This window comes from Solea solea, chromosome 10, assembly GCF_958295425.1.
Source record: "Solea solea chromosome 10, fSolSol10.1, whole genome shotgun sequence".
Classification (NCBI taxonomy): Eukaryota; Metazoa; Chordata; class Actinopteri; order Pleuronectiformes; family Soleidae; genus Solea; species Solea solea.
The window spans coordinates 3,859,917-3,970,388 of NC_081143.1; the positions used below are offsets into that span (position 1 = coordinate 3,859,917).

Sequence of the window (110,472 nt, forward strand, 5' to 3'; positions counted from 1 at the left end):
AATAACGAGTAATGTGAATAACTGTGTTTTGAAAAATAAGGATTGTGAGATTGTGGACAGTACAACATCAGAGAGTGTTTCACAATACTGATGATATATATAACTGCTGCTCTGGGTCTGCACAGAAACAAGTGATTTATTTTCATTACTGATCTGCAAATGGAATCATTTTTATAATCAGGATAACCAGATAATTCAATGGAAAAACTTTGAATCTATTGGTCAGTACCCTGTATCAAGTGAGGTGTGCACTGGATATTAAAGATTCATAATAATGAAAATCTTAATATTATCTAGTTAATTTAATTAACTTTTAATTTAATTGGAAATCCCTTGTCACATTAATAGTTAAATTAAATAATCTTAAATCGAAGGATATGGAGTTCTGCAGAGAGGAGGTTGGCAATATTCACTCTTATGAAAAATGAAAAATGTATTAGAAAGACATCAAAGAGCGGTGTGTGCGTGTGTGTGCGTGTGTGTGTGCGTGCGTGCGTGCACAGACCAAATGGTCGAGTGGTCGAGAGATTATGAATCAAGATGGTGGTTAAAAAAAGAGACTCCAAAAAGTTATAAAGTTAAAAACTTGTGTGGGATGGGGTGCCAGGTTAAAAGAGGGGTTAGTTTAATCTAGTATTAATTGTTCTAGGAAGCATCGTTAACATCCGATTAACTTGATTCTTGTCATAACAATAACACAAGCTCAATATAACGTTTCACTGCACTGGACAATTTAGAACAAATTTCCTCTGTATGGGCCTTTTTCACATGCAGCAGCCTTTGTGACAGCTCACAGCAGAGAAATCATAGGTGTTAATCATGGCTGAGTTGCATTTAGCTTCGGCAAACCCAGTGACTGTGTGTGCCTGTTTCAGCAATAATGTCAGTGCAAGTCCACCCTGTACACCTATAAAACATGGAAACATGTACTTTTTCAGATTGACATTTCATACATTTTTATTAATTGCATTACATTTAATAAAATATTAATATATAAAATATTTTCATATATATACATATATATTCATACATTACAGAAAGTTATTTAATAACTTATATTAAATAATATTCTATGGTAAAATCCAAAAAAAGAAAAATACAAATGTGCAGTAGGCTTCAGTTTCCCTGGGATCTTGTTTGAAAGTGCACTGTTGTCCATGTAAAAGTAAATGTATGAATCTCCCATGTTCAACGTGGACTCTGCTTCCTTTGTGTTGGTGCAATGCTTGACCACCACTCTTCCCAGGGGAGTCCTTGTGACCGTTTATTTTCAGTTAAACCTGAATAAGTTGGCTCAGGGTTGCAGCTTCAGGCCTTATATTTTAGTTTTGTCGTAGCTCACCTCTGAGCTCCCTGAAGAACCCGACTCTCTGTAGACACACGTGCGAACGCTGTGAGGCTGTACACCATCTGAGCCCGGGCCCCTCAGGCCCCTGCAGTATCAATAATGCAGACACGACCACACTGATTGGAGGAGACAACTGGTGTTTAGAAGGAGCAAACCCAAAAGAGTGCCGCATCTCCACACAAGTTAACTCTGCTCTCTTCTCTGCCATTGATTTAGATGCAGCTGCTGGAATGACAGCTCGGCTTTGTGTGGGAAACTTCTGCCGCCATGGACGTGCTACTGCGTGTATGTATGCATGTGCATACACACATACACACCCGAGTACGTGTGCACTCTCAGCCATCCAGGTAAGGCAAGACACACACACATACACATAACCCCAGTCTTGATGATGGGTCCATTGATTTTTGAAGATCTCACTCCTTCTTCCCCTTTTCTTTGATTATTAATTCACAGAAGCAAAAGAGAACTGCCCAGTGCTTTTAACTCTTAACTGCTCACTGAAGTGCCATCAATGGAAAATATGAACCATGCAGTGGGAACATAAATGTATGTGTTTGATACAGAAACATAAAGAGGGAAGACATTATAACTGCCCCGAATTAGCCTTATTATCATACCTAGCATTGTCATATCACACGCAATACTACTCAATATCAAAATAATATAAAATAAGAGATTCACTGGATGACATGCACTTATAGAAAGTCTATATCTATAGTTTTCTTTTGGCAGTAAAACTTCTTTCCTCAATAGTCAGGTGTGATGATGAAACAAACGTTATCAAATTATAGTATGGATATCATAAATGCACAATTTATTTTGTTTTATATTTATTGTTCTTAATCATGGTTATGTGTTGATGGTGAGACCAAGGAACAAAGAACGTTCTTGCACTGACTGAACAATACAATTCTATTCTTTTTTTCTATTCTAAATGGTATGGGAAATTTTCTCATATTTATATTTAAAGATTATAATGTAGCACTGTATATTTTCTTTTCTTAATGTATAGAAGAACTGAGACTGCAGATTAAGGGCTGTGTCTGATCTCGTCCTCTCTTCATGACGTGTCCAGTTGTGTCATTTCAGAAATTATTCACTAGAGGGAGCAACTACAAAGCTCTTCAGGTCTCTCTACACTCAAAAGACAAAAGTGGACAAAACACTGTTGATTGTTATTCATTTATGATCAAGTTCTGTGCAATGGGAAATCTTCAAATTACATTTTAAGCTCTGTAGCAAGGCAGCCGGCGTTCTTTATTCTACTTTGCTATAGTTTCCGTTAGACAAATAGTTCTTGCTGAGAGACTATGACACTTTGAAAACTTTTCATATTGGATGAAGACTATTCACAAGTGGCAGTTGGAGTAACAAGGTTTTTTTTTTCTTCTTCTTCCAAAGCACAGCCACTGTGTGTCTGTGCCTCCCAAAGATGATTTTGCACCTCAATACTGCATGCGGGCGTCTTTTTGATCAGTTGACTTAGTAGTGTTTGTTTGTCTGATGTTGTGAAGCTGCTGATTAGTGAAGATGGATTAATGAATCATAAAAAGACACGTTAGAAGTGTCTCCTCCAAGGGACACGTTCGCTCGTCTGATGGAGCCGCATAATGCATTTTTCACTTTTCTCTGCATAATTAGACATATTGATGAATATTAACAATTAATTATTTCGAATGTCTCATTTTATCTGACGCCAGATAAAGGAAACTGCTCCTGAGATGCTTCTTGCAGAAACATCTAACATTCACCCATAAGGCTGTGCTCTGCTTGCTCCATGCTAGTTGCTCTGGGCTCCCTCTACGCACCCTTCATGCCTGTATCCCTCAAATAGCACCCACCCTTTCACTCTTCCTTTTTTCCTTTTTCCCCCTCCGTGACTTTTTTTTTACCCCTTTTTTCTTGTTTGATATATTTCTTTCCCCCCACCACCACCATATTCAAAGACTTATACAATATACATGTTCCATCTGGTCAAACTTGGTGAACTTAAATATACCTGTCAAGTGCAACTTTAAAGTTTCCCTTGCAACCTCTACTGGGTCTCGCCCAATCCACCAAGGCTTTAATTAAAAAGCAGCCCCAGTTCCAGGATGTGCTTCTAAATGAGGGAGTTTGCGCTGGCAGACGAGGAGCTGGGGTCTTGCAGTGGGACCCGACTTGTGGCTTTCATCACTTCCACTCCACAGCTCTGAAGTTCCGGAAAGGCATCTGTCTGACTTGAATTGGAAAGATGGAGAGATGCACAGTGAGAGAAATTGAGAGAGAGAAAAGAAATTGAAGAAGCCAGACAGGAGGCAGGGGGTTGATATGATGTTGGAGCTGATTCTCTACTTCTGTTCTGACTGTGCAGAAGGAAAATGAAATGTTAAAGGTGGACTTTTTTCTCTCTCTCCCGGTGCTATTAATGCGGGAGTTTTTCCACACACGTCATTCGTAAACACATTTAATTAACATTTTCACGTAAATTTCAACACTGTAAAAAAAAAAAAGGTTACATTTTAGCATGTTGGGGGGGGAATAGTGCAATGTAGAGTCTCTTTTATCCTTTTTTTCAGCACAACCTAGGCAATCTGATGAAAAATAAATAACTTTCACCAACTTTATAAACACACCTGCGCAAAAAGTGCTCCAAATGTTTAAAATCGGATTGTGAAATTTGGAAATGCGTCCCAGTTCAAAGTTCACTTGGCCAGTTTTTATGAACAAAAAGAAAAGATTCTATTTTGATTCTATTTCTGCGCAATTATTGCTAATTTATATCACTACTAAAAATGCAACATAAGATGAACCATAACTTTGACTCAACAACGCATACGAAGGTGAAAAAAATAATATCTTTTTAAAGCCTGAATATATGACCTATAAACACCTTGTGGCTATTTATATGCATCAAGTTCTGTTCTGATAAATACTGATGTCAGCTGTTTAACAATGTAAATGGAAGAATGTAACTGCTTTGATTTCACAAGCCCATTAGCAAAATTACAGCAACTTATTGGAAACAATCTTGTCTTGATCAGGATATATAAAAAAAATTTCTCACAATAGGAAAATCTGTAATGATTTTGTGACCTCACTGTGGGACATTTTTGAAAACCAAGCAACAATGACATCTAGTGGACAAATTAGCAAACAGCACAGAGTTACAGAAACATGCACAGGGAAAATCCTGCTGCACTCATTAGTCAGATTTTAGAGCTCGGAGCCGTGAAGTTGTGCGATATTTCATAGCCCTCTGGGCAAAAAAAAAAGAAAAAAAGGTTTTATGACAAAAGTAACATCAGCTAAGCATCATATCATTAAGAAAACATGAACAAATGTAGACATGGATTAAGTTAGATTTACAAATACCTTTTTTTCTTCAAGGTGAGTTAAAGTAAAACCAGAAAGAAATAATAGAAATGTTTACCCGGTTCTACAAAGACAGGAAGGTTAATGTGCAAAGGTTTTTAAGTTTAAGCTGTTTTAGACTCTCTCCAGTATTAGTAGTTGACAACAATCTATAAGTGATGCAAGATCAATTTGAGGTGTCACAAAGTGATTAACTTTAGGCCTTCACAGCACTTTCTAAATAATAAACCCGGATATTTAATTATCAGATTATTAAATGTTCAAATAACAATGACTTCTTTTATTACTGTTTATAGCAACTGTCCTTTTTATACTTTAAATATCAGAGGGCCACAAACGTCTTCCAGAGCTGGATGATTCCAGGCAGAGAGCCAAAGCCCACTGAACTTTGGTGAAAGGTTACAAAATTCTCACGCATGTCTCGAGCTGGTCTGCGAGCATGCTCTCCGCTCAAAGTCTGTGTTTTGCTAATTTATTGCCTGAAACACAGCGTATCTGCTTATACTGTATAGCCCTGCTGCCTACAAGTTCAAGGTCCTGAAGGACAGTTTACTCAAAGTATGATGACACAATCGCAATGATGTCCCTTCAATAAACACAACAATAGACACGGCTCTAAATAGACTTTGCACATTTTCGTCATTTAACACGCAGACAAGTGGTAGATGTGCTTTCGGCTGCGTGATCTGTCTCCCCTGCAGTGTCATTACATACGTCAGCTGTTCCTGTCTGACGAGGAGCTTCAAAGGACGAGTTCAAATAACAAATACCTCGGGCAGTTTTGCATCTATGCATTGACATATAGATGGAGGCGATGGCGTCAGTTCCTTAAATATAATCAAGCCCAGTTACCTCGCTTTGAAGTTTTGAATCAAGATGGTGGATTGTTGCTTCAGTGCAGTTTGGAGAGGAACACAAACACATGCAGTGTTCGGTTGCCACATGATATGCACAAAGATTTGACCTTGTGTACTCCCCTCCTCTCAAAGGAAGCTTGTTGGCAGAAAATTTGTTTCAGATGGGATGATTTGCCCTGACATATTTTTATTCCCGCTGCTTTTTCTTTTAGCTTTCTTTCAGCGCTTGTGATGCAACATCATCTTCAAAGATGGTGAGATAACTTTACTTCTCTGTGCTCAATATTTTTTTACCTCTGCCAAGGAGGTTTTGCTTTTTTTGTTGCATGTGTCTGTTTGTTTGTCTCACTGTGAGCAGCATAACTCAGAAAATAAATAGAACTGGATGGAAACTGCACGGGGATATGGCACAAGGAGGAAATTATTAGATTTTGGTGGTGGTCCAGAAACAGATTTGGATTCAGGAATTTTCTTAAACAATTCTTAACCTCGCAAAGTACTCAGACTGTGGGAAACTGAGCAAACTTGGCGGAGGTTTTCAGGCTTCGAGTGCTTTCTGTAGTTTAGAATTATAGTGTTCATTTCAATTGACAAAGTTAATCTGTAAATAACAAAGCTAAATTCATTACATGAGAGAGTGTATTTTTGTATTCTGTATTTTTGCCCTGCGGAGACCTGTCCAGGGTGGACCCAACCTTTTCGCCCAGTGTCAGCTGGGATTGTCTCCAGCTCGTCTGCGACCCTCATGTGGAGGATAAAACGATAGAAAATAGATGAATGTAATTCATTACACCAGCTTTTTCCACAAGCTGTTTTTTTTTTTTTTTATCTTTATTAGGCTATGAAAGAACACACAGCTCTGTTTAGAAGGCAGTGTTAGTATATTTATATTTCCTTGCATAAGTTCAGACATTTTATTTGCGCTTTGATCTTTTATTTTTAATCCTTTCCTCTTTGACCAAACTCAGTCATATTATTGCCACGCCAAGGAACCATTTCCGCCTCCCAGCCATTACCAATTAAGTGCTGCCATATGCAGGGTAGAAGGTACCATTGAAGCTGGCACATGTTTGCAATTATGTACTACAGAAGCAATCACAAAGGCATTAGCATTACTTTTTAGACACAAGTGAAAACACAAAACATTTTGTGCTGAGTGAAAAAAATAAATATTTCCAGGGTACAATGGTTGCAAATAACATATACATGTTTTGAAAAAGCTTCCCCAAAAACATAGTAAAAATAATGAAACTGAAACGGAGCTTGTGGTGGGTTAGTCATCAAGCTGTTTGGCTCACATTTCTTAGACAAAACACTAGTTCATCAGTGTCTGCGCTTTCCGACACACCGTGGCAGCCTGTTTTCAATTTCGGAAACTCTGGGACTCATCGTATCATAAATCATTTGAATCACACAGTTTCTGGTTGTATTAGATAGTGCACGTTCTTTCACTCACGTCCCTTTCAAATGTTGTTTGTTTTCATCCCCTTTTTTTTACGGTTTGCCCCTCCAGCTGTTGTTTTCACTTTTATGGGCTTTGTTGATAAACCTGGATTGTATGACTCCTTCTGAGACAAAACTGCCATATTTGCTTTTTGAAATCTTTAATAAGTTGATAATGGGGAAATAAAGCATGCCTTATAATTCTTCTTTTTCATAATGAGACACTCCAACAATTTCTTTGCAGAGTAAGAACCATGAAAGACTTCCATCCCTCTCGTGTCCTGTAAACACACTCCACCACACTGCTGCAGCGTGCACCAAAACACACACATTCTCTGTGTTTGTTCACCTCCACACTCACTTACAGATTCACTGTTCGTTCTATACAAAATAAATAACGTGCTTCAGACAGATATTCGTGGTCCACAGACATTTAAGCCAAGCATGGGAAGGAGAACATGGCTATGCATATACACACTCTCTCACACGTGTATATATACCTACACATGGCCACATGGTGTTTTCCTTGTGTAATTAAATCATCCCATGCTCAGCCCATGGGATCTCCCTCGAGGATATGGGGGCCCACGCTGACAGTCCCCGCAGGTCATGGGGTGGCTGTTTTCCTTGGACATGTTTCATGAGACTGCATGTGTTCTCCCTCTCTGAGATTTATCCCTTTTGAAAAAGGCACATCGGTGAAGATGTGGGTTCTGTGCATCATAACAACATTGAGAAGAGTCTCGTCTTACAACCCTGCATCCTAACACCGCAAGCAACTCAGGTCTTTGATTAAAAAGCCCCCAACCCTTCCCCAGTAGGCGACAGTATGTTGGCAACATGCAAGAGGTCATGTTATGTCTTTTCATGTGTGTTGTTTATGTTTTATTAAATGAGTCAAAATGGCTGTATTCATAGTTTTTGGATAAGAGGACTTCTTGAATTTGTGTGTCTCTTATTACGTCTGAATCACGAAGGAGGCTATGAGATAGAGGGGCAGGTGTTTGTGATAAACTGAGATAAACTAAAGGTCTAAAGACTCGGGGAGCAAAAACTAAATATTTAAAGAACCACAAAACAGAAGCATTTACCCACTTTCATCTGATTTTCATTTTTTCCACTCACCCCACCGCAGCAGTCTTTACTCTCTCATCAGAAATGTTGCAATACAGCCTCCAGCCACCAGTGGCACAAATGGAAAACAAACATCTTTTATTCTATTGTCTTCAACTGAGATAGCCCTTTGTAGTCTGTAATGTTTAACACCTGTAATGAAGTTTGCTCAGATGCACTCAATACAGGAGAATAAATGGGGTGTATAATGCAAAACATTGTAAATTATTCATAAAATCTTAAAGTCAGTCTAATGAAATATAGTTTCATTATTTTAATTACGCAAATGTGCAATCACATGCTGAGATTAAAAACTTTATGATCTGAAGAAAATAGGGAGCCACAATGTAAGAGGACCCCACATTGATCCCTGAGGAACACAAAGGAAAGGAAATAAGTACATTTCTGTTGCCATAGAAACATTGCTAAAGATTAATTTACCACTCATCAACCAGTTCAGACATATTTATGAATTAAGTGCTCAGAATTGTACATGCTATGTTCAACTTACACCAAGACAATCACCAACAGCAACATTTATGTATTGTCCTCAATCAGTTTATTTCAAAAAGGAAATTTGCAGGAAATGAAATCTAAGCAGAGTCAGAACCGGCTTTAAGTTTCAATCATTCAAGATTGTTTTTTAATGAACATTTAAATGCTCTTACACGACACAGGTACATACAGTCGTTGTTTGGAGTTGTGTATGTCTTCACAAAAATGGTATCCTTTGTTAGAAATACTTTGAACATGAATTTGAAGGACAGTGGACCTCCTGCCGCCGTGGCAGCTTCCAGTCCCTCCTCAGGTTAGACGTATTGATGACCAGCTCATTTGAATAGAGAGAGCCAACAGGCGTGGGTCATTAGCTCGACTGCTGTGGCTATGACACCAGATGGAGTTGGGGGTAAATGTCTGTAGGCTGCACTGTGATCCAAGACTTCTAAACATGTAATCCACTCTCCTCTGAGGGTCTCTATCCACAGGAAGCCACCCCTGCTGCTCCACTGATCTCTATACCTCATGGCCTCAATGCACCTTTATACTGTTACACCTTCTTTCACCAGTGTATATCTATCTACTGTATCTATCTCAGACATAATGTTTCATACAGCAATAACCATATGGTGAGGCAACTTCCAATCTATTGATACATATTGACCTTTTGTTGTTGATGATGCCTTTGTTGTTTGTTCATTATGAAAGTCTGGAGACAGTGTATGGATTTTTTTTTTATGATGTTAGTTCAACGAGAAGAGACGTAATCAAATTGTCCTCGGTAAAACCATGTAACATGAGAGACTAATGCAGTTAAAGGTAGTTTTGAGAAGCATGATCTCAAACGTGAACCTGAACAACAATGACTTAAAATGAGCAATTAATATTTGTAATGTTTGTCCTAGCACTCTTAAAGCGGTGGTGCATGACTTTTAATATCAACAAATGTCCACTTGGTGGTCAAATGAGTTCATGCCCTGATGATTAGGCCTATCAGCTCTACATGACTCTCCCTGTGTTTCTCAGAGGTGTTTATGTAGTTGGACTAGAGAGATGCAGCTCTAGTGTGTGTGTATACTTGTATTTATTGACATTTTGCAACTTTAAAGGGCTTATTCAGGGTTAAGACCTGGTTTTAGGTTAGGGTTAGGCACTTTGTTATCATGGTCAAGGTTAGGGTAAGGGGCTAGGGAATGCATCTATTTATGTGCTCCCACTCGGCCAAATTATCCAGCGGCATAATGTCTCTTTTCACTGCTATGCTGACGACACACAGATATACCTCCCTCCCGAACGATCCGAGAAGCCTAGTTGCTGTGAACCGCTGGATGGCCCATAACTTTCTCCAATTAAACAAATCCAAATCAGAAATATTACTGTTCAACCCGCCAAACACCATCTCCAGTTCCATCAGTCTTGGTCCGTTATATATAAAATTAAGCCCACTGCCAGACACCTAGGTATCACCTTTGACTCAGACTTCACCTTCACCCCTCACATCAACCAAGTTGTACAGTCTTGCTTCCTCCACATCAGAACCATCTCAAAAATCAAAAATATTCTATCACAGCCTGATCTCGAAAAAGTAGTCCACGCCCTCATATTCTCCTGCTTCGATTACTGCAGCTCCCTTCTAACTTGCATCAATCATACAGTAAATCCCTCTCCCGCCTCCAGCTGGTTCAGAACTCAGCAGGCAGGCTGCCCGTTTTAGCGAACGTCATCACATTACTCCAAACTTAGCTTCACTCCACTGGCTCCTCGTACATTTTAGAATTGATTATAAGATTTTACTGATCACTTTTAAGGCTTGTCAAGGTCTAGCCCCTGAATACATTACTGACATGCTGACCCCATACGTTCCGAGGCTTTGGAACGGCCTGCCCGCGGAGATAAGGCTTGCTAAATCAGTGTCATCTTTTAAATCTCTTCTTAAAACTCATTTTTATTGACTTGCTTTTATGTGATACTGTCTTTTTTTATCTCTTTTTTATCGTTTTATCTGTTTATCCTTTCATGTCATTGCTTTTCTTCCTTTTCTGTGTATTTTTTATTTATGTATGAAAGAACTTTGTGTTTTTAAAGGTGCTATACTTTCTCAACAATCTCAATTGTGTGATATTTAAATGGATGTGACATTAGAAAAGGTCAGTGCTCTCAATTCCACACCTTTTATTGATTTTCTTTTTTCAGTTTTAACTTGCACTTTAAAAAATTGGAAAAATTGTAAAACAATCTAAACTGCATAATGAAACTTCACTAGTTTAAAACAGTTCTGAAAAATACTTTTAACAACCTTGGTTTGATATGATGTACAGTATATAAAAACAACACTTACAGGGAACACGTCTCCACATTTATATTCTCTGGCTGATAACACTTGAATGAAATGAGATCTACAGAGGTTGAGAGTGACTGAGTCATGGAGATAATTTTACCATCTGGACCCTCAGTAGAGGATGATATACTGTTCTTTTCCCATGAGTGGAAATTAAACAGCGGCATGATTTTCTATATCTACTCTGTGTATGCAATGGAGGGAGGGAGGTATAAGATGAGTGTATCTGTGCTGAAGTTCTTTTGAAATCATCTTGCAGTCAGCTGATCAGTCCTCCACCACATCTGGCACCTTCACTCTAAAATAGGGCAACTTCTTCTGAGTAAGTGATGAAGAACGAGAAGATAAAGATGGAATTCTTTAGCAATGACGTCCAGATCAGTGTGAAATGCTCCCTCCGTGAAGCTATGTGATATCATCGACGCAGATGTCCCTTTAAGTACGTCACCTATATTCACAGAGGACATAATGACGGATGTCTTCAGTGGTCAAGTCTGTCCTTTTTCCCTGGACAAACGAGCCTCGGTGCAACTGTGCCTGACAGCTTCCAGGTGTGAAAGGCCAGAGGAACTGGCAGAAACCTGTTCAACTATGACATCATTCCTCATAAGACAAGACAAAAATAAGAACTCAAAAACACTTATTATTTGTTGTGTTAAATTGCGTGTGAATAGCATGCAGGCAGTTTTTCTACCACAGAAAATCCACTTCTGCTGAAAGCTTCATTTGATGGATTCCATCAAGGGAAACATGAAAAGGTTCCCTCTGCAATATCTTCTCAAATGTATGCATTCATTTATATGGGGCTTATACTCTTTGAGACCACATTAAAAGTACACAAGTACCTAGAGGTAAAGAGGTATTATGAAAAGCTCTCTTGATCATGAGTCACACAGTCTTATATTCCCACCATTTCCTTTTGAAAACTGACCTGAAAAAAAGAGATCAATCCTCCAATTCCAAGTTTGTGCTGGTTGTGAAGCAAAGCCTCCCCAGGACCAATTAACAAGTTGGTTATTTGACTTGAGAACATCTTCTCACTGCTGTGGGTTTTTTTTGTACTTTCCTTTGTATTGATTTTGTTTTGTTTTTATCTCTTCCAAAGAATGAAAAGAGGAAGAAGGGGTAGAAGAACAGGACATCCTCTGTGGATGTGGCAGATCTGCAGTCCATGCCTTCTCTACCCTATTGCCCCAATCTTTCCCTTCTTTCTCCTTCATCCACCATTTTCTCTTCTTCTTTTTGGCAATCAAAAAAATACTCACACTAATATTTATGCATGTCAATTCAAACATAGGTACATAATGTGGGAACAAATGGCCGTTGATGAAGGCGCATGGACCTGAACAACATGTGGAAAACAAGGAGTTTATTTCAGTTCTATAGTGAAAAAAAACCTTAAAAAAATTATTTTTCACTCATACTTTTGTGTTGGTTATTTAATAGAATGGCATGTGTGTGTACAACTGCCAAAAAATAGGCATGTGAAATGCTGAAATGCCATGAATTAATGAAAGCATAAAAACACACAGAATTAAAAACAACTCCAAGGGTAAAATTACAAACATAAAGCACGTGTAAAATCGGAATTCAGAAGTAGACACAAGTATAGGTTTTCCCTGTCATTCAGTGACTAACATGTTATATTTAAATTAGCCGTCATATTTTGCCAGATAATCTTTTCTCAACAGCTGCGTTCTTGGCAAGTGTATTTCAACGTCATGGTTTCCCACACTTGATAAGGGAAGAAAATAGACCAGACTCAGGATTTCACTCTCTTTCTTGAGTTTATTGACCAGTAACGAAGTGGTGGTCGTTGTAGGTGAAAAACCTTTAAACATACAAAATAAAACAATTTCATTAAATAAATAAAGTTCTATTGAAGTACAGTATTTAAATAAACAATTCAAATGAATATTCCCACATTTAATTCAAACATTTAAATTAGGCAAATACTGTATAAATAAATTAAATAAACTAGTTCCACTTTTTAGAACCACTGCCCTTAATCAACCTGACATTTTATATTTTAACCAAGATTATTGTACATATTTATCATGACATTTTCAATTACCATTAACCGAAATTAAAACAATCCAGGCGATTTTAATATAAACATAATTATTTCTTTTTTATACAAACAATAGGCGCACAGCGCATCAACATCAGTCCATCTCTGTCCGGAAAAGAGCTGCGAGCTTACCGGTAGCCTCCTTGATCCTTTCTGCTTCCATGCGTGTTTTACTCCTGTGGTTATTCAGCTTTCGTTTCTTCTGCTGCCGTTTCTTCTGCTGCCGTTTGTTGCGTTGCAAGCTACTGACTGAATGCTCACTCCTTATTTTGTTCCGGGGTTTCTGCCGTGCGTTCCTAATGAGTGCGATTGTGATCACCTGTTGATGCGCTGCGGAGCCGTGCGCTGCGGAGCCGTGCGCTCGCTGTTGCGCGCATGCAGTTGCGAGCCCGTCGTCACATGCACCCGCTCGTAGGCAATACCCGGCAGATCGGCGAAACACCTCCCACTCGATCTTTGCGTCATGGCGTGACATGGAAAGATCGCACTTCTCAGGCGAGCTGGTGCTAGTCGACTTGATCCTCTGTTGGGATGAGGACGATGAGACGCCGCACGTCCCGATGCAGTATGGTACCCTGGCAATCCTTTTCCTTCGATCCGGACGCAGGTTTCGGAGTCTTTACCTGGACACACCCACTCGGAGAGACCTTCACGTGGACATCCCGGACGATGCCTTTGGGATCTGCATTCACACTGATGACTCTTGCTAGCTTGAATTGCCCTCTCAGTGCATTCTGGTCGCAGAGCCAGACGATGTCTCCAATGGCAACGTTCCTTTTTTCAGTATGCCACTTGTTGCGGATGAACAGGTTGGGACCTGCAAGTTGGCTCCAGGACTTCCAAAAGTGGCTCACTTGCATTTGCATTTCTTGTAGCCTTTTGAAGGGGTAAGTGGTGTAGTCAAATGCCTTGAAATCTCCACTCTGTGTGGCTCGACCAAGCAACAGGGTGTTCGGAGTGATGTATCGTACACGGTCTTCACGGCTCTGGACTCTGGCATCGATGGGCCTTTTGTTGGCAAGGTTGGCAGCTAGCTTGAGCACTGTCAGGAATTCACTGAAGGTAAGGCCTTCTCCTTTACCAAGACTTTGGAGAGCTCGTTTAGTGATCTTTACAGCAGCTTCAGCAGCGCCATTTCGGTGAGGTGAATCGGCTGGAAGGATTCTCCACGTCCAGTCGGTACCATTCTTGCCAGCATATTCTTCAAGTGAGTTGTTGTTTTGTTGTCTCAGGTAAGTATACATCTCTTCCAGGACAGGTTTTGCTCCAATAAAGTTCGTACCTGGATCGGACCAGATCTTTTGCGGATGCCCTCGGACAGAAGTGAACCTCTGGTAAGCAAGAAGAAAGCTCTCTGTTGATAGCGTGTTTGCCAGTTCGACATGGATAGCTCGACTCGACATACAGCAGAAGAGTACGCCCCATACTTTCATGCTCACTCTCCTCTTGACATCATCTTTTACTAGGTATGGTCCGAACAGGTCGACAGACGTGAATTGAAATGGTGCAGCCGGATTCGTCCTCTCTTCAGGTAAGTCTCCCATTATTTGCTGACAGGTTCTTGCTTTAGCTTTCTTGCAAACGATACACTTGTCAACGACTTTTTGGGCAATAATTCTTCCTCTGATGACCCATGCTTTGTTTCGCATCCGCAGCAAAGTTCCTGCCACTCCTTCATGCCCCTCACTGTGTGCTTCTCTGGCTAGGAGAGTGGAGATCCAGGCCTGGAAAGGTAACAGGGGAACAGCTCTATCGTCCTCTTTGAATGTCTGGATCCTGCCACCACACATCAGGAGTCCGCTTGCTTGGTCCTTGTAAACGACCAGTCTGTCAGTTGTTGTGTTTGGAAAGTGTACGCCCTCTTGTGCTGCAAGGCACAGAGTCCGGAAGACATCTTCTCTTTCCTTGGCCGTGATGACGCCAGATGAATGTTCTGCCTCCCACTTTTCTTGATCTCCAACCTTTGCACACAGGAACCTCTCCACTGCTCTCCAAGTCCATGCTATCGCACCGACCAGCTGCCTTAGACTGCTGAAGCGCTTTTCATCCAATAGCTTTTGGACTGCTGCTACTGCCGTTGGTCTTCTGGACTTGGACTCTGTCTCCTGGATTGTGATTTGATCTTGTGCTTTCAGTTGACTTCGGGTGAGTGCTGCGACAAAAGTTTTCTTCTGTATTTTTGTGATATTGTCTCTTGCTTGTGCGGCAACATCTTTTGCTGATTTTTTCGGCCACTCACTCTCAGGAAGCTGAAGGAACTTCGGACCCGACTGCCACTCGGATTCCTCAGTTAGGTCATCAGGACTGGCCCCTCTGGTGATGATGTCTGCAATGTTCACCGACCCTGGGATCCACCACCAATCTCGAACGTCAGTGCTGCTCTGGATTTCGCCAACTCGGTTTGCGAAGAAGGTCTGGTAGCCATAACTTTCTCGCTGTATTGCGCCCAAGATGGTTTGGCTGTCGACAAGATGGTACCACCTCTCCACATCGATTCGGCAGTGTTTCTGGAAGTAGTTCTTCAGCCGAGCTGCAAAGACCGCTCCACACATCTCTGCCTTCACAGGGTCACCCTTGTGGTCAAGAGGAGTCAGCTTGGCCTTAGACTCAACTAGCCTCACGACGACATCATGGTTGCGACTCCATCTTAGGTACAGCACAGCGCCATAAGCATGCTCACTGCCGTCAGAGAATGTGATGGCACATGGTCTTCCTCCTGGATCTGGTGGCGTGAGAGCTCTGGTGAATCGGAGTAGGCTCAGATCAGCATACTCTTGGAGGAGCTTTATGGCATCTTCTCTGAGTTCTTTGGACAAGGCAGCATCCCAGGTGTCTTCTATGTTGTACATCACTTTTGCTTCTTGAAAAGCTCTTCGGATCAGGATGGCTCCCTTCTGTTTCGCTGGAGCCACAAGACCGAGTGGATCATAAAGACCAGAGACTTGGCTTAACAGTTCTCTTCTAGTGAGTGGGTCTGGGGTTTGTTCTCTCACTTCTTCTCTCAGTAAGTCCTGGCCGAGGCGCATTTTTCTCCTCCTCTTGGAGAAGTTCACTGCAACCATGACATGTAGCTTGTCGTCTTCAATGGTATAACCGAGGCCTAGGGCTTTGTTATCCTCTTCGGTGAGCTGGTTCGGCAGAATCATGGTCTTTGACTCCATTTTCTCACCTCTTCTCCCTTTCCTCCCACTTTGATCCGAGTAGACCCAGGGCTTCATGAAAAATCCTCCTGCTTTAAGGATCTGCTCAATGTTGGATGTGAGACGCTTCAGGTGGTTGAGGTCATTGTGAGAAGTCAGAAGATCATCGACATAGGCGTCCTCCTCCAGCACACGTTTCTCCTCTTTGAAATGGCTGAACGAAGGCAAGTTGGCGGTCTCTCGCATGGCGACTTGGGCTATACAACCAGCAGGCTTGTCTCCAATGTTGACTCTTGTTATGGCAAAATCTTCGATCTCAGCATCTTCAGTGTCACGCCACAGAAACCGGTGCAGGTGGACCTCTCTTTCCTCCAGCCAGACAGAGTTGTACATCTTGCGGATGTCACCAAGGGCAGCAAAGATACCAGTTCGGAACCTCAGCAGGACACCTCTGATCGGATTCAGGACGTCGGGACCTTTGATCAGCATATCGTTCAAGCTCAGGCCTCTGTACTTCTGGCTGCTGTTCCATACTAGCCTCACTGGGGTGGAGACTGAATGTGGATTTGGTGCGACCAGGTGACTTATGTACCACACTGGCCCAGTCCAGCTTTGCAGAACTTCTTGGGACAGCTTCACTGCTGCTTTGCGATTCAGCATTTCATGGACTTGTGAAGCGTAGGCCATCTTCCATTCTGGTTCCTTCGCCAGCTGCTTCTCCATTCTGTAGAATGTGGCTTCGACCGCTCTCTTATTGTTCGGTATAGATGCTGGATCTTCAGTCCATGGATACTTAGTGTGCCAGTGTGGTTCAGAGCTGTGATGGTCTCCGTTCACGTATGTCAAGCCATCTCTCACCATCTCCATCTCTCTTTCTTCCGCCAGCGTCATTTCTTTCCCTCCGGGTTGGCAATTTCCGCAACGACATCCTCCGCATCTCGGCTCACAAGCGGCTCCAATGCTTTCCCATTTCCACCACTTCAGGAAGTCTCTGCTGCTAGTGGCTGTATTGGACTGGGTCAGATGTTTGGGAGACTGACAGGAGACTGGATCCTTAAAGGTGAATTCAGTATATTTGACTGCTGCAGTTCTCATGGATCTTGCAAAGTGCGTCTTTGACGTATGGGCCATTAGGGTGACTTTTTCAAAGAGGTCCGGGTGCGTGCCTCCAACGGTCTTGCCAAGCGGGCCGTCCCAGAGCACCAGGTCACCGACAGAACAAACTTTCTGGGGTACCAGCTTCCCTTCTTTGTGGCTGATCAGAAGTTGTATTTCCCTCGGTCTTGCAAGGTCTTGAAGAGCAACATCTGGGAAGATTTTCTGCAACTTGGCAGCTGGAACATGTCTGTGAACTTCAGCAATTGTATCAAGTCCATAGCAGATTAGTTGATGTGACTTGAGGGTCCCTCTTGGTGTGCTGACACGTATCCTGAGGAGGTAGCGCTTTGTTGCGACCGACACCTTCATCCCTCCAACACCGTAAACCACCAGCGTCACGTCTTCATTTCTCAGGTTCAGCTTGCGCGCAGCTTTGTGTGTTATGTAGTTCGTGTCTGATGCCAGGTCAATGAGGGTCCCGATCTTTTGTCCATCGTTGGCAGTGACGTCGAGGAGCATTAGGATTACTGGGTACTCGCTTAAGAAGTTCTCCTCCAGAAGGCCTCGCTCTGCTGCAGTGGAGTTGTATGCCCTGGACGCTATATTGCAGAAGGCGTCTTGACACTGCTGCGCCAGCTCTGGTGTAAGTTTGGAGAGGAACTTTTCTTGAGTCTCTGTGTATCTTTTGCCCTCGGCTCTCACTGGACTTGATTTGGGTGTTCGTTGGAGCTGGGATCTGGCAACTGGACAGAGAAGGTAATGGTGTTGGTCTTTGCACTCAGAATTCCCACACAGGTAAGTTGTTTTCTTGCAGTAGTCGTCGTTGTGGACTTCAAGGCATCGCTTGCAAGCACCAAGTTGTTGTGCTGCGTCCCTCTTCTCCGATGGCTTGAGGTTGGTCCTAAACTTTCTGCAGAAGTATAATTTCTTTCTGTGCTTTGGGTCACCACAAATGATGCAGCCTACTGTTTCATTGCTGGACTTGGTAGCTTTTGTTCTGGCGTGCTTTAGGAACTTGGTCTTCTCCTTGGCGGGTTCGACGACATCTTTTAACTGATCTAATTGTTCATATATGGACTTCTGTGATTTCAGATACGTGATAAGCTTGTCAAAGCGGTTGTGGCGGTTAACACCATTTCCTTCAACAGCAGCATAGGTGAGCCAGTCTTTTTTTAAAGTCTCTGGGAGCTTGCCCTCAATGGATTTGGTCACCATCGGGTTCTTTATGGCATCTGCATTGTCCAGTTCACTTAGATCATAAAGGGCTTTTTCCACAGTTTGGATGAGCTCTATGACCTTTCTTGGCTGACCACTCCTGACTGACGGGGTTGCTTGAAGCTCTTCAACAATCTCGAGAGCGATGTTGGCTTGATTCCCAAACCGGTTCTCCAGGATTTGGAAGATATCGTCTGATGAGTTGTATGTTGACAGGCATAGATCTTTGGTCATCTTCTCATCGAGGCTATCAAGCAGTTGAAATTTCTTCACTTCTTTGGAGCCAGTCGGTTCACCTTGCTTCTGTAGAGCCTCCCATTCTTGCCTCCATCTGTAGTAGCTTCGCTGGTTGCCAGCAAACTTCGGTAGGGCTGTTGCTTTTAGCTTTATTGCTGCAACTGCACGGCGGCCTGGGGGTTCCTCTTCAGTGTCCACTTTTATCTTTGCTGCTTTGATGAAGGCGGCCTTCCGTGACACCAGCTGGGGAAGGTGCACCTCAAGCTCTCTTAGACGGGCATTGAAGTCTCTTTGCTCTGCAGACGGAGCCCAGCGGTTCCAGTTTTGGTGCGCTTCTTTTGCCTTCTGCACCAACTTTTCAAAGTGAGTCAGCATGAACTCATATGCTTCCAAAGTCACATCTAGCTGGGTGGAGGAGACATTCTTGCACTCAACTTCGGCAACATGTAGAGCTAAGGACAGTTCTTTTTCTCCATAAACATCCCAGAGTGTCTTTTGAATGAGGAGTTTAACTTCCTTCGTCTTCTGCTCACAAAGCTGCTCCGTTTGTTCCAGGTCGGCTTTCAATGGGTCGCTCAGCTCCTGTGCAGTAGTTACATCGGACTCTGCTATGTAGGCCGCCTCCATTTCTTCATTCGCCTCCATGACTCTGGAGCTCTCCAATGTGAGCTTCTTGAAGTTTTCTTTTAACTCCTCCATGGACATCTCTGCGTGGTTCCTCGTAATGCTGTTAGCAAGACGGGAGAAAAGTCTCTTAGCTGTGGTCCTCTCCACTTTCAGATCATCTAGTGACTTTGCCATTTTGTTTCCTTCAGCTGACAGACAGCAGGCTCGATCCTCCAGGCCCCTAGGTGGAGTATTTTCCCTCTCGGTAGTGGCCGCAGGTGGAGTCTTCACTGGTCACTGGTCACAGGCGGTTTTTCACTGGCAAGTGTATTTCAACGTCATGGTTTCCCACACTTGATAAGGGAAGAAAATAGACCAGACTCAGGATTTCACTCTCTTTCTTGAGTTTATTGACCAGTAACGAAGTGGTGGTCGTTGTAGGTGAAAAACCTTTAAACATACAAAATAAAACAATTTCATTAAATAAATAAAGTTCTATTGAAGTACAGTATTTAAATAAACAATTCAAATGAATATTCCCACATTTAATTCAAACATTTAAATTAGGCAAATACTGTATAAATAAATTAAATAAACTAGTTCCACTTTTTAGAACCACTGCCCTTAATCAACCTGACATTTTATATTTTAACCAAGATTATTGTACATATTTATCATGACATTTTCAATTACCATTAACCGAAATTAAAACAATCCAGGCGATTTTAATATAAACATAATTATTTCTTTTTTATACAAACAATAGGCGCACAGCGCATCAACATCAGTCCATCTCTGTCCGGAAAAGAGCTGCGAGCTTACCGGTAGCCTCCTTGATCCTTTCTGCTTCCATGCGTGTTTTACTCCTGTGGTTATTCAGCTTTCGTTTCTTCTGCTGCCGTTTCTTCTGCTGCCGTTTGTTGCGTTGCAAGCTACTGACTGAATGCTCACTCCTTATTTTGTTCCGGGGTTTCTGCCGTGCGTTCCTAATGAGTGCGATTGTGATCACCTGTTGATGCGCTGCGGAGCCGTGCGCTGCGGAGCCGTGCGCTCGCTGTTGCGCGCATGCAGTTGCGAGCCCGTCGTCACATGCACCCGCTCGTAGGCAATACCCGGCAGATCGGCGAAACAGTTCTATTTTGAATACCTCGGATCAGAAATTCTATATCTTCCATACCATCAAACTGTTAAATGCTAATGAAGGGTCTCACATCATGCAAATATTCGGTGATGATAATTGAGTTAAATGATAAGGCTGGATATGTTCCAGATTTTTGTGTGTATTGTATTTAGTGATGTGTCGGCTGCGAACGAGCTGGCCCCAAGAGTCGATTCTTTGTAGCGAACAAGAAGATTCGACTTGTGTATTCGACTCTTGTTGGGGAGAGACAATATGAGTATTGTATGTGGTAGGTCTGAGCATATGTTGTACAAATTAATATGACATATTACTATTTTGTTTTATGTTTGAGGTCTCTTATTGTAAGTTTATTTTCGATGCTTTTTTATGTGCAACTTTTGCACTTGAATACTTCAGTCGACCATTAGCTCCTTGAAATTTCTGCTTTTAATCTCTTTATTGTAAAGTTTACTTTCTGTTTTTGTTTTTGTTCAACACTAGCTATCTTTTAGAATCATGATGTCCTTAACTGAAAAGCTTTTAAACCAGATTTACATAATTACAAGCAAATATGTTTGCTTTTTTTTTTGTGTCCAGGAGCAATGGCTTTGTTGTTTAAGAATCTGATGCTGGAGCTTTGTGGAAACATCTCCAGATAAAGAGCAAATGGTCTATTTCACTCCATATTTTTCCTGGCACAGCCATATAAGTTAAGTGCCATTTTAAAAGTCTTTAACATTTCTGATAATCACAATTTCACACGCTGCAGGCCAGTTCACTAGAAGAACGCTCAGTGTAAACACGCACAGGAAATGATGATAATGATAATAACGCTGTCCACTCATATTTTCAGCCTCTCCCAGATTAAATCCCTTTGCAGGCAGTTTGAGCGTCAATGCGTTAGCTGGTGTTAGTGTTAATCTTTGCGTGGATAGACGTCGGAGGAATGTAAAACAACTCTCAAGTCAGACTTTTGAACAGAATGTTATAGCATGTTGGCTTTTTTGAGGACGTCTCATTAAGATTTACATGCTAAACTGTCATCACCAGAAAACAGAGATACCTTCATATAAATATGCTCCTAAGTCCTGTTTTGATAGTACTAAACGTTTTGTTTTTTTGGAGTATTTTCTCTCAAAACATTGCATCACAGAAGAAAGTTTTTTACTTCATCAGTCTTTACCAACCCCAGTGACCTCAACAATCCTCTCAGAGAAACCCACGCAACAAAATGAGCGTAAGATTTTAAGAGCAGGGCCTGTGGTTAATGGTCCGTATCTCTAAACATACAGAGAGATTCTTGGTGGCCCAGCCCTGGCATGTCTGGCAGTGCCCATTTCCTCTGCTCTGATCATCAAGCACAGGAAACAACAGTCAGTGTGAAAGGCCGGGTCAGTACTCAGACACTTTGATTTCTTAAGTGATAAGACAAGAAAAAAAGAAAAGCCCAACTCTTCAAAAACTCTGCTACCACAGCCTGGAAGAAGGAGGAAAACATTTTGGTTCAACAATTGTATATCACGAGTATATAATGTAACCTATTAATGAGTTAGAGATCACTCAGAAATTGTTGCATCATTTTGGGTTGCCAGGTTGTGGGCCTACAGCCATTTTACAGCTCATAGTTTTGCAGGTTTGGTTCTGGCTCTCATCAGTGTTGTGAACAAAAACACTTCCAGGAGGTTTGATGAACTCATTGTCCGCGAGCTCCCTGCAACAAGCACAAGACACTTAGCAACTAGCTGGAGAACACGGGTAGCACAGATGACTAACAGACACAGCGCTCATAGTCTGCCATAACAATTTTATATGGTCTTTATCAAAAAATAATAAGAATAGCTGAGTAATTCAAACATAAAATATACTATGCACCACACATTCTACTCCACACTACTCCTCTACTTTTCATTTACATATTTATATGTATATACAGTATATTTTATTAGTCTACATTATTATTGGTGTTCTATCCCTTTAAACCCTAAATCCCTTTAAAGGGTCTAAGGATAGGGGGTGTCTCACACAGACTGTAAAGCCCTTTAAGGCAAACTGTGACTGCGATGATGAGCTATATAAATAAAAGTGGAGTGACTTGACTTGGTAGTAAGCATTTATACGTTTAAAGTTAGTGAAGCTGAAAGTGAAATGTGAGACAACCACCAGTCAGTGATGACATTTTATTTATCCTTAAGTGTTTCTATATAATAGATGATTGCCACATTATACAGTATGTTATTTGCGCTAGTAGGGTGGTTTCACCCATTTTTCCCAGCACTTAGTCATATGAAGAATAAACTTCTAAACCTCTAAAAAATCATTATGATGCTGCCGTGTTTGTTTAATTCACCTTCTATTACAGAGTCAGATTAAATTTGACCGTTTTTTTTAATTTATTTATTAGATTTTTTTTTTCTAGATCTTTTATTCATAAAACTAGGTGTAGGGCTTTTATTTTCTTTGAAGGAAGTGATTTTTTATAGATTTTTTTTCAATCCCAACATCCTCTGCTGTTAGTGGGAATGAGACATATATCTCAGATCCAGAGTCTGATGGTCGAATAACACATTTATCTCTGGAAATCAGTAAAAAAAAAACGTTGTGTGGCCCTTTTAACATTCCCAATACAGTGTCAATAACAATACCTGGGCTTTGAAAGTGATTGCTGAATGATAGTATTTGTATTACATCTGTTTTAACTAAAAAATAATAAATGATGATGAGATTAACACCTTAGATGCTGAACTTTTATATTGAACACATGTTTGATATTTGGTGATACAGACGTTGATACCAAGCCCAAAGTTTGGCTGACACCTGAAATGTGTGGACGTTTGATACCCAGACCTCTATATAATGTGATACATACACTAACTCTGACTGTCAGCTGCTTGTGCCTGTTAAAATGTCCTTTTCAGTGTCATGTTTCAGTTTAAAAACAAGCTCTGTAATTTTAATTGTCTACACAGGTGGGCCTCCAAACATCCTTTGACCCCAAAGGCCGAATGAGGGACTCATTACAAAGGTCAAAGGTCAGTTTAGTGCTTGAGGCTAACTGATTCGAGTGGTGCTTAAATATGCATATCCCATGAATCACAGCCATCACTGCTAATCAGCGGGTTCATCCACATATGTGGGCATCAAAGGTGTTATGAAGTCATAATGTGAAATGTATCCATTTATCCAAGCTTTCTTTTTGTTGAGTAAAAAGTTAGCTCACCCTTTTATAAACGATCAGAATGAAATCCAGCAGTACGGGCTGTTTTGTTGATTGACAGAACACAAAGAGACAAATACGCATTCTAACTACGTCGCATATGATATTCCATTCTCTCATCAGAGACATAATCACTGCCAGATGGTGTGTCAGCCCCTCTCCCCTCTCACCTTTGACACTGCCTCTCTCTATCTCTTACTCATAAATGCCACAGAGAGCGATGAGGTCGGGGGAGTTGCGGCCCAGTGTTCTGGGAGAAAAAACTCAGAAGGTCATACAGTGTGAAGGGCCGGAGGATACCAGGAAATCACTGTGGTAAGTTAATCAACACAGGCGATAAACACAATGTGACCAGAGAAGGTAATGCGCCGCGCACGGAGCTCATATGACCACAGTTTGCAACACAAGCAGTGCTGTTTGACAACATGGTGACACAAGATGTCAATAAATATTTACAAACACACAGCACAGTCTGTGTTTTCCTCTGAGCGGTTTTCAGTAAGAACAAAATTGTGATGAATATGTGTAGTTGAACAGCCATCGGCTTGATTTTTTTTATTATTATGATTGTTGTTGTTAACAAGTCTCATGAAAAAGACAAAAAGCAACAGTGCTTTTCTTTACATCTGTCAGTGCTTTCTCATCACTTTTGCCACACCTGCAATTGGCTCGCAATAAACTCCAGTGCCTGTTTTTACTGTCACCCAATGAGATAGTAGAATTTACTTTTTTTTTTTGCATATTGGATAGTGTCTGTTAGTTGTATAATTTTTCTCCATTGCATCAAAACTCAAAAATATCAAGTATTTCCACCATTATCCTTTGAATCCAAATATGTCATTAAAGGTATAAGGAAAACAGAACACAGGAATAGCATTTTTTTTAATGTTTTGGAAATTAATATTGACATGTTTTGTTATGTCAGGTAATAAGTTGGAATAAAGTTGATTAAAAAGTGGAAAAACAGAGGTGGCTGATAAATTATACTTCATAAACAGTCAAACCAGCTCATTTTCACAGTGTAGTGGTTTAAAAACACCATCCTCACTCAACTTTACCCAACATATACCAGTCTGTGAATATCTATCAACACACGCGATCACTCTGATCGTTAACTATATTCAGAATAATTAATGATTTTATTTATTTCTACTCAAAAACCAGGTTAAAAGTCATGTAAATTAGATCTTATTGGCCTTAAATCCCAAATGGAATAAAGAAATGGTGTTAATGTGTTTGACTTACAAATGTACGATACAATAAGCTTGCAAATAGAACAGTGTAACTTCAACATAGGAATGCACTCTCTGGCTGTATTTTAACTAACAGGTGCAGCCCTCACTGTAAGCATGTCCTTAAACATGTTAATTATAGACTTAGTTTGAATAACCTCAGTGTTAACCCATCACAACACAAAAATAGAAGCTTGATTACGGTTGTGTACACACTGGACTCCATGCTATTTCTGTATATCCACATTATTATATCTTACTTACTGATTCAGACTTCATAGTGTAACACTTTTACACATTATCCACAGTCATTCATTCATTTATTTAAATGAACATTGTCCTTCACTCACACAACTCTGAAGTATAATTTAATCCTAATCCACTCTGTTTTTATGGTATGGCGTGATGTTCACTTTTTAAACACTGTTACTGATGCATTAATGTTACTGGTGGTTTTAGAGGGGGTTTTAATATTCTCCTCAACTTTATATTATATTATATTAATAATAATATGATATATTATTATTTTTCAATTTTAGTTTTGGTTATTTTGTTAGTTCTCGTTCACTATAATAACCTTGGTGTGGCCGTCAGACACCTTGTCTTCTGCGTGTGGTCAGGTTTTTTTTTTCATGTGATCAACTTTAAAACATGAAGAATTCATAGAATGAAAAGTATCTCCTTCAGAATGTCCACATGGCCCGGTGCCCTGCAACAAAACAGAAAGCAAAATCGCTTGTGATCAGGGGAAATAAGTGGAGGGATTAAGTGTTCTGGAGTGAGCAGGAGGGCAAGACAAGAGGTTAGTGCAGTTGAAATATCAGTTGTATATGATGGACAGTTGGGAACCGATTACAGGAAAATTACAGGAAAAGTATGGAGACTGGTTGGTAGATTGGGAGGTATAATACACAGTATATGTAAATGTATGGGCAGTGATTTAGTAGTGAGAAAGATAATCTTTTGTGAATCTCAGGCTGATGGATGTGGTCACAATGTGCTATCCATTTAAAGCTGTTGTCTGATAACAGATCCATATCGGGAAAACAAGTTTAAACCGAACGACATCTGGAAGTTCAGTGAAGAGCCTCCATCAGTCTTCTTGTGACTCCGGTTTGTTATCCTCAGCTTTGGTCACTTGGTCCTCACAGCTGTATTTATAAGTAGCATGCCACTTTCTAATTGTCCACAGATGTTTTCCAAGTTGGCCTACGCCGAGTGAAAACCACAAAGTGCCGATCACTGCCCGAGAGGTTTGTCCACTGATGAGGCTTTGAACACAACAACTTCACACTCGTTAGATGCTTATGCTTATTTCAAACACATGCATATTAAAAAAGAAAAAAGGCCACAGCATAAAGTATCCAACAACAGATTGTTGTGTTTCAAAACAGACCTGTCTGCCTGCCTTATAGACATAGAGTTAAAAATGATTACCCAGACATGCACTCATGGGCTTTCTGATAGGGGAAAGCAGAAGTGTGATGGACTAAAGCTCTTGCATTTATCAGCACATTTAGGTTATGTCTGACAGGAGCCAGATTGTATGCAGGAATGTGTCTCGGCTGTAACTGACTCCACTATGAGTTACCCTGTCGTGTAAGAGCTTTGTGTTAAGCATATGGACACTTACAAGTGTTGTGTGTCATGGCAAACATTTTGAAAGTATATCTAAGCAATAGGGATTTTTGCATTAAGCCTATTGTCTCACTTTACAGTTAATGCCATAGCTGCTGTACAACATACTGCAACACATGAGTGTGTGTCTCTCAGTGTGACTTAGTGTCATACAGCTAGTTCTACAGTAGGCCCCAGGTCATATACACTTTTCCACTATACAGTTCCAGCACAGCTCGCCTTGGCAGGGCACGATTCAGTTCCACTGGTACGGTTTGGTATGTTTTTCCATTACAATATAGTACCTCGTCAACGTGGACGGAGTCGTCATAGCGCGGCTGCGTGAAACTGCCGTGACTTTACACACGACACAAACACACAAACTAGTGACTTGTAAAGCTGTTGTTTTTGGTGTAACTGAATCATTAGACTCATTAGACTTCATTAAAATAGATTTTTAATGAAACACATGCACACTTACAGTGTGAGTATGTGTGGAACATACCTGCTGACTGCAGTCCAGCAACTCTTGTTTTGTTAAAAAGAGACAGCAAAGAAGATGGAGAATTAAAATGACTTGTCTTTATTTGTAGCTGTCTCATGTATTCATCAGAATCGTTGGACTGCACTATCTCGCAGTGAGTGACGTCCCACAGACAGGTACGATGGCAATGATTTTGTAAATTTTAATATGAGATGTTAACACGACTGCAGCCTGTTTTGCTCGTGGAGTGTAATAGATTGTGTCATCTTCGACGATCATCTAAAGCAGTGTTTCTCAATCCTGACTCAGGGACCCACTGCCCTGCATGTTTTAGATGTTTCCTTTCTCCAACACACCTGATTCAAATAAATGGATCGTTATCAGGCTTCTGAAGTGTTTGCTGATGAGCTGACAAGGTGTGTTGGAGCAGGGAAACACCTAAAACATGCAGGGCAGTGGGTCCCCGAGGACCAGGACTGAGAAACCCTGATCTAAAGGGTTAAGAATCTCTCCATTGTAGTTTGGCAAACTAGGGGCCCCCAAACAGCATTTTTTTATTGGGCCCCTACAAAGCTAGAAACGGCCCTGTACTCTGAGTAATGTAAGGGATGGAGACAGGAGAACATTGGTATTTAGGAAACCTTTTGAAGACATATTTTACTTTTCCAAACTCTATAAATCTAACCCATTAACTTACATCTACACGACAGCAGGTTCTTACAAAATCTTCCCTCTATTTATGATGATAAAACTGGCAATCACACCCTCCCCCCCCTCATTTAGAGTATGCTCAGCCTTAACTCCTCCCTGATATCACTTTAGTCCACTGATGCCGGTAAGTCTGAGTCACCCTCTGGAAGTGGCTGCGTTTGGGAATCGTAAGGACCATGACTGCAGCTCTCAGAAAGGAAGCGGGGAAGTCAACGGCCACACAATACACGTTAATGCGGCTGACCCTATTGGCGTGAGACTGTGAAGTGAAGTCTCAAGACGCTCATCACGGCATGAGCAATCTTAACTCCCTGTTTTCCCGTTGATACTTAATCAATTATGAGCTTTCAAACAAAAATGTAATGTAATATTTTTCTTTTGAGTCAAAAATGTTTATCTCAGTAAGTCGAGTGCTACAATGATTATTAATGACATGAGAAAATATTCTGGGACATTGTAACTGCAAACCATTTGACAGTGCTTCATGCTTTATGTTTTATAATCCAAATACACATCACGTCAGAGCTCCAGCACCCCCAAATTAGCAGTTTCTACTAAACTTGATTTAAAAAAATATATATCTGCCATTTACAATTAAGGTTACACTTCCAGATAGCTCAAGGTCATAGTTAATGAAAATGAACTACAATCATATTCTTCACAGGATTACAGACTTCACCACAGGCTCATTTCATCAGTTGTAAGCATCACTGCTCTAAGTTTCCCTCCTTCTAATTAAATATCGCTGTTAAGATTATTTTGATTAATGTCAGATGAAGGCAAACGCTCGCACTCACCGGGCTATTAGAAAATCCCGCCATCACTGTTCACATTTCTTTTTCCTCACATGCTGCAACTTTTTCTTGTTTGTCTGAACCATATGTCCCAAAATAATAAAACCAGGCAGTCTACTGAACCCGCTTCACTCCTGTCACCACTTGTCACAGTAGAATTGGCCTCAAACTTATTTTCTCCCTCCCTTTCTCTCCATCTTCTTTCTTTCTCCCTGTTTTTTTTTTCCTCTCCCTCTGTGTTCTTTCAGTTTTTTACGCAAGTGTCCCAGTTAAGAAATTGCTTACATCCCACTCAGTCTGGGGCTGGATTGAAATTTCCCATAGGGTATGTACCAATATGCAGAGAGCACACTTCGACAGATGCCATCAGAGAACAAGCATATGAATTACCAGGCAGCCTGCCATCTTTGAGTTCAGACAGAATGGCATTAATACCTGATTACGATCCAAACAACAACACAACAACAACATGAAAGCCAAAGCAACTGGGAGCAGGTAAAGGTTTCATCATTTATATATTAATGGATTTACTAACAAAGGCTCTACTACCCCCCCTCAAAAGTTAAAATGTCACAGAAGCCGCCAACAATCAAGGGACTTTGGAAAAAAAAAAACCTAGCGGTAAGAAAATCACATGCCATCAGCAGATCGCGTTCCAATAAATTAAATATTCGCCACTGCTGACCATAAGTAATTCAGAAGCCATGTTATATTCATGACTACAATTAAAGACAACATGATCCCTTTAATTTTAAACGGCTGTAAATATTGGCATTACCCAATTTAGTCACATTTGACTGTAGGAAAAGTACCTGCAGATGAGCTGCTACTTTCTGGGAAGAAACATAAAAGTTTATAATGATGTATATTATTGACAAATGACATGATGTATTCAGTGCATCACACACACTAATGTAGATTTGTATTTTGTTGACCAACATTTCTCTTTTAGTGTCTTGAATGGAATCAAATGAAATGGGTTTTTTTTATATATCTAAATCTATTTTTGCATTACTGTATTACATTTTCACAAATAAAGGATGAAGTTGAATTTCCTTCAGCGTTTGCAAAGAGAAAACAGTTTAGGTGAGTTACATAAATGTGCTTGTTCCACTTTAACTTTATTGAAGTATGCTTATTTGCTCTATGCTTACTTACGCCCCTAAGGTTTGGAACACACTACCTTTAGATAGATCAGGGACTTCTGACTTCCCTGATCAGATCAGGGAAGTCAGCTCACTAGATATTTTTATACTTTTTTATTCCACCCTGTGTTGAGTTTGATTTGCATTTTTAGTTCATTTCAAAGTTAAAACAGAGTTTTGACTTTTTGACTATAGACTTTCCTTTTCATTCCACCCTGTATTGTGTTTTATTGTTGTGTTTGCATCCTTGTATGAAAGGTGGTATGGAAATATCATTATATAACCCTTTTTATTTGTTTGTTGTATTTAGAAGCAAAGTTGTTGTTTTTTAACAAATATCCTAAACACTGCCAGACGTACCAGGAATAGAATATACGACTTATTTAATTTAGTGGTTTTCCCCTTTAAGCACATGCTGTGTCAGCTCTTTGGCAGTGGGAAAGGCTGATGGTGGTGACTTTGATCCTCGCCTTCTTCCTGCTCTTAGTGCACATCATGATTCACGGTCCATATTGGAATCCTTAATGGACACTGATGCAGAAGCACTGACCTGCCTTCTCTCCCCTCAGCCAAGTGTATGGAGCGCTGTCTGTTTGGATGTGTTATGGGTGCAGAGGAAAGCTCTTTTATTGGATTTTACAGGGTTTCTATTGTAATGATTTGATCACATTTTCCTCAACTAATTAAGCACAGTGATCGTCCTGAAGTTTATGTGGTGCAAGAGGAAGAAAGTGCGATGCAGTTCGACCACCCACACAGTGGTTAGTCTGTAAAAGCAAAGACTGGCTGATGTTAGCTCCTGCTTCCCCCCCCCCCACACACACACACTCAAGTAAAAAGAGACCTATCATAACAACATGGACACTGACTGCCTCATGTCGTTTCTCCCTCCAGTCAAATCTCTGCTGCTGTTCGTGTGAGGAAACACTTGAATGTAATGTATATACAAATGTATACTCTCTCACAATGTGAGTCAGAAAAGGGACTGAAAGAGAGAATACGAGGGCCTTGAGGTGAGTGGGAGATTTGTGGGGCTCCCAGATGCCCCTGTGTGTGTATCTAAGTGTACATGTGTGTATATGTATGTGTGTGTGCTGCTGTGCCTTAGAGATGACTGTCAGCAGGCGGTGCCTCTGAGAGAGAGAGGGTGGGGGGGGTGATGTTTCTAAAGGGGGCCCAGTCTGTTACCAAAGGGAGGTGGAGATTTACTATCCCACCCAGTCAAAGTGTCTCACTGGTGCTCTGACACACACACACACACACACACATGTAGAGATACACACAGCCTCACACACTCAGACATACTGCAAACTCTCAACAGGAAACTCTGAGCCATAATGCGAAGGCACCTCACAGCAGACGGGTGCATTGCTCAAACCAAGTGGGATACCGTACGGCTTTGATAGTGCGTTAATTACTCATGTGATGTGATACAGATGTCTGGGGGCTTCAGCCGAAAGTTTGCCTGACAGTTTCCAAGGGGGCCAGGCAGACATTTTAGAAGCGGTAGGTGAAAACCAAAACGTATTTATTATTTATGGATAGATCAGTTTGTGTGCTGTCACAGATCCCAGCAGTGTCATGCTGATGCTAAACTGTGATGCTACTTGAAGGGCTGGCTGCTAAATAGTTCTTTGTGTACTTGGTGACAGCTGGGACTTTGAACAGGAAGAACTCTGGGCTATAAGAGTTGCCTGTGCTGTGACATGATTAAAAGGGCTTCACCATCGATCTGACAGTTTGAAACTTTATCTGTTCTTTACCGGGAGTTTTGTGGAATGGGTGACTCTTAAGATTTTTGACCAGAAAGTTTGATGTTTGTTGTTTAGAGTCAGTAAAGGTGAATATATTTATAAAGTCATAAGAGTTCAGTAGGGAGCCAAAGTGTGTATTTATTTCAATCTTAATTCTGAATTGCAAATTGCAGCATGGTTTCAAAGGCTCTTCTTTTTGTGACCATGTGTTTCAACCTTTTCTAAATTAGAAACAGAGGGGGGAAAAAACGGAAAAGAACCAAGCTTTTTAGTTGCACACCCACAGATGGGACTCGTTGTCCAAACAGCACAAAAAAAGCACACACAAAGCCTCGCTGTTCAGCTGCAACGTTATTGATAGAAAGACATAAGCGAGCGCTGCTTCTTCCAGGAAAGGCTAAGAGCAAATGAGATGCCCTTTGCTCTCTGCTGATGCCTCATCCTGACTGTCAGACTGTAACTGGTCCTGGCATCTCCCATCTGTGCTGCCAAGGTAAAACCTTTTTGAAGTCTTGAAGACGTGATAAAGTCTGTCACAGCTTTTGAAAGGTGCAGTAATGCGATCAAACCTCTTTAAAACGGACATAACACACGTCACTTTGTATAAATTTAAATGAAGACAAAATGAAGAGCTGGAAGTTGCAGGATTTTGCTGTATTTTCCGGAAAAATAATTGTTACCTGTGTTTCCTTTCCTCCGCAGTGATATATTGGGACAGTATTTCAATCAGTGAAATCAAAGCGCCGAGTGTGTTTCATAATGGGCACCGCAGCTGTACATGTGTTGGTGCTAATGGTCTGTATGGCAGCCAGCGGAATGTGCCAGATAAACAGAGCTCCAGCCGAGAAGGACCCGGGCTTTCTCGTCCGCTCCACCCTCCAGTCTGTGGGTACCTACAGCACCATCAGTCCAAACACTAGGCCCGGCCCCCACCTGCAGGCCCCAGGGGCTGATTCACAGGCTGTTGGATCTGGATCTGCAAACGAAAGTGTTGTAAAGAGGCCAGTGCCACCCCCGATGTGTGTGCAAAGGACTACTATTAAGGACTATTTTAAGTACATCAACACCACAATCTCTATTGTGGTGTTTGCGGTCGGCCTTATTGGCAACGCCACGCTGCTGAGGATCATATACCGACATAAGTGCATGAGGAACGGGCCCAATGCCCTGATCGCCAGCCTGGCACTGGGTGACCTCATCTACATTTTCATCGATATACCAATCAATGTGTACAAGGTAGGATTTTTATTTTTTTTTTTTATTACCTCTGTTCATCTGTTGTGTGTGTTTAGTGGAGAGTCTTCAAACTGCGGTGCCTAACTTGATTAGTCCTATCGGCACCAACACGATGCTCTACGTCCAGGCTGTTCAAATGGCAGCCCGTGGGCCACACATGGCCCATAACCAGCTTCTTAGTGGCCCAGCCTGTGGTTCCAAAAGAAATAACTAGAGAAACACTTTTCACTGTCCCTCAAAGATTCAGTTTTTTTGTATACTGTTAAAGGCACTTTGAGATATTTGTGGGTCGCATATATGTGACATGTGTTTATCTTATTTCAAAGACAAACAAATGCTAATATTGTGCAACTTTTTTGATTTTAAGCACTTTGAGATGCACCTGAGATGACAAACAAGTTTCTTTTTTTAGTAGTTAGTAACGTTACAGCCACTACTGTACAGTTTTTTTACGCACTTTGAGGTGTGCGAAGGACAGGTATGACCAGAATAATTTTATTGATCGTTCTCTTATTTTTTTTTACGTACATTTTATATTGGTCTTCACCTGCTGCTCACTGGCTGCAGAAAATGTCTGGCCCAGCTAGATTTCTTGGTTTGAAAATGCGGCCCAACTGAATAGTCCTGCTCTATGTCAGTATAGCAGTGTTTAGGTCTCGTGTTGCCTGGCAACATTCTCGCGCTGCACACAGGAAGTGATTTATTTTTTAATGTCAAGACAGATGAAGGCAACAGCAATACTGTCGATTGTAAAACAAGGACAGCGGCAGACAGGTTGGACTATGACTGAAAACACAAAGACGCATCCAAGGAAGGTTTCATAAGTGAATATTACAGCTCAAAAAACATGTTCATTTAACAGCTAAACAGGATTAAAATAAGACCAAAAAGAGGCAGATTAATAACATCAACAAGAACAACAGAAGTTAAACACTGTGGCTTTAGCCTTAATTTCATAGTCATGATGCTGAGTGACAGGTGTCTTGTTCGTGTTGACCTGCAGCAACAATGGATGTAGAGTATCACAGACGGGAAAACAGGGCAGAGGTTGTGAATGTGCACATGGATGTGAAAGTGTAATCAGTCAGAGAGCGTTATTTTCGTCGTGTGGGCAGATTAGTGATGAGAGGAGCCGGGAGACAGCTGTCTTAAATAAACAGAGGAATCAGCCTGTAGTCAGTCATACATGTCAGTGGCCTCGTGCTGACCTGAGACATTCGTCACTGACTCTTATCTTGAGACTTTATTATCAAAAGAAAAACTCCAAGTCATAAATCACGTGAGTGAGAAGTTTTTGATTCAGTCATTAAAGTTGCATCAGTAATCTTCATCAACCAAACAAATAAAAAAGTTGCAAGTATTGTAGGTAACGATATCGTAATGGAAAACCTTTGCACAAAGATAGTTTAATTATTTTATGAAAAGACTTGAACACAGTCAGGAAAGTTTTGTTTTGATATTTGATGCCTCGTCTGTTGACTTTTGGACTGTGGATGTTGCCTTTCAAATGTGAAAGGTTTAATGATGAGACATTAGTCTCATTGGGTTGATTTATTGTTTTAAACAGTGTCATGATTCATATTATAATCAGCACTGATAGGTAGTTTGAGTGCATCATGTGACATAAAGCCACCTGGTTAAAATTAACGTCGGACTTGGCACAATGGCTTTGAAGTCTGGGCTACAGATGTACGGAGAGGAAACAACATTTTTTTTACTGGAGAAACAGTTTGCGCACAAACAAGGAAAGGGCCACGTCCACACTGCTCAAAGCACTGAAGCCTCCAGTCCTCCACTTCCTCAGGGCTACAGCAGTGTTTCCAAAAATAATCAGCTACTTATACTCTAAAAACAATGACGTTAGATCCTCTTCTGACCTCCTGGGAAACTGCGCAAGTAAACATTATAAGGCCGTGAAGCACCATGAAGGTCTTCCTTTGGGTTCGGCTCAGGGACACATGTTCTACGCAGGTTGTATCCTTTGTTGGAGAGTTGCCAAGGCCACTCTGATGAAGGACCTCTGCTCTCATGGCCCAGTGACAGCTTGGTGACTCAGTTGCATGTTTTAAGACATTTTATGTTTGCAGGAAACATTCAGCAGAAGTTATTCAAAGTCTTTTCAGATGATGAGCTCCGTACAGTTTGTGTCAGACTAAAGTCTGGGTGACGTTAAGATGATGTTGCGACATCTCTGAAGTGCTATAATCTGCAGTAACCCTGCCTTAACACACTCAGATTTTACAATAGTCAACATTTAGTCAGTATCACACAGAGCAATAGTGATTTAATAAAGAATTGTACAGTATTTATGCAGAAGATGTGATGAAAGTTGAATGCTAAATGTCCACTTTGCCATAATCTTGTTTTATGTGCACCTTTTAATTGCTGGGAAGCACTTTGTGATCTCTATCTGTGCTAGAGAAATAAACTCTGCTTTGCTTAATCCCACTGAGATTTGTGATGCTGCTGGTGTTGATTTTATAATATGTCCGTTGCTGTTGTTTTTCCACCAGCTCCTGGCGTCACGCTGGCCATTTGACGACAGCGTTTTTGGCCTGTGTCTGTGTAAGCTGGTGCCCTTCCTGCAGAAAGCCTCTGTGGGCATCACTGTCCTCAATCTGTGCGCCCTCAGCGTGGACAGGTCAGTGTTCACACCTTCTCCCATGAGCAGCATTTAAATGATGATGCTGGAATGTGACGCAACAGCAAAAAAAATTATACATTTTAATGGGGTTTCTATTGTGGTGTTAAATTAGGTATTTTTCATTCTCACAAAAAAGGCGACTTTACGCCAAAGTTTTTATGAGGCCAGCATGTTTATTTTTTCACAGTTAAAAAAGCAGATATGATTACACAAATGGAGACAGTCGAGGTACTGGGAGGAAAGTTAAACACATCTCGTTTAGCCAACTAGCCTTGGCAACTCGTCCAATTCTTTTACTGAGCTCAGGAGAGTCACAAATGTTTTCATCTAATGTCGTGTTCGTTTTCATTAAAAAGCCCTCGAAAATGAATATTGTGATATTTAAATCCAGTGTCGTGGCAGGAAGAGGGAGAAAAACATTGTTAAAAAACTCCACAAGTTCAATACTAGCCATGTATATGTTCACTGAGAAGCTTCAATCTACTTGTTTTCTTTATTACAGTATATGTTATTAAAGTAATGTTAATGGAACTACTGTTAGTGGAACTAAAATTGAGTGTATGATATAGGCACTGGATATAAGGAACATATAGACATACAGTATAGGCGATGGGCTTAATATCCAAAAGCTTGATAGGAAGTTTACTGGCAAGTTATTTTTTAATAGCACCTTAATAGAAATTCCTTAATGAATAAATAATCATGGTGAAGTGCTGGAGCTCAGTATCATCTCACTTTATGTTCTAGACACAACTTTATAGAGATAAGAGGTTCCCCTGTATGCACTGAAGAGTCTTCAAGGTTCAGGCAGCGATGATTAATGACCTCGATTAGGAGAAAAGGGGAAGACTGCAGAGCTGTACAGCTGTACAGATGCTCTCTCCGTTTGTTTCCAGGAAATGTGGAGCATATCTCTGTCAGTGTGTATCATGAAAGTACTTTTGTAACTTTTCAATGTTGGTGGGAAGAGAAAAGGGTGGATACATTACCACTTAGTAAAATATAAATGCCACCGTGTTGTTCAACAGGGAAATTCAAATGTGTCATGAAAAATATATTGTTTTTGCCCATAAAATCTTGATGCGGGATTTTACTAAAACATTTTGACAAGTGGTTTCCATTACAGAAACAAACAAGCAAACAAATATTTAGTGCGTGGGAAACACAAGCCAACACAGACAGACCCCTCTGCCAACACGGGCCAGTCTGTTTGGAGGCTTCACAAAAATATAAATATTAGATATTAAAATAAACAATTGATCATCTCTCTTCATTAATTCTTAAGATTTTGATATTGTTTGCTGACAGAGCAGTTTGGTGTGTTTGGTGTGCTGCCTTGTATACAGAGAAGAGAAGAAGAAGACTATGACTTTACTGATTTCTATTTCAGATGAGAAAAGGGGCTGAAAATTAATGAATGACATTTTTTTTTTTTTTTTATCCGTTTATCAATGGTAATTATCTATTGTATTTTGTACCAACAGCTCTAAATCTTCTTATTTGTATCCCTGGAACACAATGTAATATTTAACCAGAGGTGGAACGAGTACTGAAATATTCTACTCAAGTAAAAGTTCCATTATTTTGATAACATTTTATTTAAGTACAAGTAAAAGTTCTGGTCTAAAAATTAACTAAAGTTAACGTAAAAAAAAAAAAAGTAGCTTGTTTAAAATTTACTCTGAGTAAAAGTTACTTAGTTACACGGTTGGGGTTCTTTCTTGTGTTGTGACACAAAATCACAAATCTCACATGAATTGACTATACTTGTCATTCACCAGTCCTCGTCATTCACCTGTCCTTGTCATTCACTTGTCCTCGTCATTCACCTGTCTTCATCATTCACCTGTCCTCGTCATTCACCTGTCCTCATCATTCACCTGTCCTCGTCATTCACCTGTCAATGTCATTCACCTGTCCTCATCATTCACCTCTCCATGTCATTCACCTGTCCTCATCATTCACCTGTCCTCATCATTTTTTTACTCTGTTTAAAACATAGCACTGTACAGTACTTCCAAAAAAAACATACTTAAGTAAAAGTAAAATTACAAATTTAAAAAGTTACACTTACAAAAGTACAAGTACACAAAAATCCTACTCAGTTACAGCAACGCGAGTAAATGTAATTCATTACTTTCCACCTCTGTAATTAACTCAATATTCTCTAAACTTACAGTATAATTTTATAATTTAAGAAAATCTTATCCTTTATTTGTCCCACGACGGGTACATTTGCAAAAACGATGTTGTATGTCAATGTTAATATTTGTACTCCATATGTTTTACATTATTGTTTTTATTATTCTGTCCTCCTGTGTCACAGGTACAGGGCCGTTGCATCCTGGAGCAGAGTGCAGGGAGTGGGTGTTCCTCTGTTTACCGTCATTGAAATTTTGTCTATTTGGGTGCTGTCACTCATCCTGGCAGTACCGGAGGCTATTGGCTTCGACATTATCACCTTCAACTACAACAACCAAACCATACGCACCTGTATGCTCAACCCCAAAACTGACTTCATGATGGTACGCTGTTTTTTTTTTATTTTGACTTTTCAACATTTTTGGGGCATGTGCGTTCTTTTCCTGTTGTTTTGCTTGCATTCAGGCCACAATGTGCTGTACACTACACTGTGTCACGGTAGATGATGTTAAATAAAGTAATAGAGACAAAACATCACAGGAGTAATGAGATAGGAAACCCACCTGCATGAGCAGCACTTACAGTGAAAGTGCCAGTTCAGCATAAGATTTCCATCTTCGTAAAGGCCAGCGTTGTTTGTTCTGAGTTAGTAAGTGTTTTTAATGGCCACTTGACACAATGATGTGCTATTTTGGTGGTGGTGGGGGAGGGGTGCTATTGTTAGAGCATTACTATGACAGTGAAGTCAGTCACATGAACGTTTTCTATGCAGGGCATGAGTGCAAAATGTAATATTTTTATAATCATTAAATATTATCTGATAGGGTGATTGTTTAGGTTGTGTTCACCTATCCAAGGTCATTCTTGAAGGCTGGAGATGAGATTTGACAGTAAAAAAGAGAAGAGAGTTTCTCCTCATTCTCCCAGTGACTGCCAGGGCTTTTGTAACATCCTAGGATTGGATAATTGATAACAGGCAAAGGGCAATTATTTGCCTGAAATCTGAGCCCTCAAGATGAACCACGTGTGTACCTATACCATATGAACGAAACTGGTGCGCTCCGTCTTAGATATAGTTGTCATAAATAAAAAGGACTGATGGTTCTCTCGGTATTTACAGTGTTTTATGATATTATAACTCAAAACACATTTTTTCCACTTTTCCCTCTGCATTTCTTTTGTTTTTATCACATTCAGACTTAAAAGTGAGTCAGTCTGACAACGTATTTTGTTTTTCCTGTACAACTGCAGTTGTGTAATAAGTCAAGTTGTGTGGTTTTGAAGTTGCCCATTAGGAGAATACTTGGCTTCTTTTTTTTCCTACAAACAGAAAACCCCATTTTACACAACAAGTGCAATTAAATCCAGTTTGTTTTCTGACTCAGGACAGGACATGTGAAGTATTCACATTGTTGGATGGCACACGAGTACAAGGCTCATCTGGAAGTGGTTTATGTCTGGGTGAGGTTCAATTACAACAGCAAATATTCTAGGATTATTCCTGTAATTTCAAATTTTGTCCCTCTTAATATAAATATCGTGGGTTTCTCCAGGTTCTCCAGTTTCCTCCCACAGTCCAAAAACACACAATATGGGATTAGGTAAATTGGACACTCTAAATTGAGGTGTGAGTGGATGGTTGTGTTGCCCTGCGATGGACTGGCGAACTGTCCAGGGTATACCTATCTCTGAGATATCTGAGAATGAGCCATTTGAGACAGCTTGGCAATTACAGGAAATTAACACAAGAGTGTATTTAGGCCTAATGTATGACCAGGCAGGTGGTGGAGGTGAATGGAGGGTTGTGGACTGAAAAGCCTAATTTCTTTCTTTTAACAGAACTACTTGGTTTCACTGTCTTTTGTGCATTTGTGTCAGTTTAAATGAAACTCACTGTGTCACTTGTGCTCATCTCTGTAGTTCTACAGGGATGCAAAGGACTGGTGGCTGTTTGGCTTCTACTTTTGTGTGCCACTTGCCTGCACTGCCATCTTTTACACTCTGATGACAAGCGAGATGCTCAACCACAGGAACGGCAGCCTTCGGATAGCACTCAGTGAGCACCTCAAACAGGTAAAACAATACATCTAAACAAGCTCTGCATACCAGCACACCTTATTGCATCAAGTGTTTAGTCCAAGAAAATGATATAAACGTGTAATGAATGAAAGTGTCTGTAATGCAAACTTGTTTGTCTTTTATTTGTGTTTCCAGAGGAGGGAAGTGGCCAAAGCTGTCTTCTGCCTTGTCCTCATCTTTGCCCTCTGCTGGTTCCCACTGCACCTGAGCAGAATCCTCAAGAAAATGGTTTACTACCAGAATGACAAGATGCGCTGTGAGCTACTCAGGTGAGTGAAACAAAGCTCCACACAGTGGGTAAATAAAGTAAAGAGTAAGAGTAATGAGCCTTTTTTCTGTTTTCTGTTTTTTTTAGTTTCCTGTTGGTCCTGGATTACCTCGGTATCAACCTCGCTACAATCAACTCCTGCATAAACCCTATTGTCCTCTACATTGTGAGCAAGAAGTTCAAAAACTGCTTCAAGGTATGGTGCTTCCCTCTAAAACACACACACACACACACGTTCTAACTGGGGACTGTCGTTCTACGTCGGTCAACAGTGGACTTCTCTTTCTGGTCATTTTTAAATAATATAAATATAATGGAACATTTTCTTTTATCGTCTTTGATCACAAACACACACACACACACAGTTAATAAGGTGGATTTAGTCTGGCCAGAAAAGAAAAACAATGAACTCAGGCTTTTGTCCATGACTCAGAGGTTATGATGACCTTCCATGTAAAATCAGCCCTCTGATTTATGTATTCACTTTGTTAGCAGAGGTCACAGACTGCAAATATCTGTCAAAGGGACCTGAGTTGGACATAAACCAGGTCTCAAGTTTGCACGTCGAAGGAGCTGTGGAAGGGAGGGAGGGAGGGAGGGAGGGAGGGAGGGAGGGAGGGAGGTGGGAGCAAAAGAAAAATGGCTATGTTTAAAAAATAACATGGCGATGCAAAAAAGTAATGTGTATTTTGCTTTCTCACACAATGTTGAACAGATTGATAGCATTCTCATATCTGACCCACTAATTTGTCGGTTCCTCCTTGGTTTGAAGGTCCATTGTAAAACATTGAGGGACGTTTATTGATTGGCCGAAATTAAATTAATGATGAATATGTTTGTGTAAGGATATAATCACTTAAAAATAAAAATAAATGTATGGTTTGTGTGGACTTAGAATAATTATTTTATATGTACATAAAGTAACCTGTAAGTGACCTGACATGATTTAACAGCAGCTCGAATTAATGTGTGTTTCGCATTTTGAATCGGGAGCTTACAATGAATGAATGAATGGTGAAAGGCTTCACAAACCAACATAGGAGAAGAAGGAAACAACAGAGCGAGTGGGAGTGGAAGAGTGGAGAGAATTGTAAGAGTGTTTTCATCCTTTCTGATATTTGAAAGCCACCGTAGTTCTCTGAAACACAAGGGGGGAAAGGAGAGCAGAGAGCATGTAACTTCCACCAAAAAAAAGACTTAAAAACTGTCTCCTTTTTTTTAATCTCTTCACATGTTCTTCAAGTCATGTCTGTGCTGCTGGTGTTACTCTGACAACCAAATAAGCAGCATCGGACCCATGAACGGAACCAGTATCCAGTGCAAAAGCCCCGAGCCCAACAACCTGTGCAGCGACCGCAGCATCAGGAAGGACAGCAACTGATCACTCACATGAGGACCATTTCCGAGCTTTCCACTATCCCCAGCAAGCTTTTAAAATGCAGCCAATGCTCACCCTAACATGTAAACAGTACATCGTGAAGTACTTTTTCAGTCAACACACGCACTTCCTAAGAGACCACTGAAGCAACATATGAGCCTGAATGTTGACTTTTGGAAGGATGGAGAAACAAAAGCAGCGGACAGTGACAGGAGACTGTTGTTTGTTTCTCATGTGAAACCAATCAGTCAGGATTGTTTCTTTGTTCCATGATATTTCAACTTTAGCCACATGTTTGTTGTTGTAACAATGAGGATAAAAAGTCAAGCTGCTGTGGCAGGAGGAGCTCATATGACGACCTACCGGCAACTACTGTATGGTTGTTCAGGTTGGAAGATTTGTTTGACTCACGTGTGTCGGAAAATGCGAAAGCGCGCTGGCACAAAATCGAGTAACTGCAGGATTGTGGGGTTTAGAGCAGATGAGGTACAACTCTGTATTTTTATAGCTCATATATCAAGCAAATGATGAATATTAAGTCATGTGTTATGACAGGTCTGATATCATCATTCACTAAAAATGGACAGAAATTAGCTCTTTTTTTTACAGCACTGTGAATTTTACTATACATAGTCAACAATAGGAAAAATATGCATGTATACCCAAAGGAATATATACTATGTATAGTGTCCACTTTTATAAAGTGTATTGCAGTAATAATTTCATTCAGGCTTTATTATATTATTGTGTAATGACAGAGGTGGATGAGTTTTAATAGTGGTACTCAAGGAACAGTTTGACTTTTTCTGGGATACGTGGTTATTTAATTTCATACCCAGAGTTAGATAAGAGGAACCTATTTTTGTGTTTGTGCGTATGTTAAATATCAAGTTACCAAACAGCAGCCAGGTCTGATCTGGGTCTGAGATATATGGCGGAGGCAATCATAATGGGAGAAAAGTGACTCCCAGGAACATTTTCAATTCATACTAACCTAATGTCGGCCTTGAATTTGTTTAACGGCGCATTTGACAGAGCTAAAACCTGAGCAATTAGAGTTAAGAATTAATTATATGTTTAAACATTTCCAAGTAGCACTTGGAATTCCCATTCCTATTCATTCCCAGAGACTGGGTCGGGACTCGCAGATGGGTCAGATGGGGGTTGGCAAAAAGCCCTTTACATAAGGTTTATATGTGCATCTTTTAAATAGTATGTATAGAATGGTGTTTATTTATTTATCAAACATACAGTATGTCTCTTGAAAATGGCTGGTCTACCTTTTCAAAATAATATTAGCTGTTAGCCGCAGGACAAATAGTCAGGAAAGTTGTGTTATGCACAAATTTGCTCTTGCGCAGAATACGAAATATAACAGAATGAAGTTCTAAGAAACTTTTACTTTACTATTTTACTATAGACGGGTTTGATATGGCGGACATTTTTAAACTAGAGAGTATTCATTTTCTGGGTGAGCTAAGCTAAGCTAACTGGCGTTAGCTTTCTATTTAACTTGCGGAAATCAGAGTGGTATCAAGTCAACAAAAAAGTAACTGCATCAAATTGCAGGCGTTAAATATCATTTAAGAGACAACCTTATACTGTTTGATATGTGAAGACATGTAAACCTGTGTGTCGTTGAATGAGATGGTGTGTGTGTGTGTGTTGCACTTCATTAACTGGGGTGTTTTTGTACACTTGTGTTATCCTGTGATATTTGTACAGTATTATTTTACCACTATTCATCAACATAAACACAAGGTATGTATAAATAATCCATAGAAAATGAAATTCCCATGTGTTTGTTGTCATTGGTTTAACAAGCAAACCTCGTGTTAGTGCTGCTGCTTATATCAATAAATCACTTTCCATCTCTGGTGTGAAGAAAGACTTTTATTTCACCATGATAATAATACTGGTTTGTCTGGAAAGTCAATGGGGCCCTCTTTGTTTTCCATCTGCGTCTGTGAGAAAAGAGGCGTCTGGGAGTGATTTGAAGCACACTGTGACCTGCTTGGCAACTGAGCCCTTAGGGTTGCTAATGTCAGTGGAGAGGATGTGAACAGCTCGGACGGTGGGAATTTGATACATCTAAGTCTCTTCTCATCTCTGTTGCCAAAAGAGTACGGAGGAAAGACGACTATGATCATGACTTATCTAAGATATCTTCTGTCTTATCTTTAGAATCGTATATTTGTTTACACAATATCATCAAAAATAACCCATTTCTAAAACAAAAAGGGATAGTATTAATGTTACTGGCACATGATGTATTGAAACACTAGCACACAAACAAAAACAAACACCCAAGCATTTACTTTACATATTCAAAAAGAAAACTAGGATCTTGTGATTCTATTCACAACATTGAAAACCACCCAAGATCAACAGAACATTGCAGCAACTGTGGCTTTATCGGACTTAAGTCTGTTATTTGTTTCTGGTTGGCGATAAATCTCAGCCAGGTCATAAAAACTGTTCCATATTCCTCATATGAAATCATGTCACGCCCTGGCCCCAGTAACCCTGAGTGCCTCAAAACATCGGTTGATAAGCGAGAACATTTCACAATCTAATGACACAGAGAATGAGCAAGAAACAAAAATATGAACATGGGGGATTAAACTTATCGGAAAACCGTTTAGTTTGAGAAATGAGTGAATGTGGGTGGGAGGAAGTGAGGAAGAGTGAAAAGGGTGGGGTTTCATTTCAGTGGGATTTTGTAATTGTTGATCTATCTATCTATCTATCTATCTATCTATCTATCTAGATTTGATTTGTAATTTGTGGCAAGCGCTGGAGCTACACAGACAGCTTAATAACAAAGATATCTATACAAGATGAATTAGAGGAAATGCAAACAACTGTTGTGGGCACGGAGCTGCATAGGTTAAAGTGACAAAGGCTAAAAAGCTAAAGACAAACATCTGCTCAGGTCCAGTCACTGCAGATAACAGAGCAGTACATAGTGCAAACAAGCTGAGGTGCTGTCACAATATATTGCATCTAGTATGCGTTGACAAATTGCTTTGTTTATTAAAAATGTTGCTTGTTTCAATTGGGTAATAGAAGTAAGAGGCAACTACTATGAGCCCAGTAGCTCATGTTCTTCCACTACCATGAGTCTCACCTGCTCTTGTTAGGACCTATAACTGAATAAGTCTGACTTTATTCAGTGTGTTGTATTTGATCAACAATGTCTAACAACGTCTCTGTTTGAGCTACAAATGTTGTTTCATTTAACTTCTGTTGATGCTGTATGACTCTGTAGTGCCGCTTCAGTTCATATGTTGTTGTTCAAGAACAGTCTGAACTCAACTCAACTCGGAGTCTGAACATTTCCTGACTCACACGCCTATGGCAGATGTATTAAGATAAATAAGTAATTGTTGAACAATTGCACACTTGTGTATTCCTCTGACAAAGGAGGTGCACTTTGGCTGATACATTATACCTGAGGACTCAGACAGTGTGTCTCCTCTTTTCTTGGGCAATGATTGTCATTATTATTATTATTATCATCCCTCAGACTTATCTGTTCTGCTCGTCCCATGTGTGTCTCCTGCAAGACATATGGTACAAGCTGATTCACCCAACATTAATGGCTACGCTTCATTCAGACTTGATGGACGTCACATTCTTTATTCTAAAATTTGTTTTGGGTGTGATTAAACACAGCATATGTTTATCTACCCTGCCTTTACGTGGTTGCACCCGGTGTGCCAATTTGCATGGCAGTCCCTCCAAGCTATCCACGATGGCACTTGCTTGCACAACTTGTGGCAAAGACTATTTCTAATTCATAAAAGCCAAAAGGATCAATTCAAAATTCATGAACAATCTGTCCTGCAACAACGAGTGATTTCTGTGACTGTGGGGCAGTGGAGACATGGTGCAATAGAAAGGAAAGTTCTGCCTCCCCTCGTGTTGCACGATGACATTCGTTGGCTTTTTGCCACTTTTATTATATAGCATTAAAATATTGTACAAACCTGGAAAAACTGTGCATATTTAGACAAGTAGTTCTTATAATTAATATGTATGGTGATCATTTTACTTGGGTGCCTAATGTCAGCTGTGACTGGTTTTAGCTCTTTAATGGTGGTGGATGAAAGTATACTTCCAGTCGTTTTTGTTTTTCTTTCTGACTGTGACCAGGATAACTCAGAAAGTAGGGGACGGATTTGGATGCAATTTTGTGGGGATGTGGGTTATGGCCCAAGGAAGACATTTTTAGATCTGAGCAGAGATCTGTATATGGATCCAGATTTAAAGAGAAAAACTATTTCTTTTTTTGACAAATGAACAACAACAATATTTAACCTTTCGTGATAGAAAAGAGAATTGACACTGTGTGCTACTCGGCAGCTTTGTGCTCTCTGAGTGCTTTCTCTCACATAATTACCACAGTTTCAGTACGGATTGTTTCTTGTTTCTTGTGTATATACGTAACCAGTGGGGTCACACACTCAGTGTTCAGTGTCCAGGGCTGGACCACAAACTCAAACACACATGTGGAGCCCCTCTTCCCATGCGTATCATAGCAGCAAGGGTGACATGACAGCAGAACGTAAAACATACATGATAGAGAGCGAACAAAACCACTTGTCAGACACATGTGGAGCCCTGAAACAAATAAAATAATAAAAACAAGATCACATATGACAAGAAAGCATAAGAAATGTAGGAACAGCACAAAAGCATTATGGGATGCAAAAGTCATGCAGAGGTAAAACACATGCACATGGGCACCCATAAAAACAGACAATAGGGAAACAACTGAAAACAAAAGTTCCACATGTCTGTGTGTGGCATTGATTCCTGTCATTTAATCACATGACCTTACACAGTGAGTGAGCACAAACATTACATTATCAGGATTACATGTGTCATAGATGTTAATGAAATGCACTTTTGATTTTACTTCCTTATGAAGGTCATGGTGAAAATGTGTCTCGTTCATGACATTCTTGCTGCCAATTTTATGCTTATTGAAATATTTTACTTTTTTCTGCACATTTTCTTTCATAGGTAACAATAGAGAGGACAGATCAAAGGCAACGGGAAGTAGAATGGAACCCTGGTCCATTCTGCATTTCCAAATGCATTCATATTCTGTTAAAAGCGCACGTCCTCTAGATGTTAACCTACACTGCCATCTAGTGGTGAAAGAAGGGTCCCTCTTGATCACGCATTGTAAGACGTTGGGAGGAGCAACCTAACGAGTCACGTGTGACGAGAACGTTTTCTCTTTGATTATTGGTCAACTCCTCCTTAGCACCAATCAGCTCTCGGGGTATGGGCGGGACTTAACGCCGACAACAGGAAGAACAAACCCAACAGCAAATACTTCTCTGGAAACTTTTAGCCGAATTGCTCGTAACTGTAAAACGAATCAATATTTATCCAGAGATTCCGTTACTGAAATAATGTGGCGTTTTATTTAACTGCACCAGCTACGGAGAGACTCAGCGTTGCGGGCAGCATGGGTCGTCTTGTTGTTTGTTTACATGGCGAATCAGCTGACAAGCTAATGTTAGCTACCTAGCTTAGTGATGTCGAGTCATATGAGCGGCTAATTGTCCAGAACCTTTGTCCTCGTGAATGAAAGTCTACAGTAGTGGGCGGGGAGACATGCACGCGCAGCCTTAAATGGCGAAATGAATGGTTAACGGTATTTTTTACAACATTAGCCGTCATGTTTCCAGCATTAGCATAGCCTTCCTTCTGGGCGGGTTGAGTTGTCTTTTTAAATTCACTTTTAAAGTCACTTTTAACGCAGCGTGTTCATGTGTAACATGCCCTGCTCATTTGGAAACTGGAGAAGATGGATTCGGCCGCTGGTCGTTGTGCTGTACATTTTGTTGTTGATAGTGGTTCTGCCTCTGTGCATTTGGGAGCTGCAGAGGTCAAAGGTCAGTCCATGTGCTCATTGAACATTATTAACATGTTTATTTTTCATGTTAGTTCTGTGGATCCTTAACAAACGTTCCAGGCCTTTAATTATCCTGAAGAATAACAGTGATTTGAGGTGTTTAAAGGTCTCATAATCCCACAGACGCATTAAACTGGATTCTCTTTTAATATTTGTCAACAGTTGGGCTAATTTATAATAATAAGAGCAGAATGAGAGCTTCAGTGAACTGTCTTTGTTATGAGTACACACCGATAACACAGCAAGCATAGAAATCATGCATTGTACTAACACACTTTGAGATAAGATCTGAATAATTGTTTTGAATGTTTTACCTCAGATGTGTGAAAAAAATCACAAGATTAACTGGTTTCCCCAACATTCACTCAGGAGCAAAAGCGTGTCTGTAATTATTTGATGTCTACCATCGTAATTATAGCATTATATCATAAACTTATTGGTTATATCCTGTAGCTCTGACCCAAGTAAATGTACGGAGTAAAGCTTCAGCCACCGCCTTTTTACTGAATTTCAAAAATTTTAATTTCCCTGAGTCAGTCTCACTGTTTCTCTCCATGTAATGACAGGTTGGCACACACAACAAAGCCTGGTTCATTGCTGGGATCTTTGTCTTCATGACTATCCCCATATCATTATGGGGCATTCTTCAGCATCTGGTTCATTACACTCAGCCTGAGCTTCAGAAACCTATCATCAGGTAAAGATGTCAACAAGCTTATCTTCCATGAGCAGTAGTCTGACACTGTTGTTTGAATGTATGGGGTTTTATGTTTTTCTATTAGAATACTATGGATGGTTCCAATCTACAGCTTGGACAGTGTAAGTTGTGTATGATCCGCAACCTTTACACAGTGACTTTTATGCAATACTTGACAGTTATATATTTTCACTTTTTTCAGTGGATTGCTCTGAAATACCCCCGTATAGCAATTTATGTGGATACATGCAGAGAGTGCTATGAGGCCTACGTCATCTACAACTTCATGATTTTCCTGCTCAACTATCTGGAGAATCAGTACCCCAGCCTGGTGATGATGCTGGAGGTTCAGGATCAGCAGAAACACTTGCCTCCTCTCTGCTGCTGCCCACCATGGCCAATGGGAGAGTAAGTTCTCTTTAGAATAATACACTTGTTACAGGGAGGACATGAACACATACACAAAGCATACCTGTGACGTTACCTTGTAGTCTCTTATCAAAGTTACTCTCAATTATTACACATTAACACCTATTTACATTCACTCTGCTTTAGAATATGGTGTAAAATGGATGTTATTCAATAGTTACAACTCCTTTTTTAACACGCCAACTTTACTTTGCTATATAACCTCACTGTTAATTGCTCCCATTATGTATGATTTCCATCCAATATCGTTATCATTCCAATGAGGTGTTCTAACCTTTAAAGGAAGCCTAACCCTAACCAAGAGATGCAAATAAGTATTATTTTTTCTTGTGCTTCAGGCACTGAAATGTTGAGTTATTTCTTGAAGAAAACAAATCAATGACAGTCACCAGCTTCAAATTAGCTACAGTCATGCAACACCACTAATTGGTTTACATGTCTGGGTGTGGTTAGTTTTGTCTGGAGGTTTTATCTATGTTCATCTTTTTACATGAAAATCCATTTGATTAGAATAACAATTTTGACATTTGAATAAAGTGTTGTCAAAAGTCTTAAATTTGGCCTCCGATTAAAAGTGTAGATAATCTGATTTACAGTACTTCATAGCTGTAACCAGTCATTTCAAAAACACAATCCTCTAACAGTGTGGCACACATGTACTGCCCTCACTCACCTCCTCGTCACATGATGGTGCTGTCATCTCTACAGCAACTGGTAATATGTAGTATGTACACTAGAGAACATGACTTAAGGTTTGAGGTTTTCATAACGCTGCCTCCTCTTCAAGGTCTCATATTTCACTCGGATTTTACTTTCAAATTTGATATTTTAAGCTGATGTCTGTCTCATTTTGATCTGCAGGGTTTTACTGTTGAGATGCAAATTGGGAGTGTTGCAGTACACAGTTGTAAGACCCGTCACAACAGTGATTGCCTTGTAAGTAAGCTCTGAGCGTCATGTTATCAGCTTTACTTTTCATGACAAATGACAGCATTTCGTTTATGGTTTTGTCCTGATGTTGCTTCGTCTTCTCAAAAGGATCTGTCAGCTGTGTGGAGTATATGATGAAGGAAATTTCAGTTCAACAAATGCGTGGACATACCTGGTCATCTTAAACAACATGTCACAGCTGGTAATAATATTTGTTTTATTACTTGGTCTCATGGAAGAATTATGTCAGACCATAAGTAAAATTGTTAAACACATGTGCAGTTTGTTTTGAACATGGTTTATTTTTGTTTGTCTTCTCTTTAGTTTGCCATGTACTGCCTGGTGCTGTTCTACAGAGCCCTGAGAGAGGAACTGAATCCAATCAAACCAGTGGGCAAATTCCTGTGTGTGAAAATGGTGGTGTTTGTGTCTTTCTGGTAAGTCACAATTTCGCTTTTCTGTCATATACCTATTTCCTTTATAGAAAAAAAAATTCATCTTACATATTATTTTATCTGCACTCTCTCAGGCAAGCCGTGTTCATTGCCTTACTGGTGAAAGTGGGCGTTATCTCAGAAAATCACACATGGGACTGGAAGACTGTGGAAGATGTTGCCACAGGTTTGCAGGTAGGATAAAGCTTATATACTATAGATGGAAAAGTGACAATAAGCGAGTTTATGGAGGAAATGCACACCTTATTGTTAAACCTGTTGAAAGTGTCTGAGATTGGTTTATTTGGCCAACTACTGTCATTTTTCCTTCAGGATTTCATAATATGCGTGGAGATGTTTCTGGCAGCTATTGCCCATCACTACAGCTTCACGTATAAGCCTTACATCCAGGAGGCTGAGGAGGGTTCTTGCTTTGACTCTTTCATGGCTATGTGGGACATCTCTGATGTCAGAGCAGACATTTCTGAACAAGTCCGCAATGTTGGTGAGTGCCTCCTGGCTACTAGTTTGCTCTCACTGTTTTGTTTGACAATTTAATCTAAGGTGTTCTCCAACACTGAGAAGACTGTTACTGACGTGTTTTCGTCCTCATTGACAGGGAGAACAGTAATGGGTCGTCCAAGGAAGTCTTACTTTGACGCAGCTCAGGACGACGGAGAGCGGTCTGGCTTGCTCTCGTCGGGTTCCCACGATGCCATTGCTGACGCGGCATCCAGCTACCAGGGCCTGGGGAGAACCGCCACACCACATTCTCAGTCGGCTCCAGCTGGGCTCAGCTCGGCGCCATGGGATGAAGGATATGAGGCTAGACCTGAGGAAACCCCGGAGGAAGAGAGGACCAACCAAACCAAAGAACCGACAGAGGCAGATGATCTAGTGATCACCTAGCCCATCATCAAAGCCCATCATCTACAGACTCTACCAGACATGGTTTGACAGGACCTAGTTACAGCCTTGCTGTTTTCCTTTATACGTGATATACTGATGCAACATTTAACAAGAAAATGTACATGCACCAAATATTTGCCCGGAAAGACCAAACCAGATGGACCTCTCTGTCAGTGACATATTCAAGAAGGCTCAGTGGTGTCTTGACTTGAACGACAAAATGATTTGTAGATAACAGGCATTATATTCTCTTAGCATATTGTTTTGCACAATGCTCAGCAAGGTATTCCTGAATGTTTTTTTTTTTTTTTAATCACTTTTATTGGTCTCGTGGTCTGTTTTAACATGGGTTCCAGAGCGCACACTTAATATTCAGCCCAGTCATTGTGTTGTTGTGTGTGACAATGGGAGTGTCTACCTGCAAATCTGAATTCTGAATACAGCATGAAGATGTATGCGTTTCCATTCCAGGTACCATGGAGAAACGAGTCGGCTCATTCGTATCACAGTCTCACGTGTGAAGATAAAAAGAAATATGCAGCCTTTAAATTACAAATATTATCTGTCCATTATATTGTTCTTGAGAGTGATTTCTGAAACAAGTTAATCGTCCTGTATCATAACGTTTGGTTCTAACCAGTGGGAGATACAGATTGTGAATAAAAATGAGAACCCTGAGTAAACATGTGGACAAACATAGCGAGTGCAGATGCCTCTGTATAGGTGTTTTGCACTGCTCAGTACACTTCATGCTTTTTGTAATGTATAGAAAACGATACACAGACACACACAGGTTTGATGAGTATGGAACAGTGTTGGGCAACACACGACTGCCCACAAAGCTGCTCAGACACAAGATGAGGATTTTAGATTGAGTTTATATAGTCTGTATGTATCCGCTCAGGACTGGATAACACAATTTGGGATGATTTACTCCACAGTTAAGATGCTTAAACCTTCCAAACAGAACAAACTGACAGTGCAGTATTAGGGATGAGCAGATACAATATTTGTTATCGGCCTGATACTGGTCTGATATTTCTTACCAAGTTGGAGAATTAATAATTATATCTTTGAAATGATGTGAAATGGCACAAAAGTCTTAAATGACTGTGTTGGACTGATATCAGTATCTCCAGGTACTCAAATTTGTGAAATCAGTATCAGTATCGAACACAAAAAAGTATCAGTAAGTATCGGACCATCACTATGCAGTATAAAAATGAATGCAGTGTATTTCCTGTGTGTTGACACTGAAAATGCATTAACACTCGGCTTAATTTAAAACTGTACTATCAGCACATTCTAGTAAATACTGCTCTACTGCATGTAGGTCACTCTGTAGTGTTTAGTATAAACATACTACTCTCTATTAGATGTCTTGTTCTAGGTGCCACTGAAAGCCATTTATTTTGCCTAATAGTTCCTGAGATTATGTGTCTTTGTAATTTACATAGATACTATGTATGTACAGGGATATTGACACGTTTAATACACAGTGGGTTTCACGGGAGTGACGTGTTCATAAATATACATATGTATGATCTGCATCATGTCCAGCTAAAATATTTAATTTGCCTTTCATTATTTGTTTTTGTTTTTTGAATAAAACTGCCAGGATTGATGTCAGATATCATTGTTGTACAGTTCAATTTAAATACAGTACCGTGCAAAAGTCTCAGGGCACCACCAGCTTTGTTGTTTCTAAGTCTGAAATCATTGGCATTTGGATTGAAATGATGTATTTGGAAGTTGGTGTTTATCAGTTCAACTCCTACATGTGTATGTGATGCTTGAATAAACCTGGCGTAACAGACCTTTTTTACAGCAGATTTTTCTCTTTCTCTAGGTTTTATCAATAACATTAATTAGGGTTCTGCTCCAGTTTTAACAGAGCCAGGGTTGTGCTATTGTGAAAAAAGGGGTTATCTTAAAACTACCCCCATTCTCTAGATGTGTACCAATACAGTGATACAGATATAATTACACTGTATGGTCATGAAAGCATTGCTAATACAAACTAAGACATTTGCACAGTACTGTACATCTCAAACAATCTCTACAATAAATCTGATTAACAATCTTCTGTCTTGCATTTATTTAAAGAAATGTCACATTTATAGTCCTGTTTTACACAGAACACAGTTACAAAAAAACAACTGTATGAATAACAGACAGACAACTAAGGTATTTATTTGATATACTTATAAATATTGTATTTATAAGTACAACTTCCAAATGTCCTTTTTTTTTTTTTACAAATAAAAACATGACATTATTAAAAAAACATCTTTGTGACTGATTTACCAGCTTCAGCTCATGCAAGCTTTTGGCAATCTCAAAACAGAGACCCCGAGTTTGGGTAACAAGGGACATTTGAAGACTGGTCTTGCATCTGTGAAAGATAACACTGTAGAGGGGAAATCCTTTTTTGGCACAACATGATACTAGTAAGGGAATCTCTAGTATTTGATTCAATTCCCAAGAGAAGATGAATACTGCATGTATCAATCATCGTATTTTAACTTGACTTTTTCTACCAGTTGCAAAACTAGAACATTTGGCTATTACTCATTTGACTCGGAGATGCCGGCTACATGGGCCGATATAGAGATGGTGCTCTTGTGAAGCTTCACAGCTAGACAGACCCAGTCTCCAGCTTGCACCTCCAGGGGCTGCTGCAGCACCGCAGCCGCCTGCTTCCAGTGAGAGTTCTGGCTGAGCGTGCTGACACTGATCTCATGGTCCAGGTAGATCTGGTACCAGAATGGGACTGCTGTAAGTCTGCCTGCAGATGTGGCCTGGACCTGGAAAACAGGGATCAGGGGCTTAAACTGAGAAAGCCAGCCACTAATATACATGCGCTATTTCCCAGGCACTTTCAATTAATGTGTTAATTTTTTTCTTATGCCATTTTATTAATAATACAGCGGAGAAGTATAGCTCCGGTTCAATGTTTGCCTTACCTTAACTTCTCTGTTAGTGTAGTTTGCGTTGACATTCATAAGATCGAGAACAAAGAGCTCCACAGACTCACTGAGATGCCTGCACTCCAGCGTGGAAAAGTCCAGAAACACATGGACTGGTACCTTAAGTAAATAAAAGATAATCACAATGTAAGCAGCAGACGAAAGGAATGACTTTGTTTTTTTAAAGCCAGTGAGTCAATTACAAAGTCAGCACAAACAAAATGCTCAACTGTGTATCAAAACTGATGGAGAGGCTAACTCTCAATCACTCAAACACCGATTGACGCTTTTAGAATTGAATCTCCCTCAAACTTCTCTAAACTTAACTTAACTTGACGGGTCATGGCTGCATGGCACAAGACTCACAAAGGCAGCACACAACATCAACATGTCACCGTTTCCTTTGCCGCAGAACAAAAGAATCTTTCCTCCTCCCTGTCACAGTTGTGCTTTTTCATGTGCTTGATGTAATGTGTACTGATGGATTCAGGTAGGAATGTCTTAGGCCAAGCTGTGTGTTGTGTCTTGTGTGACAGTTTGTGTTAGAAAGTGCCCTCCACAGAGGGCTTCAAAGACAACATCTGTTTAAACAAACGACCATCCCGCGAGGGGCCTGCGAAATTGGAGCACAAACATGATACTGGAAAAAATACACACACACACACACACACACACACGCGCACGCACAAACACCTACCAGACCAAATAAAGAAAAAGAATTCAAAGGGATTTCACAGCTATTTTAAAGTAGCTGTGAAAGAACAAACATCAAAGAAGAGAAAACAGTCCCGGACCTCAACTGTTTGGCCAAGTACAATTTAATCTTCGATTTGTTTTAAAGCTTTATTGTTTTCGCACTTAACAAACAGCCCAGGCAACATATTTATATATATTTGTATCACGTGAACGGTGAGAGCGAATGATGCAAGCTTGCAAACACTGCATACTGTATATGGAAACTGTCAATATTCAGCGTTGCGTCAGGAACACAAGATTGATGATTGCATCACTTACATGAGACAGAATACTCGATTTGAACAGGAAGACTGTGCAACTCGTGTTATGAAGACTGAAAGAAGTTCAGCTCAACAATACAGTTCAGTCATTTATTATTACGTATTATTTAAAATCAACGATAAGAATATGTTTGAAGAGTGCAGTGTATACATTTCTAATCGTTTTGGTGGTTTTATATTGTCATTATTAGTTATCTGACTCTAGTGAGTCTTCATCAACAGAGTCCTGATGAAAACAACTTAGTCTTTACACACGATAGCTTATGATTAGAGCTGCAACTAACGATTATTTTCATAATCGATTAATCTGTCGATTATTTTCTCGATTAATCGTTTGGTCCATGAAATATCAGAAAACCTTAAAAAAAATTGATTTCTTTGTTATCCAGAGCAAAGCAATGAAGAAAATATTCACATTTAAGAAGCTTAAACAATCGGAAATCTTGTTTTAATCATGAAAAAAGCTTCAAATCGATTAATCGATTATCAAAATAGTTGTCGATTAATTTAGTAATCGATTAATAATCGATGAATTGTTTCAGCTCTACTTATGATCTTATACTTACAGTGAACTGGTTGATGAAGGGAGCGATATTGAATCCTAGTGTGGGCTCGTGACCTTGCACAGCGCTCTCCAGCAGCAACATGTCCGACTCCACCAGCATACCATACACTACAATCCGCTGTGGGAAAATTTGTCCTCCGTCTTCCAGCAGACACCTAGTACAGATCGGTACATAAGTGTCATCCGATGTCCATTTTTAAAATATTCATCTCAAACCTCTGCAAAAACACTTCACTTCCACTGCCTTACCTGGCCAGCGAGGCTTTCTCCATTAACTTCTGCCGGATCAGGCCACAGGTCTCCACACAGTCCAGGATGATGGCAGTCCACAGCTTCTCCCGTGAAGGCCTCTGCAGCATCCCCTGCTCATCCTCCATGTTGTTGAGCCAGAACTCGAGGTTCTCTTGGGCGATGTTACTGGAGTTGGCCAGTCTCCTCAGCACATCCTGTTGCTTGTGCTTCTCCACAGAGCTGTAGGCTTTCACGTGTCCGTGGCTGGCAGCGATGAGGGAGAGCAGAGAGAAGCCCTCCGACACATCAAGCACATACATTAGGTCACTAGAGTTTGTCGAGTTAGCATCGTCGACGAGGTTCGACTGAACTCCTGGTCCTTGCTCTTGGTTTGGGCAGCTGACCTTCAGCTGAGAGATGAGTTTTCCAAACGCAGCGCTGAATCTCTGATGGTAATCCTGGTTGTTCAGAAGCGCCATTTCGGAGCACTCCAGCATGCAGAAGTCTTTTGTTTGGTTCTGGCCAGTCTGAAGACCTGCTAATGCACTGCACAGTTCAGCTTCTGGATTTGGGACTGACGTGGGATTCCCAGAGAACCTCGGTTCGGGACTCTTGTCCAGATGGATTTCACGCCCGTCTCTCTGCACAGCGACACTGCAGAGCCTCAGGTAGGCGTCTCGACAAGAGACCTCCACAATTAATTGGTCAGGAGGTTTCAGGACAAAACCTGAAGAAACAACAAGGGAAACAATTGATGTTGACATTGAATTTAAACAGGCTAAAAGATACCAAGTCTTGAGTTTTTGTTTAATTGTCAAATTAATCCTGAAACATCTAATTGTAGTTTTCCTGACATATATTGCAACGACATTTGCAATAGAACTTTTTAAGAAACTTGAGTTGAATGTTTACTGTGTTGCAGCTTTAGACAAAAGGTTCTGTCAAGATATGATCTATACTCTAATGCAAGAATGAGAACTTAAGGATATGAATAATTTCAAACAGTAATGAATTGTATTTTTCTAATTTGTTATAGAACAAACATAAATGTAATCCCAGCCTAATTGCATTGTTTCAAACTGTGGTTTTGATTTAAAAAATGATTTATTCTTCAGCCCCACATGAATGCTTATATTCTCATTCTGTATATATGTCTCAACACATTTGAATTAACATAAAGTGTCAAAGTTTGTTTTGGTGTCAATAACGATTTAATCTAATGGTTTCAGTATCCAACCCCAGATAAAACTAGAGAAGTAGAGAGAGAGAGAGTAAAGAGGCAGAGAGGGAAAGGAAAACAGGAGAGCAGAGAGGAGAGGAAGAGAGAGCAAACCCAGCACATAAATGAGATTCCAGGGACTGCAGAGAGGAGGAGAAGCACAGAAAGGATTCCTACAGGAATAACATCTGCTCATGTCTTCGTATCAGCGCAAAGCTCATCATAGGCTCTTGGGGAAAATGCATATTAATTGCCTATAAGAATTTCATGAACACTAAAGAGTGTCACAGGCGATCGTGGCTCACAGCGGCCGGGAAGCTGATGTTTGTGATCACCAGGAAAGGTGGCACCTCCCTCGATGCTGCCTGAGCCAATTAGCGGTACAGTGAAATGAGGTCCTATTAGGTTCTGTCTGAAAGATGAAGCACTGCGACGCCAACTGGAGCACGTCACCTCATGTCAGTGGTTATTAGGGTTACAGTGGCCTTTGTCTGATAGACATGTCAAGTATCCACAGTGTTTTATAATAATATAATAATAACTTGACACGTTTAATGGGGTTACATTTAAAAATTCCTGTGAAATGATTTAGATTTTTATCCAAAAATAATCTCAATATTTACTGTATGTGCTATCATCTGTTAAATATAGTATATGTCCGTCACATATCACTGCTATTGTTCAGCCTTCAACACACACAGAGAACAAATAATAAACAATTTAATTAACAAGCAAGCATCATCTTGTCAAAGAAAAAAAACCATGGACATACATGATGACTGAAAAATGAGAGAGGCCACTTGTTTCTAAATAACAACCTACATAGCAGTTCTTGATGCTGTCTCCTGTGGATCTATTAGTATCTTACCCTTGGTGCCGTGGACAGGGTAGATGGCTTGCTCCCAGCAGGTGTCCTCCTGGGGTCCAGTGGACAGACTGCTCTCCTCATCCAGGTGGAGCTGGAACCACACAGCCAGAGCGTCCACCTCCCCCTCCTGAATGACAGGCAGGAAGACCCGCTGCACTTCCCTGGAGCTCAGACCCTCCAGTTCCTACAGTTTTACAAACATACAGCACATTCAGAAAAGTGGGCTGTGGCAGTGGGGTGTGGTTAGAGCGGCGGCTGCTGGAGGAGAGGGAGGAGTGGCTCGGCTGGACGGAATCAGGTAATCAGTCAGCTATATAAGCACGCTCGAAACCTGGTTCTGGTCTAACCCTAACCCTGGGTCCAGTGTGAGAGAAGCGGAGCGGAGACGGCTGCAGAAACACGGTGGATGCTTGGTGGTGCTTTTTGTTGAGACTTTTCAGACGTTTCAGTTGGACTTTACCAGTTTATGCCACCTTTGACAATAAACTGGACTATTTTCACAAGAAACACAGACTCTTACATCCTTCCTGAACCCACCGTGAGCAGTGAAGTGCACAAATATACTGTAGATTCAAAGCACCACCAATCAAGACTGTGCTGCCTACATTCATATTCTAGGGACTGACTCCAACTTTCCGACTTAACTTTACCCAGTAAAGCAGACTTCTGTTGTTTTATCTAGTCCCTGTACCAACAGAGAGAACTAAAGCACCATGCAGAGCATGTAAGGCTTTCTTTGTTAAATTGAATTATTGTCACAGACTCTAGATTCTACATTCACAGCTCTGTAATCAGATCCTTCCAGTCTGCCAGGTGTGAGCTGGCAGCTAATAATTCAGACAGTCCCTGCAGGCGTTCAGCTAAAAAAAAAAGGACTAGCTACTTATGTGAAATATTTAAACCTGTGAGGCAGCAAGTATGTTCGCTTCATGGTCAAGAAAATATGAATATTAGGATTTGTCACACAGTAAAGTCAAAACACATCAATTTGATAATGGACTTAAAAAGCTTCAAGTAGGGTGTCTCTGAATCTGTGACGAATGATTATTTCTGAATGCAGCGCACGCTGAGCTGTGTTTCTACTCACGGTCACATTATTGAAATCTATGTTGAGAGCTGTGAAGGGCTCTGTGAGAGATTTATATCCTCCAGGCAGTCTGCTGAGCCTCTCTGTGGTGTACGGCTCCATGGAGTCATCCGGCTCCATGCTGCAGCTCACAGGACTGCGGAGCTCCCCGGCTGCAGCCATGGACAAGCCTCCCACCTCTGACACACACAACCTGTCCAAAAAAAAATCCAAAATATAATCAGATAACTTGTACCAATGCTCCAAAACAACTAAATCTATTCTTTTTGCAGGGAAACACACTGTGTCTTCTCCAGGCTCTACCTGTGATGTCGGCGGATCTCAGCAGATTCAACAGCCATGGCAAACACGGTGGCTCCAGCAGGGATGACGCGTCCTGTTGCAGACTGCTCCCTGAATTCATTCTCACCCGTCTTTAAGGTTAGAAAAATAATTATTTAGACATATTCTATTATATTATTTATCCTACATTATATTATATTTTGCCTTATTTCTATTCTTATTTTTCAGCTACGACCCTTTGTGCTGCTCTATGTCCTCTATGGTGGATTTATAAGTACATCTTATCTTTTTATCATTTTTATCATTTTATCTTGTGATCAAGGTTACCCCCCGCCCCCCAATACTATGCAGCAATTACCACAAAATACTGACAAACAGAGTCGTATGGAGCTAATAGGCTTAATCAGCATTGTGGGGAATTCATTTGGCAATGGCTTGAATATAACAGACATTCATTAATATTTAAAAGTTATGGACTGCGGTTTTAATAATAGTAATTACCTGTGGAGGCAGCAGGAGGTGGTGCCAGGCATGAATGAGACTTTCTATGATGCCCTCTCCAAACAAGCCTGCATCTACTGTCTCTGTCACCACCAAGGACACCCTAAGAAAAACATTGAATTGAGTTTGAAATGAAGAACAGCCCAGGTAAAGACGAAGATGTAGTGTTAAAGGTGTATGTGTTAACTGTACCGCTGTGGAATGTCCTTTGGCACTTCCATCTCCAGTGATTTTATATGGAGGATTTTGATGCAGCCATCCATCCCGTTAGCAGTTAACACCTCACAAGCCAGTTCATACATCGTCTTCGACAGCTCACAGGCGTACACCTCAGCAGCCCCTGCTTTCTTAGCACACATACTTTACAGAGAGAACAGGAAATCAGAATAAAAGTCAATTAAAAACACAGATGTAGTCAAGTAAACTACAACCTGAGCATCAAGCTCCGACTTCCAAATTAAATTTATAAACGCACAATGTCTCATGGAAAATTCCTCACCCAAGGATTCCAGTGCCAGTACCTATGTCAAGTACAGTGTTGCAGCCACTCTGAACAGCCTTCTGAATGGCTTGCTGGTACTTCTGGTTCCTGCCATGGTCGTTGAGCATGAGGAAATGCCAGCGCTCCACCAGCCAATTGGCAACACGGTAGAAGTTCTCTCTAGCCTCTGGGAAGTCTGGTCTCAGTTTCAAAGCTTTGTGAAAATGACCTGCAGCTTCATCTCGAAATCCCATCCTGGATAATAAAAGTCAATCAAAGGCAGCGGAAGCAGATGATTTACATCCGTAGAAATTCAGATTCATTCAGGTTATAATTATTTAAAGCTGTTAAAATCAGGAGCAAATGGAATTCTAATAAAAAAAAGGCTAATTGCTCCTTTTTAACACCTTCAAACAAATAATTTATCTCATTAATGTAAATCACATTATATCTGTAATTACAGAAGTGGTCAGCATGGGCAACAATAAGTACACTGACAACATTTATTGAGGAATGTACCTGAACAGGTGTTCACCCATGCTGTTTAGGATGACCTCGTCAGCAGGGAAGAGCTCGAGTGCTTGCTCGTAACAGTCAAACAGGTCCTGAATACGGCCCACAGAGTCCAACTCCTCTGCCCATTTGAAGAGAGTGAACCTGAAGGAGTCCTGTGAGGGACATGAAACAACGTTGGGGTCCAAAACAGACCATGATTTCATCCTGCAGCTGCGTCTGCTTTGATTTCAAGTCAGAAAACCATGGCTGTGTTTAAAAAACTATATTAATATAGTTCACTGCATTTCCTGTTAAATACTATGTTAGTGTGTCTAAATTCTGGATGTGTGAGGCGATCTACCATCTCTAATGCCCTCAAACAAAAGAAAACAAGTACTTCCTGTTAGTGCTACCAATCAGTCAATGCAATTATCTGAATTCTCCATAGATACAAACAATGCCAGTAATAGCTATTATTAAGGATGGAAAATTACCATGATTAAAAAGTGTCTGAAAGTGAACGTGTCTACGATGTAGCAGACTCCCGAGTGACTATTATAGTATACGAGATTGCAGACAGCCAGTGATTGTGTGAAAATATCTGGTAGTGCATGTATGCAGACTGCTTATCAGAGCAGAGCAAACAGTCATTACCTTTGCAACGTCCTTAAACACAGGTGCCAGATGGAGGACCAAAAGGTAGTGTGCAAAGGCAGGTCCATAATCTTGGTTGAACAGGCACTGCTGGGCACTTTCAAGGGAACTAGAGACCAGCTCGTTCTTGGCAGGGTCTTCTCTGCGTCGCCTTCTCGTCCTCCTGCTGTGCTTTGGCCTTGCACTGGTGTTAGGCATCCCTTAAAAAATAAAACAAAACAATGACAATTCATGATGATAACACAGTGAATATTATTTTTTCTCGTCAGTCATTCAGTTCCTTCATAGCACTGCAGTGATTCGTTTGTCAGCAGAAGTTAGTTTTTGCTTTTTTTCCACCGTAACATGATAGTGAATGGAATAACTTCAAGTTTTGGGATGTTGAATGAACTCATCTTCTTCTCCTTCTTCCTTTTAGCTTTGCAGACTAAGCAACTTAATTGGGAAAAGAATAAGTGGATTAATCAGTTATGAAAATAATCATTATTTCCCACAAAAAAAACGGGCCACACTAGACAGCTTGTGTCTATGGACGCAATTGGCAAAAGTCATGGACAAGCTGCCAGTCCATCTCATACGAAGACAAACAACAATTTAAAACTACGTTCAATTTACAGTGACTGCCCAATTTACCTCTGCATGTTTGTGACTGTGGAAGGGAAGCAAAGCACATTGATACAACAATTACAATGTACATTATTATCCCACACAAAGCAAATGCAACTTGATCATGATGAATTTTCCATTATGGGGATTAGAGCTGAAACAATTAATTGGTTAAAATTAACTGTTTTGATAATTGATTTATCGGTTTGAAGCTTTTTTCATGATTAAAACAAGATTTCCGATTGTTTAAGCTTCTTAAATGTGAGTATTTTCCACATTTCTTTGCGCTGGATGACAAAGAATTCATTAAAAGTTAATCATTTTGGTTTGGGGACAAAACAAGACATTTGAGAACATCATTTCCAGGTTTGACGAACACCGATCAACATTTTTTAAGATTTTCTGATATTTTATGGACCAAACGATTAATCGAGAAAATCGACAGATTAATTGATTATGAAAATAATTGTTAGTTGCAGCTCTAATAGGGATTATAGTGCACTGGGATGTTACTTATTTTAATTTCATGTGAGTGACTTGAAAAGGTCAGTCACAGTGATTTATTTTGAAGCTTCACAAGTCTTTCCATTCATTCCAAGACCTCATTATTTATATTGTTATTATTTACAATTAACATTTACTGTAATGAGTGTAATCTGTTTTTAAAAGACATCTGTAACATTGGCTCACATGTTTTTACTCTGTATCTCTAACCTTTTTACAAAGCTTACCGATATGAACTGAATAAAGGGGGTTTATGTTTATATGAAGCCAAAAAAACAAAAAAAACAATAAAACAATTATCTTGATTAAAAAAACGGTGGCACAAATTCTTCCCATCATCCCATGCCTTGTCAGGATCATGAATGTTGAGACTTTATGGTATAAACTAAGCGATTATACAACGGAACTGATATTGTGTTTGTTGACTTCAACTGTGATTTATATATTCTCATTGTTAAGCATAGTTTCCTTTCTTGGAGTGTTTCTTGGAGTGTCCACTCATGTCGCGACCCCGTAAATTAAAAACGGTTAACGGTGATAATTCACTTTATTTTGACATACGTTACTGACGTAAGATGACTTACTGTGTGGATCTTCAGATCTCAGGCTGCGGTGAAGGACACAGACGATTACAGATCAATTAAAGACACCGAGTAGCATTTAGCAAACACACGGACGCTAACATTACGGGTCTTGCCAGTTGAAGTCGTTAGCATCTTCTCGTGGCATAAGTCTAACGCTAACTTACACGATCGAAGCTACTGTGACAAACTCTACGAAAACGTAGCTGCATGTCAGAAAAATACAGTGTCTATTAAAATGAACGGTATATTTGTTGCCGGGTGTTAATCGAGTCCGTAAATCGCATTTCTGCTAAGAATTCAACATCCATAACAGCAGTGTGTGTCCGTGCGATAAACCACTCCGACACAAACATCGAATGCCACACAGGTCCGCGGAGCGAGCCTTTTTTATTTTCCCATGTGTTAATTTTATTTTACGCTATGCGTGCAGCGTCATTTACGTAAAATACATGGTGGATAACAATTCATGTATTTGTTTATTCAAAAAATACACAAAAGCACATGTCACATCCTCCGATTTCATATAGTTATATGGTACCAAAATTACCTCAAATCCCACCATGGTATACATCCGGATTTCAAAATAAGACGAAGAAAACATGAGGAAATGCAAACAAATATTTTTTTAGGTATTCTGTTACATCAGATAATGTGGATAAATTCAAGTACTTGGGTGTAATTGACCCAACTCTTACATAAGGAATTCACTCTCAGTTGAGACTTCCAGTATGTATCTGAATGCTATGATTATTCCACATTTTTTGTACTGTATTACAAGCTGGTCTCAGTCAAATAAAACCGTTCTAAAACCACTTGAATCCTTATACAAAAGTGCCCTCAAAATCCATGATAAAAAGCCACGTCGTTACCATCACTGTCAGATACTACACAAATATTACATTTTAAACTTTGACAATCTGATCAAGCACTCAAATGTTTGCTTACTTTTTAAAATTATTCATAATTCTGTAGCTCCCCCTTTGAACAGGTATGTTACTCTCTGCCCCGAGAAGTCAACAAGAATAACAAGATCTGTATCGAGGGGTGAGTGTAGTGTACACCAATGCAAAACTGGATTTGGAAAGTCATCTTTTTCCTGTATAGCCATGACTCAATGGAATACTCTGCCAACAGACATTATTTCATGTAGAAGTCCCCACACCTTCTCACATCTTGCTAAGCGTCGGCTATTGTCAGGACAGGAGTGTACACATTTATGAATTGTATGTGTGTGTGTGTGTGGTGGGGGGCAGTTTAGCCTTAAATCTTAGTGGTCATGTTGAATCTGCTTCCACGTCCTTTGTTTTGTAATTTTATATTTGTTGTTGTTATTATTGTATGTTGTTTTTATGTACTATTCCATTAACCTGCCCAGGGACTACAGGTGGAACATAGCAATATTCATGCATATTCTCTTGTTGTACAAGATTAATGTTTTATGGTGCACTGTCCCTGTCTTGAAAAATAAATTACATTACATTACATTACAATAGTTTGAGGATGAGTGAGAGTAAATGTTGTGGGTACTGAGCTGCAAAAGATAAAGCCACAAAGGCTAAAAAGCTAAAGAATCTCAGCTGATCTGACGACCATTATTTTGAAAACCGGATAGAGTAATTTTAAAGTATGCCGTACCATATTTAGGGGCAGCAATGAGAGGGGGGGGCAGCACGGAAATGCGAACGTGGGCTGGCTGAGTGAACCATCTTGATCCAACTGTGTGGTCTTTGGCAGAAGTTTCGCTACACGCACACAGATGTCACCAGAGTTTCTCAATCTGTCACCCTACTAGGTGGAGTCCGTTTGATGGAGGGCAGAGAAACTGGACATAGGCACCATGATTTGCTGACACCCCCTGTCAGCCGACTTCCGTTGAATACTTCCACCGGCTGCGCACCGTTGAAACACCGTTTAACCATTATACCTGTAGCGGCTTCTCCCGGCGGTTCTTTTTTTTCTTTTGACAAATGTGGAACAACACCCACTTGAGAAGAAGTCACCATGCTAACCACAGTTAGCTGCTTCACGTCGCTATGTTTTCGGTGCTGACTTGACAGGCGACGAACGCGGTATTTGTGAAGTTGTAGACGCTTTTTAAAAAGTCATTTAGACGAAGTAGTCCGCGACATTTTGTGTCCGTTTCCCCGTGCTTGAACAAAGTTATTAAACTGCCTGCAAAAATGGGACTACACCCGCTGGAGTTCAGTGAATGCTATCTGGACAGCCCGAGCTTCAGGGACAAAATAAAGGCACATGAAGCAGAGCTGGACAAAACCAACAGATTTATCAAAGAGCTGTACAAGGATGGCAAGAACCTCATCAATGCAACAAAGCGTAAGTTAACGGCCGTCGTTTTAAAATGGATTTTTCTGTGTTCTAAATCTCGCACTTGCCACGAAAAGAAGGGTCCTGGTGCGTCCACCGTTGAAACAACTTCTTCCCCAGTTTACGATGGGATTGTTCATTGTTTCCATTTAGTTATGACTTACAGGAGAGAAGAATCTGTCCTCTCTGTCGTTCAGTCTTATTTGGACAGTCATTCATGACTTGGAGCTAAAATCAGTTTTGAGAGTGCGTGTTTTTAATTATGATAATTATAACTGCTGCAGAAAAGGAGCATGATATAAAACGTCCTATCAGAGGCAGAGCTTTTAATAAGGTCAATAGAGGGACAAAATAACAATAATAATGATCTACTTTAAAAGGCAGGAAAAAGAGACAAAAATGGCCCCAAAGCACTTATCAGCTTTTGACATCATCAGGATTGGCACACGTTATACTGTATATCTGGGTCAGGCAATTAAGCACAGAAAAAGAAGGTGGAAAATATAAAAATTCAAGGCACACATTTTTAAACACCCCATTTTTAATGCTTAAAATGGAGACAAGCTCATCCATCACCAACTTGTCTGATTAAAAAACTGCTTTTCAGCTGCCTTTTTAAAAATATCAACAATTTTTACACATGTGTTGTAGCTTTTCACAGTTTTGGACCTGTACAAGCAGGTTTTTTTTGCTGCTTTTTATGAGTTGGTTAAAAAAAAAAATGAGCATCAGCAGTAGAGCTGAAACAATTAATCGATGAATTAATTGATTACTAAATTAATCGACAACTATTTTGATAATCAATTAATCGGTTTGAAGCTTTTTTCATGATTAAAACAAGATTTCCGATCTTTTAAGCTTCTTAAATGTAAATATTTTCTTTATTTCTTTGCTTTGGATAAGAAAGAAATCATTAAAAGTTAATTGTTTTGGTTTGTGGACAAAACAAGACAATTTAAGAATATCATCATTTCCAGGTTTGATGAACACAATCAACATTTTTTTAAATTTTCTGATATTTTATGGACCAAATTAATTGAGAAAATAGCCGTCGGATGAATAGATTATGAAAATAATCGTTAGTTGCAGCTCTAATCAGCATACCTGAAGGTTTTCGTAATGTAATGTATAATTAAAAAATTCAAAATGTGGTGCTGAATGAAAAGGTGCTGCATTTTTTAGGGCTTTGTACGTGCCTGCAGGGAAACCAAACAGTAGTCTAAATGTTGGTGGTTAGAATAAAACGTTTTGAACAAGCTGAAGTTTGCCAGTAAATTTTTTTGGTAAGCCAGAAAAAAAATCCTCTGTGCACTATTTGCTCACAGTTACACACCTCAGTTGGGTTAAAATGATTCAATTCTTATCTCTTTGAACTCTACTCTTGTGGGCTGGGCCTGTTTGTGCTTATAACTTCTCAGACTTAAACACAGACTCTTCACAAATACGCTGCTTTCAACATGTCCTGTTGGAAAATCCCTTAGGAAATCCCAAGAACTCATGCTAATAATGCTCAGGCTGCTTATAAATAGCAAAGAATTTTAGTCCTGTGAATGAATGTAGTTTTTGAAACCCACTTTAATATGGCAATATACAATAGTTTTGGTGCTGTGTACATTGCAGGGATCTCGGTGCTTTGCACTGTCACTTCATGTTTTTTTACCTGCTCTGCAACCGTCACAGTCTGCCAGAGAATCCCCAGGTAGTAGGCATTTTTGCCTTTAGCGCATTCTAAATTCTTCAAGGCAGCGTTTCAGCAAGGTGCTGTTAAAGCTTACACAGGCATCTTTGTTCACGATGACTGCATAGTGTCAGGTGGGCCCAGCAGACCTTTTAGTGGCATTTTTAGGGCTTGAAAACAGAATTTTCCTTTTGTTTTTGTGTCACAAGGATACAATCATATTGTGTAACATTGGAATAGTCGAGCTGATAGCATCAGTGAGTATTTTAAAATGTGATAATGAATCATACCTGTTGTCTTTCAAGCCAAAATACCAATAGTAAGTTATCAGGAATTATATAAGTGATAGTGTTTTTTAGTCTTTTATTGGCTCTATAGTCTGTATGTCAGCAGAATATATGTGTAAGATATTTATTAATGTTAACTATATTAACAATAACTATAACGGTTAACTATATTAGTTATTTATATAGCTATATACACTGTGTGTCTTGTATAAAGGTGATCTTAAAGAGATTAAGCTGTGGCCTTGTTCTCATAAACATTTTGATGCAGCCACTTCATCCACTTCATGATTTGGTTCAAAATATACACGTAAAACATGGGCAACAGGTCACTTAGGGATTCCCTTGGCATTCAGCCTGTCCAGTGACACAAGACGAGATAGCTGCCTCAGTTTGAGCATGTTTGCGTGTGTGTGAAAGAGAAGATCGGTGTTTGTTAGTCGGCCCTTCTGCTGAGCCTGTGTTTCTTTTAGCTGACATTAGTGGAACCATGTATGCATGCTGCTGTAGCCTTTCTGCGTCACAACATCACCCATGACAGTTCATTACTCAGCTGCTGTACCGAGCTGTTACTTGCATATTTGTGATCTGTTGTACTTATAGTTTAAGCACTTGCATACAAGCACTCTTGCATTTTTCTTCTGACATTTTGCTATTTAGTAATTGTTTAACTAAGACCAAAGACTGTGTTTCTTTGCCAGAAATTGTTGAAACAATCTAGATACACTTGTGTGTTTGAAAGTCCTACAATGGCAGTTATTCACAAGTTTATACGATTAAAACAAAACAAGATTGTTGAAGATGTTACATTCAGCTCTGGAAAGTTGAGATAGCTTTTTGTGTTTTATCGACATACAACCACATTAATCTATAATGAAAATAATTGCTTATTGCAGTAGGGCTGTGATAAAATATAAATACAATAAAGTATTTTATGACCGTATTGATTGTTTAATGCACTTTATCAATATATCGGAAATATTCTGGGTAGTTGGTTTGGCCCTGACTGCTATTAGACAGCAGGCCTTCATCCATTTGACTCTCTCCCCCTCCTTAAACTCCTGTCATTAGACAAAGTAAAGTGTATGTTGTTTATGCACAACATTGTTTTTTTACTATGAGTGTGTTTCCTTCAAAATAAACCATTTTAGTGGAAAGAAATCACAGTATTTGCTTGCTTTTAGTATCCCAATATTGCAACATATAGTGCTATCACCCCTTTATCGCTGTATATCTTGTTTCACCAGATGTTTGCCATTAAAGAGCCCTATATTGCAGGCATAGTTTAAGTTACCTGTTGGATACTGTATGGAGTAGACTTGTCAGCCTTTCTCCAGTCTCAGTTTCTGCAGCCACATGGAGATGCAATGAGAACCAACATATGATGATATGGTTCACCAGTGATGGCAAACTCATTTGCAGATCATATTTCAGGAGAACATATCATGTCTTTTACAGTAATGTGCAAAGGTTTCAAGGCACCACCAGCTTCTTCGTTTTTATGTCTGTCAAATTCTGTGATCATTGATATTTGGATTCAAATGATGTCACTGAAAGTGGGTCTTATATATTACCAAGCACTCATTGAGTTTATCTCATACAACGTATCTGTGGTGCTCAAGCATGTCTTGAATAAACCTGGCGTAATAGATATTTCTCATCATGAAATAGTAGGACACACATGTTTTACCATTAATTTAAGTTCCACTTGAGTTTTAAGAGCGTCAGGGTGGTGCTATTGTTCAAGTTTAAGGGTAGGTCACACTAAATACTTGACATTTGAACTTGCAGTTTCTTTGTTATTTTAAAAACTGCATACATCCATTTTCCGGATGTGTTCCAGTACAGAGATTGATAAATAATTATACTGTATGTTCATTGTAGCATTGGTGAACCAACAAATCTAAGACTTCTGCACGTAGTCTTGTATTTCATTTTTTATGCAATTGTAGCTGAACCATTTTTTCTGTCTCCAGCACGATGACATACCAGACATTTAGAGTGTTGATGCTCACTAGATCTGTGCTATCTTCTGTCTTATAAGAATAGGACAGGGATTATGGAACTCTCATCACATACTCCTGGAATTAATTGTGAAGCAAGTTGAATTTTATGTGTCGTAGGCCTATAAAGATGCCACCCATGAAGTGTTGCCTGTCTCTATATACTAAATGAACACTTTTGACATCATAATTGTAATAATAAGGTGTTCACTTCAATGTATTAAGATTATATTGATTATGGTGTGGCTGTCTTAAATGTAACTGTGATGCAAAAACAACATCATGCTATTTACACAAGGTGTTTCCTATTTTTATATTTAATGAAGGGCAAGGCAAATGTATCCAAACTGTCCTGTGCAGTTCTCAACAGTATCTTTTAATGATATCATCTTTGTAACACATGAAGCTGAGTTAAAAAAAAAAAGTATTTAATAATTTCTGGGATCTTTTTGATTATTATTTTTTATTAATTACCAAAACGCTTCTTTTCTTAAATGTTAAGTTGTTTAAATTAAAGATGTAGTCTAGATGTTAGTTGCACTAACCAAAGACGAGAGGATTTGAGAGTTGTCTGATTATAGGGGATTTACTTAGTGTTTGACCTCCTAGTGATCTGGCGTGGTGTGTGAGGACATTTGTTGATCTCCAAATCCCTGTCCATTCTCATCCTTTCAGTAACTCCTCACTCCTACGATCAGGAGGATGTCCCTCCATGGAACGTCCTTGATTCAGAGAGGAAACTTTGGGCTGGAGAGCCATGACATGGAAGTGCTCACTAGAGGAGCAATGTGCAGATGTGCTTCTGTTTTAGAGGGTTTCCTCCACAGGAACTGTGTCCTGTCTGTACCCTCTCAGCTACTCCTCATTGTTGTTGTCCATAAAGCAACTTGTTTGTAGCAGAAAGTAGGAACCCTATATTGCTTTACAGATTTTTTATTTCTGTGTGCACTTGTCACTGTCAGTAGAACTGTGTATTGGAAAGAATCTGGTGGTATGAATACATGGGTGACAATATGATATACTGTGATATCATGGAATGCTATAAGCATGACAAGATATTGTCATTTCTTTCTCTCAAAATAGTCTATTTTAAGAAAAGTCTAGCATAAACAATATGCAGTTTTCTTTGTCTGCTGAGAGGAGTGGAAGGAGGAGGAGCGTCAAAAACCTGCTGCCAACTAGTGTAGTAGGCGCAAAAACTACTGTCAGAAAACCATTGGCAAGAATATTTCCATATTGATTTCTCACTTAAAAGGACTAAAGCAGTGTCATGGTATGAAATATCACAACATTTTAGTCAGTCTATTTTCTTACACCCCTACCTGTCACTCCAGTTTAGTAGTTAAAAATAAAAGTGTGAGGTCAATCACAGTCACTCACACAACTGAATTTCCTCTGAATCGACCAACTGCCTATAGCGCATTGACTGTTCCTCTTTGAAATCCCAGCCATGTGAAAGCCTTTCTCTCCTTGGCAGATGGACAGGTTTAAGAGTAGTCTATCATGGTGTGCTTTGGCTCACTGCTGCTCTCAGTAATCATATTACTTATTCTGCCAAAGAGCACCATCACAATCTTTCATTAAAATCGCATTAGCACAAGACGTGAAGTCATGTGGGAGGAACGCTATTTCATGTCTCACTCCAGAAAGAACAAAGCCTCCTATAAAAGTGATAGTGTGTTATTGCTTGATGGCATGATCATGCTTTTGGTGCAAGCACATTTAGAATACCACTATAAACTGCATCATAACTGTATCCATTTGTATCATAAAATATATACAACATGCTACTATTCCTTGTGGCTTCACCCTACAACATTGGAGGACCAGGAAGTCATGAATGAAGTAATGCTTTGTGGGCAGGGAGCTGGGGGAAGAGAAGTTGTGGAAGGGGGTGGTGTGGCAGGCTGTGTGGAGGGCAAAGGTGGAAACAGAGTGTGAAGTTCATACTGGAAAAGATGGGAGAGTGGAACAGGAAGGGCTGTGGAAAGGCACAGCATGTAAACCCAGGCTGCTCTCTGAGGGCCTGGACCAGGCAAGTTCTGACCTAAGTGGCACATTTGATGAGACTGTAGAAATCATAACAAACAACACTCCAGCCGCTGCCAATGAATACACTGTGGACATCTTCAGCAGTTCAACTTTGACATATACATACCTTTTCTGACTTTTTGGGGGAAAACGTTTGTGGGAGCAGCCAGGACATGCGATGTGAAGTTTTCTGCTTCAAGGCATACACAGTCAGAGAAAAACAAGTTCAGGATTTTGTTGTTAATCATCTTAGGCTTTTATTTTATTTTGTTAAATCGCATTATCAAATGGCAAATTTAATTTATTTAAATTAGAGAACATGTGATATCAGTTTTCATGTCCAATACAAATATTTCAACCTTTAGTATCTACCATAACTGATATCAGTCCAATACAATTGTTTTACAAATTTTAAAATACTTGGCTGTCTATCACTTTAGCTGACCAATGTTGGAGGAGGTAACAACTTGTAAGCACAAAGTCATAGCAGCTCAGAATTGTAAAAATATGCTACCACACATTAGGCACTGTGCTTCTTCAAATGTGCCTGTTTGTACACACACACACTCATACAGAATGTGCAAACGTGCAGAGATGCAGTGAGGGCAGATGGAAAAAAGATCCATGCACAGTTTATAATTCATCATCCATAAGTCTTTGATTGCAAATGAAAAGTTCAGTAAATATGTTACACAATGAAATCTGTGTAACATCCAGTGTAGCTTAAAATCTACCCTGAAATCCTCCTCTCAAATTTTGTTAATAGGTTTTACAAGAAAAAACATTTGTCTGCCTATCTCATGTGATGTATAGCTGTTGTTATTTAATCAAACATCTGTTATTTCTTTGTTGTGCAGATGGAAAACATTTCAAAACTTTTGGCATTAGAAACCTATGATTGCCATCTCCTCTAATTGTTTACATTTTATCCTTTAACACTGTAGTGCAGAACTTTTAAATATAAACAAATGTCTGTTGGTGTCAAAGCATTGTCAAGTACAAACAAATTGAAATATGACTGAAAATGCAAAGAATCTCCTACAAGAAGTTTCAGAAGTGAATTCTACTACTCTAAAAACCCTGTTATAAATAAACATTTGTTGTCCCCACCTGCCCTTGTGCTGCAGGTATATACACAAACGCTCCTTCTATCAGGTCTGCTAGTAAGTAGTAAGTTACACTCTGACTTCAATAACAGAAAAATAATAAATGGAGGCATCTGTAAAATAATTTGTGACATAATATACAATATATATAGTATAGTATACATATACAATATACCTGTTATACTTGAAATATTCGTTATTTACTTCTGCCGTGATCTTTGATACTGCACAGTAGCCAGTGCCCTGATATTTTGTAACCTCCCCTGTGTGTCATCTTTGTTTTTCTTCCCACCTCCTGGACAGAGGCACTAATGTTAATGCCACACATGGCTTTCTTTTCCTGTTGGCCTGTTATATCAGATAGATATAAGGTGGGGTCTGTGTGACTCTTACTTAGTATCCAGCAGACTGGGGTCTCTGGCTTTCTGCAGACAAAGTAGCCAAGTTTGACAGTTCCCAGGTTTGCTCTGAAATGCCTTCCTTTAAAAGGCAAAAAGCAGGAGAAGCCTTTGCGTTGGAGTCTTAGGTGCCCTAGAATTGTGTGTGTGGTAGTTTCAGCTTGTGGCAGCTCTTTCCTCTTGGACAACAGCTATCATTTTGATCTGTTATGCAGTCCTGACACTTTTGTTTATTACTCTACTGATTGTAACCAGTTGATCTAAACTTCAATTGAAACAGAGCAGGAACACAAATGCTGCCGCAGTTTTTGCCTTCTCTGAATGTGGCCTGACACTGATTAATGCTGGAGCTTCATGAACTGGATAGCATTCATTCTTCATGTTTTATGTAATAAAGTCTACACAGCTCGGCCCCTTATATTCTCATATTAACTGTCCACCCTGCAGTGAGTTAAACATGCAAGCAGCATGTGTAATCAGATTGTGGATGGGTGTGATTTGTGCACAATGCTCACATATGGCTCTAATAAAGAGACTGCAAATCTATCCATTGACATCACTGTGCATGGAGTACACATTAATGTTCACAGACCTGGGCCTCTTTGAAAATAAAGAACATGTTTAATATACAAATACTCAAAGCAAATGTTTCTTGATTGTGATTTTGGTCTTTCATTGAACAGTAATACTTCTGTGGAAGCTTGAGGAATGCTTAAATGTCATTGATTTCACAATTAGCACCAGCCTGTCATTCTTTTTTGCAATATAGTGACGATGTATACTCCCCTGACCTTATTTCAAACATGTTAGGCTCTGTCAAGGTGTGTCAAGGTTCAGTGTCATGTTGTCAAAACACGTTTTTACTCACTAGGGGTGAAACTGAACTTTCCACTTTACATTAGAGGATCACTCTAGTCCTGCAGTCAACCAACAAAGACTTCATAGGGGTTACTGATTACACAACAAGTATAGTTTAGCTTACAACTTGTGTTTGTGATGCTTGGTTAAAGAGTATGAAACATTACATGACATGATGTAATTGTACCACTATTACGGACAACAATAGTAGTTCTAACATGATATGAACACATGCTGGAGAGAGCATCTGCATACCCACACACACACTTGGATACATGAGAATATATGACATTTTCTAACAAAGCCAAACAAAAGCAAAGAGTTATTGATGATCAGTAGGAACACAATACGAGAATTAAATTGCAAAAAATATGAAATGAATAAAATGTAAAAATATGAGCACACTTATCAGACCTCACCTAACTGGCAGTTTGTTGTTTAGATAATGTCTCCGTGATTACCCAACAGGATTTTGGCTTGAACTATCCATCTCTAGTTGTGATGGTTAAGGTTCCATGCAGGTGAAAGTGTTGTCATGTTACACAGCTGGTAACTAGTGCACCAAATGAGCAAAACTTAAAAAAAAAAGCCCATAAGTGCAGCTCAGTTTATGACTTCATTGACATGAGCATTTAGGATCACTATGAACTTAAAAAAAGAAAATGTATAAGATAATGGATGAAGTTTCTGTCCCCATCCTGCTTATTGCACTGCAGACTTTTACTGAAGTGTTGTGTAGAGCACACCATGTAGAATTGTTGGTGTTATCTGCTGTCATTTCAAGAGCTGCAATTTGAGAAATATTGGAAAGAATAGCATGACCAGAGTTACCTTTTATGGGCTTTCACATCCTGGACTGCATTCTTCTGAATGTATGTGTGGCTTGGATTCCCTCTATATAGATATTAACTGGAACCCAATAGTTCATCAGATTATGTTTACATCAGATGGGAGTCACCTCTGTGACAGAGACATTTTTGACCAAATAGTGAAAAGCTTTTAGTGTGTGTTGTGCGTCAGTAATGTGAGCTCCAGGTTATTCCTTGTGGTTGACACAAGTTTGTAATATAACTTTACTACTGTAAACGATTTTGTAATAAATTTCTGCAGTTACTTACAACTGCTTATATTGTGATAATAATGAGGAATCCTGCAATACTTTTGGTGGTTCTGATCACACCGAAGTACTGTTTTTAAAGAGGTGTCATAGGATTTGCAACTCACTGCTGTTGTTAGCCTCTTAATGTTGCTTGTGAAGTGGCCAATTTTTTGTTTACAATTTTTTTATGTGGTGTTGAGGAAAGAACAAACACAACCTTTTTTGTCTTGATTCATTGGCCACAGTTAGAGCTGTGCAGTGTCAAGCAGAAGTTCATGAACCAAGTGAACACACTTACTGGATTCCTGTGGATACATGAGATCTAGCCTTTTTATATGATTTTTTTCATCTTGCATTTCTTTTGGTCTTATGACTTATCTGAAGAACTACATTTACCTCGCCTGCAAGAAAAGAAAGAACATTTTCCCAAGCTCCATTTAAAGATCTACTGAAAGAACAAACAGTTATAAAGACTACAATACACAAGCTGCCCCAATGTGTGGTGTGAATCGTTTCTCTTCCCGTTGTCCAATAACTCAGTGACAGGTGTTGTGGGAATTAACTTTTGAGGCAGATGCTAAGGGTCTGTGCCAGACTCAGGCAAACTCTTTTGTGTTTGGGGTTTTGGTCCTGTAGTTTAAATTGAATCCATATAAAATGTGCATGGACTTCTCAGAGCACATAACCAGTGGTGGCATAACTGCTAAAATAGAAGAATTAAAATAGTTGTAATGGATAGTTTTTCTGATATTTTATTATAGGCCTTGCCAATGCTTGTGGATTTTTCCTTAAAATGTTGGGTTGCTTCGCCTGTTTTTGACCCAAGCTGAGTTAGCAATAGCAAAAACCTATTTTGGGGGTCACAGATACTGCAGTCTTCTGGACTAAGATGCATATCATATTACTTCCACTTGAAATTCTGTACTGTATAGCCTGTTTTCCTTTTTTTTAAATTTCCCTGCTTAATTCTTGCACAGTTTCTTTTATGTCTCCACTGTGTATCATCATTAACACAAACTTAAAAAATGAAAAATAATGATATTAATACTATAATAACTTTATTTACACTATACTATTTACAATATTGCCCATCAATGAAAATAAACCTGAGTTTGTGGCTAACTAGCTTGTAGCACTTTCTACTCTACTGGTTTAGCTCTATGTTGATTGTTTCCTATAGAGCCCCAGCCCCATCTGCCAAAGCTAATAACACTGCTCCTCAGTGTACTTCATATAGCTACAGTCTAAAAATACCATTGCTGCATTCTGTCATGTTTCTCTCAGGGACTGTCATGGGGCAGCGATCCCACCTCAGGGAATCTGCTCAGTGCTCACTGTTTGGGAATAGATAAGGTTTATGCAGTGTTTTTACTGATGTACAGTGGAGCAGTGGAGGGTGGGCTTACGCAAGATCCATCTCTCAAAATCTGACATTTGTTTTAAAATAATTCAGATCCAGGAGCATAGATCCAGCTTTGTGTTGCTAGCTGGGTTACATGATATGTCCCTCTCAGCATAGTCTGCCCTGTTTGGACTCTGCTGAAGTCTGGTAATGGCTGGCCAATTGAATTGTGAGTCATTCCCATGGGAGATGAATTGTCCCCTGCTTGAGCACACAAGATTGGTAGATCATCATGGTGATCATTATTATTATTATTATTATTATTATTGTTATTGTTATTGATGCCTCTGTTTTGTCTTCATGAACAGAATGTATGATGTAACATTATTTACATACTGCATCCTTTATCTGAAAATAGGTTCAAGCAGTAGTATCAGACCTGACCATGGAAGCCTCTGTGTGTCTAGGCTGGCAGTGCAGAGGTGGCTGGGGGCAAAAAAGTGTTTATATTTTTGGAGCAGTAGACTTCATGGGCATTTCTTTGTGTTTTCAGTACCTCAATTTGTTTGCAACCATATCACATTGCTAAAGAAATATTGCAGCTTCCTCCATCTGTTTTGACATGGAACAAATTACTTCCTTTGTGCAGTGAGATGTTGTTGCTGGGTGACAAAGGCTCATCTCTTTATATATCTCTAAACAAGTAATTATGGTATTGTACCACTATGTGATCACCTCTTTATGGCTATACAGCATTTTCATCATGCATTGTTAGCATAACAATGTTTCTTTTATTTGAATAACCCGTGACTTGCACACATACTGTTAGATATAGGCTGCTTTGTTTTCTGTCTCATCTTAATGAATAGTACCTGCCCTGTTGTTTGACAGGTTTGATGTGCAGCAGGATGTACCACACTCTGACAAACAGGATGTTAGCTCAGTGGTTAACCTTGTGCAGTGCATCAGACCTACTTTATTTTTGTTGAAATGAATGAAATGTCTTCATTTTGGAAACATGCAGTATATCCTTTTAAATGCATTGCTGTAAATGATCTTTCTGTTCTTTTCATTTTTTCTTTCAGAGCTTGGGATGGCACAGCGAAAGTTTGCCCAGTGTCTGGGAGAGTTTCATTTTGAGTACATCGGCGATGCAAAAACAGATGATGAGATATGTATTGGTAAGTGTGGGTTTGCCTGCCAACTGATAGAAACAAACCACTCGTTTTGTTACCACCACACAGACATGCACTAAATGTTTATTTATAGTGCTTTCCCTGCCAGCAAATGAAGTCTGAGTTTCTGGTTTGCACTTGTGGTGGGAACTATTATATTCATGGTGTGTGCATAATAATAGTGAAGTTCTGATTTGGTTTATTACATCTTTAATTTTTCATTTACAGATGAGTCTTTGCAAGAGTTTTCCAAATTCCTTAAAAACCTAGAAGATCAAAGAGAGCTGATGGTGAGAACAACCAGTCAGAACCTGCTTGAAAGCCAGGGAAAATACCTGTGTTTGTCTGTCTCTGTGAGTGTGTGAGTGTGTGTGTGTGTGTGTCTGCCATGTTGCACTTGAATCTTTTAAGTGTTTGTATCTTGTGCTCTGCTTATTCCCAACTTACATACTTCCAGCCCACGCCTATCACTGCCCATATTTGGTGCTTGCATCTATTAATGTCTGATTCCATCATTCACCTGGGATTCAGTTACTCATAATATAATTTTCTCCATTGTACAGTACATTCACAGCATCCAGAAGGCAGCACCTACCAGTTCCCTAGTGGCTGAATTAGTATGGATAGTGTCTGGACTCTACCTCCCTTTGTGCCTGTCTAAGGGTCGTTGTCACAACACCTTCCAGGGTGTGGCTATAGACACATGTGCACATTTCTACACCCAAGTTTCAAATACTGAGACAGACTGCATAATCGACGACAGACTCATTCACATTACCTCCACAAAGCTAGCTTTTGCATCTGACAGTGTTGTTAAAGCTTACTCACTTATAAACCACAAAATTCACAAGCAGACTATGACTAAGAATTTATAACATTTTTATGGGAGTGGTTCTAATTGTAAGTGTTACACTCAGTGGTATTAGAGATAGAGCATAGTATGCAAAATGTTACTTTACAGTGCATTTTACAGTGTTTGTGACTTTTTCATAGACGGCTATTTTCTTGTAATATCGCGCTGTAGTGGCTGAGCTCAGGGAGTGGACACTGGTAGATGATTGTTTTAGTGCTACGCTCAGACCATAATGATAAACATACTGCTCAGCGTACTGGGATGACATCACAGTGCAAAGTAAGGAATAGTAGGTTGGGCATGCAGGCACAGACATGTCCTGAAGTCTGCACAGCATAAACACCACAGTCATGAAGAAAAAAACTCATTGACATTGTTAATAGGAGGTAGTTATGTAATAATGTGTATAAACACTTGTAGGTCATTACTAAAAAGGTAGTACCTCTAGAGGAAAATAATCTCAATACCTGCCACTATACACTGTCAACAATATATCATTAGACCAGAAGAATGTTTATTTAAAAATATTTATGGGGTGAATCACTGAGTTGAGCAATTATCATATGACATCTGTATCTGCCTAGATGAGAAACATCACAGAAACCCTAATGAAACCCCTGGAGAAGTTCAGGAAAGACCATCTTGGTACAGCAAGGGTAATGTATGATGGTTTATTTCCTCTAAATGATGTGTTGTGTACAACTATTAGCTGATCTGTGCAGTTAAGTGTAATGTAGTATATTTCACAGATGCCCACTAATAGCATATCCATTGGACTAAATATGTGGCTTTTATTCCTTTGTCCCTGTGAAAATCTAGTATTTTCGACTTATGTTCTTCTACTCCATCCACTGCTTATTGTTTAGGTTGAAAGAAAGAAGTATGAGAAAGAGACGGAGAAATACTACAGCTCTCTCGAAAAGCTTCTTAATATGTCGGCAAAGAAGAAAGAGCCACAGTTACAAGAGGTATTTATCTTTCTCTGAACTCTGACAAATATGTACTGCTAGCTGTGACAGCATAAAAAGTAAAAAAATAAATAAAAAAATAGATATTTTGTTGAGTTCAAGAATCCTTGTTTTGGTCTTTCTCTTTTGTGCCATTTGGAAGCGTCTCACTGTAAAGCCTCTTGGACTGTGTGAGTTTCCACTGACGTGCCTCACAGCAACACTTTTTCCTGGCTTGTTTGTAAAGGAAATGTGTGCTCACTTGTACTGTACTTCCAAGGTTGACCCTGGTTGCATTTTGTCCAACCCATGCTGCAGTACCATGAGATGCAAATTTTACATGTTGGACAACATGGTGGTGTTTCACGATGCAGTGTTTCTGTTTCTGTTTCTGTTTCATGGGCCTTTGTTCCATCTCTCCATGTAAGGCTCACCCATATGTTGTATCAACTGTGCAGAAAAGGCACTTGAAACTGTTGACATTATGAATGCAGGCTGCTCGTTCTGTTCTCTGTGACTCTTGTGACAAAAGGGCCTGTGGTACCAACACAGATTGCAGTCAGACCTTGATAAATTTACTGAGTGGTTTGTTTACAGCTGCACGAGTCATGAACTACTTCAACACAGCAAGCACTTGTTTGGTTAACTCAACGAACAGTAAAGCATAAAATATTAGTATTATATTATATGTATTATATGCTTAGTAGGGCTGCCACTAATGATTATTTTCATTACTAATTAACCCGCAGATTATTTTCTTGATTAGTTGTTTTGTCCATAAAATGAAGAACATTATGTAAAATGTGGATCAGTGTTTCTCAGACCACAAAACAAAACAAAAAAAATCTCCTGCCAGTTACTGCCATAGAGGAGAAAATAAATAAAATAAATCAGAAATGATTTGAAGAGGGAACTTCCTCTGCCACACATCATTGGGTTTATTTTATTTTTTACGGCTGGAATAATTTGAGTTTGTGGACAAAACAAGACATTTGATTAATAGATGTTAATTGATTTTGAACCTGAAATAATTATAATTATTGCAGCCCTAATTTTATTTTATTGTATTTATATATAGTGAATGGATTGATGTATTTCTTTTCTCTATATTTATCTTTTCTTTATCTGAATGTATAGTCAAAGTAAAAAAAGATGTTCAATATGTTAAGGATCATACAGTGACAACGTTGTTATTTGGGTCATATATTGTAAATGAACGTGGGACGGGCAGGAAAAACCTCTGGCTTCCCAAATTGCACTGTATCATAAAGATCATGATGGTTGTTCTTTTGCGTCCATGCATCCCTCTGTCACTATAATCATCGTGGTGTGTGTTATTTTCTTCAGGCAGACGTCCAGGTGGAAAACATGAGGCAGCACTTTCAGGAGGAGTCGCTGGACTACGTGTGCAAACTGCAGGAGATTCAAGAGAGAAAGAAGTTTGAGTGTGTTGAGCCGGTGAGTGACCGGCCTTCATGGCATGTCAGCTATGACGTGGCTGTATATGGGACGTATCACATGGTTTTAGTTTCTGTCCTACTTGAGACTAAAGAGACTCCAGCCTTTGTGGTCATGCATTTTAATGTGAGTTTATATTTAATCTGACTCATTAACATTTGGTTCTGTTTCTGTCCCTATTGTGATCTCTTTAGATGGTGGCCTTTTTTCAGACCGTCTTCACTTTTTATCACCAGGGCTTTGAGCTTGCCAAGGACTTTGATCATTATAAAAGAGCTCTGCAGATCAATATTCAGAATGTAAGAAATATGACTTGTTGTTTTTTTTAAACATTTCATTTAGATTTTAGAGAATAACCTAACCATATGCCTGATTCCATGGAGACACTGTGGTGTTTTCAAGGGCAGCTCATCAGTTGTGATTGGCAGATGCCTTTCATTGAGAGGGTCATTCTACTTAACCACTGAGTATCAGGAAATTACTTGCTGGAATGTGTGTTTACTCCTTGTTTCTCCCCCAGACAAGGAATCGATTTGAGGGTGCACGGTCAGAGGTGTATGAGCTAATGAAGAGGATCAGGGAAGCACCCCAAGAATACAGGCAGACCAGCCCTATCAGTTGTGAAGGTTACCTCTATGTACAAGAAAAACGTGAGACCTTTTGTATGGTTTAAATTTGTCTTACTATGTATTTATAAAACATACAGTGGAGTAAGGGAACATTGCAGAATACATGGCAAACTCTGCACAGTTCACTGTAGTAGACTGTGGCTCCTGTTAATATGTGTAATTGGGATTTATATGCCCACATTTATATAAAATTAGTTTGAAATATTATATATTTATATACTTGTGTTGACAGTGGCATATCAAAAATGTGCACAGTGGAGAAATTGTCCTATTTAAGGATTCAATCGTTTTTTATTTGTTACGTGCACAGAGATGCAGAGGAAACATGCAGTGAAATGAGGAAGTTGCCCTGAGTAAATAAGAGTAAGGAACAACTCTAGTTCAAGTTAAATAAGCAATATAAAAATATAAAGATAAAATCTTGTACAGCGTACATTCAAGTTCCAATTTAAACACTGTCGTAAAATATTTACACTTACTATTTATAAGGAATCTTTACTATATCTGATTATTCACTGATAACTGTTCAACTGGTTGCTTAGCAGGTTATAAACTTGGCAAATCCGAGAGATATCGGTAGAAAACTCTCTAGTGACGAGCATTAAGCGACGGGGTGACAATATTGACGGTGTCCTGTGTGTTCAGGGAATTGATTTTATTTTATTTGTATAAAAAAAGAGGTGCATGTGTTGATGAGGTGTTATTCTCACGACAGGCATTTGACTCTTTCTCCAACATTGTAAGTCAGTATTCTGAAGGAAAAGGCCTGGGAAATCTTTGTTTTGCCTGGATAAGCAAAAGTAATTGTTTCGACCCTGTTACTATCAAATTCCTGTGTCTAATCTGTGTCTTGTATTTTTTTAGGGCCACCTCCCTTTGGTTCAAGTTGGGTCAAACGATACTGCACATTTGTCAAAGAGCAGAAGATCCTGCACATGGTGACCTTCGACCACAGATCTGGTGGGAAGATTGTGAGTGGTTGTAGAACACAGTGCAGTTGGTCATTCATTTTCAGATCAGCAACGTGCTACATGAATTGTTGTTTTTTTTTAATGTTGTTGTTAAATTGTTTTTTAATTACTGTGTCTTTGAGTTTAATTTAGTTTTAAGTTCATTTTAGTGTACTTATTTATTTTTTTTTTTTTTTCAGGGAGAGACAGAGTCTGTCACACTCAAATCCTGTCTCCGCAAAATGACTGATACGCTGGACAGGAGGTTCTGTCTAGATCTCGACATAACTGACCGGTACTTCATCACCTCACATTGTGTCTCTGAATAGTCTCTAGTTGGATGTATTAATTTACAGTGTGTCAAATTATTATTATTTTATTTTTAGATGAAACAAAATGGTCAGAAGTTGCTTGATGCTTGCAGTTTGTTGCTCTTCTCTTGTTTGGATAGCAGAGTAGCAGGTTATCAGAATTTGGCTTGGAGCTCTGCCCTCACACACTAAGCAGGGAGGATTTGTCACACCATGCTGTGCCCTCTTGTAATCGATATCTCATTTTGTCACACAACGTAACGCTGCCTTGCCCCTTTTCTGTAGTATTAATAGAAAAGCAATACCCCAGATTTAGTATGGAAATTTGAGTCCACATGGCCCATTCTGACTGATGAGTAACTTGATCACAAAACAGCTGTGATGACCTAAAGGGCCCATATCTGTAACTGTAAATCCAAACGTGTGTGTGTTCTTGTCAGAGGAGCATTTTTATTTTTTAGAATGCTAAGCACTGTCGGTGTTTAATATTGACACTTACATTGTCAATGCATTACTGTACTTACCCAGAAGGCACTGTCTATTACTAACACGGTATGGCTTTCTCCCAGGCCAGGAACGGTGCTAACAGTACAGGCCCTGTCAGAGGATGACCACAAGTTCTGGATGCAGGCCATGGGTGGGAAGGAACCTGTGAGTCAGTTGCCTTTACTGTATCATCATCTTCCAACACAGTCCATTCATTTAGCCTCAATGTATTCTGTTTAACAATTTTTTTTCTTATACTTCCCTACACCTGTGGTTTACTATGGAGTAAGTATACCTTATTCATCTCTATAATTTTAAAAGGAGTTGTTTGTTTTTTTTAACAGATTGGACACTACCTCGGGAGAACTTATTCAAAAGAAAGAGGAAGTACGTATTTGCAAGACTGTGTCTATCACAGGATATCTTTTTCAAGGAGTCGTTATACCATTTAGCCACAATTCTTTTGCACATTTGAACTAAGTATGTTTTTTTTTCCCCTTCTACCTGCAGTTGACGCCCAGCTGGATGATGTAGGTTTGACTTTCGTGAAGAACTCTATCAGTGCCATTGAGACAAGAGGTAAGCATCAGAGAAATACTTAAAGGTCTTACTTGAGAAAAATGAATGGTGGTCTTATAAGGGAAAGTTTAAAATGAGTAGTGGTGAATAGTAATAGGTGACTTGGGTGTAGGATTTATAGGTGTACACAAGGTGGCAGTCATGCACCAAAATTGAAAAGAAAGGTTGATTTCAAAGTACCACAGGCAGTATGCACTGAATATGATATGAATGGTTTTCGTTGCATAGCAAGTTCCGGTTTTAATGTGCTTTATTCCACACATTTTATCTTAAGTCTCTTGAGTCAAACATCTGTTTTGGTTCTTGTTCCTCTCAACAGCTAATTTGTATCCATGGAAAAGTTTATCTACTATATTGAACTATATTGATTGCAGTAACATACTTGTGACGGCTACATGTTTTCCCTCATACATTGTTATATATGTACGCAATAATCTATATCTGACATGTTTTAGTACGAACAGCCTCATATGTTAGTTATAACATTAATGATGGCTTATTTTAGTTCATGTCATTCAAAACAGTTTGACAGTGAAGCTAAATGGAACTAAGCCATCATTCATTTGACAATTTATATCTGTGCTTTTTCTACTGTGACTGGTCAAAATGTGGAAATGCACGATGATTCCTCATTATTTATTTGTATTTGTTTATTTGTTTGCTCTTGGCTTTAATTTCTACAACCTTTTGCTACCTAAATGACAAAATTGCTATGACCAAAGTTTAGTCATTACTTTCATTTCTCATTAGGAATTAATGACCAAGGCTTGTATAGAGTTGTTGGGGTGAGCTCCAAGGTCCAGAAGCTCCTCTCATTAATGATTGGTAAGTTTTAGAACATTCTCACTGAGTCTATGTTTCACCAGTTACTGCACATTGAAGGTTGTTTGGTGAGAGCTACAGCACATTTCAATGTATATGCTACTGTATACTATCTCTGTAATATTATGTTGCCCCCATAGACTGTTTATAAAAAAGAGGACATAGTCTCCTGTTTGCAAAGCAGACTTCCATTATGAAGCCATGAGATTTGTGATTTGAATGGTGCCGTGACAGTTTTTGAAACTGGAGGTGCATAGATGTCACCTGCAACCAGCCAGCTACTGGATGATATGTGCTTTATCATTTGTTTCCCTCTAAAATGGAAACATTTCACAAATTCAACATAAAGTGCTACTGAAGAAGACCTGAAACTATATTTTGAGACCATTAACTCTTCAGGCAAAGAAGTACGCAAATGTTTCTCTTTTTCATAGTTCAGAGTTATTTTTGCGACCAGCTGAGTCACCTCCTGTTCGTCAACTGCCACTTCACTTATGGAAACATTCAAATGTCCATATTTTTTTTTTATAAACAGTCTGTGGTTGCCCCTTGGTCGTTGTATGTGCTGATGTAATGACGTGTCCCTTAAGAGTGATATTTAAAAGATATAAGATATCCAAAATTGTCCAGCCACCCAACCTGCTGACACACTGTTGTTATATGTTATGTACCTGGTATATTTGCAATAAGATGGCCAGAATGTATCTCACTTTATCCTTGAAATGACTAAATAGTGTTGGAGGAAGTCATTCTACTACAAAAACACACATATTCACAGACATTTCATGCATACAACAGTTCACAGTGTGTGGGTGAAGCAAGCTTTAAACCCTGAAGAAAGAGTTTGGATCCTCCCACTCTTCCTCCTTTTCATCTCTCACCCACCAACATGGCTAGGGTCCTATCAGAGAGGACAGTGATGGAGAATGAGTTTACCATCGTTTTACAATACAAACAAAAAGAGCATCACCTATTGAATATCAAACTATATAATAACAGGAAGAAGACTATAAAAAAAAGTGAGCTCCACTTTCCTTCTGACCTATCTTTTGCACTAGGGAATATGTATGTGGTGTTGGTGGGGGTATGACAATAACAGTTGCTGAACTAGAGGTTTTAGTTCTATAGATATAATTGCAGAGTGAGGTGAATTTGAGGAATGCTGTGAGATATATGAGAACTACAGGAAACATTCCACATTTTAATTTCCAAGGCCAGCAAACACAATTAATGTGTGCAACATTTGATTTTGTATCAAAACACAGTGGCCCATTCGCTGACCAGATGCCAAAAACTGTTGCTTCCTGCTTCTGTTAGACTGTAATGCATGAATATATCAGATCTTATATTCAAAAGGAATTTTATTTCCCAGTATCTGCTCGTCTCTGAGTTGACTGAGGGTCATATGCTCACCTGGTTAGTGAACCCAGACAGCAATGACCAAGATGATTATTCATAAGCAAAAATACAGTTTCTGCTGAACTGATTTTTTTCCCCTCACTAAGTCATCTTTCTTTTATTTTCTGCAAGCTTTTCTTTGGAATTTCTACCTCCTATAAAAGAATTATTCTAGAAAACATGTCTGAAAGTGAAAGAGGTTTGCACTGTTGCCTCACAGCAACATGTTCTGGCTTTGCATGTTGTCTCTACTATGAGTGGGATTTCTCTGGGAGTGCTTCTTTTAACAATTCAAAGACACTCCGATTAACTGGTGACTCTAAATCACTTGAATATGTGAATGAATATATGATGGTCATATTTTGTACTTACTCTAAAACAAATACCTATTGTAATTGGGGTGATTTCAAAAGTTGGTTAAATTTCTCTCTTAATGGGAGATGTCCATGCTAAATTTTGAAATCCATTGTCAGAAATCTTGAAACTGCAGTTCTTATTTCAACCACTGGGTTAAAGTCTACCCTCCACACTGCGAGGGATGAGTGTAGATAAAAGTATTACACATTTGAACTCACTTCTGCATTGTGGTTAACAGTTTCACAATCTGCGCTACTGCCAAAATCAGTGAGCTTACCAAGTCAGAATAAAAGCAGATACCACACCTTTGGCTACAAACATACCAGAAGAACATTTGCTTTCAAGAGTTGATAAAGGAGAGGCCAGATCAGCCAGAGAAACACAGCTATCCTGGCTGCAGTTTATACATGAAATAAGAAAAATAATTTCCCAGTTACAGAATGTCTACCTCCCACGACGCTAAAGTCTGTGTGGTGACCCAGACCCGACGTGTGTGACTTCAAAATCTTCACAAGCATTGTTTCTCTACACTCTATAATTCATCAGAGGTTACTTAAGGTGTGACTAAAGCCCACTGAATTTTCATCACAACACAGTCCTGGAGTCCCTGTGGAAGCAGTGAAGTAGTAAGGGATTAATTAAACTTGTAATGAGTATAGAAGCAGCTACCATCCACAGAAGCTCGCTGCAACTTCCTTTCATATCCACTGGGTCCACACGCGACCCCACAGCTAGTAGCAGTGCTTTTATCCTCGTATGGCTAATTACAAGTTACATATTTATATTACTTATTTGGACTTTCTAGGCTGCACACAAGATCAGACACAGTCTTTAGCCATTTATGTGAAAAGAACACTTATTTAGTGCCTTTCTGTTTCTTCCTCAGTCATTTTTGTAGTAATGAAATGTTCTTTGATTGGGATTCATTCAGATGAGAAGAGCAATGAAGTGGATCTGTCTACCAGCGACGACTGGGACGTTAAGACAATAACAAGTGCACTGAAGCTTTATCTGAGGTAAGGATCTGAGCGATAAAAGATGTACACTTGCAAAGACGCATAATAGATTATTAACCATTAGTCATTGAAACCCTAATGAATGAGGAAAATCCACACAGCAACCATAAGCAAGTCATTTATGAAGGATAACTAAAACATGAGACGGTTATCAGGAGTAAGGGTAAGTGTTGCATGTGAAAAAGGAAGACGTTTTCCTAGATCACCAATAACAAGAACAGAAACAAAGGCCATCACTAAACACAGTCTAGAACAAATCCACAATCCACAACAAATAAAACCAGGCTTGTAAAACCATGTGACTTAACGTCTGATGTCATTCAGCATTACCACATGCCTTTGCAAAACCTTTTATGACCTGAGACATTACCAGGTGGTAAATTGATTATTTATGTATACATCTCTTGATGAGCATGATGGAGTTGTTGGTTTGAATATGAATGGAATATTTCACCCATTGTCAACCCTGTCATTTATAAAGTTAATTATGCAAATAGAATGAACTCTGCGCAAAGTCACATTGCTTTTGTGCCCGTTCCACTTCCACCAGCTCCCTCCAGGTCTATGGATTGTGAGAATGAAGATTAAAAATGTAGGTTGGCTGCACGAAGCAGGTGCAATTTCACTGAAATGCCAATTTGGTATTGTAAACATATGAAGTTAGAAAACATTTGAATTGGCTTTGGTTATTATTCTGTGATTGGCTGTACTAAAAAAAAAACAATCAAGAAATGATGATAACCTATCATTCTAATTAAGTTTTTTCTCTAGTGTTGTTTATTTGGCCACTGCTGCATGGGAGCTGCACTATTCTATCCAACTCAAAGTATTACCATTAGGTATAAAGTCACTTTCCAGCAAGTGGTCAGCTCTAAAACAAAGTGGATCTTAATATTAATTCAGGTAATACTGAACTATGTCCTATTTTTTAACACTATTTAATCTAACACGGCACATTTTATGGTCTTATGCTATATTAAAATATGTTTGGTGTTGCACCAATTTGTCTTTTCCCTTCTGCCTGGCTTGCTGGAATAAAGCAGGGTCAATCTCCTCAGTTTCCTCTCAGGCTTAGTACTTTTTGGAAACTGGCCAGCTGCAGTGTGAAAGTACTTTCAGATGAACTTGGTTATCTCAATGTGTCCACCATCTAATTCCATACCCTAGCCTGGCCACATTAATCATTGCTGTGTGTAGACCCTATAAAACAGTGAGCTGGCTATTTCTGTTCCCCCCTCACTTCAACTTTCCATCCATCTCCCACTCCAACCTTCTCTCTTTCTCACACTGTCTCTCTTAAGGAGCCTTCCTGAGCCTTTGATGACCTATGGACTTTACAAAGAGTTCATCAGCCCCGCGAGTAAGTTTGGCTACCGTTTATACCAACATATCTGAGTAAAGAACATAAGCAAACACCAGAGTGCATGTGCATGTGTGGTATTGAGCAGATTAATGTGTCTTCTTGAGGCCCTGGAATGATATGGTTTGTATTTTCTTAAGTATGTTACTGTGCAAATGTGCACTTATATATTATATATAAAATATCTTTAAAGCAGTATCTTTGAAAATAGGATTTATGCTGTGTCATCATGATGATGTCCTTAGTATATGTGTTGTTGGTTTGTAGTGGACCAAAGAGACTTTCAGCTGACATAAGTCACATGCTTTTTTGAAACATCTGCGTCACAAAATTGCAACTTATTTGGGTGCATTAAAACAAAAAGATGTGGTCAAATAAGCAATTCAAATGAAAAAGACAAAAATATGCTGTTATTTGCATGTCCTCAAATGGTCCAGATACCTTGAACAGCGGAAGAAGCCACATTACATTTTCACCCACAGAACATCATTTTTGTATGAAATGTTTTCAAAGCGAGCCAAACTTGAATCTTATTACAACAAGTGCTATAATTGGATCAGGTTGACATTTTTATCAGTCACTCGCAATGCCCCCATAACAAGGGGGAAAAAGTGGATTAGCGGTGAATATTTTTTGATGGGTGACAGCATCCATAAGAAGCTTTTTTTTTCCATGTTTAAATCCTTGTCGTTCCCATAGTAATGATATTTTGTGTGTCTGTGTATAAGTGTATGTGTTTATATGTGGGCGGCCAGATGCCCATGTGTGAGGAAATGTTTAAGAGATGATCTTAGGGGATTTAACACAACCCCTTTATACGGTATTGGCTGTAATGCAAAGCCGTCTCGCTGCCAAAATTTCTGGAGGCTACAGATCACATATCAATATTACAACTCTTAATTTTAAAATTGCTTGAACTGTAATTCATATCCTGTTATGTTTAACCCTTTATGTTTGAGCTTTTCACTGTGAAGTGTTTTTTTTTTTGGTTGTTTGTTCAGTTCTCTAACTCTGATCACTGCTTATAACAGCAGTCTATGTACTGTATCATCATCTGTTTAAGTTTGCTGCATGCTAATGTTGTACAGCATTCAGTCCCAGCTGCATTGCCCCTTTGCCACCTGAGGAACACGGAGAAATCTTCTGCAAATTAAATTAAAGTTAATGTCTGCTTCTGCATTTAAACAGAGGGTGGTAGCCCAGAGTCTCGCATCCAAGCCGTCCACTGCCTGGTCCACAAACTACCAGAGAAGAATCGAGAAGTCCTCGGGCTGCTTATGAAGCATCTGGCCAAGTGAGTCTTCGTAGTGGCTTGGTCATAGTTCACCCAATCTCCACCCCCTCTCTCCCTCTGAGTTCTCTCTTTCTACTCTTCCTGTCTGTCTCCTCTTTCTCACTCCACATGCTTTCTCTCTCTCTCTCCATTACTCCCACTCTCTTCACTCCCCCTTCCCTGCTGTCACTCCATCTCGTCTCTATCTATTCAGTGACTGCTGTGCTGGGTAAGAAAATTGATGCCACTAGCATTGCAACATTTTCTGCAGCCTTTTCTTAGGTCATTTTGGCATATATTTAAATTTGTTGAAGAAATGTCCCTGTTCTGCAGCCCACCAGTGAAGTGAAATGAAATGGCCTACTCAAATTAAGCCCTCTCTTGAGATCCCTCTAAACACCCCTAAATCAACACTATTGTGCATCACACCATTTGAGATAAAAGAAGATTTAAATATTGTTAGCTAGCGTTACAAGGTCATACCTCAGCAAGCTTTTTATAAACTAAATATGAGCAAATTGAAGATAAGTAAATAATCCCTCTTCCCCGAGGCAGTAAAAGTCTGGTGGATCTTATTTCATAGAAACCCACAGCAGAATCAAGCTCTGGTAAAAAGGCAGTGCTATTGAAATTGAATTTGGATTATCCAGCGTGAAATTCTCCAGACTGGAGAGACTTGAATATTTTTTCTGAAGCTGGCGTGCGTGCATGTCCTGCAGGGGAAGGAAGCAAAGCCAGAATCTCACACTCAAATGGTTTGAGAGATGTTATAAATGTGAGTTGTCACCAATGTTTTTGTCTTCAAAGGCACCCTTTGAAGCTATTTAAACAGTCTCTCTACAGATGCGCCGCATATCATCATGCTTTGACTGTGAAATCTCTTCACCTGTCCTCTTTACTTTTTCTTCAAATAAATGTTTTCCATACTTTTTTGACCTCGTAATATAAAGTTTCATTGACTAAAGGCGTTCCAATTTTAAAATGGATGTGAATATGATTTAATAATCTGTCCTCAGTTTACATATTATCTGGTGATGTAGTTGAGCCCTTATCCATTTGTACTAGGGCTGAAGGATTTGGGGTTTTGACTGAAATCGCGATTGCGATATGAGAGGCAATGTTAATTTGTATATAATTATTCTCATTTTCATTAGAATAACATATTTAAAATGACTAATGTGTAGGTCAGGACACGATTTCATCTAAAATGGCCATTTGACACATATTTTGGCTTTAAGAAATATTGCGTCTCCTGCAATTTGAAAATTGCAGTCATAATCTGATTTTGATAAAATTCCGATTAATTGTTCAGCCCTAATTTGTCCCTCACAGTTTTTAATATACAGACCAATTGATAATGAGGCTTGGCATCTAAGAAAAGCCTTATTGATTAGAAGTGTAGACCTTTGAAAATCACAAATTCCTTTTTTTTGTAATTTCATGGGTTAGTGTTAATAAATGATATCCTTTTATAAAAAAAAAATGTCAGCAATAATAGTTATAATTTGATTAAATGTGACCTGTCTTTGTATGTGTATATGCTGTTTTGAAATTCACCTGAAACAAAAAAAGCTTCCATATTGTGATTTTTCATTTGCATACCAGCTACCATGCAATTAGCTTAGTGTCCTTGTCGCTTCGATTTGACTTTGGTTTGAAGTTGGGAATTGAACCATAACCTGTTCTGAGGCTGACTTGTTGCCATCCATAACCGTCTGTAGCTTGGATCATATTCTTATCAGTGGGATTGCGTTATTAAGTAGTGTGAGTGAAATGTTTACAATGTGTGTTGTATCTTTGTCAGTGTGGCGGCCCATAGCAAACAGAATCTAATGACTGTGGCCAACCTGGGCGTGGTGTTTGGCCCCACATTAATGAGGCCACAAGAGGACACTGTCGCTGCCATCATGGATCTCAAGTTCCAGAACATTGTGGTGGAGATCCTCATTGAACAACATGAAAAGGTAACACTCAAACCCCTGAAAAAAGAAACCAATGTGCACAACATCTATAGAAATAGAAGGAACTGTCTTTTCTTTGGTATTACATTCTATTTCTAACCTATGTTTTCTTTAAAGTACCAAATTTTAAATGAACTCATCGTTCTATTAGTCATGTGCCTGTGATGCACATGAATACTCGCCGTCCACATGCATTTACTACCCATTTTAGGTAACAGAAGGCATAATGATGGCTCCAGTTGAAAAACAAATTAGGTGGCAGGACAACGGTGAGCTGCACACAGCATTGTTGTGTTGAAACAACCCTGGGTAGCATCGCATTACATGAGTCTGGATCACAAATGTAGAGTGGAGCATATGATCTAAATTTTAAGTCTCGCTTTTTTGGCAAAGTGTGCTTACCCACTGTTTTGAATTTTTCTTTGTTTGTTTCTTTGTTATTATTTTTATTTAATATCATTATTATTATTATTCATTCATTCATTTATTTATTTATTTATTTATTTATTTTCCAAAAATTGTTTTCTGTTGGCAGAGGAGTGTTCATTCTGTGCTGTACCTGACACCAGAATTTCATAGAGAACAGAGACAGATTGTCACTCTTCCCTTCTGTCCTGCTTGTTAAGACCGTTCAGACTTGATATTATTCACATGTACCACATTTCCCACCATGGGGTTAAGTAAAATTAATATTAAATCTTGTCTCATCAAGAAGTTTCTAAAACCAAATATTCTAGCAATAAAACATGTGTCAGTGGTGGGTTACTTGTGTTAACTTTGCACATATGCAAATTGTATTTAATGCTTGCACAGTATTCAGTTTAATGACGTAGTACTAGCATACTTTTCACCCATTTATTACGGTTCAGGCCAATAGAGGACAACCCAAGTGCTCATACCAGCATAAAATAATTTTCAGTAGGTTGATTATTCTGTAAAAAAAATCATATACATTTCCTCATGTTCTATACCTGCCTAAATATATTCATTTTGGTCTTGACGAGTTGTTATAACCTATAGTTCACGGTGTCGTGTAATCCTCCCACAATGTCATAAATCGGCACCAAACCTCAAAGGGGGATAATTCTCCGTGTCAAAAGAGAGAAGGTTTGAGATTAGTCCTAATCTGTTTGGCACTGCAGTGCACTCTGCAGAGAATCAGATGAAACCAGGAGCTTTTAATTATATTTTTTCCCCCCAGCTTCATTAATGGAAGATGATGTGTGTTGTGAATAATAACCCCGCCCAAGCTCACAAATTTAAAATGGGGTGTCTGAGTATACGGAGGAAAAAAGTGAAAACCTACTGGGTATACAAACAACACAGGCAGCACTGTGTATACTCCTAGTCTCTGAGACTACCCAGAGGTATCCAACACCGTCCAGGTGATAAAGGATGTAGTGTTAGAATGCAGCAAGAGCATTTTGAAAAGTACAACGTGTTAGAGGGGAAAAGTTGAGCAGACAGACAGACAGGCATTAACTTTCCTCACAGCTGAGTCCCACTCCAGACTGTTGATACCCCTAGATACCAACAGTAGACTCTGTTTTACATTCACCTCCATCTGCAGAGAGAGGCGAGAGGGAGGGAAAGAGAGAAAGAGGGAGCAGAAACTCTCAGCCATATCAGATTTCTCACTTTTTCTATCTCCCTGTCTCCTGCAAACTTTCTTTCTCATGCCCCCTCCCCTGTCTGCCTCTCCTGTTCACACTCTCTCCCTACTCTGCCACTCTCTCTTTCTCTCTCTCGCTTTCGCTCTCCCTCTCCTTTCTTCCCTCCCTCCCTCCTCCTCTGTGATATGTTCTCTCTGCTGAGACTTCCTCTCCTCTGCAGCCCTATTCTCTTTTAACTCCACATCTGAGGTTTTTATGTAAACACGGCCCAGTGTAAACAGGCTGTGCCAGTTGGCCAGCCTTTCCCTTGCACAAACTCTCTTTATTTTACTCTCAACTCTTTTAGAGAGTAGGTCAATTTCTGAGGAGAAATGTCCCCTCTAGTTGGACGCTGATTTCTGGATGGGAAGCGATTGCATTACATGTGAAGCTGGTCTTGTTTATTTTGGTAGAAAACAAAATCTCCTCACATGCACTTTTTAGGGACGAATCAATGAGCTGCTCAGCTCTGCCTCGAAGCACATGCTGTGGCTGCAAATGGCCTTTTTCCGTTCATCTACCACTACATAAAACCAGCAAATTTCAAAACCCGTTCACTAAAAGTGAGGTCAGTCGAGGACATGCTGCAGCTGCTGCTGCTACTGCTCCTGGAGTCTGCATTTATTCTTGTTAGAGACTCACTCTCACTGTGTATTCAGATCTTTGCAGATGCTCCCGAGTCATGCCCTCTTTCACCTGCTGGCCCAGTATTCTCCGCTCCCACAAGGCAGTCCAAGAAACTGAATCGACAGAATCGGCCCTTGGCTGTCTACAATCCACAAGCTCTAGACATTCAGAGTGGTAAGAGGCATACACATGTTCATCATCTCACCTCAGATTATATTAAAGGACAAAACCATGCTGTGTGTTTATGATGATACAGACTTAGTGTGTTTATATGAACCTTAGCGATAACAATTCTGAGCTCTGGCATTTAGATGTAAAGTAGGATAGTGTTCCAGAAAGTATGTCAGTTGCATTATTGTAAAATTGTTATACCTAAATGCTAATTTTAATTGTCTTTGACTCAGTAATTTCTGTGATGTTGCTAATGGGTGTCAAATGAATGTTTTATAAATGAAATGCTTGTTAAATACAAAATGCACATCAGTTTAATACGTTCACCCCTTCTAATATCCTACAAACAAATGCAGAAATTGCTGTTTGTCCTTTGTTTTACTTCATAAGGTCAATTATTTGTTTACGTATTTATATTATATTATTTCAGACAGTTGAGTTTTGAAAGAGTGGTTGTCAAAAGACCCAAACCTTACCTCCTTCTTCTTTTTTGCAGTAATAACTGTCTCCTTCTCATTTTTCTTCTCGTTTTTTTATGGAAGTAGAACCATTTACGCCTATTAGGCTACTTTCTTCCAACAATGCCACATTTAGTCTTTGAATACTTTCTGGCAGGCTATACACTGAGAGATGTGATGCTGCCCTCCACAGTTCAAAGGTCTTAATCACAGTTCAAAGTTCCTCCAACGGCGTATTAGTGATTGTCACACGTTTTGCCATGGGCAAAAACCTAGTTACTTTGATGTAAAGTGATACTGTGGTGACTTTGTGTGCCCTTTGCGTCCTTTCAAACCCTTAAAATTCATGAAAATCCAGACAAGCACCATCAGACAAGCACCGCCTGATCTCCTGACCCAAACAAATCTGGCCCCAGCAAGTTTTGATTTGGAGCCAGTCAAATCCCCTCCCTTCCACAATAGCAAAGGAGTCTAAATCTGCTTACCAGATTCCCTCTCTTTGCCTCCATTTTACAGTGGAGCATTTTAATATCAGGGATGAAAGGTGTAATCCTTTTTTAACCTTCATATCTTTTATATGAGCGCCCTATAATGGCTTTAAACTAAGTTGTCTGGGCATTCATAGGGAAAAAGCACATTTTATGATACTGCAGACAAAAAGAGAGAAGATTACTTACTCTATGTTTGCATGCAGTGTTACATGTGAGTGTCCAATATCACTGCAAACATGACCGTTTGTAGCACAACAATGTTATTATTTATTTGAAGTGGTATTTCTGGTTTCTGCAAACTCACCAGGTAATTCATCACCATGTAATTCAGCCGTTTGATCCTCAGTTTTTTTGAGTGTTGCTGTTAAGAACCGGTGTCTGTTGGAGCAAAGATGACAATATGAACATGGTTAGGACTGTGTGTGTGTGTGTATGTACAATCTAAGATGTCCTGTTTTATCTGTGAGGGTGACAAAAATGACAAATGACACCCTGTCAATTTTTGACCTCATAGAATTGCCATCGTGGGTCTACACCCACGTATAACCTGAGATCTAATCAATCATAACATTAGTGTGGATGTTCTTTTTATGTTTATACTGTATAAGTGAACTGGTTCTCAATTCATATACATTATTATATTAATATAATATAAAAGAATATGATTGAAACAATGAAAACTTAATGCAGCAGATGTTGATACATGATACAGTTGTTTTATTAAGTAACCTATCATGTGTAAACTGGAATAGGATGAATATTTTATAGTTGAATAAATTGAAAACAAATGTTTTTTCTGTTCTGTTGTTTTTTTGTATTCAGTTACATCGGTGGTAGATAGTTCCAGCCTAGCTACAGATGAGACTTCAATGGGCAGCAACGAGTCAGTATCATCCCAGTCATCGTCAGCATCGGCCTCAGAAGCGCCCCCAGAGAGGAGTGACCACCCTCCACTTAAGATGGGCCTCAGCTTAGGCAACAACTCGGGGTGAGTGTTTTACTCTGCTTTAGTCCCAAATCAGCGTTTGACGCACCATAGGATATCGGTTGTGTAGTGAGTGGATTCACATAAAACAAGTCACAAATGAGAATTACAGGTATATGCTACGTGGATCACTGATGGAGATGAAGCTATTGGATTTAAGGAGCGGGATCTTAAGTTATTTGCCGTGTGTTTATGTTGAAACTCTTCACACTCATTTAATTGTACTAAATTCACAGGTAAACGATAGCACAACGGTTACTAATGTGTGATGTCGCCGTGTTGTATTAAACTGGTTCCTGCTGCCAGCAAATGGTTTGTTTCCTGGTAATCTGAACGGCTGTGTTTTTCACTTACTCCATTCATTGTGAACAGAAAGTACTGTGTTTTGTGATTCCAAATAAAGTACATTACAATTTTTGATAATGTAGTTAGGGGACATAATCTTGGTTTAAATTGTTTTGGTCACAATTAGATTTATATTTTCAGTATTATTTCAGTATATATTATATATATGTTAATTGTAATGTAAAAGACAAAAACAAAACAATGCAGACCTCTGTGATATTTTTCCATCCTTAATATATGGTAATCTTCTTACCAGACAGCAATTTAGTTTAGCCGTGATATGTTTGAATTTCAAACTGAAATGATGAGCAAATCACGTTCAGCCATTGCTGTCAGTGTATCTGTCTCACTTTTTTAGAACATTGGGATGCTGCGAAGGAATTTTATCAAATTAGATACAAATGTTCACCTCAGAATAACCTGATTTCGGTTTTCATGGTTCAAGACTTCACAAAACATGTTTTTGACCTCAAGGATGATGGAACCCCTGAAGGCATCCTTTCAAATGTTGCAGTAACTTTGAATTGCATATATACTGATTAGATGTTTGTGGTCAAGGTCACTATGACTTTACAAAACATGACTTTGCCTCATGAAAGCAAGGTCTCTGCAATGCCTCAAGGACATTTCTGGTCATAGCTTAAAATGACAAAATACAAGACATGGAATTGACAGTCCCTATGCTACCATTCAAAAGTCTTATCCTGATTTGACTTTTTTCTTTCTTATGAGACATGTGTTGAGAGTTTGATGGTCTGCTTTGCTTTTCTCCTGCTTCTCCTCTCTGCCCTCACTTTGTCTAGTCAGTCCTTGGTCCGTTTTGTAGTTTCTAACCCAAGACATGTCTTGAATGCTGATGTAAGAGTTGAATTATTGTGCAATGCTGCAGATGTTAGACTCTCTGCTATGTCATGTCTGCACATTCTCCTTGAAACTTTTTCTCTTTTGTTGATTCCTTCTTTTTAACCATCGGTTGGAAAGCACTGTCAAGTTGTGAGGTGGATTTGCTTTTATTTTACAGAGGATAGAGTGATTCTCTCATGCTAACCTCTGTGGGTGTGTGTGTCCGCCTGTGTGTAGGCTTGTTCGTATCAAGCTTTTCATATCAAGTTGCAGGATTAGACAGACAAGGCTCTGTTACTTATGTAAGCAACTGACTTTTTTTCATGTGGGTATTTCTTTCCGTTTTACCGCATATGTGGCGTCATGTTGGAGGACGGAAGGACTCAACAAGAGGAGGTCATAAATCTAAGCTCTTATTTGTTTGGGAGACAGGTGGCCGTGCGTTGGCCGTGTAAATCGTATTGACATTGGGGAGATATTTATCTTGTTTACCCTTATAGCTGCAGCCCCTGTCCCTTTATGAAGACTTGCGCCATATGTCACAGGGTGTCACCCTGGCTTTGTTTACTCATAAATCTTAGCATGTGAGATTGTGGAGACCTGTTAGCACAGCACCTCTTTGGCCTGGAACCCAGGGATTGAAGTTCGGCCCAAGCCAAAAAAGAGCAGTAGGAGTGGCATTTGCTAGATTATTTCCAGGCCACTCTCAGAAATATGTGATCTGCACTCTGCTGTTCTCAGAAATGCACCTGGAAAACAGCATATTTTAGTAAGTTTTTTGCTGGATAGCTGCAACAGAATCCGCTTGGTCATACATAAATGCATCCTAAATCACTATATCATGCAACAACTGTTTGTGGACTTTGGTATGATTTATTATCTCCCTCATCATTCATGTCTCGCCTCATTACTCCTGCTTTCCGTAAATCCAGACACGGTTTCTCCCAGTGGCGCTGTCGCTTCACGTCCTACTCAGTAGTGAGTGAGTTTAAAGGTTTTGCCCCGTTTTTCTTGCTTTTTTTCTGCCCCACCTTCAGCCCTGTATGTCTGTCCCTGGCAAACAGCTGTGGATCATAAAATGGTGGATTAGGGCTTATTTCCTGCCCACCCAAACTGGCAGTGGATGAGCGGGCTGCTCGGCTGTAGGTTTTGTCCAACCAACTACTCGAAACACTACTAAATCCCACTGCTGTCCTTCCTCCTTTAGTAGAAATGGAGTTGAGAGTTCTGCTCATCCCTTTGTCAGCTCCACGCCAGGATCAACGAGGCTTGGATGCTGCAGGGTGAAATTCCTGCAATAATGAGAACCAGCAGTCCCCCTCTGTTGATGAATTTTTCCCCTACTACTAACTTGGCAGTTTGTGTTAATGTGTGATAATCCTTGTGGTTAAAACAATAAACCAATAGACCGCCAATTGCACTTCACTTTGAAAGTGGATGTTCATAGTGTTATTTAATACTGTTTGACTTATTCCTAAGAACTTGTTACAAATATTACCAACAGCTGGATTGGAATCTTCATTCAGACCTCACATACAGTGTATTTTCACTGAGTCCCCATTTTCTGTATTTAATCATATTTTCAGAAGAAGCTTAGCTGGGCCGATGGTGGGTAAAAACAACGGATGAGCAATCCAAAGCTTGATGCTATTTTTGTTGGAGTGAAATGGTAAATTATTTCCCTTGGTTTGGCTTAGCTGTAATTGTGAGAGCAATTCTGGGATGAATCCATTTACCTCTGGTACATTTAACAAGTTTCTAGGGCAGCCATGTGGCATTCACTGATTTTCTATGTGGCATTATTTAGATCTGTTTGTTTTAAGGATCTTAAAGGATCTGTATAATCCTCTTTCAACTGAAAGCAGTTAGATGTCTGTGTGGAGAACTTCTAAAGTGTGCGTGCATGTGCGTGTTTTGTCATCTTATTTAGGGGCTTTGTGTGTAAATGGGTTCACCTGCAGATGGGTTAAGTATTGTAACTCCTCTGCTCTCTCTTCTCTTGGCTGAGACCCAGGCAGACAGTGTTCGTGCCTGGGCCTAGGTTAATGAGTGGATTTGCTGCACTGCAGCGCACTGTCCCCCCATGCTGATGTGGAGCAGCTGAGCACCACAGTGGCCCCACACTGCTGCAGAGCTATAAATCACCTACAGTCAGGCCAGGCCCAAACGGAACAGCCACCTCTGGGGATGGACATGCACTTGGAGAGGGATGCAGGGGAAAAAACTGAGGGTATAACCAATACAGAGAGGGGGAAATTAAAACGTGAGCACAGTTGCGTTTGCCCACCTCTTCCCATGTCCACATGAGATCTCCTACCATGTTCTCCCACCATGTTCTCCCTTAAGGCAGTCTCTCTCTCTCTCTCTCTCTCTCTCACCCTTGCTCTACCAGCACTAACGTAACCACTACTCACAACATCCTCTCAACCTCCAGCTCCTCCCCAGCTGCTCTCTCTAATTGCCTTTATTAACGTCTCTATGGGAGCGGCAGCTAGGAGCAATTTGCTCATTATGTGCTGTATTAGCACTGGCCTTGGGGCAGGCATGGAACACAGAGGGATGCCTGGCTTAGACTCTTGTCCTCCCCTGCTGCACTCTGCCTTTATCAGGACCCCTATCTCCGTGTTGTAGGTCAGCCATATAGCCGTGTTGGCCCTGGCAATGGCAAATGTAAAGCACAGCGATGGCTGTAACGGATAAAACTAATGGAAGTGTTATTGTTTTGACTTCGGAGTAACAGGAATAACATATACATCACTTTTTAAACATTGAATCAATATGTTCGGTTGGCAGAAAAATACATTTGGTCATTGAAAGCCTATATATGATTTCTCAAATACTTGTGTATACTTGTGCAATATCATGATAATATTGTGATAATATCGTATTGTGGTGTCTATGGTGATTCCCACCCCGAATATATATATGTAATATATAATAGTATTGTGATTAAAGCATATATTTATGTCATATTTAAGCTCCTCAACCCATGAAGTAACTCCTTTCCATCTATTCAGATCATGGACACTGGTATATTGTTTCATGCATTGATATTAAACTCTGCTGCCTGGTCTGTCAGGATGGTTTTTAATGCATTTGAAGTGCCCTTCCTGTTCAATTCAAAGTGTCAGTGGGGTTCACTCTATTAACTTCACCCTTAGTGGTTGGTGCATGCAGGTGTAAATTAGCTCTCCAAAAGAAGAGGCAGCATCTGCTCATGTTGAAAAATGTGTCTTGAATGTTAGTATCATATATTGAATGAAAGTAGCAGATGTCATCAACCAGAAGAACGGTGCATCACACGATGGCTTCACAGTTTACCGTTCATGTTGAAATGTGCAATGATTGAGTTACTTCTCTTGAAGAGGCTTTTTGGCAGATAAAAAAAATCATGAAAGCCTGGTTCTCTTTGGATTCTCATGTGTACAGGCTTACTCCAACACTTCAGTGTATTAGTGCTGTGTATTAAAAAGGAAAAAAAAAAGGCTATTATGTCTCTCTTTGTCAAGGTGACTTAGATGTGATGTGTGATATATTAGTCGTATTTAAAATTCTGCTGCCTTTTATCATTTATGGCTTTAACTACACACCATTAAAATGTTTTAGTTTGAATTTCCTCTCTTATGAAACACCTTGTCTCCATAACAACAGGCTTCTTTTTTTTTTTTTTTAGCTCACCTGTTGCTCTGCTTCTGCCATTTGGTGAAGTTGTTTTTGAATGCAGGCATGCAGTGGCTGTGTACACATTAGGCTACATTATCAAGTGTTCTTATTCGACCGATTCTATCTAAAAACAAAGTAGCAGGGAAACACACGCACATCTGCTACAAGCAAATCTGCTGATTATTATTATAGCGATCATCACCAAACCCTACTGTCCATTAATAAAGATTCAAATTATTTATTTTTATTGTAGGCATTGACAGCAGAAATACCACACTTTATGATACAACTGTTTAGGATTAATACAAAGATCATTGTCACATTGCCCCTGAGTGTGTTTTAGATATTTTAATCCTGCATAAATCTGCATGAACTGCATGGATGTCGCCTCCATTCCACAAATAGAGGTGTTCTCATTTTTCCAGAGAGCCAGGTGAAGACCCAAAGGCGAAGGAGCATTTGTAGTCAAGACTATGAATCTCTCGATCAACTTGCCTGAGGGAACTGAAATCGTCACTTTTTTTTTTGTTTTTATTTCAACTTTGTTCTCTTAATTATTAAACATATTTGTTTTCCTGCTAAGTGTGAAGAACTTTCAAAATGTTTTTTTTTGGAAATTGCTTCACAATATGAAAAAAATGTATCATAGAAAACACCATGAAGTCTCTGCTAACCAAGTGTTTTTTTATTGTTGTTGTCTTGTTTGTTTTTTTTTTTATCTGCAGAGCTGCAGCAGCTTCGTGGTCCACTCCTGGAGCATCGGGAGAGAGCCAGCCTTCTGCCACAGATAAAGAAAAGCCAGAAGAGAGGTAAGAGAGGGCTCCCTCTATTTGGTTTCCCTAAAATTCAGTCTTACTGGTTAAATGTCACACACCGTTTTCCTCTACTTGCTCATTTAGTTGTGTATTATCTTCCCTTTTAACTCGGCAGAATCACAAGCAGTCTAAAAGCTACACGTAGTCTTGCCCATTTATGTTTTTCCTCTCTTTTTAATACAGTATGTCTATTTAAACGCAATACAACTCTCGGCTTAAACGGCAGCAGCAACCTTTTTCTCTCTGTCAAACACCTATGTGGGTGAACTGAAAGTAACTATGTAGACTATGTAGATCTGTCCATTACACTGAGCTGTCGCTATGCTTACTACAGAATAAAAGATGAAATGAATTGTAATTGCAAACAGCCCGGTCATTCTGTGGACAATCTATTAATGTTATTTTCATATGAATACACATCCACATTTTCCCCAAATGCTGTTCCACTTGAGTGCTTTCTTCCAAAATTCTGAATGCAAGAACTTGGCGGTACAATGTAGTATTGACAACTCTGTGACAAAGACAAACTTTTTTTAGTTTGTATGTCTTCTTTCTCCTGTCATCCTACATTGTTGCTGCGATGCAAAAAGAATATGAAATATTTATCAGGGCATCATTTTTTGAAGGCACATTTTCTACATGATAATTTTGCTGGCATTCGAGTTAACCGTTTGCAATGGTTGGCAAAGCAACCTTTCTGTGGAAACAGTATTTTTATTTTATGTTTTCTGGGATGGAGTGGCATAAATACAGCTTTTGACTAACTCTTGCAGAGCGGTGAACGTGGTTCCTTTGATGGTACTCTTTTACATCACACTGGTTTAAAATGAAGCGTCCAAGCTCACAAAATGTGAATTTACAAGCTGAAGCACAGTGGAGGGAGATTTCTATTCTACCTCTGAACCCCCCCCCACCACTTTTTAATTATCTCACCAAAGACGGTGGTCTGATGTGTCCCTGCTTATTTGTGCTGCTACAAACAGCACTACATCTCATTGTGTGTGTGTGTGTGTGTGCACGCACACAGGCACGTGTGGGTGTGTTTTGACTCTCTCACTCAGTCTGTCTAGACTGGAGATAGGGCAAGACAAGAGCGTGTAGTGGCCCAGCTCCTCTCTTAGTAGTTTTACTTATTTTCCAGCCTGGCCCATTTCAGCTGTTTCAGAGTAGTGAGTGAATGAACAAGCAGGCCGTGGGCCCAGATTGAACTATGCAGTAATCCTCCTCAAAGCTCTGCCAGCTCACTGATTGCCTTCATTTTTCAGTGTCACCAGCAGGAAAGCCAAGGCTGTGTACCCATGTGAGGCTGAGCACGACTCTGAGCTCTCCTTCCCGGTCGGCGCAATATTCAACGCCGGTAAGTGTTATCGTCTACACCAGTCGCTCACTCAGAACCAGCCTTGGCATATTGGATTTGGACGAAAACCGAACACCCAATCTGATCTTCAATCGAACAGAGAGATGAGACAGGGAGAGGGAGAACCGGGAGGGAGGGAGGCGGGTTGCAGGAGACACAGAATGTGTCTGGGAAGAGGCTTGACTGAGCTTTAATCGCTCTCAGAGGAAATGAGGATTTTGTGGTTCTTGTTTTTTTGTCAAAAACCTCTTTTGTGAGACAGACATCAAATATTGTGTAGATTTTACAGGTGGATATATACTGACATCTTACATGACATTCTGCAATGTATTTCAAATGATTTGTTACGGTCAAACACGCATTATTTAGATCCATCTCGTTTCTTTTTCTTTATACATATTCTATATAGATCACAGTATTTTCGTGTATCACAGATATTACCATTTAAAGTTGATCTACACCTCAAAACCCTTACAACCGTCATCAATAAATAATACACGTGTTCAGAATCTTTACCTTAATCATCTTTTTAATTTTTTATTTAAACGGGACAGTGCACATGAATCAACAACTTATTATCACAAAATTGTGGAGATAATTCATAAGCAGACATATTGACAAGGAGAGGGACGTAGGTTATTAAAGTAAATAAAAACATGAGTATGTCTACATTATTTCATGTTATCTATCTGTATAAATGTCCAACAGGTCCAAGCATCAAAGTTGGTAGTTTACTAAGGGCACCAGTGTGTGCAGTGCCAACTTTGGCAGTGTTTAGATAAGCGACATCGGCTATAAATGATGCACCCACTGAACGGGCACTGCACTTGTTAGAAGGTAGATTTTCAACTCATATAGACAAACTATATTGAACTATTGAACTATTTTGGTTAAGAGGAAATAAAACTGAAACATGATGATCTCAACTTAAACCTACAGTTACCCTACAGATACAAAGTTCAGTATTTATAAAGTTTGCATTTTTTTACATTTACATTTACATTTTACATTTCTGGCATGAATGCTTTGCGATGAGATTTACTATACCTAAATACCCAGTATCTCGGTGACCCCTGACATTTTACACATGATGCCACATAGTTCAATTGTTAATACATGTATTTGTGATTTTTAGTTAAGGTTGTGTGCATAATACATTTGCAAAAGGTCAAGAGGTCCGAATACTGCTGCATGGCACTGATTATATGGTTAGAATAAAGAATAGTTCAATATATGTTGGTGTAATGTCACCTTTGACATTACTACTTGCTTATTTATTACCACGCTTTATTTAACCGTGTTAATGTGCCTTTATTTTTCATTCATAATTCCTACATTTTCACATATTGTACGACATAATGACCATATGTAAGTGCAATGTACTGTGAGAGGAAAATGCATTACTCTCATCAAAGGATAAGCATTGGTTTTCTGTCATGGACTGACCAATAAATCCAAAAATCTGTGTTACTGTATGTTTGCATACTTGTAGTCAGTCATTTAAAACATCTCAATCTAGTGTATATAATTTAGTAGAGCTGCACAAAATGGTAAATTTTGATGTTGCGATTGCAATATCATTCATAATTGATACAACTTACCCTTCTTAACTGTAATTTTCATGAAAACAATAGATAAAAGTCATGGAGATATGGTATTTTTTGGGAGTTTGTTGACACTCAAATCAAGATTTTTGGGCTGTTGAATTCCTGAAGCACTGCAGAATGTCATCATAATGCTGTTTTGTAACACATTTTATCTTTATCACATAATTTCAGTGTCTTTTGATTTGGATATTGTTCTTGTTGTACTGTGTTTTTGATACTTTTGTGATTAACTGGCTAAAAAATGATCAATGTGTTGTAGTTTGAACACTTTTACCAACAGCAGAAAACATTATTAATGCATGTTCACCCATTGGACTGTCCAAAGAGATTGGGTTAGAGCTGCAATGATTATTTTGATAATCGATTAATCCGTCAATTATTTTCTGGATTCATCATTTGGTCCATAAAATGTCAGAAAACCTTAAAAAAATGTGATCGGTGTTCATCAAACCTGGAAATGATGATGTTCTCAAATGTCTTGTTTTGTCCACAAACCAAAATGATTGACTTTTAATTATTTATTCGTTATCCAGAGCAAAGAAATGAAGAAAATATTCACATTTAAGAAGCTTAAACAGTCAGAAATCTTGTTTTAATCATGAAAAAAGCTTCAAACCGATTAATCGATTATCAAAATAGTTGTCGATTAATTTAATAATCGAATTATCGTTTCAGCTCTAGATTGGGTTATACACATTTTCAAGCATTTAGTTTTCAGTAAAGAACTATGTACTCAGTTTGTTGATATCTCAACTGTGACCTTAAGAGTTCCCACTGACAGTTTATCCACTTATGTATTGACTTGCAAGTGCACTCAAACATTTTTAAATTGGCTCACTTTTTAAAAAACACATCAAGAACACAGGAAGGATTTTGAAAAGGCATGTCACAAAAAAAGTACAATGCACTGACACCTCTTCCATTCTCAACTGTTTGTTAGCGCTTCATTTTTCAGCTGAGATTCAGCTCCCTGGTGAAATTCTAGAAAAGCTAAAAAAACAGCCATGGTGTAGTTTGTAAATGTATAGTTCTGTTCACTCCAGTGTGCACACACACACACACACACACACACACACATTTTCTTAGCGTGTGTCCCCTTCACACTCCCCTTCCCTGTGGCACTGTCTCCTCTGTGACACTGTGTCCTCTCCTGCAGTGACCCAGTCGAGAGAGCCGGGCTGGCTGGAAGGAGAGCTGGAGGGAAAGAGGGGCCTCATCCCTGAAAACTATGTGGAGATGCTGTAGGCCCACATGGAAATATTTATGGACAAGTTATCACCTTCACTGGGGAAAAGTACGCTGACATATGCATGTGCCTCGACTCAGAGATTCACAGTAGAGCCTTGTTTATCCTCAACCCCCTAAATTGTCTCGAGCAAGTGTTTGTATGTTAGTAGTTGGGCTTTGATACACGTGTGCAAGCATGTTTTTTTTCTTTGACATTACTTTGGTTAATGAGTTTCTGCATTGTAATTCCAAAAAAAGTTCTGCTGTATACAGAGAAGCTGTAGCCTCGGAAAATCTAGGTAACTTTGTAGCAGTAGCAGCAGCAGCAGAGTGAGCGTCTCTCTCTCTCTGTCGGAGGCGTCTCTCCCCCCTCCCCCCCTCTGCCCCCATTATACATGGTATCCATGAGCTCTCGAGTCAAAGAAGGAATCTCAGAAACTGTAAAGTAAAATGTCAGCACTCGAGTCACTGAAGCTTGTCACACTTTTTGACAATGATACTCACAAATTAGTTTTCAGCTCTCAAACGATAACCCATACTCATGTGCCTTTACTGCCGGAGCAGCTATTAGTCAATAGGTGCAGGTATGTATGAAACACAATTGGAGTGTTACAGCTTTCACTTATAAAATGTTGTATTTTATGTTATTTTAAAATTATTTAGATATTAAAGAAGAGGCACATTGCTACTGCAATTTATATTTTATTTTATTTCATATATGATCGGCACAATGGTTGCATGACCTTTGAATTTTAAATACACTCTGTGCTGTTCTGTCCGTGGTGCACTCCTTCACCGACGTACAGTGGAACACCTCTTTGTTGCCCAATAAATGTGTTTGTGTTAACACGAGCATCTGACACATCCATCAGAGGCCAGTTTCACTTGGTAGTGTCGGTTGAAACCAAGTGTTGTTCTCATCAAAATGTGTATTAAAATAAATATTCCTCTGAGCGGAGACCCGAGACGCTGCTGCAACATTGAAATTTCACTTTTAATTGTATCTAAGAGTAAGTGATTATATCATCGACATACATTTATCTGTAGGCCATCTGAAAGTGTTTTCGCCTGCCTTGAGTGAGTGACAGTTTTTAGGGATTTTTATTTGGATTGGTTTTAGCGTGTTTGCTCTCCACATTAAATTTCATCCCTCTGCTCTTCAACAAGACACTTTCATTTTTCTGAGAGCTTTGGTTCAGCAGATTGTTTGTGTTTTCAGTTGCAGTTGCAATAATTTAAAGACAGTGATTTATGTTCTTTGTAAAGGGCCTTGACTTCTTTCATTTTTATACCTTTGGGTATTCTCTGGATCAATGTTAAACAAATAAAGATCTTTTGTTGTTCGTTATTGTATTATACGTTCTTTCCATGAAATAAACATGATAAGTTAAAATTTGACACCATGAGCACATCTTACAGTCACTGATTTTCATTTGTTTTCAACAAACTATATTTTCCCCCCAAACATTCAACATTTTAACACTGTGAACCACAGTTTTATGGGGTTGTAAAGGGCGTCGTTGAGATATAAAATGTAGATTTAGGGAAATGTGTCTAATTTTGCTGACTCATCTGTTGTGTCACTGTGAAAGTGAACAGTTTCCCACAGTCTAAGAATAAAGTCACTGGTAAAATGAGGATTGGTTCTGCAGCTCACACTGCAACACTGAGCCGTGTAGTGTAATGTAAGCCTTCCTCTTTTTATTGACCTGCACTGGTCCGCCTTTACTAAAAGAAACTTTCACAACTTCAAAATGGGATCAAAATGGATGTTTATCTTTCACAGAAGCAGAAAACATGCATTAATCCACCTCCGCCTCCCTGATCCATTAACATTTCCGCTTTGTGCATGTTAATTCTCCGTCTACGTTTGGGTAATTAATACACCAAATGGCCCCCAGACCTTGTGTTTTTGGCCTGAGCTACATAATTACCAGCCGTCCACCACCACGTTCACACCTCCAGTGAGTGAGCAAATGCACATTTCTTTAATAACGTAAACACTTGTAACTTTGTCCACTCAAAATAAATAAATAAACAATTGTCGGAGCTGTGGTTTCCGTACGACACCTTCTCCCTGAAGCAGCCGCAGACGGGTGATGATTGCATAATTTAATGGGGAAGCGTTAATGAGATGGGCAAAAAAAAAACTCCCACCACCCAACCCCCGGGGGCTGTCGTCATCCCCCCCTCTGCCAAATTACTGCTGAATCATAGAGACTTTCACTCTGTCTGCCTCTCACTCTGCTTTGCACTGTCTGTCATGAAATGTGCCATGTTGCTGTCTGCCTTCCTTTTCCTCCTCTCTACCTGTCTGTCTCTCTGGGTTTTTTTTAAATTTATTTATTTTTTAGAACTCCTCTGTCTCACTCTTCTTACTTTCCTTCGTATTTTACCCCCCCCCCCCCTATTAAGTTGGTGCTCAGGTTAGTTTCTGCTGCTCTAGCGTTAGTTTGTTCATTAAATCAGTGAAAGCTCTTTGCATGTATCGCTCCTCCTGATCTTGTGAATGTGACACAGTGGACAGCAGAGGTAATCTGTGTGGATCAGACTCATATTGGTATCACTTGACATTGATGAAGCGTCACCTGTGGTGATTTCTGTCTCTGCATGCATAATGCATCGGGGGAATATCAGCCCGCATTGACGGATATATCAGTGTCACTATGTCAGTTTAGACGTGCGTTTGAATAAAGATCACGATATTTCCTAGCACCCTGGCGGTGTGCCAACTGTCCTCTAACGCTCATAACGCAGTGTCCTTCAGCTGCAAAACCTAGTCCCACACCATGACTCAGCTTAGATCAATGCAGTACAGCAGTCTGGTAAGACCCTGACACGACAAAGTGCCATAAATGTGTCTGAATTTCCCAAACGTGCTCCAGAACATGTCCAGGTTAAAGGAACTCAAGCTTCCCCGAGTCTTTATCTGGATTATTTATTGCACAAATCCTCTGAAATATAACCTTAACGACTCTCTTGATGTGTTAGTGGGCCTGAAAACCGAGTAAGAATATGGAGGAAATGAATATCAGTGAGTGAGTGAAGGGAAAAATAAAACTCAGCTTAGAAAATGGGCCACAGAAGCCGCCATGTGCGAGGGTGCAGCCGTGAAATCAGCCTGATCCAATAGATTCTGTTTATCTGGCACGACTACAAGTGAAAGCAATTGGAAATCTGGGGGAGATTTGGAGAGGGCTGTGGATTCAGAGGGAAAAAAAAAAAAAGAGCAAAAAAGTAATACTGTCTGCTCTACAGTCTGGCAAAGCAGGCGTGTTTTCAGATCAGCCTCTAACAAGGTTAATGGTGATTTTTCTCCACAGGCACCATTTTACTGTAAAAGTCTCATCTTTGCTCACTTTATCTCTGTCATTTTAACTCTCATCATTTTCTATGTCTCTTTGTTTGCTTCATCTCCTCTCCCTGCAACTGCCGTACCTGCTGCTGTGCCACATTATTTCTGTTTTTCTATGTTTTCGGGGGGGGGTTTTTTTCACTCATTATTCTTGCCAGACACCAAATGCAGCTGCGTGGAATTCACACAGATCAGACAACATCTCGGGTGGGAGCCTTTCCTAGCCTCTCTCTCTCACTCTCGCTCTCTCACGGTATACATGCATACATAAACCACCACATGAATTATGTCAAATTGGAACTTTTTTTTATTAGAATCTTGCAATTGTTTTGCAAACACAAATATGGCAATATCTGCATCAAGATATACAGTAGTGACTGGTTTCAGAGACGTCTCACTGCTTTCTGGTGAAGGGTGTCTACTGTATGTTGGTTGGATAGTTGTTGAGAAATGTACAAATCATCTCAGTAAAAAGTCATTTCTGGAACTGGAAAAAAAGCATTTATATATATATATATATATATATATATATATAGGAAATGCACTGCCATAGCTGGGGAAATATGGCTTTGTCTCTCTGCACCCAATTAGTCACCGGCAATCAGAAAATGGCAATGACGCTACTCCACGAACAAGAGTGGACCGTGAAACATTGTGAGTCATTCATGCCTCGAAAGAAGAATTGAGTTACAAGAAGACAGCTCAGAAGATAAAATGGCTTTGTCAAGTGGTTATTCATGGTTTGCAGCAAGTGGTGATTCATGAACATTAAAGAAACTGAATCAAATAACCAAAAAAACAACAGCTCTTTTTCCTCTTTTAAAAGCTAAGTTCAGTGTTTTTGGGAGAAAACTTTAATCATGAGTTAAATGATAAGGTCAAAGAATGGCACCTACTCTTCTATAACACCGTTGGTCTCACATTGGAGCGTGTAGCTTTTTTAAATTTCACAGAGTCGTCGTCATTGTGAAACTACTTGCCTACATAACCCACAATGCAACTCGGCCACCGATGTTGGGCAAACTTCTTTAATTTCTAGATTTTATTATTTGAATTTGTCATTTTTAAACTTTCCACATGGAAATATGCTGAATCATGTGGCATCACTTGGAGCGCCCTTTCTTTACAGCGATGTAAATTCATATTTGGCCACGTATTAACTGAATTGTAATTTTAAATATCCAGCTTTAAATGCTGGCCAATTGCATCCTAGATATTGTGTGCTGTAAAAACCCAAACATTATTTGCTGTTATTGAGCCGTGGTGGTTTGGACGCTCATATTTGAATGAGCTAAAGCTTACAGGAGTCTGTACTTGTTTCATTTTACTTTGTGTGTGTGTGTGTGTGTGTGTGTGCACAACTGAAAAGACAAGAATTTAATTTCACATGTGCCAGCCTTCCTTTGTTTGTGACTTCTTGGTTTTATTGTGGTGCTCTGCAACAGTAACGTCATGTGTTAGGAAATAAGTCTCAGTGATCCACTCACATCTTGTTACAAAACAAAAGCAAAAAAAAAACCTTTTTTGATAATTATTATTTTTGTATTTGTTTATTTCTTTTTTCTTTTTTTACTTTTTACTCTCTAACATTCAGGTTGTAAGTTCCATAAGTCTCCACGATGTATAATACATTCATTTCTTT

General features: G+C 39.6%; 4 protein-coding genes across 5 annotated transcripts; 3 read left to right on the forward strand and 1 right to left on the reverse strand.

Annotated features, from left to right (window-relative positions):
* Positions 1–30,893: 30,893 nt before the first annotated feature.
* ednraa (endothelin receptor type Aa) lies at positions 30,894–43,013 on the forward strand. 2 transcript variants are annotated; one of them, XM_058641509.1, is made up of 8 exons: positions 30,894–31,144; positions 32,095–32,628; positions 35,142–35,269; positions 37,599–37,797; positions 39,335–39,487; positions 39,629–39,762; positions 39,849–39,957; positions 41,005–43,013. In XM_058641509.1, exons 2-8 carry the CDS (start codon positions 32,152–32,154, stop codon positions 41,140–41,142), a joined length of 1,338 nt encoding a protein of 445 aa, XP_058497492.1. In that variant the 5' UTR covers positions 30,894–31,144; positions 32,095–32,151; the 3' UTR covers positions 41,143–43,013. The 2 variants fall into 2 exon arrangements, with proteins under 2 accessions (XP_058497492.1, XP_058497493.1); XM_058641510.1 differs by lacking the exon at positions 30,894–31,144 and adding an exon at positions 31,867–31,885.
* Positions 43,014–46,406: 3,393 nt separating this feature from the next.
* On the forward strand, positions 46,407–52,559 carry tmem184c (transmembrane protein 184C). Its single transcript, XM_058640465.1, has 10 exons — positions 46,407–47,054; positions 47,641–47,771; positions 47,857–47,893; positions 47,974–48,179; positions 49,062–49,136; positions 49,239–49,332; positions 49,455–49,567; positions 49,660–49,759; positions 49,898–50,069; positions 50,184–52,559. The coding sequence occupies exons 1-10, from the start codon at positions 46,929–46,931 to the stop codon at positions 50,471–50,473; spliced, it is 1,344 nt and encodes a 447-aa protein (XP_058496448.1). The 5' UTR covers positions 46,407–46,928; the 3' UTR covers positions 50,474–52,559.
* On the reverse strand, positions 51,332–62,888 carry prmt9 (protein arginine methyltransferase 9). Its single transcript, XM_058640462.1, has 13 exons — positions 62,536–62,888; positions 60,842–61,041; positions 60,212–60,360; positions 59,711–59,947; positions 59,404–59,571; positions 59,212–59,314; positions 58,732–58,841; positions 58,429–58,621; positions 57,342–57,525; positions 55,273–55,981; positions 55,025–55,178; positions 53,440–53,562; positions 51,332–53,280 (listed from the first exon to the last, which is right to left on the reverse strand). Exons 2-13 carry the CDS (start codon positions 61,037–61,039, stop codon positions 53,041–53,043), a joined length of 2,568 nt encoding a protein of 855 aa, XP_058496445.1. The 5' UTR covers positions 61,040–61,041; positions 62,536–62,888; the 3' UTR covers positions 51,332–53,040.
* A 1,361-nt stretch (positions 62,889–64,249) lies between these two features.
* arhgap10 (Rho GTPase activating protein 10) lies at positions 64,250–106,818 on the forward strand. Its single transcript, XM_058641099.1, has 23 exons — positions 64,250–64,869; positions 76,745–76,840; positions 77,063–77,124; positions 78,272–78,343; positions 78,554–78,655; positions 79,982–80,092; positions 80,287–80,391; positions 80,613–80,742; positions 81,586–81,692; positions 81,872–81,966; positions 82,552–82,633; positions 82,813–82,855; positions 82,979–83,047; positions 83,798–83,872; positions 86,556–86,640; positions 87,942–88,000; positions 89,189–89,294; positions 91,078–91,237; positions 93,546–93,687; positions 95,456–95,621; positions 101,195–101,278; positions 102,550–102,641; positions 105,405–106,818. Exons 1-23 carry the CDS (start codon positions 64,716–64,718, stop codon positions 105,491–105,493), a joined length of 2,286 nt encoding a protein of 761 aa, XP_058497082.1. The 5' UTR covers positions 64,250–64,715; the 3' UTR covers positions 105,494–106,818.
* The last annotated feature ends 3,654 nt before the right edge of the window (positions 106,819–110,472 follow it).

Excerpts from the sequence above, each read along its gene's own strand:
- ednraa (XM_058641509.1), top strand. The coding sequence starts at position 32,152 with ATGGGCACCGCAGCTGTACATGTGTTGGTGCTAATGGTCTGTATGGCA. Across the intron at positions 37,798-39,334 it reads CCAAAACTGACTTCATGATG|TTCTACAGGGATGCAAAGGA; the intron begins GTACGCTGTTTT and ends TCATCTCTGTAG. Across the intron at positions 39,958-41,004 it reads AGTTCAAAAACTGCTTCAAG|TCATGTCTGTGCTGCTGGTG; the intron begins GTATGGTGCTTC and ends ATGTTCTTCAAG.
- tmem184c (XM_058640465.1), top strand. The coding sequence starts at position 46,929 with ATGTGTAACATGCCCTGCTCATTTGGAAACTGGAGAAGATGGATTCGG. Across the intron at positions 47,055-47,640 it reads GGGAGCTGCAGAGGTCAAAG|GTTGGCACACACAACAAAGC; the intron begins GTCAGTCCATGT and ends ATGTAATGACAG. Across the intron at positions 49,137-49,238 it reads GTCACAACAGTGATTGCCTT|GATCTGTCAGCTGTGTGGAG; the intron begins GTAAGTAAGCTC and ends TCTTCTCAAAAG.
- prmt9 (XM_058640462.1), bottom strand. The coding sequence starts at position 61,039 with ATGCCTAACACCAGTGCAAGGCCAAAGCACAGCAGGAGGACGAGAAGG. Across the intron at positions 59,572-59,710 it reads ACTGGCACTGGAATCCTTGG|TATGTGTGCTAAGAAAGCAG; the intron begins GTGAGGAATTTT and ends CTCTCTGTAAAG. Across the intron at positions 53,281-53,439 it reads ACACTAACAGAGAAGTTAAG|GTCCAGGCCACATCTGCAGG; the intron begins GTAAGGCAAACA and ends CCTGTTTTCCAG.
- arhgap10 (XM_058641099.1), top strand. The coding sequence starts at position 64,716 with ATGGGACTACACCCGCTGGAGTTCAGTGAATGCTATCTGGACAGCCCG. Across the intron at positions 64,870-76,744 it reads CCTCATCAATGCAACAAAGC|AGCTTGGGATGGCACAGCGA; the intron begins GTAAGTTAACGG and ends TTTTTCTTTCAG. Across the intron at positions 77,125-78,271 it reads AAGATCAAAGAGAGCTGATG|ATGAGAAACATCACAGAAAC; the intron begins GTGAGAACAACC and ends GTATCTGCCTAG.